We start from the raw sequence: 144,179 nt of genomic DNA on the forward strand, positions 1-144,179 counted from the left end.
GAAAGCTTTTCCTGTAATACTTCCTTTTACCCCTGCAAACTTAGACTTATCTTGAGAAATAGTAAACAATTTGTGATTGTAGTCACTCAAACTGATCAATCTGTCATTCATTGCTACTAACCCTGGTAGCCCTCTTTGATTTAGTAAATTAAACTTGGTATGAAACCTCTGAACAACAGTTTCTAGAGGCTGACACTTATTCTCTAGTTGTATCATGAGGTTCCTCTTCTGTAAAAATTTCTTTATCTCCAAAATGGTTTTTGTTCTGTCTACAATATGAAGCTCCTCCAATTCTTCCTTAGTTTAGAATTCAAAACTTTGATTAAGGTTGTTGTTTCACTCGACTTGTCTCCCAACGTTTCTCTTACCTCCTCTATCATTGTTTTGATCTCTGCATTAATTCTTCCTGTTCAAAGATGATATGAATTGATGGCCAAATTTCTGTTATGGCTTGATTGATATCCACCCATATATTTTCTTTGGCATGTGCTAAAGCTTGAGCCATTACCGACTCACTCTCTAAAAACTCAATTCTTTGAGCAAGCCTATGAGATTTTGTAATTCTGCTACATAGGAGTTGTCTATCTTCAATTTATGGTCCTGTAAATTCTTTAGTTGATATTTTAACTTCTCAATTTCTTTTCCTTTAATGGACATCTCCTACATGGCTTTAACCAATTCAGTGGTAGAATCTATGGTTGGTGTTGGTGCTGTTGTTGATGCAGAAGCATCTGTTGTTCCTGCGACTGAAATAGGAACTGCAGTCAGTGGAACTATAGTCAAATGTGAGGACTGATCTTTCTCCTTGAGCAATTTTCTAGTTCTACTTCCATTTCTCTAATGTGGACATATTTTTTAGTGATTATCTTGAACATATATTCCTTTTTCTTTTCCAGTTCTCCCATCTCCTCGGTCTGTTGATCCTCTGTAGATGGAAGCTTGAGCTGGTTCCTCAGAGCTGCTATATTGACATTCTTTTTCCTCACAATCTCCTCTACTACTGTTACATCACTAGAACCATAACATAGCTTGATGACTAAGTCCTCTAGTGACTTAATTCTAGTATCCTTTGCGAAAGATAAGATCTTCTCCAGCTTCAACTATGACTGTATATTGCTAATGGAGGCCTGTAGTTTTGAAGTTGTCATGGAAGTATTAGTCAGAGTGGAGTATAGCATCTCTATAGTCTGTTTGTGCATATCCATCTAATCAATCCGATGGATTTGTTTGGTGTCAAAAGAGAATATTGTCTTCTTGTAGTCTGCTGGTGATTTTGGGAATGGAACCTATGCCTGTAGAAAAGCCATTTGCATTCTTCCTTGTTCAGTATCAAAGGCTGACAGGAACCTGTGTTTGGAAGAAGTAGTTTGCTTCTGTTAGGCCCCTATACTACTAGTGTAACCGCTTATTGTTATTAGTACAACCCACTTATTATATTAATGTACCCATGTAGTGCCCATATTGTTACTATTGTGCCACATAGAAGCCCACTATTGTTATTATTATGCCCTTACATTATTATTGTTATGTTGGCTCTGATTATGTTATGACCCCTTAAACTCCTATATATAGAAAGGAGGTCTTTTCATTTGTATCATCCAAGAATTGTTCATTTATGTAATGTAAAGGAGGTTCCCCCTCGAAGAGGCTGAATTCTAAGGCGTTGATCTATATTTTCTATCTTTTCTTGAGCTGGTTTCATAACATTTGGTATCAAAGCTTTGGATTCTAGGGTTTCGCTGCTCCAAATAGGTCATCGTGGCATTTTCGCTATAACTTTTTTTTTTTGCGACGTTTCAAAAGCTAAAAAAAAAACCCATTTGAGAATAAATCGCGCTGAATCTCGGGTCCAAATTTCAGAGCTTTTCGCACTATATTTGCGGAGATATGATATGAGGAAGTTGGTCTTTTTACAGACTCTTGAATTACATTCCAAATACGTGACCTGGTGAAAATCGTCATAACTTTCTCTCTGAGCATCAGATTGAAATTTCGTAAGAAGGTACAGAAAGAGGACGGACTGTAGTTTCTTGTATATCTTTTTCAGATCCAAAGGTTGAAAAAGTGACTCGTGGCACGTCGTACAAGTTTGTTCAACTGAGCTAGTCTATAATTAGGTCATCTTGGGAGATTGTGCATAACTCTTCCTTGGAGAATCCAATTTGGATCAGACTGGTGGCATTGGAAAGAGAATGCAGAGGGCTACTACAGGTCACAATTTCAGAACTTAAAGATCCGAAAGTATAGAGTTACAGTCGTTTCAAGATCGAGCTCCTAAAATCAAGAAAAAGCAAGATGAGGAAGTTTGATGGCAAGGATCCGGTAAATTGGATACTTCAGATGGAGAAATATTTTGATCTACATGGTGTACCACTGTTACAAAAGGTATGTATTGCATCTTCATATTTAGAACCAGATCAATTTTTACGGTATGAAGGGCTTTGTTCTCGTAAACAACTTGTTACGTGGTCAATTTTCACGAAGGAAATGATAGCACATTATGAGGATACAAAGAGCAACACCTTCTTTAGAGCAACACCACAACAATTGGAAAGAGTAAAAGGGCTTTGTGACATAGCGGAAAGAAAAATTATGGAAACCAAGAAGCATACCCCTCACAACTATAAAGATGGAAGTTTTGTTTCTCCCATCCGTCCACAACCTACAAGGGTTACACCACAACAATTGGAAGAAAAAGGAGAAAAAGGGCTTTGTTACAATTGTGATAGAAAATGCACTAAAGGTCATAAGTGTGTTGAGAAGAAATTATTTTACATAGAATATGAAGAGGAGGAAGAAAAGGATCAAGAAACATCAAAAGAAGAGGATATACGCCAGGACCCCACCCCAGAGAAAGAAGAATGAATCAGACCATATCTTGTAAAGCATTGACAAGAATTACCACTCCTCAAACTCTCAAGATAGAAGGACATATCAAAAAGAAAAAGGTGCAAGAAGTGAAAGATCACATCGAGAAAGAAGAAATGAATCCATCCATATCTTGTAATTCATTGGTCAAAATTACCACTCCTCAAACTATCAAGATAGAAGGACATATCAAGAAGAAAAAGGTTCAAGTAGAGAAAGATCACATCGAGCATCAACAACAAGTTCTCCAGCTTTTAAAGGATAACGCCACTTCGGTGCAAAATCAAACGAAACAATAGGTAGATCAACATCGTAGTGAAAAATGTTTTGATGTAGGTGATTGGGTATTTTTACTGCTACATCTCAAGCAAGCTATTTATGAGAAGGAAATGTTGGCAATACTACATGTACTTAAAAAATGGCAACCTTACCGAATGGGAAGACTCTTCAAGGATAAGGATGTGGAAGCATTGTTTTGTGCTATTTCTATTATCCAACCAGATTGGATAAACGAAGCAAGGGATGAATGGAAGAAGGACGAAGAAGTATGACCACTTATTCAAAAGTTGCAAAAGAGCCCAATTCAAACAATATTGCCAGAAATTGAAGAGGAAGGAAAAATCATATTGGAACCTGGAGCAGTCACAGAAACAAGAACCCGACAACTACGAAATCGATCAATTTCAAAGTATCTCATCAAGTGGAAGAACTTACCCGCTGAATATTCCACATGGGAGGACAAGAATTTTATACAAAAGCATCAAGAACTACTCAAGCGTTGAGGACAACGCTTTTTGAAGGATAGGGGCATGTTAGGCCCCTATACTACTAGTGTAACCCCTTATTGTTATTAGTACAACCCACTTATTATATTGATGTACCCATGTAGTGCCCATATTGTTACTATTGTGCCACATAGAAGCCCACTATTGTTATTATTGTGCCCTTACATTATTATTGTTATGTCGGCTCTGATTATGTTATGACCCCTTAAACTCCTATATATAGAAAGGAGGTCTTTTCATTTGTATCATCCAAGAATTGTTCATTTATGTAATGTAAAGGAGGTTGCCCCCTCGAAGAGGCTGAATTCTAAGGTGTTGATCTATCTTTTCTATCTTTTCTTGAGCTGGTTTCATAACAGCTTCTAGAATTGAGTATATGTGTTGGCCTTTAGTATTTCACTTTTCTACTTGATTGCTTTGTACTTAGCAAAAATATTTGGCTCTGTCTGGCCTTGAGCCAAGTTAGTTATCTGTGCTGAATCTGGAGGATCTTGTGAGGCTAAGGAAGATGGAGAGCCTACAAAAATGTCTTCTTGTCTTGTACTTGCAAAAATGTTTTCTAATCTTGTAGAAACATGTGGACCTATGGAAACTATAGTAGCCTGTCCTTCATCATCCTGCATGAAAACTAGTTTTGGATTAGTTTTCTGCTTCTTTGTATATATTAGGAATTCCTTGGCTCCAATTTCTGTTACTGCATGAGACTTTTCTTCTCTTGGCCTTTTTTCATGCTTCTCTTGAGGTACTGGAGTCTATGAAGTGGTTGTAGACAGAACCTGTTCTTCAGCTTCTTGTAGAGTGTTCTCCTCCCACTGATCCTGGTTCATGAATTTTTCAATCTCTAGCCTGGGAGTGTGAGTGTAAGGAGTGGTCTTCTGTTCCACTCTTAAACTGGAAATGATGTCGAAGGGGTCATATGACCAAGTAAAGCTTAATTGGAAGTTCATTTGTTTGAGAAGTGCATCTGCTTCATTACCTACTACTCTGTTGTTGCATATGAATGGCCCCACCTGTGTCTTGATCTTGAACTGTGCCTTCTTTTTAGCTGAAACAAAGTGTAATTCATCCATGTTGATCATTTTCCTTATATATTCCAATGAGAAAATTCTCATAGGAACATATTTTGGTAGTCTATATGGTGGAACTCACAACCATACACCCTAATTTCTGTGTAGTTCTGGTACAAGTACCAGTCTCCTATTTTAACTTGTTCACTGAGGTGTAAGGTTCTTTGTATCTCAGAACCTATTCTAGGTTCCACATTATTGTTAAGAAGGCATGCAACTGTATAAATAAACTGGTCTATGAAGTCACTGAAACTAAAATTATTTGAACTCTTCCACACCAAAGAGGTCCACTAGATGACTGATTGTGCATTGCCTTGTTCATCTAGTTTCTGCAAAGCAATTGGGAATCTTTCTTCCTGGTAAAATAGAAACATATAAACTAGCATTGATGCATGTTTAAACATTCCTTTTGTGGTAATATTGAGAAACTGCTCATGGATGTTGTTTGCAAGGAATTGACTAAAATTAAACATTACAGAAGGTTTTTATTCTATGGAAAAGATGGACAGAAAACCTAGGATAGGTTCATCCACCCATTGATCTGATTGATACCCTAGGAGACAAGATACTAATGAGACAATTTGCTTGGTATTTTTTGGAAACATGGAGGCTGGATACAGTGGATTTTTATTTGGAAGTTGGACATTGCTTGGCAAGAAAATTTCAAGTATTCTGTCTCTTCCAAAGAAGGTTAGCTTTTGGTAGAGTTCCATAAGGGAATCTATGGAGAAAGGGCTCAAAGAATCATTGTGGGGGACTTGAAACATCTTGTTAATTGACTATGGGGTTATAGTAAATAGAATGTCTCCATTCTGGGCCACAATGGCTCTTTGGCTAGGGATATACTTGGCCTGACACCATAAAACAAAATCTGGGAAAGGGTAAGTATGGGGAAACATGAATTGTGGCCAGAGGGATTCCCAGAGGTTGATTTCATCACTCTGGTCCAGAAAGGTTTTTTTGAGCCAATTGTGCAGTTTGAACAAGTCGAACTCACAATTGGTCTCTGTGATTTTATATTGTTGGTCAACCAAGGGTAAATGGTCTAGATCAATGGTAGGATGGATCATTGGATTTTCACTAGTTGGTTTTGACTTTCCCTTAGGTGCCATATTTTTTTAAAATGATCATAATGAGAGGTGAAGAGCCATTTGTTTTTACTTGGGAAATTTTGATTGCTTTACTGAAAAATTCGCTTTCTATAACAGGTACCTGGCCAGGAGACAACTATCTAGAATCTGCAGTGGGTGATAGCGAAATTTGGTGGGGGAGATGGGGTTTTAAACCAATGTACCAGTTATATGAAATAAACAGGAAGCAGAAAGGGGGCCACACTGAACAAAGTGGAGGTTTTTATAGGCAATTGGGCAATTCTCGTTGTGTCTAACTGTTATGGAGCAGGTCCATTGCGATTTGGTGCACATTGGAGAGAAAATGGTCATGGTGTAACAGATAGGGTGTAACGGTAATTATATGTGTCAATATAGGGAAAGGAAATGTGGCAGAAGGGAAGGGAAACGGTATGCGGGAGTGGGGAGGACACGTGGCATGATAGGAGTGGAGGGGGAGCAGAGACGTGGCGGGAAGCAGTGAGGTGACGGGCATTTATAAATGTTGGTGGGAGATGGAGTGGTTTTCTGGGGGGGGGGGGCAGGTGATAAGAGGTATTGAGGGGGGGGTGTGAAATCCTGAGTGCCTGCCACGTACCATGTGGCCCGCAAAAATAAATCTGCTTTTCAGACCCCCCCGCTGATAACGATAGAATGGGCTGTTGGGTCTGAAATCAATCCCCCACCATTGATCTGGGCAGGGTAGATCATGGCGGTTGGTTTATGTGCCTTCTATACCACAAGCTGACAAATAAATTTTGTCTCTTTCGACTTTATTATAAATCAAAACTTTAGCGCGAGTAACTCATTTTAAAAATTATTAGTAGTGTGTAAATGACAAAATTAATTTATTACAAGCGGGATTAATTACTCCCAAAGGATATTTAATTAACACTAAGGGCACATTTAATCTAGCAAGCCCATTTTTATTTTTCTCTAAGGTTGTACAACTTCTATTCTAATACTTATTTATCAAACTTAACCAATCTTAAACACTTTGGTTAATCTTTCTCTAATCTACCTAATTAATTTCAACCAAGATTAAACTGGATGGTTGATTTATTGACTAACCTAAACAACCTTATTTAACTTAGTTTAACCATGATTAAATAATATGATCAAACTTAGGAAATCTATTTCTACGTAGCATTTAAACAAGTTGCACACTATATTGAAAAAATTCAAAAGTAACTATGATGCATTTTTGTTTTTAATGGCATTTAGATTTACTCACTTGCATAAATATTTTTCTTTTTTGGGGTTTTTTCATTCTTTTCTTTTTTCTTTTTATTCTATTTTTCTTCTATTTTTCATTTCTCATCTACATTTTTTATCCCCTTTTTCATCATCATTTTTTTTTTTTTTTTTGTGTAAATCATTTGTAGAATACAATATTATTTACAATTTCTATCAACTGATAGATAATAGCCAATCATCATTTGATCTTATGAATTATAGGACCCTAGCATAGTGTACTTTATAAGTATATGAACTTGGATTGACATTTTAATATAAGTAATTTAAAGCACAATTAAATTACCCAACATTTTTCACATCGTTTTCGGGGAAGTATACATAGGCATTATCTTTGAATTTAGAATGTCTTTTTATTTACACAACTCTAGATAGAAAGAGTAGTAAGACAAGAGGTAAGAACGTACACATCATGATTGTGGGGTTTTTCCTAACCATAGTTGTTGAATTTCATATCATTTTTAGTTGCACTCATTCTTAGATGCATAAAAAATATAATTCATTTTAGAACACATGTAGAGGGGAAAGAGAGTTCAGGGCTATATTTGTTAAAGGACAAACTTCAATTCCATCATCAACAACCACCCCCAATAGAAAATGTGGTGTAGTAAGAGCCACATCACCATCCATATCACAAATTCCAACCTTTTCAGGTAGAAGAAGACTCCTTGAGGTACAAATATTTGAAATTTCAACTAAAGAAGAGTCAACTTTTCCACAAAAGTAGTAGTAGATGAACTTACATCTTTGATTGAGGCAATCATCCTTATGTCTTCAATAGGAGAACAACTTGTTCGACAAGAACTAGAAGTACATACCAAAGAAGAAGAAGAAGAAGAAGAAGGAACTTTATCTGGAGAACCATTAATAAAAGAACTAAAAGAGGAAAATCTAGTTGAAGAACCTTATTACCTTAGTTCAGAAGGTTCAATGGCAGAAGGTGAAGGGGAAATATTTCCTCCTCCAAATGGACATGAAACAGTAATAGGAGGAGGACGAGGAAGAGAAGAACGACCATTACTTGGAGGTGGCAGAGGAGGAAGAAGACCTCCTGGTGGTGGAAGAGGTAGTAGAGGAGGAGGTAAAGGAAGAGGCAATGATGGAGATGATGACAATGAAGAAGATCCTTATGGATTTCCCATTCAAGATACTGACAATAATGTTAGTATGAAGAATATCTCTCCAGTGGTGATTCCTACCTTCCACAATATGAGAATATAAGACTGAAATTTTTTCTCTATGAATTTGAAGTATTATGTAGTCTTATGATTATTTACTGGATGTTCGAGAGTTATAATTGTTTCCAGTCACATTGAAAGATGGAGCTCTTAAATGGTTTATGGGTCTAGGTACTAACTCTATAAGATCATGGGATGATATGAAGACGCTGTTTTTGGAAAAATATAAAGACTATTGTATACATCATGATCTTAAAGAGGGAAGCTTTAAAATGACTAAAAAAGAAGGCGAGAGCCTTAAGGATTTAGTAGAGAAATTTGCCTATTATGTTAAGAAGGAAAAATTACATAATTTAGGATTTGATACACTAAAACCCTCTTACTTAGAGCAATTAGAGATGAGTGGATTGACCTCCTTAACCTAATGGGTAAAGGAGATGTGTCTCAATTATCATTTGAATAAATTTGTGAGTTGTGCAAGCACATATCAAGAGGAAAAATAAAGTATGGAAAAAGTCCTAGAGATCCAGCCATTGCAAGAGTAAGTAAATTTGCATCAGGATCGGTAAGTTGAGCTGAACTTAGCAATTTGCTTGAAAATTTAAAAAAATGCATTCTTAGTAATCTTAGTGAACAAATTGATATGTTAAGAATGAAAAACAAGAAAAAAGTTGAGAATGTTGCTTTGTCTATATTCTTCCCTAGATGTAGAAAGAAACATGCATTAAGAGAATGTCCACTTGATAATATTGAAATTTGTGTTATCTATGCATAATCACATGCTATGAAAGATTTCCCATCACTACCTGGGTTGAAAGTTGTCTATCGAGAAGATAGTGGAGCGAGTCAAACACATGAACAACTTTACTTTGTTGATCCTAAGGGACCTTGGCACACCTCATCAACCAAGTATGATCTAAGATCCCAATTCACAATTTTAGTCTTATGCACAACAACCTCAAAATAGTTGGAACACACCCCTACCTTGGAAAACCTGGCCACCTCAACCTCAAAACCCATCTTGGCCACAAGGTTGGCAAGGATCCTATGGTAGAAATCCATAATATCCTCAATATTTCCCTCAGTATCCTCAATAGCAGTCTCAATACTATTGTCCACCACCACAACTTCCACAACCTCAATTTCACCCACAATTGACTACATGTCAACCTCTCTAATTACGACCTAGTCAATTACCTCAATGAACAAATCAAATACCTACACAACCACTCCCAAAACCAAACAATAAAGTACCACATCAACCCACTTACACTGTTGAAGTACAAAATTTCCAAACCTACATGATAGATTCCCTAGATTTAAATGATATCCATATTAGATCTGGGAGATTTTTACAAATGAAAAAGCCTCCTACTGCCATTAAAGAACATAAAGAGGATGAAACTCCTGAAAAGGAGGAGACTCCTAAAAAGGAAGAAAATATTCTTGGCCTAACCAATGTGTTTAGAATTTCCCTTGAAAATATTATATTTTACTTGAAAGAGAAGGGCCCAATTGTAACAACCTCGGGTTGATTTTCTATGTAAATAAATTAAACCAAGGTCATGGGATACATATTACAAGCTGAATGGAGGGAAAAACACTATAGTGGGCATCACTTGTGGTTAATTAATGGCTATGGAAATTGGTAAATGCAAAGAGGCAACACATTACAATTTAATATGAGAAATAATGAAAAATAGGAGAAAGGGAGATGAAGAGACACAAATATGTATGCAAGGGAAATTCAAGAGAAATTAGAGGAAATTGAAGAAAAAAGGAAAAGGAAAGGAAGAGACTATACATCAATGATAAAAGGGCATCAGAGAAACAATTCACAACTTTTGTCAATTCTAGCTTTGATCACTTTGAGAGAGAGGGAGCACTTGGACAACAAACAAACAAGCAAAGGAAAGCAAGGGACCTCAAGGAAGGGTTGGAAGAGAAACGATAATAGGAAGACATTGAAGGTAAAAGGTTGCATGTGTGATTTCATTACTGAGAGTTGGAAGCATGGTACATGCATTTGGTTATTTGGTCACTTTCTTTTCATTGGCATGGGAGTTTCCTAGATTAACAATGGTTTTTAGCTTTGCCTTGCCATTTCCTGGATAGCCATGGTGTTGTGGGTTCCTTGTTTTGGTTTAAGCTTTGGATGGAGGATAGAATTTGGATCATAGTAAGGTGGTCTCAGGAAAATTTCCAAGGGTCAAGGGTGGAGATGGGATTTCTACTAGAGATATTGATGGATAGGTGGAGAGAGGAAAATTCCTCTGGGTATGGTGAAAAGAGTTGGAGGAATTCAAGATTTTTTGGTGTTATTGATTTCTGGACCAGTTTAGGTGAAATCACTGTGGTTGAGGGTTGAGGTGGTTGGGCCTCTAGAAGCCATGGTTGGTTCTATTTTGGTTTAACCCAAATGATCCCGCATTCATGCTTGGACTATGGCACACGGGTGATTGGATGAAAGAGAGATTTGGTTCAGCCCAATCTATGGTTGGGTGGTGCATGGAAGTCCCTGACTTGGTTCGCATTTGCATAAGTTGATATGAGTTGTTTCCTTATTGTGATCAATGAGCACATGTATTGGTTATTGTGTTGATTTTATGTTTGATTCATCATGGATTCATTATGGTTATATGCTAGTTATAGGCTTGGTTAAATGATGTGCTCTGGTTATGGATCCTATTCATGATTTGATAAGTTATTGAATGGTTATGTGAATGCATGGGATAACAAGTGTTGTTGCAACTAGTTTGAGAGGGCATTGAGCCTTCTTGATGATTCCTTGATGAAGTTAAGGAGACATTGAACATATATGCATTCATGACCTATAGTTACTATGTTTACCATATGTTTGACAAAATATTCTTGTGTGTTCGGAAACTTATGAGCAAGATCTAGCCTTAATACTTATCATATTGACTTGTCATCACCTTAAACTTGATTATGGAAAGTTTTTGGTTGTTATGGGCAGTGGCCTGTAGGCTAGCCCTGAAAATGTGGCACTGATTTTGCATCTGCATGCATGGAACTGAGAAATTTCATTTGCAGTCGCATGGAGGGAGGCATGTGCATGCAGATGGAGCTTTTCAACCACACTCATATTGGATTATGCATGCAATTGGGTTGTGAGCTCAATTAAAAATAAGTTCTATCTCAAGGTCTGATCACCAGGGGTTGTGGTTTGACACCTAGGTGATCTGGTGTCCCTGAGAGGTTTCATTAAGTTTCTGGTTAGTAGACCCCACTTCCATAATTTGGAACTTAGATTTTGGGTCACATCATAGTAACTATCAGCTCATGTTTACCTTGAAATCTTGTAAAAGTGGGTAAAGGTGGGATGGGGTGGTATCGGAGCGAGGTTGCAACACTGAACTTCAGGGTAAAGATAGATTGTTATGTACGCATGTTATTTATCTATGTGTTTATCATGCATGCGTGTTGGTTATTTATTATTACAATATCCATGTATTAGCTAGTATGCTTGTGATGTTGTATCATGCTAATCTGGATTGGCCTGTGCAGATGCAATAAACTCCCGTGAAAGACATTGAGGTATCCACAGTATTATGTTCATTTTGTCGACATTTCGAACCCCAAAGGGGGCCCATCATCAGGACCAAAATTGAAAACGACAGCATTGATGCCATAAGAAATAGGGAGGGGGTGAATATTACAGCGCACTTTGAAAATAAATATAAGGACAACAAGAACATAGAAGGTGAGAAACTCGATTCAGAAATTAATATAGGATGTAGAATTATTAAAAGTGATAGCGCTGCATGCGTTGATAATCAATTTAGGGCAAAATCTAATAATTGCAGTAATGATAAGTCTGTTATTAGGAATCCCAATGTTCCAAATAAACCTGATAAGAGAGTCGTTAATCTCTCATCCGTAATGCTCACTCCTGAAGAAATTAATATCCTCAGCAAAGGCTTGGGGTTCGCGGTCTCTCCCAAGAACATTCCATTTGAAAGCATCATCTGTAACATTGAGAATGGGACTCAAGGCCTTTCATTAAATGATAAGGAGATATTAAGACAAGAATGTTCCCTGGTTATGTTGAAATCTAAGCGGCCAAAGAGTAATTTAAATAAAGAGGGACAAGATGCTCTTAGATCTCTTCGTAATAATGATAAGATAGTTGTACTTAAGGCTGATAAAGGAGGGGCAACTGTTGTGTTAGATAAGGAAGATTACATTCATAAGATGAATGAGCATTTAAATTGCGGGAGTTATAGAAGAATCAACTCCAACCCTATTCCTAGGGTGATAAAACAGGTCAAGAAAGCCATCATGGAAACAAACCTTGAAGATAAAATAAGAAAGAGGCTGATCCCATCCTGTGAGGTTATACCTCGAATCTATGGATTACCAAAAATTCATAAGGAAGGGGTCCCTCTTAGACCAATAGTTAACACCATTGGTTCCCCTACCTATGAATTAGCTAAGTATGTAGCTAAGATCCTGAAGCCTCTAGTTGGTAACACTGACTCTTTTATAAAAGACTCAAATGATTTTGTAAAACTTATTAGGAATGAAAGGGTGGATAAGGATGATATTCTAGTAAGTTTTGACATGGTTTCTTTGTTTACAAAGATTCCTCTAGATGAAGCTGTTCATGTTATAAAGATAGCCACCGATCCTGAAACAACAAAACTTGCAGAAATTTGTTTACGGTCCACCTTTTTCAGCTTTCAAGACCATTATTATGAACAAATATCAGGAGTTGCCATGGGTTCCCCGCTCTCACCTATTGTCGCCAACTTATACATGGAGTACTTTGAAAGAAAAGCCCTTGACTCATACCCTTTGAAACCAACTTGGTGGAAAAGATTTGTTGATGACACCAACTTAAAATGGACTCATGGCAAGGCTGAACTGGAGAAGTTTTTCAATCATCTTAACTCTATATCTTCCGAAATCAAGTTTACTATGGAGCTTGAAGAAAATGGTAAAATCCCCTTTCTAGATGTCCTAATTAGTAGAAAAGAGGATGGTACTTTGGGACACCAGGTCTATAGGAAGAAAACTCATACTGAAAGCTATCTACATGCTGACTCATACCATCATCCATCCCAAAAATTTGGCGTCTTAAACACTCTAGCTGTTAGGGCTCTCAGAATTTCTGACTCTGATCACCTAAATGAAGAAATTGAACACTTAACCTCTGTCTTCAAAAACCTAGGATACAAAGGGTTTAGTATTAAGAAAGCTATAAAAAGAGCTCAGGATAAGGTCCTCTCTAAGGGTCCTCCGGAAAACAGGAAAGAAAATTGTGGGAAAGTATACCTTCCATTCATCTAGGGGATTACAGATAAGATTGCAAAATTTTTAAGAAAGAAGGACATAAACACTCAGTTTACAACATGTGGAACAATAAGGCAAATGATGAGGTCAGTCAAGGATAACATAGATCATCAACAACTCAAGGGTGTGTACAAGATTGATTGCTCCTGTGGCAAGAGTTATATTGGGGAAACAGGACGATCTCTGAAAATAAGACTTAAAGAGCACAGAGCTGATATAAAGAATGGGAGATCCTGTACATCAGCCCTTACGGAACACTCATCCAAAACCAAACATCATGTGTGTTTAGAAGATGCCAAAATAATTGCAAGAGAGGATCATTATCAAAAGAGAAAAATCAGAGAGGCCATCGAAATTATGAAATTTCCTCAGAACCTCAACAGGGACAATGGGAGTGAGATTAGTGGAAACTGGCTTCCCCTGATTAGACAGATAAATCCCTCCAAACCTTTAGAAGCATAGTATCACTGGTTCCCCAAAAATTAATAAAATTTAATAAAATTAATTAATTAATTAAAATTAATCAATTAATTAAAATTGAAAATTAATTAATAATAACCAAAATTATATAACAATAGTTTTAAAAATTAACATTTGATAAAAGAAAATGATTAAAATTATAAATTAATTAATTGATCAATTAATCAAATAAATTAAAATAATTAAAATAATTTACTTATTTATCAATTAGATAGTTAGGGTTAAATAAAATTAACATTGGGAGAAAAATAGAAAAATAGAAAATATAAAATAAATTAATTAAACTAAATTAATTAATTAATCAATTAAATTTAAATTAATTAATTAAATCAATTAAATAATTAATAATATTTCTTTATTAGATACTTAGGATTAATTAATTAAGAAAAAAGAATTATAAATTAATTAATTAATTAATTAAACTAATTTATGAATTTATTATATTAATTAAAATATTTTAGATACTTAGGTTAAATAAAAATAAAAATAATAAAATTAATTAAACAAAACTAACCTATAATCAATGGAATAAATAGGTTAAAATTTACATCTTTATTAATACTTAAGATTCATAACTTAATTAAGTGTTTAATTAATTAATTAAGTAATTTAGTAATAAATAAAAATTAATTAAAATAAAATAAAATAAATAAAATAAAATAAAATAATAAAAGATTACATTACATTATAAAAATAAACTTACAATTAGTATTTAAGTAATTGTATTTATTAGGGATTATTAATTTATTTATTTAACATATAAATTAAAATAATTACAATAATTAAACCTAGAATAATCAAAATCAAAATAATTAAAATAAAAATTAAAAAATTCATATATGTAAGGCTCGACTTCTATATAAAGATTTATCAATTTCTAGGTCTATATATACTCTAGTCGGAAGATTCTTCTCTCAAGAAACTATCATTCATATTCTATCAATTTTGGTCCTGATGATGGACCCCCTTTGGGGTTTGAAACGTCGACAAAATGAACATAATACTGTTGATAATCCGGGTCATGCTACTCCAAAAAACTACCACAGAAGCTTAAAATCTAACATACATTGAGGTATGTTTTTAATTATGTTTTACATAGCTAACAATGGCATATTGCAAGAAATAGAAGGCCAAGAGATGAAGAGTAGAATAGTTGAGTATAGTTCATATGACTCTTCGTACAGGCCTGAAGAGACATTGGTAGGATGGGAGAGATTAGTTGAGCAACAGGGAGAGGGACATTCTCCTGGTTTGGTAGACACATTGAGAAGTTTGAAGGCAAAAATTGTGAGTTGCAAGGCAGACAATGAGTGATTGATTGAGGCATAGGAAACGATTTCCAGAGCTCAATAAAAACAAGTCAAGGTTAATGTAATGATTCTTCAAAGACTTTAAAATTTGCAGAAGTAGGGACAGTTGGGGATCAGTCATGGATAGGAAGAAAATACAAATGGTGCAGATGGAAGCAGGTCTTAGAAAGGGTACAAGATGGATAAGGATGATATAGTGAGAGGTGGCAGATCCTTGGATACACTTGATAGGAGGGATAACACTCATGGATTTTATTCTAGCTCCAGTTCTGAGAGACATCATCACCATCACCGCCAACATCCTTATAGGAGGAGTGAGAGGGGATATTTTCTAGAAGAATTCAAGAAAGCCAAGCCTCCTACTTTTGATGGGGAAGTGAAGAAATCAGAAGATGCAGAAGCATGGATGCTTGGGATGAAGAAGTTATCTAGATTGCATGATTATTCAAAAGAATGAAAACCAGGATAGTCACCTTCAGTCTCAAGGGAAAGTCAGATATCTGGTGGGAAGATGTTAAGCATGTCAGAGACATCAGGGAAGAGGATCTGATTTGGAATGAGTTTGAAAGACTCTTAAGGAAGAAGTACCTGTCTGAAAGTTATTATGATGGATGGCCAAGGAATTCTATGAGCTCAAGATGGGTTCCATGCCAGATGAAGAGTACACGATCAAATTTCTAAAGTTGTTGAGGTATGTGCCCTACCTCAAGGGTGAGAAAGCAAAGGTCCAAAAGTTTATCAGTGTATTTCCATTAGCATTCAAAGATCAGATTGAGTATGATGAGCCTTGATCATTGGAGGAAGTCATTGGAAAGTTGAAGCATTGTTATGAGTAGTCAAATCACAAGCTTGAGTTTAAGCGTGACTAGAAAGGTAATGAGAAGAAATGAAAATGCCCTAAGTAGTGAGGAAGATCTCATGATGCAAGTGACAAGGAAAATGTGGGACCTCATAAGAAATTCAATGCAGTCGGGAGAGGACATGGGCATCAGTTTGAGGAGCAACAGAATAAAGGCAATGGAAAAAAATTATTTGAGGTGTTGGACTTGTGGTGGAGAGAATCGTAGGAGGTATTATCCATCACATCAAGGTGGCAGACCTAAGATTTACAGTGCTAGGGAGGAGCAAAGAGTTGGAGATGTAGGCCAGAGTATTCCCTAGATTTATGTAGCAGTGGATAATAGGTAGGCATATAATTAGGCATCCATTATCGGGATGGAAGGTAAGCTTTGTGATCGAGTTGTTTCTATTTTGAGTGATCTTGGATCAAATTTTAGCTATATTAGTCCTAACTTGGTGGACAAATGCTGGCTGAATAAAGAAGTGCATGCAAAATCTTGGTTGGTGCAGTTGAATATAGGGACCAAGAGAAGAGTTCATCATTGGGTGATATCTTAAGCATTTGAGTTTAATTGCATGCCTACATTAGCACACCTAAATGTGCTTCCTTTGGGATCATATAACATGCTTTTGTGCATGGCTTGGATGTTCATTCATAGGGATATTGTAAATTGCTATGACAAGGCCATTTAGTGCCTAGATGATGATGGAGAAAAGAGAATATTGCAGGGAAATAAGAAGCCTACATCAGTGAGAATGGTTACATCTATGCAAGCTAAGCGCAACCACAAAAAAGTATGTTTGTTGTTTTGCAGTGCATGTTTCTAGTGACAAAGGGAAGGAAGATGAGGATGATGAATTCCTAAGGAAGTATCCTATCTTGTAGCAGTTTCAGGATGTGTTTTTCTTTTCAGATATTCCAGAGTTTTCGCCTCATAGGGAGGTGGATTTCTCTATTGAATTGGTACCAAGAGCAACACCAACATCTAAGGCATTATACATGCTGAGAACTCTAGAATTGGTGTAGCTGAAGTTGCTGCTTAAGGAAACTCTTGATAAGGGATACATAAGGCCAAGTGTGTCGCCTTGGGGTGCACCAGTGTTGTTTGTAAGGAAGAAGGATGGTACTCTCAGATTGTGCATTGATTACAGGCAGTTGAACAAGGTGACTATCAAGAACATGTATCCATTACTACAGATTTACGATTTTTTTGATCGGTTGAAGGGAGTTGTAGTGTTTTCGAAGATTGATATGAGATCAGGATATCATCAGGTGCACATCAAAGAAGAAGACATATACAAGACTAAATTTCGTATAAGGTATGGGAACTATGAGTTTATGGTGGTTCCTTTTGGTCTTACTAATGCTCTATCCACCTTCATGTGTTTGATGAACAATGTGTTATGCCCCTACCTGGATAAGTTCGTGATAGTCTTTTTTGATGACATATTGGTATATTCAAAGAATGAGGAGGAGCATGCAGATCACTTTACAGTAGTATTGAGATTGTTGAGAGAGAATAATTTGTATGCCAAGCTCAACAAGTGCAGTTTCTTTCAATCTCATATTCATAGCCCGGGACATGTTGTTTCCAAGGAAGGGATAATAGTGGACTCGTAAAATATTAAAGATATCATGGAGTGGTTAGCTCTGAGGAATGCGGATGAGGTCATATCATTCATGGGACTAATAGGTTATTGCAGGTGGTTCATAAGGAACTTCTTTAATATTGCCTATCCTATTACATATTTGCAGAGGAAAGGAAAGAAGTTTGAATGGACCGAGGAGTGTGCAACTAGCTTTGATAAGTTGAAGCATTTGCTTACAAATGCTCCAATTTTGAAGATTGCAGATCCTGATAAGGAGTTTATGGTTTGTACATATGCTTGAATGGAAGGACTTGGTGAAGTCCTGCTGCAGAAAGGGCAGGTGGTTTTCTATAAGTCAAGAAAGCTAAATGAGAATGAGTAAAACTATGTGAATCATGATCTTGAGTTGGCAACTATCATTCATGCATTAAATATGTGGAGACATTATCTCCTTGGTAGGAAGTTTTTTCTGATGAGTGATCATAGTGGGCTAAGGTATTTGTTTAACCAACCCAATCTAAATGCCAGATAAGCTAGATTGTTGTCTACTCTCAATGAGTTTGATTTTGAGATCAAGTACGTCAAGGGAAAAGAGAATAGGGTTGTAGATGATCTTAGTAGGAAATTGTAGGTGAATCATATTTTAGTTGTGCGCTCTTATGGGACAAATTTGTAGGAGCAGATCTTGCATGCATGGAAACATAATGAGAGGTATCAACAACTGAAGCAGAGATTGCAGCAACAGGGTGAAGGTGATAGGGATTAGGAGTATCACCTCACAGTAGATGACTTGGTCAAGTTTAGGAGCAAGATTTATGTACTAGATAACAACAAGTTGAAGAAGCTTATCTTGAGAAAGTTTCATGTCAATCCATATTCAAGCCACCCAGGATACCAAAAGACTTTGACAACTTTTTAAGAAGTTATACTATTGGACGAGTTTGAAGCAACAAACGGCTTAGTTTGGTTCAAGGTGCTTAGACTACCAGCAGGTGAAAGATGAATGCAAGAATCTAACTGGTCTATTGCATCGTATTCCGATTCCAGAATGGAAATGGGAGGTTATTTCCATGGACTTCATTATTGGATTGTCAAGGAAATCGAGGCAACATGATTCCATCATGGTTTTTCTTGATAGGTTGAGCAAGGAAGCTCACTTCACTGCAGTGAAGTCTACTAATTCAACTAGTGAGATAGCTCAGATATTCATTAGGGAGATAGTGAGGTTGCATGGAGTTCCCAAGAAGATTATATCAGATAAAGTTGCCAAGTTCACTTCCAGGTTTTGGAAGGAGTTGTTTGTAGGCTTGGGGACAAACTTAGCTTTCAACACAACTTATCATCCGTAGACAAATGGATAGACAAATAGGGTTAACAATATTCTTGAGGATATGTTAAGGATGTATGCCCTGCATCAACAGAGGAAGTGGGAGGATTATTTTTCCACTGGTGGAGTTTTCTTATAATAATGGGTATCATGAATCCTTGAAGATGATTACATTTGAGGCTCTTTATGGGTGTAGTTGTAATACCCCTATTAGCTATAGTGATACAGTGAACAGGGTATTGATTGGACCGTAAATGTTGGCTAAGATGGAGAAGGAGATGCAAGTTATCAAAAGGAATTTGAAGGCAGCACAAGATAGGAAGAAGAGGTTTGCAGATCAACATAGAGTATTCAAGGAATTTCATGTTGAGGAGCATGTGTATTTGCGCATCAATTCCAAGAGGAGCTCCTTGAGGATTGGGTCATGTGCCAATTTGGCACCTCAGTATTGCGGGTCTTTTGAGATCCTTGACAAGATTGGACCAGTGGTGTAAAGACTTGCACTGCTGCCAAGAGTAAAAGTCCATGATGTTTTCCATGTGTCATTGCTTAAGAGATATGTGTTGGATGTTGATCATGTGATTGATTGGTCAGTATTGTAGGTGGAACCAGAGGGAGAGTTCTAGCTAGAGCCACAATAAATATTGCGATAAAAACAACTCATGCATCGAAACAAAGCAATAGAACAAATTAAAGTATAATGGAAGCACTTTGGGCTCGATGAAGCTACATGGGAGATGAATGATCAGATGCAGACACTATATCCTTCTTTATTTCTTGGTTTAAGTAAATGATTTTTTGATATATGTGTGTGTGTCATTATAAATACTGCATCGAGCTATGTTATAAAGCTCCAATAAGTAGTATGTTTGTCATGTTTTCAATAATTGGCCATTGTAAATACTACATCGAGCTGTGTTATAAAGCTCTAATAAGTAGTATGTTTTGCTGGTCATAAGTGTCATAGAACACTGAGGACAATGTTCCCTAAGGGGGAGGGGTTTGTAACAACCCCAGTTTGATTTTCTATGTAAATAAATTAAACCAAGGTCATGGGACACATATTCCAAGCTGAATGGAGGGAAAAACACTATAATGGGCATCACTTGTGGTTAATTAATGACTATGGAAATTGGCAAAGTCATTGACAAAGGAAAAGAAGAAATAAATGACAAATTAATATGATAAATAAAGGAAAATATGAGAAAAGGGAGATGAAGAGACACAAATACGCACACAAGGGAAATTAGAGAGAAATTAGAGGAAAATGAAGAAAAAAGGAAAAGGAAAGGAAGAGACTAGACATTAATGATAAAAAGGCATCAAAGAAACAATTCACAACTTTTGTCAGTTATAGCTTTGATCACTTTCATAAATAGAGCTCTAAGAGAAGAGAGAGGGAGCACCTGGACAAGCAAGCAAGAAAGAAAAGGAAAGTAATGGAGCTCAAGGAAGGGTTGGAAGAGAAACGATGATAGGAAGACATTGCAGGTAACATGTTGCATGTGTGATTTCATTGTTGAGAGTTTGATGCATGGTACATGCATTTTGTTATTTGGTCACTTTATTATCATTGGCATGGGATTTTCCTAGATTGACAGTGGTTTTCAGCCTTGCCTTGCCATTTCCTGGATAGCCATGGTGTTGTGGGTTCCTTGTTGTAGTTTAAGATTTGGATGGCCGGTAGACTTTGGATCCTAGTGAGGTGGTCTCAAGAAAGTTCCTAAGGGTCAAGGGTGGAGATGGGATTTCTCTTAGAACTCTTGACAGATGGGTGGAGATAGTGTTGGCATAAAATTTAAACACGAGAGACCCAGGGTTTCCCCTTAGGTTTCCAACAAAAAGCATCATCGTAGTCTAGCTTATTGTTGACATATTCTCTCCCTTTAGGAAAAATGAGCGTCTCACCTGAGGTGTACTAGAACAATGAGAGATAAGGGATCTAGAATGGTGGTGAAGAAGTTTTAACCATCATATTATACATTTTTTCTGAACATTAACCAGCACAACAAAATCAACGTGCAGATTAAAGATCCATAACTAATGACAAAAGAGTGTTGATGCAAAGACAATTAAAAATTTAAATGGGACAAATAATCATCAAATATCAAATCAAAGTTCATTCCCGCAACAACTCCTTTATTCATTAGCTAGAAACATTACACCAAAAACTCGCACATACTTGTAAGATCTTAATAATATAGACCACATTACATTACAGGGATATGACAAAATTCTAAAGAGAAAAGACTGAAACTCTATTCAGACTATTACACAATGCTAAACCAACAAAACTACAATTCTTCAACTAACAACAACTCAATTTGTTCATATTTGGCCCTTTTGATAGATCACTCTCGCTTCATTTGGTCCAATCTAATCAACATGCAGATTCCTTGATCCCAATCTCGACTTGGTCCACTTTGACGGGTTCTGGTTCTTTTTTCCTTATTAGCTTTGATTCTTTAAAAACATGGCATGCGCTTCCTTCTTTCGCGGCTTCGTAAATGCCAATATAAACAACTTTTAACTTCTCTGCCACTTCCCAATTTCTGGTGGCCTCTTTTGGAAAGTCTAGCCATTCCTTCCCCACAACTATGTCCAGCCATATTTTCCAAAATTTCTTTCAAAAAAATGAAGGACACAATAGATAGGAAAATTCCTCTAGGTATGGTGAATAATGTTGGAGGCATCCAAGCTTGTTTGGTGTTAGTGATTTCTGGACTGGTTTAGGTGAAATCACTGTGGTTGAGAGTTGAGGCAGTTTGGCCTCTAGAAGCCGTGGTTGGTTCTATTTTGGTTTAACCCATATGATCCCACATTCATGCTTGGAATACAACATGGGGATGATTAGATGAGAGATTTGGTTCAACCCAATCTATAGTTGGGTGTGTTACCGCATGTATGGAACTAGAAAATTTCAGTTGTAGCCACATGAAGGGAGGAATATGCGTGTGGATGGAGCCTTCCAACTGCACTCATAGTGGCTGGGTTGTGAGCTTAGTTAAAAAGAAGTTCCAACTCATGGTCTATTCACCAGGGGTTTTGGTCTGACACTTAGGTGATCTGGTGTCCCTGATTTTTTTCAATAAGTTTTCGGTTAGTAGACCCCACTTCCATAATAGGAACTTGGATGTTGGTTCACGTCATAGTAACTCCCAACTCATGTTTACCTAGAGAGCTTGTAAAAGTAGGTAAATGTGGGTTGGGGTGGTTACACCAATCACCTGGTTTGAACTTTTTGACCTTGATAAATTTGTCATGCCATCTTGTCCTTTGTTGTTGGATTATGCTTGTCCTTTGATGCATTCTTCTTTTTTTCTTCAATTGTCTATGACCATTAACAAGAAAATTGATTCCTTCCTCATCAATAGTCTTGATTCTTACTACCCAGGGAGAATCATTAAAAGGAGGATACAAAAAGAAGCAAAGTAAAAGGGCAATTGAAGAACAAAAGAAGAATGCACCAAAAGTTACAAAAGCATCTAGGAAAAGTCAAAGGGGGAAGAGTGTTAAAAGGAAAATTTCCAAGGAGACAAAATAGCTAGAAGACAAAAATAAATGTAGGAGAATCACCAGAAGCATGAAAAAAGGGAATAATTATGTTTTATTTGAAACATTGAAGGTTGTCAGTCCAAGAATCAAAACCACCATCAGCATATGAAACAAAAAGTTAAGAGATCGATGAAATTTAACAACAAGTATATGATTAATTTGACACCTTGGAGAAGGAGGCACATAAAGAAAAGGTAAATGAACCTTCTTCTATCTTTGTGCAGACTTTTAATAGTGAAATTCAAGTACCTAGTATAATGATAATGTTCTCTTCTCTATGGAGCAAGACATTATCAAAGCACTAAAAGATGAAATAGCTAAACTAGAAGTTAAAAAAAAGCATGTAAAAAACGAGAATGAAATGCTCAAAGGATAGAACCATATAATGCTTAAGTGCATGTATTACTAGCATCATAAGAACTCAAATCTCAAGAAGATCAACAAAATACTTTAGCAGAAAATTAAGGGGTTAAAAGAAAAGACGTTAATGAAAAAACCCAGGTGGTCAGTTGCTATGAAGAAGAAAGGTGTTAAGACTAACTTGGATATCTTGATCCAAGCCTTCGAAACTGTTCTCTGAAGCTCAGTCTTGTCAAAATTTTGACTTTTGTTTTACCAACATGCATGCAAACATGCAACACCCTAAGCGTGGGATAAATTTGGGCTATAGAATTAACATCCTTTTTTACAACTTGTTACTTAGTTTTTCCCTCATTTGCCACAAAAACCCTTATAACTCACTCATCTTTGCATTATCTATTGGGAAAAATGTTGTCATTGATGTCAAAGGTGGTGTTTCCATGGGGCTTTCCAAGAAAATTCAAGTTTAGAGGAGTCAACTGGTAGTTATAGCTTTTAGTAGAGAACCATGTTGGGGGTGGACTTAAAGATTGTGGGGAAAACCTACCTATGATTTTGAGCATGGATTTCACGCATTGTTTTTAGGCATGGTTGTTTTTGCCCATGGTATTTGTAGATATGGTTAAGTGAACTATGGTTATGTTCTAATCTATGGTTAGTGGTTTGGGGTTTATGAATGCTTCAACATGTATATATATGTATTCTAACATTGAAAGGGATATAATGAAAAATCAATAGGGTATTCCCAGTTTTGGGATCCAAGGGAAATTTTTTGTGTATATTTGTTTTATGTTCTCGCCATTGTATAATTTTTTGTTTTAAGAACTTGTTTGCAAGCAATTTATGTACAGGGTTAAAACCTAAATTTGGTATCAGAGTTGTTTTGGCTTCAAAGAGATGCCTTTGTTGTCAAGGGGTTTTGCTTGGGCTTGTGGTAGGCCCTACTATAGTGGGAGATCTGTGGGATCGATTCTTGCAATGAAAAATGATGAAAAAAATGGAAAGATAGAGATCAATAACTTCAATGGACAAAGTTTTAAGCTATGGAAGCTCAATATGGAGGATCTGTCGGTGGATAGAGATCAGTGGATCGTTGTAGATCTAGGTACGACACCAACATGAATGTTGGCAGAGGATTGGGTGAAGTTAGATCGAAAGGCGAAGAGCACAATATGATTGTGTTTCTCAGATTCAGTATTGTTGAATGTATCAGGTGAAGCTACGACAAAGGATTTGTGGGAAGTTAGGGACTTTGTATCAATCTAAGTCTCTCATGAACAAATTGTTCCTGCAGAAAAAGTTGTATAACCTGAGGATGAAGGATGGAGACTTAGTGACAAAGCATCTAAATGCCTTTGATATTGTGGTAAGCCAATTGTTGTCTACTGATATTAAAATTTTAGACGAAGATAAGTGAATCAATCTGTTGTGTTCTCTACCAGATTTGGGGGATATTCTGGTTGTTTCAATAGGTAGCAATTCAAATACCTTGAAGTTTGATGAAATAGTCTCATCCTTGTTATCGAAGGAGATGACACGAAAAAATATGGAGAGCTAGAATGGAGATGCCTTGTCTGTGAGAGGACGGTCCCAGAAAAGAAGCAAAAATAATTCCTCAAGTGGGAGACCTAAATCTAGAGGGAGATCTAAATCTCTAAGAAAATCTGTAAGGGTATGTTGGAAATGTGGAAAGGAGGGGCACTACAAAAGGGACTGTAGATATAAAATTCCTGAGAAAGGAAAGGGATTTGATGATGCTCCTTCTATAGAGGAGAAAACCACCTCAAATGAAGATGGGGATGTGTACTTGGCTTCTTCTTCAAGTACACACGTAGATCATGAGGCATGGTTGATTGACTCAGGTGCATCCTTTCACTTTACTCCCCATAGGGAGTGGTTCTGCGAGTACGAGAAATATGATAGTGGTGATGTCTTCCTAGGGGATGACAAGAAGGCCAAAATCATAGGATGTGGAAAAGTCAAGTTGAAGTTGCAAGATGGAAGGATTAGAACACTTCCTGGTGTTCTTCACATTCCTGCATTGGCTAGAAATCTGATTTATTTAAGCAAGATGGATGATGTAGGTGTAAAAACAATGTTCAAGAAAGATACCTACAAGATGGTTCTGGGAGTACTAGTATTGATGCGAGGATTTTGGATTGGAAATTTTTACAAGCTTTTGGGTAGCACTGTTATTGATGGGTGCAACAATTATGTGTTTCCTAAAGGTGGAGCAGAAAATATAGTGGTCTCTAGAGAAAATACTATGTTATGGCATCAAATACTGGGACACGTTGGAGAGAAGGGTCTTCAAAAACTACATGGTAATGGTATGGTAGAATGTATATCTAATTTCTTTTTGGATTTCGATTTTTGTGAACATTGTGTATATGGGAGGAAAAATTGAGTGCACTTCCCATCTAGTGCTAAGAGGGCGAAAGGGATATTAGAGCTTGTGCACAGTGATGTGTTTGGACTTGTGTCAATACCATCACTAGGTAAGTATGTGTAATATGTTTCATTTATATATGACTTCTTGAGGAATACATGGATATATTTCCTTAGGAAGAAATCAGAAGTCTTTGACAAGTTTAAAGAATTTAAGGCTCTGGTGGAAAATCAGACTGAGAAGAAGATCAAGGTGTTGAGGATAGATAATGGTGGAGAGTTCTGTAAGAAGTCTGGTATAACATGAAAAAAGACTACTTGCCATACTAGGAGTAACTCCACGAATAACTTGTTGCATTTTCATTATGATAACATATTACTATATACAAGGAGAGGGAGACTATTGAGTTTCATCTCCTAATGTCTCTTCATCTTCCAACTTCCTTTTATTTTTACTATTTATATTATTCACATTAGTTTACCTAATCCCAAATATTAGGTGTAAACATTCCCCCCCTTAATCTCAAGGGATGTTGGTGAGTCCAAGCATCATTTTGAATCTTTCAAACTTTTCCCTTCCAAACGCTTTGGTGAAGATGTTTGTAGGCTACTCATTTGTGGAACAATGTTGAAGGTCAATTGTTTTGGCCTCAACATGATGTTGAATTAGATAGTATTTTGTATTGATGTGCTTCTTTCGATCATGGAACTTTGGGTTCTTGGACAACTTTATTGCGGAAGTGTTGTCAATCAAAAGAGGAGTTGAATGCACTTATTTCTCATGCAAATCTTCTAGAATTTTTCTGAGCCACAAATTTTTCTTCGTTGATTTAGTTGTTGCCACATATTCTACCTCAGATGTGAAATCTTCTGCAACTGATTATTTGTGTGACCTCTAGGAGACAACTCCTGATCCAATACTCATAACATAACCTGAAGTAGATACCCTAGTTTACTTGTCTCCATCGAAGTCTGAATGAGAGTATCCAATCAAGATGAAGTCACCCACCTGTGTATACTTGAGTCCAAAGTCTTGAGTTCTCTTCAAGTACTTTAGAACCCTTTTTGTAGCAGACCAATGACCCTCACAAGGCTTTTTCATAAACCTAGAGAGGATTCCAACAGCAAAGCAAATGTCTGGTCTGGTAGTGGTTAGGTAGTTGAGACTTCCTATGAGTTGTTTGTACTTTGTTGCATCCTCAAATTCTTTTCCTTTAATGGATGTGAGATTTAAGTTATGTTCCATTGGAGTAGTCAAAGGATCACACTCAACCATGCCAAACTTGTTCAACAGATCTCCAATGTGCTTCTTCTGAAAGAGGAATATAAACTTCAGATGTTGAGTTACTTTAATACCAATATAATAGTGAACATATCCCAAAATTTTCATTTCAAAAACTTTCCTAAGTTCTTTCTTTATGGATGCAAAGTATCTCTCATTGTTCCTTGTCATTAGAAGATAATCTACATACACCACAAGATATACAATTTTTTTCCAACTTCCTTGACAAACAAAGTTGCATCATCAAGATCATAATGTTTGAAATTGAGTTTCAAAAAATGCTCAGTTAACTTCTTGTACCAGGCTCGCGGTGCTTGCTTGAGGCCATATAAGGATTTTACAAGCTTGCATAGTTTGTATTCTTAACCCTTCATAACAAATCCTTCTGTTTGGGACATATAAACATTCTCTTTTTTATCTCCATTTAGGAAAGCAATTTTTACGTCCGTTTGATGGACTTTCTAAACATTTTGAGCTGCCAAGGAAAAGTGTGTCCAGATGGTAGCCCATTTTGTTGTGGGGGAAAAGGTCTCCTCATAGTCAACCCCTTCCTTCTGTGTAAAAATTTCTGCCACAAGACTAGCTTTATGCTTGTCAAGTGAGCGATCTTATTTATACTTGTGTTGACAGTGCTGGACCCACCAACATGTCAAGGGGATCTCCCCGGTAAGAAGTCCCAATTAGACCTCAGACTGTTTGGTGTAGGAGTCCCAGCAGTGGGTTGTAAGGTAATGCCTTGACCGCGATGTTGCACAGAGGCAAGTAAGATAACTCTGTCAGTAGCAAGGGTGTGACTGATGTAGTGAGTCAAGGAATGAGTATGAGAGGTTCCAACACTTCGAAGGGAGAGGAAGGTGAAGGTGAGTTCCAGGTTGAAAGGGATCAATCCCAACTCAGCTAGGAACACACAACACAAAGGACATGCATAGCTTCCGGCAGAGCAGTTGACACGGATGCGGCAGTCACAACATACAAGGTAAGATAACATGAACAACACTCATGGATCAGTCTGAGACGAGTGTGACAGTTGATATAACAAGGTTCAGAGAAAGGTCTGTCTGATATCTGATAGAGAAGTCGACACGGACGATGACATCATTAACAACATATGCAACACATTAACAACACGATTCATATAATTGCATACAAATCAATTCATATACAAGTACGTAAGTCAAACAACATATATCATTAAAGCAACTGGAGCAGTCCAACTACAATAACAACATATGCATGAAAATGTGTTGGCTTTATTATATAAAGAAGTGTAAGTCACAATCATACAATACACCATGTAAACTTGCTAGCCCCATCAGTGGAACGTTACAGCCACATCCGCCTGCTCCTCCAAAGAGATGTACTAGCTCCGTGCATTGGAGAAGCCAAGGCGTGTTACAATACTGTCCAAGCCTTCTTCAAGATAGTCTTACTAGAAGCTTGGCTGACCAAAAGCCTATATAATGAGTTATGAGGGACTATTTATAGCAAAGGGTGGGGTGACCCTTGACATTCCCCTTTGTGACAGTTCAACTACCCTCATGACTCTTCATCTACTCTATGACTGTTACATCCAACCATTGACACTTGAATTACACTTGACATGACTCAACATTAGAATGCACATGTACTCATGTGAGACAACATGGCTTGAGCAAGCCTTGCAAGACATCACTGACACTCGGTCGCTGTGGTGAGACCAAAGCTTTGACATGTTTAAGGGAGAGGAAGGTGAAGGTGAGTTCTAGGTTAGTAAAAGCTTGGCTGACCAAAAGCCTATACAATAAGTTATGAGGGACTATTTATAGAAAAGGGTGGGGTGACCCTTGACATTCCCCTTTGTGACAGTTCAAATACCCTCATGACTCTTCACCTACTTTATGACTGTTACATCCAAATGTTGACACTTGACATGACTCAACATTACGTTGCACATGTACTCATGTGAGACAAAATGGCTCGAGCAAGCCTTGCAAGACATCACTGACACTAGGTCCATTATGGTGAGACCAAATCTTTGACATGCTTGTGATGGCGAAGGTGGTGAGATGATGCCAAGCTTCGTCGCTTGTGATGGTGTGCATGCACCTCATGGTGACATCTTTCTGAAGCAAACTCTTGCCTCCATTGCAACCGGTGCATTGGTTCGGCCCCTTCATCCAACTCGTTTGCTAACATGCGCATGGTCTTCTTGGGTATTGTTGAACCGAAAACACACTGATGCATAGTGTCTGTGCTGATCTTCAAGTGTGTGCTGGTGTTCATGCACATCAACTTGTCGAAGTACATGTTCAGCCCCAGTTGGAATTGCTTCTTGTCTTCGCCTTGGTGAGTGTGTTGAATGGGTTGGATTGCATGTGTGCGCTCAATGACATGCATGCTGCTGGATCCCTTGCATGCGATCAACAACATTTCTCACCATGTTTTCTCTGTGTCAGCTGCTGGGATAGATCCTTAACTCATACTGGTGCAGTTTTATTCGCGAGTGCATGTTGTGCCCACTACTATTCCTGTTCCTGCTGCAACTCATTGGAATGTCTATGGAGCTTCGTGTCCTTCCTAAGTTGCTGCTTCAACACATGCAACTCCTTTTTTGTCCCATCTTCTGCCTTCATGTGATCCTCATGTCGTGCCATCAATTCATAGCCGGAGTCTCCAAAGTTGCTTTCATTATCAGTGGATCTGCTTGATCTTGCAACTTTTCTCCACCTCTATGTTGTCAACAACCTTCCTCTTGCATTCACTACATTCGGTATGCTGCCTTCAGCTGCTGTTCATGATGCTGCTCACTGTGATGTTGTTGCTTGATGTCCTTGTCCATAAACAACTTGATGTCTTCGTGAGTAGGTAAGCCCATGGACACTTGATCGACTGCATCCCCAAGCATGCTCTGAACGGTGTCTTCGTCTCTTCTCTCCTGGAAACCATTGTACTTGTACTACTGAGAGGCAGATGAACACCTGCGATACCTGGAGACATGGAAACACTCATAACAAGCAATCTGTTAGTCAAAAACCAAAATGAACATGAGAACTGACTTGCAACATACCTGGGTGAATGATCATGAAGGTTGCGCAATTTTGGCCAGGAGGTCGGGAGACCGACTGCCAAGACTGCACAAGGCACAGTCTGGGCTGCTGAGAGACTGAATGACTGCTGGAATTGTGAAATGCACAGTCTAGTTGGGCAGTTGGCTACTAGGATTGCGTAATGCGCTATTCCATCTGGGAAAGACTGCTGGCCCAGGGACAAATTTGCACAAATTTTTGGGCCAAGTAGCCACTGACCTCCAGAAATGCGCAATTCAGTCCAAGAGGCCAGTGCTGGGCAAGAATGTGAAAATATAGATAGGAAGGTGAACTTTCCTTCTCCAGATGGCGCAATGCAACCTTGGTGAAGGCAGAGACCGAGCCAAGGTTGGCTCGACTCGCTGATGGGGAACTGAAAGCAAGTAAGTCGATGAAATGCATGGCGACACTAAGTGATGCCTTGTGCTGCATTTCTGTTGCTTTTTGTGTATTCACTTGTGTGAGTGTTGTTTGCTTGATTTTGTTTGAGCACCTGCTACCATTTACATGCATTCTAGCTTGTCCTAGCTCTGTTTCAATTTTCGTTGCTATCTCATTGTTGTCGCATGCATGAAACTGTTTTGCACGGACATTTGCCCAAAACAGTTGAGATGAATGTGCTGAATGCTCCTAGATGTGATGTGGGATGTCAGAGCTACAAGGTTGATGTGAGGAATGAGCTCTGCAGCGTCTGGTTGATGAGTTTTGATAACATCGAGGTTGTGACGCGCATGCCACAAATCTAGGGGAAGCGACACTTAGAAGGAGGTTTCTGAAATGTTCCTTGCATGTAACCTCAAACTGCTAAAAATAGATCCCTGAAATAAGGGATGCCTTTGCATGCTGCCTTGGGAGAAACAACCCATGCATGTAAGTCTATTTTTCTCAGTCCCGGATGGAACCATTCAACTTAGTTGCACATGCAAGAGATTGCTTGACTGCAGGAGAAAAATGCATATTTCTGGCTGGGAGCTGGGTTGGCTGCCCAGGAGATTTGCGCAATTTCTGGGCTAAGCAAATGACTGCAACCCATATTTGCGCAAATCCTGGGCTGAACAGCCTGCGGTTGGGAAAATTTGCGCAAATCCTGCTAGGAGGGTTTGTTGGCAAGATTGCGCAATCCTAGAACCCAGCAGGTTGTCATAGAGGATTGCACAATTTTTGGAGGGAAGGATGGTTTCCCTCCAGAAATGCGCAATTTTCAAGGGAAAGCTGCTCAGCCTGTAGCTGGACCAAGTCTGGTGATCAGCCTGTGAAGGGAAAAGATCAAACTATGATCGACAGGCTGCCTTTGAGAAAGAAAGACACTGAAGCTTGAGGACTTGACGAAGTAAGGCAAGCTACTGTGCAGGTTGGTAGGGAGTTTCCAAAACAAGCTAAGGCAAAATTTTGGAGGGTGGTTGTAGCCACTACAACAAATTGTTCTTGAAGACCCACTTGCAGCCTATTTGTTTGGTTCCTAATGGAGGATCAACCAACTTCCAGGTGCGATTCTTTATCAAAGCATCATATTCTTTTTGCATTGATTCTTTCTAGTCATCATGAGAAGTGACTTATTTGAAGGAAGTTGGTTCAAAATCTGTAGAAAAATTTAGTTCACAATCATAAGAAACATCCATATCAACAGGTGAATCAGAATCATCTACATCACCTCCATTCTGTCTGGTCGACCTTCTTGTTCATGTCTTTCCAACCTTATCAAGATGAGCGCTTTCAAGTGTCTTTGTCATCCATTTTGGAGGACCTTCCTGAGATGGCACAGGCTGCTCAGTTGAATGAGATGGGGTTGAATCAAGATTTAGTCTCCCAATTCTATCAATCACATTACTCAAAGTGTCATTAGTGGTTGGAGCTTCATGCGAGGGACAGAGTTTTTCAGAAGAAGATTCCACAAATTGATCCAGTATAGGGATCCCCCCTTCAAGATGTGGAATCTCATTATCAAACTCTTGAAAATACTTTGCATGTCTGAATCTATCCAAGTGATCAAGTTGCCACTCAACAACATTGTCAGTCTTGGAAGATTCAAGAAATATCACATCTCTAGATATTATAAACTTTTTATTCACTTCATCATAAAGACAATATGCTTTGGAGGTATTTGAGTACCCTAAGAAGATACATTTGCAACTCCTTGCACTGAGTTTGTTTCTCTGTTCCTTAGGTATCAAGGCATAATAGGTGGAACCAAAAACTATGAGATGCCTCACCAAAGGAATGTGGCCATACTGCATTTCATAGGGAGTCTTGTTTTTAATAGAATTAGATGGACACTTATTCTTTATATACATAACACATAGAACTGCATCAGCCCAAAACATCAGTTTAAAATTCTTGAAAAACATCATGGAATGTACCATATTTAAGATTGTCATGTTCATTATTTCAGCTACTCCATTCTGTTGGGGATTATAAAGCACAATTTTTTGATGTTTGATCCCATGTTGAAGAAGATATTTTTCAAATTCATTTGATGTATATTCTTTTCCATTATTAGTACGAATAGATCCAATATGAGGTTGTGCATCATTTTCAATCCACGCGTGAAAGTTCTTGAATGTTTCAAAAGCTTTAGATTTGTTCTTCAATAAATAAACCCAACACATTTTGGTGTAGTCATCAATAAATGTCATCATATATTTATTACCATTTGCAGAGAAACAAGCATTGGTTCACATAAATCAGAATGAATGAGTTCAAGTTTTCTATGTGATATGGAATGAGAAGCATGAAAATATTGTTTGTTGTGCTTTCCTAAGATACAGGCATCACATTGCTTAAGTTTAGTAGGAATTGCATGCAAACCAATAATACCATTTTTCTTCAATAAATGTAGGCTTTCATAGTTCAAGTGTCCAAATCTAGTATGTCATAAAAGACTTGATGGAAATGCACCTTCATCATAGTGAGAATTGTATGAAAAGTTATGTGCATGAGCAGAGGTTCCTTGTAGCTTCAAAAGTCATTCTTCTTCTATCCCAGTCATGACAAGTGAGTGATATGACACTTTTATGACCTCAACCTTGCCATCAAATATGTGAATGGAGTGTCCTTGCTAGCGGATGTGGACCATGCAAAAATTCCCACTGTAGATCAACAGATTATGCAATATACTAAAACACAATACAAGATCTCCTTCTACAACACTTTGCGGAAGCTTAATCGAATTGAGAAAGATCAAGAGAACACATATAACTGAGAATAAGAAATCAATCGCACATAACACAGAAGAAATAACCTGGGGAAAGCATCATCCTAAAACCCCAATCTCTGTATTATCATACAAGTGGAAATTTTGTTCAAGTTACAAAAAGAATCAACTGTCAAGCTATCTTGCCCTCTCTGCAATCAAACAAAACTGCTCACAGACTGAATAGACATAGTATATGTCCTCCTCAAGCCCTCTAAGCCTCCTATTCTTGCGCAGTTTTTCTTGGGGTCCAGTGAAGCCACATGTGTGAATTGGCCTCATCACACTCACTAAACCTGAAGAAGTAACTACGCAATCCTCAAGGAAAGAATTCCTTTTGCATGCAAGGAATATTCACAATGGAATATTCTAGCAACTGATAGTACACTACCCCTCCATCTGATCTCAACTGGGTCTCTGTCTGAACTGACATGCATGAGCTATTTATGAGAGAATATTTAGTTATCTGAAGTGCAAGAATTACATGCATGCAAGCATTAACTAACTGAACTTACATTAATTCAACAAACTATTTGAATTAATCTAACTGGACTTGACTCAGTTAACTGAGCCAACTAATTACAACTCAATATTACAACTCATCCTTATCTCTTTAACTGATGGATAAATTCCTCAATTAGTGGAGAAACTGTTGCATGTCCCCATATAGACTTCATGTTTGATTTTCCTTAACTAATTAACTCAAGATGAATTAATTAATTATTTTACAAACAACTGCTAAGATCAAATTCGAATTTTACTTCACTATTTTAGTTTAGGGACTAACTAAATTAGGAAGGTATCCCAAAATGCTATTTATAGAATGCTATTTTTAGCACTTCGATTTTTTCATCCATTGTTGCTAAGTTCAACACTGGCTGAACTGTTATTTTTAGCATTTTTTGTTGCTATTTTCAACACTCCCTCTCAACGAGAAAGGGATTATCAGTAACCCCAATCCTGTCTCTGTGGAACTCAAACTTGCATTTTGACAATGCCTTAGTCAAAATATCTGCATCCTGTTCCTCGGTCGAAACATACAGCAACAACATGATCCTCTTGACCACACAATCTTGAAGATGGTGATACCGGATATCAATGTGCTTGGACCTATCATGAAAAACCGGATTCTCAGAGAGTTTGATACAACTCTGGTTATCGCAGTAGATCACTGTGGGATCCATCCTTTGACCAAACAATCCCACTAGAATCTTCCGCATCCAAATGGCCTCACATGCAGCCTGACTAGCAGCGATGTATTCAGCCTCTACTGAGCTAAGTGCAACTGATCTCTATTTCTTGCTGTACTAGGAAACTGCAGCTGAACCAAGGTTGAAGATTCCTCCAGAAGTGCTCTTCTGGTCTGATGGAATCCCTACCCAATCCACATCTATGAATCCCTGAAGCTTCACTCGCTCTGTCCATCTATACCACAATCCGAACTGAGATGTGCCTCTGAGGTATCTCAGCACATGCTTCGCTACCTTCCAAAACAGGTTGGTAGGCTGAACCATAGCTTGACTTAGCTGGTTCACCGCAAAGCATAAGTCAGGTTGTGTGTTCACCAGATACATAAGTGAACCCACCAGCTGTTGATAAACAGTAGCAACTACTACCTCACCTAAAGTAGCATCCTCGTTCCTCCAGTTCCCAGCTAGAGGAGTCTGCATGGGCTTGCACTTCTCCATGTGAAAGCGCCTGAGTATCTCATTGGCATACTTGCCTTGAGACACAAATACTTCACCATCTTTCTTCCACACCTCCATGCCTAGAAAGTAGTGCATAAGGCCCATGTCCTTCATATCGAACTCTCTTGCAAGGTACTCCTTGCAAGACTGTATCATCTGATCATCACCTGTCAAAATCAGATCATCGACATAAAGAACAATGATCAATGGTTTACCTTCTACCATGATGTGGTAAAGGTTCGCATTTGCTTCACTCTTGGTGAAGCCCAACCTGGTGAAATAGCTGTCGATCCTGGTGTACCAATCACAAGGTGCTTGCTTCAGTCCATACAGAGCCCTCTTGAGTCTACACACATGCGACTCAAGATTGAAGGTTTCGAAATCTTCTGGATGCTCAATGTACACCTCCTCCTCAATCTTCCCATTGAGGAAAGTTGTCTTCACATCCATCTGGTGGATCTTCCATCCCATTTGAGCTAGTAGTGCCAATATCGATTTAATCGATGAGTACCTTGCTACGGGAGCAAAAGTCTCATCGTAGTCAATCCCCTCGACCTGTGAGAAACCCTGGGCAACAAACCTTGCCTTATGTTTCTCAACACTGCCATCAGCTGCCTACTTTACCTTGTAAAGCCATCTGGAACTCACCACTAACTTGCCCTGAGGCCTTGGGAAAACATCCCACACACTGTTTCGAATGATAGAGTCGTACTCCTCTACCATTGCATCAACCCAGACTGGTTGCTGCACTGCCTCCTCGAATGAAGAAGGTTCGGTATCTACACACTCCCCAACCAGGGCCATGTACCCAGTGTACTGCTTGGGTGACTTCCTCTATTTGCGCTGAGAAGATGACTGTCCCACATTCTCCCATGCATCCAGCATAACCCTGTCAGCTTTCCTTGAGCGTTTCTGCCCATCTCTGGAAGTATCAGCATTAGTGGAAGTCTCCAATCCCGGATCCTCTACATGTGGCTACTTCGCATCAATCTGAGGTTCCTCCTTTGCATGCAACTTGAACTCCCTCTCAAGTGACACTTGTATGGCTTTCTGCTCGTTGAACTTCAGATCCCTGCATACCACTGTCCTCTGAGTGGAAGGCAGGTACACTCGATAGTTGTGGGGTGTATCCGTGTACCCCACAAGTATTCCCAACTCAGTTGTTGGGTCTAGCTTCTTCCTGGAATCTTTGGTCACATGACAATAAAATGATGATCCAAAGATTCAGAAGTGACTTACATCATGTCGCTTCTCAGAATAGGCCTCCATAGGTGTCTTCATTCCCAATATACGGTGCGGGCTTCTGTTATGCAAGTATACTATTGTATTGCATGCCTCAGCCCACAAATGCAGTGGTAGGCTTTGGTCATGCAACATCACTTGAGCTGCTCCCACAATCGATTTGTTCTTCATTTCGGCCACGCCATTCTGCTGTGGGTTATGGGGTGCCGTCAATTGCCATTTAATTCCTTCTGCAGTGCAAAAGTCTTTAAACTGTTGGGAGACATACTCTCCACCATTGTCGCTACGCAAGGCTTTTATTTTCTTTCCAGATTCTTTCTTTGCCAAGGCTTTAAACTCACAAAACCTTAAGAAGGTCTGATCCTTCTTTTGCATAAAGTAGATCCAACATCTACGAGAAAAATCATCAATAAAAATAACATAGTACCTTTGTTTAGCGGTGGAGGTTGTAGAGAATGGTCCACAAACATCTGAGTGAACTCGCTCCAGGATTGCTCCAGCTCTACTGTCTCGATCCGGAAAGGAATATTTTGCATACTTACCCAAGGTACGACCTTTGCATGTAGTCGTTTGCTCAAGTTTTCCCTTGGGTAATCCGGTAGAAATTTGCTGCATGATCTTCAGGGCTCGATGGTGCAAGTGGCCCAGTTTTCTATGCAATATCTCGCCAATATCTTGGCTCTGCAAAATCTTAGCTTTGGAACTCAAAGTAGCACAGTCGTCTACCTCTAGCTTGTAGAGATTCTTGACTTGAATCCCTATTCGCTTTGTCTGTCCAGTACCGATATGCCTCAGGAATACCTTTCCTTTACTAAAGACTACATCATAGCCTTTATCTTCTAGCATAGTGACAGACACAAGATTCTTCTTCAGACCTGGTACATACTTTACATCAGTCAGGGTGAGGGGAGCTCCATGCTCCCTCTGAAACACAACCGTACCTTCACCTGAAACATGGTACTTTCCATCATCGCCCATCTCGATCCGCATCTGGAGATCCTTCTCCTCCAAGGTACTGAAAAGATTCTTGTCACCTGACATGTGGAATGAAGCTCCATTGTCCAGGTACCACACACATCGCACCATGGATGAAACCATGCATGCGATAAGCGAGAAATCCATCTCAAACTGTGAGGTCGGTGCCTCACCATCAGGTCCCTTCGAGGAACCCTTCTTGGATTCCTTCTGTGGACAATTCTTAGCATAATGTCCCACTTCATGACAATGAAAGCATCGCACTTTCGATTTGTCAATCTTCTTCCTACCATGGGAAGAACCGGATTTGGGATTGGACGCCTTCCCTTTCCCTTTCCTCGCCTTACTTGCTAAGGCTAGATTTTCCTCATCATCTTGCTTCATTGAGGATCAATCTCTGGTGCTTCTTCTTATTTCCTCCTGCATCAGATCCGACCAAAGTCATTCCCAATCTGGCAGTTTTTCTCTTCCATTAATCGAGTCTTGGTAGCTATGCCAGCTCTTAGGAAGACCGAGGAGTGCAAGACTCACCATGTCATCATCAGCGGTCGTGATCCCTACACTTCCAAGCTCATCCTTGCAGGTGGTGAGCTTGTTCAGATATGTAGAGATCGTGTCGCCCTTTTCACACTTGATCTTACGAAGCTTGTCTTTCAGTGCCAACTTCCTCTAATCACTGCTGTTCTGATATAGATCTTTCAATGTTTTCCACATCGAAAACGGTGTCTCCTTCCCATGGAGGCTCAAGACAATGTGGTCTCGAACTCCCTCCAGGAGGATTCTCCTTGCTCTAGCCACACATTTCTTCCATTCTGCCAGTTGAGTAGCATCAGTCGGCTTGGGGACTTCTTGATCAATGAAGTCCTTTAGACTGTTATCCTCTAATACTGCCTCCATGCAATCCTTCCAAGCTATATAATTCGAGCTGCCATCAAGGGCATACTCGAGTCTTAAACCATTGAACGCCATCGGTGAAATTGAGATGTGATAAGAACTTGATTTCTATATTTAGGAACCACAAAATTCGAACTTCTCCTTCTTGTATATTGTTCTTCGCCTTGATCACCTTTTCTTTGATACCATGTAGAAATTCCCATTGTAGATCAACAGATTATGAATATAGTAAAACACAATACAAGATCTACTTCTACAACACTTTGCGGAAGCTTAATCGAATTGAGCAAGATCAAGAGAACACATATAATCGAGAATAAGAAATCAATCACACATAACATAGAAGAAATAACCTGGGGAAAGCCTTAGCCTAAAACCCCAATCTCTGTATTATCATACAAGTGGAAATCTTGTTCAAGTTACAAAAAGAATCAGCTCTCAAGCTATCCTGCTCTCTCTGCAATCAAACAATACTGCTCACAGACTGAATAGACATAGTATATGTCCTCCTCAAGCCCTCCAAGCCTCCTATTTCCTTGTGCAGTTTTTCTTGGGGTCCAGTGAAGCCACATGTGTGAATTGGCCTCATCACACTCACTAAACCTGAAGAAGTAACTGCACAATCCTCAAGGAAATAATTCCTTCTGCATGCAAGGAATATTCACAATGGAATATTCTAGCAACTGATAGTACACTGCCCCTCCATCTGATCTCAACTGGGTCTCTGTCTGAACTGACATGCATGAGTTATTTATGAGAGAATATTTAGTTATCTGAAGTGCAGTAGTTACATGCATGCAAGCATTAACTAACTGAACTTACATTAATTCAAAAAACTGTTTGAATTAATATAACTGGACTTGACTCAGTTAACTGAGCCAACTAATTACAACTCATCCTTATCTCTTTAACTGATGGATAAATTCCTCAATTAATGGAGAAATTGTTGCATGTCCCCACATAGACTTCATGTTTGATTTTCCTTAACTAATTAACTCAAGATGAATTAATTAATTATTTTACAAACTGCTGCTAAGATCAAATTTGAATTTTACTTCACTATTTTAGTTTAGGGACTAACTAAAATAGGAAGGTATCCCGAAATGCTATTTATAGAATGCTATTTTTAGCACTTCCATTTTTTCATCCATTGTTGCTAAGTTCAACACTGGCTAAACTGCTATTTATAGCAGTGCTATTTTTAGCATTTCTTGTTGCTATTTTCAACAGACCAAAGACAATAAGATTTTCCTCAGCTCCGGGAGGTATAGAACATCATGTAGAAGAGAGTCTGGAAGACTAGGCAGTTTGAACCTGGTGGTGCCAAGCACTGATGGCTTGAGTTTTGACTTGTCTACAAAGTATACTATTCCATCAGCATTGTCAGTGAATTCCTCAAAGAAATCTGTCCTAAAATTCATGCGTCAAGTTGTTCCTAAATCAAGCAACCAAGCATCTTTCCATGAAGCAAGTGAAGCATTGAATAAGTCTTCAGTGACTCCAATGTTGCAATGTGCCACAACACAATGAGTAGACTCAGGTCATTTACCTTTTCCTTTGTCAGGTGTTTTACCTTTTCCTTCATTTCTTTCCTACTTAATTTTGTCCCAAGGCAACTTACATGTCGAAGCATCATGTCCATCTCTATTGCATCGTATGCAATGAAGATCATACCTTTCTCCTTGGAAGTTTTAGCCTTCTCTACATCTAAAATTCTTCCTTCCTCTTCCTCTTCGGCCGCCTCTTCCTCTAAAAGAATCTTGTGCATGATTCTTCTCTTTTTGTGCAAGGCACACAACTTCTTTAGTAGACTGAGGAGCAGTATTCTTCCCAAAATCCTTCTCTCTCTCAACAAACTTCTTCTCAAGGGATTCAAAGGTAATCTCCTTAAGGTTTCCACTTTCTTGTAATGACTCAAGATAATGTGAATAGGTTGGATATAGTGCCTTGAAATAAGATATGAGAGGAATATCTATTTCAACACTAGTGGCTTTTATGTCATGCATAATGGATCTTACTTATGATGTGTTGACGGTGCTGGACCCACCAACATGTCAAGGGGATCTCCCCGGTAATAAGTCCCAATTAGACCTCAGACCGTTTGGTGTAGGAGTCCCAGAAGTGGGTTGTAAGGTAATGCCTTGACCGTGATGTCGCATAGAGGAAAGTAAGATAACTCTGTCTGTAGCAAGGGTGTGACTGATGCATAGAGTCAAGGAATGTGTATGAGAGGTTCCAACACCTCGAAGGGAGAGGAAGGTGAAGGTGAGTTACAGGTTGAAAGGGATCAGTCCCAACTTGGCTAGGAACACACCACACAAAGGACAAGCACAACTTCCAACGGAGCAATCCACTCGGATGCGGCTGTCACAACATACAAGGTAAGATAACACGAACAACACTCACAGATTAGTCCGAGATGAGTGTAATGGTTGATATGGAAAGGTTCATGAGAAAGGTCTGTTTGATGTCCAGCAGAGCAGTCGACACAGATGATGACAACATTAATAACATATGCAACACATTAACAACAAGATTCATATAATTTCATACAAATTAGTTCATACACAAGTATGTAAGTTAAACAACATATATCATTAAGGCAACCAGAACAATCCAACTACAATAACAACATATGCATGAAAATGTGTTGGCTCTTATTATATAAAGAAGTGTAAGTCACAATCATACAATACACCATGTAAACCTACTAGCCCCAACAGTGGAACATTACAACCACATCCGTCTGCTCCTCCAAAGAGATGTACTAGCTCCGTGCAGTGGAGAAGCCAAGGCACGTTACAATACTGTCCAAGCCTTCTTCAAAATAGTCTTAGTAGAAGCTTGGCTGACCAAAAGCCTATACAATGAGTTATGAGGGACTATTTATAGCAAAGGGTGGGGTGACCCTTGACATTCCCCTTTGTGGCAGTTCAACTACCCTCATGACTCTTCACCTACTCTATGACTGTTACATCCAACTTTTGACACTTGATTTACACTTGACATAACTCAACATTACAATGAACATGTACTCATGTGAGACAACATGGCTTGAGCAAGCCTTGCAAGACATCACTGACACTCGGTCTGTTGTGGTGAGACCAACTCTTTGACACACTTGTGATGGTGAAGGTGGTGAGATGATGCCAAGCTTGGTCGTCCGTGATGGTGTGCATGCACCTCATGGTGAAATCTTGCTGAAGCGAACTCTTGCCTCCGTTGCAACCGATGCATTGGTTCCGCCCCTTCATCCAAATCATTTGGTAACATGCACATGGTCTTCTTGGGTATGGTTGAACTGGGAACACACTGATGCATTGTTCCGTGCTGATCTTCAAGTGTGTACTGGTGGTCATGTGCATAAACTTGCCGAAGTACATGTTCAGCCCCAGTTGGACTTGCTTCTTGTCTTCGCATTGGTGAGTGTGTTGAATGGGTTGGATTGCATGCGTGCGCTAAGTGACACACATGATGTTGAATCCCTTGCATGTGATCAAAAACACTGCTCACCATGTCTGCTTTATGTCAGCTACTGGGATGGATCCTTAACTTGTACGGGTGCAGTTTCATCCATGAGTGCATGTTGCACCCACTGTTGTTCCTGTTCCTGTTGCAACTCATTCGTCTGTCTGTGTAGCTTCATGTTCTTCCTGAGTTGCTGCTTCAGCACATGCAACTCCTTCTTTGTTCCATCTTCTGCCTTCGTACGATCTTCATGTCGCACCGTCACTTCATAGTCGGAGTCTCCAAAGTTGCTTTCATCATCAATGGACCTGCTTGAGCTTGCAACCTTGTTCCGCCTCCGTGTTGTCAACAACCCTCCTCTTGCATTCATTACATTTGGTATGCTGTCTTCAACTGCTGTTCATGATGCTGCTCGCTGTGATGTTGCTGCTGTCATATCTTGATGTCCTTGTCTACGAACAACTTGATGTCTTCATGGGTAGGCAAGTCCATAGACACTTGATCGATTGCATCCCCAAGTGTGCTCTGAACAGTGTCTTCATCTATGCTCTCTTGGAAACCATTGTACTTGTACTGTTGAGAGGCAGATGAACACCTGCGATACCTAGAGACATGGAAACACTCATGGCAAGCAATCTGTCAATTGAAAACCAAAATGAACATGAGAACTGACTTGCAATATACCTGGGTGAATGACCATGAAGGTTGCATAATTTTGACCAGGAGGTTGGGAGACCGACTGCCAAGACTACACAAGGCACAGTCTTGGCTGCTGGGAGACTGACTAACTGCTAGAACTGCGTAATGCACAACCCAGTCTGGTTGCTAATTGTTGGGATTGTGCAATGCGCAATTCGAGATGGGAAGGACTACTGGCCATGGGACAGATTTGTGCAATTTCTTGGGCCAAGTAGCCATTGTCCTCTAGAAATGCGCAAAACAATCTTGGAGGCCAGTGTTGGGCAGGAATGCACAAATCTGGAGAGGAAGGTGAGCCTTCCTTTCCCAGATTGTGCAATGCAGCCTTGGTGAAGGCAAAGCCCGGGCCAAGGTTGGCCCGACTCGCCGACGGGAAACTGAAAGCAAGTAAGTCAGTGAATGCATGGTGACACTAAGTGATAGAAGAAGTGATTAACAATACATGCAAAACATGAATGAAAGATTCAACAAACATATCAACATGCATGTGGGTGAGGCAGTTCGCCGGTTGGGCGAACATCCGTGAAAAATAGTTTCATGCATGCGACAATAGTGAGATAGCAACGAAAACTAAAACAGAGCTAGGACAAGCTAGTATATATGTAAACAACAACAAGCGTTGAAAGAAATCAAGAAAAAAAATACCACCACAAGCGAAAACACAAAAAGTGACAGAAATGCAGCATAAGGCATGGGAAGCGAGTTTACCCCAAAACAGCTGAGTTGAATGTGCCGACTGCTCCTAGATGTGATGTGGGATGTCATAGCTACAAGTTTGATGTGAGGAATGAGCTCTACAGCGTCCGGTTGATGAGTTTTGATAACACCGAGGTTGTGATGCGCATGTCATGAATCTAGGGGAAGCGACACTTGGTGGAAGGTTTCAGAATGACTTCTTGCATGTAACCTCCAACTGCTAAACATAGATCCATGAAACAAGGGATTCCTTTACATGTTGCCTTGGGAGAAGCAGTCCATGCATGCAAGTTTGTTTTGCTCAGTCCCAGAGGGAACCGGTCAATTGAGCTACACATGCAAGAGACTGCTGGACTGTTGGAGAAAAATGTGCATTTATGGCTGGGAGCTGGGCTGACTGCTTAGGAGGTTTGCGCAATTTCTAGGTAGAGCAGCTGAGTGTTTCCCAGATTTGTGCAAATCTTGGGCTAAACAGCGTGCTGCTGGGAAAATTTACGCAAATCCTGCTGGGAGCGTTGGCTAGCAAGATTGCGCAATCCTGGAGCCCAACAGGCTGTTAGAGAGGATTGCACAATTTCTAGAGGGAAGGCTGGTTTCCCTCTAGAAATGCACAATTTTCAAGGGGAATTTGCTCAGCCTGCAGTTGGACCAAGTTTGGGTGAGTAGCCTGTGAGGGGAATGGATCAACTGTGATCGACAGGCTGCCTTTATGCGAGGAAAACACTGAAGCTTGAGTACTTGATGAAGCAAGACAAAGTGTTGTGTAAGGTTGGTAGGGAGGCTCCAAAACAGGCTAAGGAAAAATTTTGGAGGGTGGTTGTAGCCGCTACAACACTTGGCGACACACTAGTAGAACTCTAGCTCTCTGCATAGACCTTGTTCATGAAAAGCAAGTCTAACACCTTTGGAAGTATTGTTCAGTTCTTAGCTCATCTTGGTTTCACACTAACTTGATTGTAAGATGTAGCATCTGCCAAGCCCTTGGTTGATTGACACACATTCCAAGCCAAGGCAACACAGTTGTTTTGATTGGGGTTGAGGGGTATATAGGTGCACAAGCAGTATAGTCGTTAGAGTCTTAGTTTCATCTCTGGTGTTGCTCCACTGCCAGTAGGCCTGGACAGTACCTCGGTGGAGTCACATAGGAACACAAGCATGGCTCCACTGTCAGCGAGCCTTGTCAGTACCCCGGTGGAGTTACTTGCATCACCTCCCTACGTAGGAAGCCTTTCTCTTCTTTCGCCTTATTCATTTTTAATTTTTAATTTTTTGACTTTTTATTTTTTTCACTGTGCATAACACTTATTCATTTAAGAGGTGGAATAGGGATCCCGACTTGTTGAGAGAAGAAGAGGTTATTCCAGCAGAGAAGTAGTTTATTGTATCTCTGACGTGCCTGTTAAGGTTTTCCCCCTTACCTTACTCTACTTGACTGAGCTGACAAGGGTTAACCCAAAAACAATCGACTAGAGAAGGTGAAACTAATTAGCATGCAAGCATTGTGTTTTCACCAAAGTTCACTTCGAACAATACGTATTTTCCTTTGACGCATCATGGAATAAAAGTAACAAGCTCATCATACAGAGGCAAGATGACAGATAACCAAGTAGTGATAGTTGTGTAAGACCTCTTGCACTTTACCCATCTCGTTTCATGAGTCACACATGGTTTCATGCGAACTGCCCTACGAACGAACTAACAATCAACAAAGTAAAGCAAGAGCAGAAGCAAAAATGAAAGCGAAGCAAGTAATCAAACAAGCAAGCAAACAAAGCATGTAAGCAAACAAGCATGCAAGCAAACAACTGAAAGAAAACACTACTCCTACTCCTACACTAATGGTGCATGGGCCTGATCACGTGAAGTGATACTTCCAATGCAACCACCGACACATTGGTAGACCCATGTTGGTGAAGGCTTGGTCCACGAGCAACCCAGTTGTGTGGACTAGCAACCAAGAAAGATATAATAATGAAGACAACCACACTTCGTGTTTCAAAGTGTCCATGGGACATAAGTGAGTGCATGTGCATGACGGGTAGTCCGCAGACTTATCGTGGTGCTGTGTGACACTACATGAAACTTTGAAGCATAAGCACACTCTTGATTGAGACATGCAAGCAAACAAAAGAAACAAAGATAACTTGCGTCGCGCACGAGTGCTCGCAATGTAAGACTCCTCCAATGCATGAGCAATGGGATCATGCAGTTCGAGTGGAGGAAGTGTGATCTGTGTGTGAGATGGATCTTTAATGCATACAAATGAGTGATGAGGAGCCTTGGGTGATTGAAAAATTTCCTGATCGGGAGTGAAATCAACCTCAAGACAGCGAGGGCCTGACATAACCATCAGCGCGAGCTGAAGTGTCTCGACGGCCTATGGGGTTTCGACTTCGTTGACAGATGGATCATCATAGACCGGTGGCTTAGACGGACTAACAACGAGTGAATCAACATCGTGATCGGATGATGAGGTGAAAAGATCACGACAAATAAGATCAGAAAATTCAGAATGTTGGTTGACATCCTCATGATTTGATGAATCACACAGAGGGGTAGATGATAAGGAAGGATGTTCACCCTCTGCGTTTCTGAAAAGAGCAGATGAAAGATCAAGTGGATTTTCAATGAATGATTGTTCCTCTTTGTTGTTGGATGATGGGCTAACATATGGTTTGTCCTGCGAAAGATCAACAATGGGTGCATCCGTGGATGAAGACACACATGCAAAATCATGGATGGTAGGTTCACCAATAATGTTAGGAAATAACGGAGGGGGCTCGGACGAAAGGGAGTCATCCTTCACCGAGTGTTGATGCTCAATCTCCCACTCATACTCTTCATGAATGACAGTGCATGTTGGTTGTGCAACACCAACTCCATTAGCGGGTTGTTCCTCATTCACAACAAGTGAAGAGTTCAGAATGGACAAACACAAAATAACATCATTCGTAGGAACACTCGGGTGCGAAGATGGAGGTTGAAAAAAGGAATGCATATGAGAACTCAAAGGACTCACAACCAAATCTGCGCGAAAATTGAGTGGAGTGATGTTGGGAGAGTGTAAAGGTTGAACAGGTGTACAAGCATGATCCTCAACATCACTGGGAAATGATGGAATTGTTGAATGAGAGGGAGGCAGACAATTAGTTGAGACAGTGCTTGCTCCCACATGGTATTGCATAGTTCCATCAATGAAGAAGGTTGAGTGGGGATTGGTCTCAAGCTTTCTCTTGGGATGGGAAGATTTTTTAAGACAATACTCGAATCGGTCCCAGAGATAGGCAAACTTCATCTGGCTCCTCAGAGCTTGAAACTGTAAGTCATGGAAGCGTTGCCAAAAATCAATAACAAATTCATGCGGAGCCCTCTGTTGTTGTAATAGTTTTTGGTCAAGATGGTCTGGATCAAAATGATAGAACATGTCTTCAATAAGATCACAGAAGTTCTTAAATGAGTGCACGATGTCAGCCGGTAGGCTTAACACCCAATGAAATGGAGATTCGCAAAGTGTGAATGCAAGCAGCAAGCTGACCTGTTCGTCAATAAACTCCTCTTCCTCATGAATCATGGAAAGAAAGTTATGTACATGCTGAGGCCAGGCCACTTCGACTTCACCATCATATGTGTGAGTGGACAAGAGATTGAAAAGCTTCCCCGAGATGGAGACATCTTCACAATTTGAAAAACACTTCTGGGAGAGAATGCAAGACTCCATGAAAGATATGTAGATGTTCAAAACTGGATGAGAGGACATTGCTTGTCATCATGCCATCCTTCTAGCGCCAGAAATGTTGACGGTGCTAGACCCGCCAACATGTTAAGGGGATCTCCCCGGTAAGAAGTCCCAATTAGCCCTCAGACTGTTTGGTGTAGGAGTCCCAGTAGTGGGTCATATGGTAATGAATTGACTGCAATGTCGCACAGAGGCAAGTAAGATAACTCTGTCAGTAGCAAGGGTGTGACTGATGCATAGAGTCAAGGAATGTGTACGAGAGGTTCCAACACTTCGAAGGGAGAGGAAGGTGAAGGTGAGTTCCAGGTTGAAAGGGATCAATCCTAACTCGGCTAGGAACACACCACACAAAGGACATGCACAACTTCCGGCAGATCAGTCCACTTGGATGCGACAATCACAACATTGAAGGTAAGATAACATGAAAAACACTCACGGATCAGCCCAAGATGAGTGTGACGATTGATATAGCAAGGTTCATCAGAAAGGTCTGTCTGATGTCCGGTAGAGCAGCTGACACAAATGGTGACAACATTAATAACATATTCAACACATTAACAACAAGATTCATATAATTGCATACAAATCATTTCATACACAAGTACGTAAGTTAAACAACATATATCATTAAGGCAATCAAAACAATCCAACTACAATAAAAACATATGCATGAAAATGTGCTGGCTCTTATTATATAAAGAAGTGTAAGTCACAATCATACAATACACCATGTAAACTTGCTAGCTCCAACAGTGGAACATTACAGCCACATCCACCTGCTCCTCCAAAGAGATGTACCAACTCCGTGCAGTGGAGAAGCCAAGGTGCATTACAATACTGTCCAAGCCTTCTTCAAAATAGTCTTAGTAGAAGCTTGGCTGACCAAAAGCCTATACAATGACTTATGAGGGACCATTTTCAGCAAAGGATGGGGTGACCCTTGACATTCCCCTTTGTGACAGTTCAACTACCCTCATGACTCTTCACCTACTCTATGACTGTTATCCAAATGTTGACACTTGACTTACACTTGACATGACTCAACATTACAATGCACATGTACTCATGTGAGACAACATGGCTTGAGCAAGCCTTGCAAGACATCACTGACACTCGGTCCGCTGTGGTGAGACCAAATCTTTAACACGCTTGTGATGGTGAAGGTGGTAAGCTAATGCCAAGCTTGGTCATCCGTGATGGTGTGCATGTACCTCATGGTGACATCTTGCTGAAGCGAACTCTTGCCTCTGTTGCAACTGGTGCATTGGTTCGGCTCCTTCATCCAACTCGTCTGCTAACATGCGCATGGTCTTCTTAGGTATGGTTGAACCAGAAACACATTGATGCATAGTGTCTGTGCTGATCTTCAAGTGTGTGCTGGTGGTCATGCACATCAACTTGCCGAAGTACATGTTCAGCCCCAGTTGGACTTGCTTCTTGTCTTTGCCTTGGTGAGTGTGTTGAATGGGTTGGATTGCATGTGTGCGCTCAACGACATGCATGCTGCTGAATCCCTTGCATGTGATCAACAACACTGCTCACCATGTCTTCTCTATGTCAGCTGCTAGGATGGATCCTTAACTTGTACGGGCATAGTTTCATCCATGAGTGCATGTTGCGCCCACTGTTGTTCTTGTTCCTATTGCAACTCATTCGTCTGTCTGTGTAGCTTCATGTTCTTCCTGAGTTGCTGCTTCAACACATGCAACTCCTTCTTTGTTCCATCTTCTGCCTTCGTGTGATCTTCATGTCGCACCATCACTTCATAGCCGGAGTCTCCAAAGTTGCTTTCATCATCAATGGACCTGCTTGAGCTTGCAACCTTGTTCTGCCTTTGTGTTGTCAACAACCCTCCTCTTGTATTCATTGCATTTGGTATGCTGTCTTCAACTGCTGTTCATGATGTTGTTGCTGCCATATCTTGATGTCCTTGTCTACGAACAACTTGTTGTCTTCATGGGTAGGCAAGTCCATAGACACTTGATTGACTGCATCCCCAAGTGTGCCCTGAACAGTGTCTTCGTCTCTGCTATCTTAGAAACTGATCTAGAATTTATCTAGGACAAAGAATTAAAGGTATTATAGACTCATGTGCATGGATGTGCGAAATACATAGACACTGAAGCAGTTAGAGAAAACATAATAGGCAAACATGTAAACACGACAAGTTTAATAAGGAGTTTACCCAATACTCCTGGGCTACGTCTCCTGGTCCAGCCTTCAGTGGTGGCCTCTCTATTATGTTTTCAAAGTAGATTTTTTACAACAGTGAGCTTAATTTGAGTCTCACTCAACAGATATAAATCAGTAGGACTGGACTTGGATCCCCCAAGTCTCCGGAGTACACAGACTCTCCTTACTGAAACTTGACCTCTATTGGTCACAGTAGTATGAGCCCAATCTGAGACTCATACATGACAAGCATGTATAGAGGAGTTCTCTTGAACCTCTCAAGTCTTCTCTGGAGTACACAGACTCTCTTACTCTCTCTAGCTCTGTCTGGCTCGATGCTGCCTTCAGGTCAGCTTAGCTCCTTCTCTCTGTTCTTTGCTCTTGGATTTATGCCTTGACTAACTCTCTCCTTTTGCTTCTCCGTTAGTTCGTGGCTTTAAAGCCAATCTGCTTTCTGACTGTTCATTTTCGCTTCCTAGCGTTCTGGTTCTCCTGCCTCTGTCCATTTGAATTCCTCTATTCCATGTCATCATCACTGTGTAACGCCTTACAGGGAGGTGGCCACCTGTTTCATAATGAATTGAGTGTCATTTCTCTTGAAAATGTTTGAATGGTCGTTATTTCCGTTTAACTCCCAGATTGCCTGCGAACATGATTCCTCTGCCAACTCATCGTTCATGTCAGACTTCAAACCTTTATACAACTCGGCCTATTTACCCCATTGAATCCGGTCATCCGTCGGATCGTATGTCCACCGTCGATCTGGAGCCTCCAGATCTTACGGTCTTCGTTCATATCGGGAGGGTAAGTTGCGTGACGTTTACCCGTCTGATGTGAGTGGTTTTCTCTCTCTTCCAGTGGATGCGTGGCACCCAGTGTGTGGCATCGGGTAGGACTCAGTTGAAACTGCTTACCACTCGAAGCCCTTATGATATCCTGTCAGTTTTCGTGTGGGACCTGCCTCTGACGAAATCGGCGAATTCCGTACGGTTTTTGACTTTTCGGGTCTGGGTCGCTTGGGGCTTTTTCTTCTCTGAGGGGTTTTCCCGACGATATGCGATTAGCGACTTGTCACTAATCGCATATCAGAAACCTCCCCCGTTTCTCAAAAAGGCTTCCCGTTTTGTTGTTTCATGGTAACACGCGTTACCATGGGCCAATGGTCGGCACGCTTGACTGAGGGTCCTCGTTGCTTGGCGCTGCTCACAAATTACAACTGTTCGAGGATATTTCTGATAAGCTCGACCTTTGTAAGTCTTTGAAACTTTGGCATGAATTTTACAGAGTTATGAAAACTTAGAGAGTTCTTTAAGATCTAATTCAGATCACAGCCTTCCCACTGAAAAATATTTTGGACCACCAAAAGTTGGTTTTTAAGCATCAATCAAGTGAGGGTATAGATTCCTTGCTTGCCTAATTTCTATCCATTTCGCACTGCTTGGTTTTGAACCTTTGAGTCCAATCCTCAGGTACTCAACATCCCCCTTGCGCGTAGTTCTCACCTTCCTGTCTAGAACTATATCTTCCTGCAACTCATTGAGATATTCAGGCAACAGATCATCAATAGAAGGCAATTGACTCTGCTCTTCGGGATCTTCAATCAATGAAGGTTCAAATAGTCTCAAGTTGTCTGCATTAACAACTGAGTAGATGTGCATGTAAGCTGGTAAATCAAGGTGAAAATCATTCTCACCAATTTTCTCAAGTATCTTGAAAGGTCCATACCTTATTGGCTTCAGCTTCTTACCTTCACCTTGCATTCTGTCTTTGTTGATATACAACCAGACTTGATCACCAACTTGGAAACTATGCTCAGTCCGATGCTTATCATGCCTTGCCTTGTACTTGGCTTGGCTCTTTTCCAGCTGTTCTTGTACTGCCTGGTGAATCTCTTGGATTTGTTCAATGAACTTGGTTGCCTTGTCCACATCACTATGTCCATCAACCACTATGTCTTTACCAAAGACAAAATCTAAGGGAGACCTTGTTATGAAACCAAAACAGATCTCAAAAGGAGATCTCTGTATAGAAGAATGTTTAGCTTGGTTGTAAGAATGCTGCACATAACATAAATGTTCATCCCAAAGCTTGGGATGCTTGCTGCAATATCCTCTGAGCAACTAGATAATTGTCCTATTGACCACTTCTATTTGGCCATCTGTTTGCAGATGAAAAGCTGTGCTCTTCTTCTGTCTGGTGTCCATCAATTCCCAAAAGCTTGACCAAAATTTCCCAACAAATCGGGTATCTCGATCAGATATAATGGAAGTGGGTAATCCAAAATGAACCCATACATGCTGAAAGAACAACTTTGCAGTTTTTTCAGCTGTAATCTATTTGTTACAAGGTATTAAAATACACATTTTGCTGAACCTATCCACAACAAAATATAAATAGTCATGACCTTTTCTAGATTTAGGCAGTCCCCCAACGAAGTCCGTAGAAACACTTTCCCAAGGATGAGAAGGGACTGGTAGTGGAGTGTACACGCCTAGTTTTCTATTGTTGGGTTTGCTTTTAGCACACATGGTACACTCTCTTACATATCTAGAAACTGTCTCATTCATTTTTGGCCAATAACAAAATCTTTGCAGCTGTGCAACTGTTTTACTTATACCAAATTGACCTGATATTAGAGAAGTGTTTGCTTCTCAAATTATCTTTACTCTTTCTGTTTGAGGAATGCATAACTTTCCCAAATGATACAAGAGTTGGTCCTTAACATGATAATCCAATTCTTCTACTTGTTTACCATGACTTAAAGTTGCATATACATCTTTAAAATCTATATCTTGAGCATACTGTTCAATGTAGCTTTCATGCAATACTGAATTATGCTTAAGTATAGTGGATGCATTTATGATTGGTCTGGACAACATATCTACAACTTTGTTGTGTATGCCCTTTTTATATTCGATGACAAGATGAAACTGTTGTAGAAAACCCATCCATCTATAGTGTCTTGATTGCTACAACTTAGTTTGTGAGTGCAAATATTGAAGTGGTTGATGATCAATATGTATAACTGTCTCTTTGCCCATTAAATAATGTTTCCACTTTTTCACACTCTGTACCAATGCATACAATTCTTTATCATTGTAGAGCTTTGAAATTACACCTCTCCTACACACTTTCCTAGAACTTTTTCCACTCACCTGGACCTCCTAAGCTATCAAAATCATTGCATATTGATTCTAAAAGAGCATTTAACGTGGTTTTCTAACTATGTTTTGTGTTTGCTGTTTGAACTAGATTTTGCTCATTAGCTGCGGAATCCAGTCACTTTCCACAGCTGTTTTTTTTAAACTCCATTTTGCAGGTGTCACCAGGCAAAACAAGACACATGGGCAAGTTAGAAATGACCTGGACATGGATCAGGTCCTATTGGTTCAGCCGAATTCATCAAGGGAAGTTGTGGTCAATGGTGGTCCTACGTAAGAGTCCTACGGCAGCCAGACTCTGTTTTCCAGCACGTGAAGGATTCTAAAGGATGCGTGGCCATTCCTAACTCTCTGGGGTCTGTTGCCACCTGTAGACTGACCCATGACGAGAATCTAATAGCCACAAGTGATAGATTTAATATTTTTGACAACCAGTATGCTAAATCCATGGACACTGTCTTTTACGTGTCCCCTGTTCACGCAGTTCTACAAGAAAACAGTTATGTAAACTCTGTTATAAATAATGCGTTTCTATAACGCATAGTTTAGTTTTTGTGAATGTAATTTTTGCTGTTCAAGCCCACTGTGCCGTGACACTAGTTTTATTGTTGTAACTGTGTTATGAAATATATGAGAAGACTCTGTTTCTACATGAGCACGTGAACATAATCTTGGATTGATAGCCTGTTGACCGAGGCTGTGCAGAGGGCCCCTGTACGCTGAGGTTTCGTTTCCTTTTTGCTGTATAGTTTTACGCATTGATTTCTTATTTCCATTTGCATATATTCCACCTGTGTATATTTCAATTGTCATGGTATTAACATTCCACTTCTGTTCATGATTTTACAGCTTTGTATAACACTGATCAGTGCATGTATGTTTCAGGATAGAGTAGGCAGCCCGGGCATCTGCATATAATTTTCACAATGACTAATGACATGGGATTAATTCTCTGCTGACTTTGCTTTTCCTAGTTTTTTTTAATTCCAGTTCTGCTTTGTTGATTTCAGTTTCATTTCCTCGCTTTATTAGTTAGCTTAGATATTAAATTGCTCATATCATTGTCGGTTACCTCTGAAAGCCATAGCTAGACTACTGGCGAGGGATCGAATTATGAATGTGTAATTTGATTTTAGTTTTACTTTTCTACAATTAGACATTAAATTGCTCATATCATTGTCGGTTACCTCCAAAAGCCATAGCTGGACTACTGGAAAGGGATCGAATTATGAATGTGTAATTTGATTTTAGTTTTACTTTTCTGCAATTAGATATCAGATTGCTCATGGCATTGATGATTACCTCCGAAAGCCATAGCTGGATTACTGGTGAGGGATCGAATTATGAATGTGTAATTTGATTTTAGTTTTACTTTCCTTGCAATTTTTAATTTCTTTGAGTGCAATAGCTTAAATCATTTTTCTATATTTAGACAGCAGCAGAGATGATTGTTTCATGATCAATAGTTCATTATTTACTTGTTTTAAATAACAACACATTATTTACTTGTTTTAAATAGCAACACATTTTCATTCTCGTTCAAGTACTACTTTCATCACTAGTATGTTCTAAGACCTTCTGAAGTGTTAAGTTTTGGGAACCATTATAGAGGACACAATCGCCTTAAAATATATAACCATACTTGCCTTCTAGAGACTTAGGAATAGGAATTCCATTCACATTAGGAGATAAACGAAAATAAAAACCCCCAAAACAAAATAAAAACTGAAAAATGACAAAAACATAAGAAAGAGGCTATCTTGCACATATAGTGTGCCACACTTCATCAGTTTACGACTCCCGGATTGATAATTAATGCAGCAATTTAGGACACACTAAATTGACCAAATAATCATATGTGGGATAATTAACTACTGCAGAATTAAATGTCTCAGAATGATAACATATGGGTTTACCGTGCTGCATCAACACTGCTCCCATGGCATAGTCACTGACATCCGTTTCAATCTCAAATGGTCTTTGAAGATCGGGCAGTGCTAGTACTGGTGCTGTACTAATCTTTTATTTTAAGGTATTGAAGTCTTTCTGCTGTTTGCCTCCCCACTGAAACACCTTGTTCAATCCTGTTAAAGCATGTAAGGGAGCTGCAATCGAGGAAAAGTCAGAAATAAACTTTCTCGAATATTTTGATGCTCCTAAGAAGCTTCTAACTTCTGTAGCAGATTTGGGTTTAGGCCAGTTTATAATGACTGCAACCTTAGAGGGATCTATCTTCAATTCACCACCCCCTACAATATGACCCAAATAATTCAAAGATGTTTTGCCAAATTCACATTTTGAGAGCTTAACATAAAGATTCTCTTTTTTCAAAACATATAGAGTCTGCTTGACATGCTTTAAATGTTCTTCCCATGTTTTACTAAATATAAGAATGTCATCCAAATATACAATGACAAAATCATTAATAAAAGGTCCGAGTACATCATTCATTATTCTCATGAAAGTAGCAGGAGCATTAGTTAAGCCAAAAGGCATAACCAACCACTCATATAATCCCTGCTTTGTTTTGAAAGCAGTCTTCCATGCATCTTGCTCTGCAACTCTGACCTGATGATAGCCACTATGCAAGTCCAACTTGGAAAAATAAACAACTTCTTTTAGTTGATCTAATAGATCATCTATGCAAGGAAGGGGATAACGATTTTTGATCGTTATCTTATCCAGTGCTCGGTAATCAATGCACATTCTCCATGAGCCATCTTTATTTCTCACCAAGACAATTAGAGACCCACAAGGTGATGTGCTAGGTATTATGAACCCTTTCTCGAGCAGCTCCTGTACCTGCTTCTTGATTTCTGCATTCTCTAAAGTGGACAACCTTTTATACCTGTGGCTGCAATTGTTGTTTCATCTCCTGAGTCTAACCCCAAATCCTTCTGAATAGCTACAACTGTATTCTTCTTCTTGCCATCGTATTTCTTGGGTTTCAGCTCCGGATGTAAAATCTAACAGTGTTCATCATCATGCCCATCCTTCTTACAGTGAGTGCATGAAGATTTGGTCTTTTGTACAGTATTTGTCTTCCTCTCTTTCCATTTCTGTTTTCTTTTCTCCTTATTCTTGCTTGTAGTGGGTTTTGATGATCCCCCAACTTCTGGGTTCACATTCTTGCCTCTAGCCTCTAGATGTGTAGCTTGAACAGATACCTCATCTATGCTAGTGGGATTAAACATGAGAATTGTGTGCCTTAAGTAGCTGTGTAGACCACCTATATACTTCAACAAAGTTTTAGGTGAGTCTAAAGAAATTCCTAGAATCAAAGCTCTTTTCCTAAATTCTTGAGTGTAACTTTGTACACTTTGCCCTTTTAATTGTCGAAGAGTTTGCCAACTCATCATGGCTTGCTGCATATAAGCTAGTGGATAGAATTGCTTTTTAATTGCAGAAACGAATTCACTCCAGACAGAAAGAATTTTACCATGCTTCTTCATGTCAGCTTATGTCCTGCCTTCCCACCATACCAAGGCAATGCCTCCAAGGCGTAGGCTGGCCAGCTGAATCTTACTACTGTCTGAATCAATGCTCTGCACTCTGCAATAAACATCAATCTGTCTAATCCAATTATCCAGCTTCTTTGCATTCAACTCTCCATCATATATTGGTAAATCAAATTTAACATCTAATTTAATCAAAGATGTTTTCTTTTTGTTTTCAGGGCTACTAGGAGGTGTGGGAAGTTTTTCTTCTTTCTCTTTGCCTTTAGAGTGGTCATGGAGGAGATATTCTTCTGCTCCTTTATCTCGTTTGGATTTTGATGCATCTTCCTCTCTACCTTTCTTAAATTCTCTATATATTTTCTCTACCATGGCTCTCATGGTCATGAAACTATCCATGAACTGAGGGTCTGATTCCAAGGGACTTTCTTCTGACATTTTCCTCTCAGGATAGACTCTTCCAATTTCAGGGTTAGTTTCAACCAACTCTTCTTCTCCTAATTTAAGCTTTGATCTAGTTAGCATTCAACAACAAAATCTAGCCCTTGTCTAATCAAGCAAACAATACTCCCACAAGCGAAAACACAAAAAGCGACAAAAATGCAGCACAAGGCATGGGAAGCGAGCTTACCCCAAAAAAACTGAGTTGAATGTGTTGATTGCTCCTAGATGTGATATGGGATGTCAGAGCTACAAGGTTGATGTGAGGAATGAGCTCTGCAACGTTCGGTTGATGAGTTTTGATAACACTGAGGTTGTGACGTGCATGCCACGAATCTAGGGGAAGAGACACTTGGTGGAAGGTTTCAGAATGGCTCCTTGCATGTAACCTCCAACTGCTAAACATAGATCCCTAAAACAAGGGATGCCTTTGCATGCTGCCTTGGGAGAAGAAGCCCATGCATGCAAGTCTATTTTGCTCAGTCCCAGAGGGAACTGGTCAACTGAGTTGCACATGCAAGAGACTGCTCGACTGCTGGAGAAAAATGTACATTACTGGTTGGGAGCTATGCTGACTGCCTAGGAGGTTTGCACAATTTCTGGGCAGAGTAGCTGACTGCTACCCAGATTTGCACAAATCCTAGGCTGAACATCTTGCTGCTGGGAAAATTTGCGCAAATCCTGTTGGGAGGGTTGGCTGGTATGATTGCGCAATCCTGGAGCCCAACAGGTTGTTAGAAAGGATTGCACAATTTCTGGAGGTAAGGTTGGTTAACCTCCAAAAATGTGCAATTTTCAAGGGGAAGCTGCTCAACTTGCAGCTAGACCAGGTCCAGGTGAGCAACCTATGAGGGGAATGGATAAACTGTGACCGACAGGGTTCCTTTGTGTGAGGAAAACACTGAAGCTTGAGTATTTGATGAAGCAAGACAAAGTGCTGTGTAAGGTTGGTAGGGAGGCTCCAAAACAGGTTAAGGAAAAATTTTGGAGGGTGGTTGTAGCCGCTACAAAATGATGCTAAGGCAAGAGGGTCATCATTTTTCAATTCACAATCGAACAACTTGATCATCAATTGAACAACTTCAAGTTCTGAGTGTGAGTCATACAATTCCTTCAACTTCTTTAAGGCTTCAAAGGAATTTGAAAATGGAGAAATATGTCGACTCAACTCTTCATTTATTGATGTTGCAATCAAGGCATAGGCCTTGTTGTTCTTGCTTTCCCAAATGGACAACTCCTTATCTGAAGTAGGCTTTTCCAGTGCATTATCTCCTTCTCCTCCACAAAATCCTTTCCACAACTCATTGAAAATGAGTTTGTGTTTTATCTTCCAAGACCACTCATGATAGTTCTCTTTACCAGAGAGAACTACTCCCATAATGGGATTAAGGAATGCATCATAAAAACTGATCTGGGCCCAAAATTTGCAACAAAATATTGATGTATGCAATTGTCTTCAAACAACCGTTGTGATCTATTTCAATAATTTAAATAACACCATATATGATCTTCCCATGCTTTAACTTTATATGTTATATGGTATTCAAAAGAGAAACTTAATGCATATACCATATATCACTTATATATATTATATACCATATGCTCCTATGATATTATAATTCCAACTCATATATATATATATATATATATGTATATATATATATATATATATATATATATATATATTTTTAAACTCATGAATCCACATTGTTATACCATACTATACATATATATATATATATATATATATATTTTTAAACTCATGAATCCACATTGTTATACCATACGACTCATCTCCTTTTTTTTTGAAAAAAAACAAGAGTTCAACCAACCATTCACAAAACTCAATGCATACATGGTAACTCATTGCATACCATGACAGGAGTTCTCCTCATGGTCTTCAACTCGCGACTTTAACATATAAATTATGGTGTTAAAAAATTACTCCAATACAGTCTTCAAAAGTAACTCCACATAACATATTATAAACACCCCTCACAATACTTTATGCTTGGTCTTTAAATCACACCATTCAATATTATTTTACCACAACCAATGCACAGTTCAGGTATAAAAAATCAACGCACCATTCAATGCACTGTGATTGAAATGAATTGCTTGAAGGAGACATCATATGGAGACCGAAATGAACTACTAATACAGTCATTGCATGCTGCACTCAATACAAGGTATGAATGACCACCATATAAAAAGGCAGCAACGACCCTTTCAAGCGTTATTCCTTTCTGCAACAGTCAAACTCTTCAAGTTCCATTCATCGCATGACCTTCAAAAAACAACGTGCATAGAGACAAAGGCATTCTCACATTGCTTCAATGCATAGCTCCAATGCATTGTAGAGATTACACTTGAATTGACGCAGAGATACAATACAAGGCATTCCCCTTTTGGCCTGTGGATCTCAATGGACTCAGATGCACAGAGATTTGAGTTTCAAGAACAATCTAAAATGAAATTTGAGTGGGAGCAAAGAAATATATGCATTCAACGGACATAAGACATAGCAGGGACAACTCTGAGTGAGAGAAGGAAAATAGGAGTTACACAGGAGAAGAGAGCTCAATTTAGGAGTTGGATCTGATACCATGTCAGACCAGGAGTAACTCCATGAATAACTTGTTGCATTTTCATTAAGATAACATATGACTATATACAAGGAGAGGGAGACTATTAGGTTTCATCTCCCAATGTCTCTTCGTTTTCCAACTTCATTTTATTTTTACTATTTACAATATTTACATCAGTTTACCTAATCCCAAACATTAGGTGTCAACACTACTCCATACACACCTCAACAAAATGGAGTTACAGAAATAATGAATAGGACATTGATGGAAAAGGCAAGAAGCATGTTTAGTGCCGTTGGATTAGGGAAGGAATTATGGGCAGAGGTAGTGGATATTGCATGTTACCTGTTTAAAATATCACCTTCATCAGCGTTGGAGGATAAGACTCCACATGAGATATGGATTAGTAATAAATCCTCATTTTCACATCTGAGAATATTTGGCTGTGATGCATATGTACATCTTCCAAAGGAAAAAAGAACCAAGTTGGATAGTAAATATAAAAGGTGCATCTTTATTGGGTATAGGGATGGTTTAAAAGGTTATAAGATTTGGAACCCAAAAACAAGGAAGGCTGTGTACAATTGAGATGTGGTGTTTAAAGAGGTGAAATATGTTATTAAACATGAAGTCCTACCAAAGGAACCTGAGAAGATAGAGTTTGAACTGAAGGGGGAAGAACAAGACTCTACAACAAAACATGAATCAGAAGAGGAAGAGCCATGCACTACAGTTTTGAGAAGATCAGTTCGAGAGAGAAGGCAACCAGAGAGGTATAGTCCATTTGCTTTCTGTTCAAATTTTGCTTTATGTATTACTAATGATGATCCCAGAACTGTCAGAGGGGGAGTGGATTCATAAGGAAACCCATTGGCAACAAATCTGTGTTTAAGAAGAAGATGAATGTAGACGGAAAGGTGGAGAAATACAAAGCTTGGTTGGTAGAAAAAGGTTATTCTCAGGTGCAGGGAATTTATTTTGGTGATATTTTTTCTCCTGTTACCAAGTTAGCTTCTATTAGATTACTTTTATCTATTGCTACTACTTTTGATTTTGAGATAGAACAAATTGATGTGAAGACAACATTTCTTCACGAGGATCTAGAAGAAGAGATCTACATGAAGAAACCATGAGGCTTTACAATGAAGGGTAAGAAAGGATTGGTATGCAGGTTAAAAACGTCTTTGTATGGGTTAAAACAGTCACCAAGGATGTGGTACCAAAAATTTGATACATATATATGGGGACTTGGATTCACAAGGTGTAAAGCAGATCAATGTGTGTATTTTAAATTAATTGAGGACAATGTTATTTATTTGGTCTTGTAAGTGGATGATATGTTGCTGATTGGAAATGTAAAAGAAATTATCTAGGATTTGAAGACTTAGTTGTCCTCTAAATTCAACATGAAGGATCTTGTTGCTGCAAACTATATTTTGGGCATGAAAATTAAATGAGATTGGACAAAGAGGAAGTTTTGGGTAAACCAGAGGAAGTATGTTTAGACAATATTGAAGAGGTTTAACATGCAGGATAGCGAACCGGTGAAAGTTCCTATTCATGTAGGTGTAAAGTTATCTGTTGAACATTATCCCAAGACATAAGAAGAGGAAGAGGACATGTCATGTGTTCCATATGCGAGTGCAGTTGGTAGCTTGATGTATGTAATGGTCTATACCATACCAAAAATTTCACATACAGTGGGGGAATTGAGCAGGTTTATGTCAAAACCAAGGAAGGAGCATTGGACAACAACGAAGTGGGTTTTTAGGTATTTTCGTGGCATAATGACTATGGTACATGCTACCAATGAAGACTAGGATTGGATAGAGTTTTGGACATTCATGGATTTCTTGATGCAGACTAGGTTGGAGATTTAGACCGAAGAAGATCTACAAGTGGGTATGTGTTTAACCTATTTCTAGGGGCAATCAGTTGGAGGAGCAAGAGACAGTCTATAGTGGCACTTTCAACTACATAGGTTGAATACATTACAACCACCATGCAAGTAAGGAAGCAATTTGGTTGTAGAGATTGTGTTCAAGTATGGGGTTGGTACAGTGAGCTATAAGGATAGATTATGACAACCAAAGTGCAATTTTATTGACAAAGGACTGTGCTTATCATTCAAAGACAAAGCACATTTAAGTTTAGTATCACTTTGTGAGGGATAATCATTTATACTATTGTTGTATGTTTTTGTTTTCTTTATTTCACTAATATTTTTTTTTATTCATATTCTTGGCATTTTATATAATTGATAAGATTCACAAACGGTTTTACACTTAAAGCTATGTATTTCCAATTGAGTAACTTATAATTTAAAAATTAAAATTTTAACATATTTGTTTAATTCTAAGTTTATGATAAGTTTAATTTGGATTTTGTGGTAATTTAGTTTTCAATTTAGCTGTTTGTTAGTTTACATATTTTTATCATTGTTTTTGGAAATATTTAAATTATGCCCCCAATGTTGACTAAAACCACAATTAATGAAGTAATTTAAAAAATTGATAGCAATCAACTTACGAAATAATGACAAAAACAACAAATATAGGAATATTTGCATCCATAAAATTTTAGGGCCAATAAAATGCTTATGATTGGAGATCATAACCTTTTTATAATAACAATTTTTAGGGTAGAAGAATCTATTCAAAAAGAGTAAATAGTACAATGGAAAATAACATTTATTCATATCTAATTGTTTTCTAAAAATGAGTTTAGTTAGAATAAATATGTATGAACTATCTATAAAATAGAAAAATATTTATGGTAATTTTACAATTATAGTTTCAACCATATTAAACTTTGTAATTTATAAAAATATATTTGCATTTTTTATTTAAAGTAAGTCTTTTTGCATGTAATTTCATATATAAAATTTTAATATAATTTCGCGAATATATAATTTATAATAAATATATACATTTTCATAAAAATAAACATCATGATGATAACCATCTCTGAAACATAAACATAATCTAAAATATACATTTCTAGCACATATAAACGTCATTAGCTAGCACACAAATCTAATAATTTAACAGGGCATCATCATCGTGATCACATCTAACAATATCCCATGCTAATTATATTGTTTTTTATTCGTCTTGTTGGCATTTTATATAATTGGTAAGATATTAAATTTAAATTTAAATTGGTAAGAGTTGCTATAAATATTAAATTTAAATTGCTTGAAACTCTGATAACTTTAATGATAAATTAAATTTTATTAAAATAGATTTTTTTAAGTTATATTAAATCTAAATTAATTATAAAAAATTATGACTAATTTTTTTTTAAAATTTAGCAATAGATTAAATTTTATAAATAAACTTAATATATATATATATTTTATATTTTGAAAATAAATATTATTGACAATAATTTATTGATTACATTTTCTTATTTATCAATTTAAACATTAAAAGTTAAAAAAATAATCATAATTAAAATTTAAAAATACATATTAATTTTAAAACTATATTTTAAATAATAATAATAATAATTAATAATTATATATTTTTAATGATGCTTCATTTATAATTATTATTAATAAATAAACTTTAATTTATTAAATTTATAAAATAAAATTAATTGTAATGTTATTTTTATAATCCAATATTTTATGAACAAATTTGTTAATTATAGTTGCTTTTATAGACCAATCAGTGATATATTTTAATTTTATCATAAATATTTTGAAATAAATAAGATTAATTGCAAAGATTAATTAGATATTGTCTAACTCTCGTATTATAAGTATAGATCATAACTTTCTAATTTCTATGCTTGACTATGACTAGAAAGGTAGTTTTGTTTAGAGGTTTGTACAATTTAATTGTATGTAAAATTGATTTTGTTTTGTAGTGACTATTTTTTAGACATATTTTATAAGTGTTTTTTTCCCTACGTTTTCTATAAGCAGGGACTATGCTGCTCACAACCCTTGTTTGAATAAGAATTTAGTTAAAATGAATATGTATGAACTATCTATGAAATAAAAAAATATTTATGGTAATTTTACAATTATAATTTCAACCATATTAAAATTTGTAATTTATAAAAATATCTTTGCATTTTTTATTTAAAGTAAGTCGTTTTGCATGTAATTTCATATATAAAATTTTGATATAAGTTCACTAACATAATATAAAATAAATATCATTTCATAAAAATAAGCGTTATGATGATAACCATCTAACAAACATAAACATCATCTAAAATACACATTCAAATTTGCTAACATTATCTAATTATATACACCTCTAACACATATAAACGTCATTAGCTAGCACACAAATCTAATAATATAACAAGGCATCATCATCGTGATCACATCTAACAAAACACAAGCATTGTCTAACATCATCACCACACACATCCTCAAATATACATCTCATATTGTTAAATAACTGTTATAACATACACATCTATCTGCAAGCACATTAAATGAACATATCTAACATGACCTAACAATATACACATCAACACCAACATATAAATTAAGTACATCAATGTGAACAGAAAAAATGCACCATATATATATGTGTACACAAGTCAAATAACCGCCATAAAATATCTGACACAACAATAGTGGTGGCTTGGTTTATAACAGAAAACGATGGATGGTCAACTACCTGATCAAGGGTCGAACTATGAGGTGGAGGAGGAGGTGGATGGTCTGCTCTCTAAGGAGAAACATGAGGCAGTGGGTGCTATAGGGATTAATGAACGGGTGTTTGGTGATGTAGGAAACCCTCAAGGATCTTCTCGGGATCCTCGACAGACAGTCAGATTAGCTGCAACTGTCACAAAGATACATGCATATCTATGTTTAACAAACGAATATCAAAGTGAGAAGGAATTATTACCTCGAGTCTTAGTGTGGTGTTGCTGGAGAGCGCAATGCAGCTAGGTAGAGGACCCCTGAGCCGACTCCAGATCAAAACCTGCACAAAGAAAAGACAAGCGTAATATCACAGCATAAAACATTAATAGACAAATGCATGAACATATAAAAGATATCTAGTTGCATATAACTAAGCCACTCATGCTAGAAGTGTTGAAAATAGCAACAAGAAATTCTAAAAATAGAAATGCTAAAAATAGCATTGCTATAGATAACATTTCAGGATATATTCCAATTTTAATTTCTCCTTGAATTAAAATTGAGAATTAAAATTCGAATATAGTCTCACCAGTTGTTTGAAAAATAATTAATTAATTCATCTTGAGTTAATTAGTTGGAGAAATTCAAACATGAAGTCTTTGTGAAGTCATGTAACAATTATCCCTTTGATTGAGGAAGTTATCCCTTAATTAAGGAGATAATGATGAGTTGTATTTGAGTTGTAATTAGTTATCTTAGTTAACTGAGTTAAGTCTAGTTAAATTAGTTCCAAACATTTTGAGGAACTAATTGTGAGTTCAGTCAGTTAATGCATGCATGCATGCAACTAGTGTTCTCCAGATAACTGAATATTCTCTCATAAATAACTCATGCATGTCAGTTCAGACAAAGACCCAGTTGAGATTAAAGGCGGGGACAATGTACTATCAGTTGCAAGAATGTTCCCATGAGGAAATCTCTTACATGCAGAAGGAATTCATTCCTTGGGGATTGCCCAGTTTCTACAGAGGCAAGAGCAGTGTGTGTGATCATTATCACACTAGGTAACAACTGGAGCACTAAGAAAAACTGCGCAAGGAAATAGGAGGCTTGGAGGACAGAGGAGAAGGCATATGTGTTGTCTATTCTGTCTATGAGCAGCAGTGAGGGATTGTACTGAGAGCTGGATAGCTATGAGAGCTAAAGATTTGTGTAATCTTGAGATATTTCCACTTGTATGATAATACAGATAGCAGGGTTTTTAGCTGAGGCTTTCCCCAGAGTATTCTTTTGTGTTTCATGTGTGATTGAATCTTCTTCTCTATTATATGTGTTCTGTTTGATCTTTCTCAAATCGATTAAGCTTCTGCAAGTTTGATAGTAGAAGTAGATTAAGTATTTTTCTTTAGTACATTGCATAATCAGATTAATCTACAGTGAGAATTTCTACAAGAATATATTAGATCAACATATAAACAAGTTTATACTACCAACATCACGGAGTGGACAACACAACTACAGTTCTATATTAATGTAGAAAGAGTGATTACAACCATCAGTTGCATCAGCCTTCCCTTACCCCTCCAACTCCTCTCTCTCTCTCTCCCTTCTTAACCTCTTCTGATGCCTTAGTCTAAGACTCTGCTTGACAGTCAAATAGGAAATCCTTTCAAATGTTTTGACCTCTTTCACAATGGCCCAAGCCTTGCATATATAGCATGTAGGTTTAGGGTTGCCAAGTCCTTCATGAGTTCCATTAGGCAAAAGCATTGATGTTTCTTGCTTTAGTGCTCTTTCTCGTTTGCATACTCCATTAGGAATTAGTAATTCCCCCAAACAGGTCGAGTTCAGATGTTTCCCTGCTTTTATGAGCTGACATAGGAGAGAATATAGGGATATTTTCTCAGTCAATTCACTCCTTTGACCCATAGAACTTGATGTAGGTTCACTAACGCTGTTCCCGAGGTAGCAACTAGAGTTACCCTAGGCACTAACACACCCCTAAGCTTGCTGAGAAGCTTTATAAAGCATGTTGCTAGTGTTTAGAAAATGTTAGCTTGATAATTGTGCCTCTAAACTTGGTCAGTCCTTCAGTCATCATGTCTTTGTCCTCTGAGTTGATGAGGAGGTCATTTTCTTGTATAACAGATGCCCCCTAAAGTGTGAGATCAGAGGCTGCGATGATGGCCGAAATACTTTATATTTAACTGTCCTTTTCTTTGGAAAAAAGAGAGAGAGGATCAGAGCTTCGGGCGGTATGGGAAACCTGATACAACACACACACACACACACACACACACATATATATAAAACAACTAAAATCATGTCTTGAGTCGGGCATTCCCATGCTCAGTAGCTATGTCAGAGTGATTTTCTCATAAAAGAGATATGACGATGCTGGCCGCTGATAAGCACAATGCGGAACTGGTGTCATAATAGGATCATTCTGATGAGTTGTCTCCAAAAAACAATAACCGCAGCTTGGGAGAGGAAACAAGGCTGAGTGATGCAAGCCTCTACCCAAGGTCTTGATTTTCGCTTCACCGAACAACATAGATCGATACATGTGAATATATGTGTTGATGTCGAACATGCACAAAATCGTCTGATTACCAGTCAATAATGGAGACCATTAATAGATGCGAGGAAGGCCACCAATAATGGTGATGGTCTCCAAGATGCACAGTACAATCTAGCGAGTGTGAAAAATGTTTTTGTCGTCGAACACTTGTAGAATCGTTTAACTAGGAGCCAATAATGAGAACCCCTGATCAAACACAAGGTGACCTGCCACTGATGTCTGCAAGTACCAAGGCACTGAAGTGTTTCTAGGTCTTCTTCCTAGATAGAGTGTTGAAGTCGATAGGAAGAGACCTGTCGAAAGGTAGGCAATAAGGTGTCCTACATCAGTCGACATGAAACGAGACAAGGATGATTGTTTTTTGAGGAATATTTTGAACATTGGGTCAAAGCGACAGAGGGCATGATGGTAGGATATGCTTGATGGGTTGATGGAGGAAACATAAGAAAAAAGGTTTTCCCTTGAACAATAGAAGGCATGACAATGGTTTTAACCATGCAGCACTAGACTCATGAACACTAAAGAGTGTTAGGATATAGAGATGCAATAACATCGGGGTATATAGGCTAAACTCATAGGATGGTAAGATTCATATTGAGAGGTCATCACAAGGAAGGTTTATCTGAGGGAGTGCCATGTTCAAGGGAACGACTGCTACCAAAAAACTCTTTCAAAATACAGAACATAACGCAGTTGTATTGTCCACTTTCCCCATCTGATTAGTTTAGTGAGTCTAGACGGGTAAACTCATCGATATTTTCATGTTTTAAGAGTCTGAAAAGGACTGCAAAAAGAGTGACTCTATGCCCTATCTGATTAGTTTAATGAGTCTAGACAGGCAAACTCGTCGATCTTTTCATGTTTTAAGAGTTTGAAAAGGATCGTAAAAAGAGCAACTCTATGTCCTATCTGATTAGTTTAATGAGTCCAGACAGGCAAACTCGTCGATCTTTTCATGTTTTAAGAGTCTGAAAAGGATCATAAAAAGAGTGACTCTATACTTCATCTGTGTAATTTAATGAGTCCAGATGAGATAACTCGGTGGTATTTTCATATTTAGAGAGTCTGAAAAGATCGTAAAGAACGACTCCAGGGTGGTCCCTTTGTCATAGTTTTTAACCGGGTGCGACAAAAGTTTAATAGTATACCCAGAACAGTTCCTTTTCCATGAGTTAATCTACTGAGTCTAGATAAAGAGAAACCTATGCTCAATATATGTTGGCCTCATTTTGTTATGAGTACAAGGAGACAGAGTAAACTCAATTTTTGTCATGAAATTTTAATGAGTCACACGACAACAAACTCAATACCTTCATCGAATTTTAACGAGTCAAATGAAGAAAACTCAGGGTATCTTTTTTAGTTTAGTGATTGAGGAAAAAGAGGTAAAAGAACTGCTCATTCCTTCTTTGTAGATTTAACGAGCCCGAAGAATGGAAAAACTCGGGGATTTTTCGATTTAAGAGCAAGATACAGTGCCAAAAAAGAAAGTGCTCATATCACCATCGTAAATGTTTAACGAGCCCAATGACGAAAACTCGGGGTTTTTTCGGTTTAACGAGCGAGAAAAGTTCCTAAAAATAATGCTCGGAGCTTCTTCATAAGTGTTTAACGAGTCTGAAGAAGGAACTTGGGGTTTTTTCAATTTTATGAGCAAGAAAAAAGTCCCAAAAAAGAATGCTCAATCGATCTTTTTTAGTTTAATGAGCTAGAAAAAGAGGGAAAAAGAGTTGCTTGGACCATCATTGTATGTGTTTAACGAGCCCAACGATGAAAAACTCGAGGATTTTTCAGTTTTAGAGCGAGAAAACATCCCATAAAAGAGCATGCTCATATCTTCTTTGTAGTAGTTTAACGAGCCCAAAGAAGGAGACTCGAGGTTTTTCGGATTAACGAGCAAGAAAATACCATAAAAAGAATGCTTGCTCTTCTTTGTGGTAGTTTAATGAGCCCGAAGAAGGAGACTCGAGGTTTTTTTCGGATTAATGAGCAAGAAAAATACCATAAAAAGAATGCTTGACATTTCTTGATCTCATGCTTGACAATAGAAGGGTCTATGCCATGCATTTCCTCATAAGACCAAGGGAAAACATCGCGGAAGTCCTTAAAAGGGTAGGTGAAGCTTGCAATTTCCTTAGGATTGCGATTGGCTCCAATCTGTATGTTTTCCACGATGCCTGTCTTGATTGAAATATCGATGAGCAATGTCTTTGAAAGATTGCCCATGTTTCCCTCTGAGTCCAAAGTTTGGATAGTCGTATAAGGTGAGGAAACGATTTCAGGTGCGTCAAATGATAGGATTTGAATAGGAATCATGTCTGAATTAGATATCGAAACATGATGGTCAGAGTCCTCCCAAGGTCGTTCTTCTAAACACTTGATCTCTCGAATAACTTCATCCGAAGGTAGGACTTGATTGAGGAGATCTTTAGAAGGAGAATTTATGGGAGAGGAGGTGGTACCATTGGTCGTGACCAAAGTGACTGGAGATGCAGATTGAATGGCCTAGTAGGCCAATTCAGCTGGTGACAGTGGCATTTGTTCTCCGTAAGTGTCAATGTCTGAAGGGGCTGATAGGATCCAAGGATCGGTCGGTTCGTGAGGAATGGATGAAACCATATTGACCATCTGTGGAACCGTGGGTGGCAAAAGAGGGAAACAACCCATTAGGGAAGAGCCCTTCAATAGACCAGTACTGATACTGACGTAAGAGTCAAGTACACCACCCACTAAGGGTATAGAGCTGCTAGGTAATGGGGAGTAATCTGGGGTGCAAAAGGACAGCTGGTCCACTGTGACTATCTTTCCATCCAAGGGAAATAGGATGATGCAGAAGACCGAAGACACAATGGCATTCATGGCATAAGTCCAATTGCGGCCCAAAAGTAGATTATAGTCGAGTTTATGATCCACGACTTCAATATCCACTGTTACCATTTTCCCACTCAAAGTGATGGGGTAGTTGGCAAGGTAAACTTTTGGGATGAAAGTGTGGCCATCGAAAGCTTTAAGGGAATTTGACGGCGGGGATAGGGTTGGAGAACCCAAAGCGAGCCAACATGAAGCTGACATGATGCAGGTAGAAGCACCTTCGTCGATGACAGTTCTATGTATTCCTTTACCTTTCGAAAATATTTGCACTTGAAATGCAAGCTGGTGAGAAAGGGGAGGTTTACATTTTTCCATGTCGAAAATTGCAAGCATGGAATCCTGAGGGTTGATACCACCAATGGCCGAAAGCAGAGATTTCCTTTGTGCTGGACATGTTTGTAATACTTCGAGCGCCGACATAGCCGACGACGCTTGCGCCAAGTCTTCTACAATGCTGTAGTTTTGGGCGGCATGTGCAGATGTATTGTGCGTTGTGTGTCGAAGTGCCCCTTTAGGGGGGCAAATCACAAGGTCAGCAACTAGCCTTTCGATATGAAGATCATTAGGCGGCGGTGGGTTTTGACTTGAGGAGGGTTCCTCTGCATGAGCGACAGGAGCTCCATAAGATTTGGCTCTAGTTTGTAGATCTACTATTTCAAAGGTGTAAACGGTAGAGGGTCCTTCACCAGCTGAAGGATGTTGTGAACCACCATTGCCCCCTTGCAGGGGTTGGGGTTGGTTTGCAATAAGGTGTTGCTGCTGCTGAGTGGGGAAAGGATTATTTAGGATAACAGGGGTCCTGCTAGTATCCTTTTTAGCAATGAAATCTATGCATTCCTGAAGACACAGACAACGATAGGTCATGTGGTCTGTTATCACTGAAAATTCTGTTGCCAAAAAATTGCTCAGACTAGCTTAAGGACAAAGTGTTTTCGCAGCGCATAAATCCTTTAGCAGTTTCGCAGCGCAACCTGTTTTAGTGATTTCGTAGCGTGCTACGAAATTGGGGATTTGTTCGAATCCATAGCAACTGTCATGCAAAATAGTTCTGGGGTGGATGCATTTTACAGGTGGCATGTTCTCAAGCTCCTGCATGTATGCTTGTCATCAGTTCTGAATCTGAAGGGAAATATTACAGGTGAAGGAGTGTTTTGAGTGGGATGGTGACTTTTATGCTTTGCATCCACCACTGTTGCCAAGCAGAGACAAGGGAAAAGTCTGAAGTGTTGCAGCCGCAAAACAACCTAATCCCCAAAGGTGCAGATATAACAAGATACAGGGACTACTTTAAGGACCTTGGTAAGAATGAAAGGGTTGAAGTGATTGCACTGCCGAGTTCCTTAGTGCAGCGTTCTGTTTTTCAAGATGCACCAGATTTGTTGGTTTCTTTAGATGCTCTGAAGGCACCATCTCATCATAGGGGAAAGTATGAACCAACATTATATGGCAATTTGCTTGGGAGTCTTCCCCTTTCTTTGGATGCATCAATGCTTGTCATTAAGTCTGGTCAGTGTGGGTTTCTTAGAGAGGGTGCAATAATTGGTTCATTGATGGATGCACGACCAATGCCTATCATACAGCCATTTGGGCAGCAATCTTTGTTCAATAAATATGTGGACATCTATTACAATGATGCTAATGGATCTGTTGGTTCTTCATATCATACAAAGACACTTATGGCAAATTTTTGTACAATTCTGTTTTGGCAATGGATTTTGAAGGACAAGCATCGATTGCAACGACTCATTCAAGTGGCTGGCAATGAGATCTTCACAACTCAGACACATGATTTTGCTTCAATTGCTCCTAGGCTTGAGCAGGACTGGTCTTCTTTCCACCATTTGGTGTCGTCATCACTTCATGCTATTGCTGAGACATGCCCAAGTTTCTCTGCATTTTGGAAGGTCCACCATTGTATTACAATGATTATGATTTCAAGCACACATGCTTTCTCTCTCCAGGACAACTTGAAGCAAACTTGAGTTTTGCCGTTGGCACTGAACTAGCAGATGATATTGTTACAGATGTTTGTATTTAGGCTTCATATGTTGACTCAGGGTCCTTGAATACTTCAATTATAAGAAATGGGAGCACCCAAAAGAAGCTGATGAAGTTTTGGTTAAATATGAGGCTAGACTGGAGGACGGAACTGCTGTATCAAAATCAGAGGAGGGTGTGGAGTTTTATGTGAAGGATGGATATTTCTGTCCAGCTTTTGCCATAGCTGTCAAAACAATGAAGAAGGGAGAAAAAGTATTGTTGACAGTGAAGCCTCAGTATGGTTTTGGACATCAAGGACGTGAAGCAATTGGAAATGATGTAACCGCGCCACCAAATGCAACATTGGTTGTGGATCTTGAGCTTGTGTCTTGGAAGGTTGTCGATGAAATTACTGATGATAAGAAAGTGCTGAAGAAAATCCTGAAGCAAGGAGAAGGTTATGAACGACCTAATGATGGGGCAGTGGTCAAAGTGAAATACACGGGGAAGTTAGAGGATGGCACCATATTTGAGGAAAAGGGATCTGATGAAGAACCATTCGAGTTTATGGCTGGAGAAGAAGCAGTCGAAGCCCTTGAAGGTCACTTGTAATCTCAACAATGCAGCTTGCAGACTCAAATTGAAAGACTATATACAAGCAGAAAAATTATGTACAAAGGTTTTGGATATTGAATCGCAAAACGTTAAGGCTTTATATAGAAGAGCACAAGCATATATTCAGACAACAGATTTGGAGCTCGCAGAGCTGGACATAAAGAAAGCACTCGAGATTGACCCCAACAACAGGGATGTGAAGCTCGAGTACAGGGCTCTTATAGAGAAACTCTGGAGTACAATAGCAAGTAAATAAAAAAAAAACATTATTCCTGTGCTCGATTTTCTGATAACAAAAGGTATCAAGGACTGTGATTCAAATGCCTCCGGTGAAATTAGTGGTGCTTTCGAAACCTACTTTTCAGTAGCTAAGCGAATAGGTTTATACCTGGCACGCATATGTCACAAAGAATGAGCTTTCACAAAGAATGCTTGAGGATCAAATGGAATGAGTGAAGAGGCCAAATGATGGTAAGGATCTGATTGCCACAAGGCCGCCGTTATTGGTGACACCGGGGACCCATTAAAATATACATCGGGGCCACCTCTAAACATTCTTTGGTGATTAAAGGTCTTATTGAAGATCTCAAGGCAATGATGTCAGCTCCACCGTTGTCTGAGGTTCTTCAGGCTCTTTATGATGATAAGAGCGTTTCTCAGGATTAAAATGCTTGTATGAGTGTGAATTCCTCTCATGAAGTAGAAGCTACGACAAACAGTGGTTTTGATCAGCCTAGTCTACCAGCAGTCCCTTCCAGTGGTAATGTAACGCATCTTAGTGTGGTTGGGAGAGGTGTGTAACATACAACACCGGTTCCAGTTGATGTCTCAGAACCAGAACCACCCGCCTACGCCTAAAAGATTATTTCCTTTGTTTTCAAGGGAGAATACGCTTATTGTTTCAAATGCACAGCTTGTAAAAAGACCAACAAGACCTACTAATTTAGGATTAAACTCACTGCTTCATCCCTCTTTAATGGATTTTACAATTTCTGAGCTAGAGTTTTTAAAAGATTCGTCAGAATATCAGAAGTTAGAGGTTTGTCAGTTACCAACTCTCTATTTCAATGAAACTGCAGTAGTTGAATGTTCTCAAAGTTTTTCTACGACTGATGATGGTTCCCCTTCAGAAAGCACAATAATAACAAATGAGTATCTTGTAAAAAGATGGAGTTTCCTATATCAAATGTTGGAGATGCATCAAAGTCTGAGATGTCCTCTATTTCTGACAATTTAAGGAGCACTCTAAAGGTTTGACATCCATGAGATTTTCTCAATCTTAATAGGTAAAGTGTTCTGAGATGATGCACAATAAGCTGCAAAACTTCTTGGAGAATTTGAAACAAGATTTTAGGTCTGAACTGAAGGAGAGGGAAATAAAAAATAATGGTGACTGCAAATTCCACTGGTAATATTCAGTTGATAAAGATTTTGGGTTGAAGCTATGTTTTTTTAAATTACACAGCAGTTTCGTAGCGCGCTACGAAACTGCTGTAGGTGGTGATTTTAAACGCAGAGCAGCTATTGTGATACTGTGAGCGGGAGTTTTGAAAGAGAGACACCTGTCCATCAATACAACCTACAGCACATCAGAAACATGGCAGCATTCCATACCTGGGGTTATTAAAGAGCTGGGAACATGCTGCTACATTTTCGAAGAGTGGTGGAAGACAAGGACCGGGAAAACAGGGGTTCTATCCTAATATTATTGAATCATCAATGCATCCAGCATCCAATGCTAACCTGGAACATTGAATCCTCATCTCATGCTATCACAGCCGCTTCCAGAAAGAGAGCAGATGTCAAAGAATGAAGTTCATTGTAATTAAAAGCCATCAAAGCTACCGCTGTAGTAATCCACTTGGCAGAGAACGAGTCTTAATTGTAATAAATGCTATGTCCAGCATGATGTAGAATTAGGATCTTATTTGCTTTAGGATTCCAGCGCTGTCAATTAGTGGTCAGCTGTAATTATTAGTTAGTTAAAAGTTAGTAGGTGTCATCATAGGTAATTATTGAGCTTCCCTCACGCTGGAGGAGGGAGCTCGAATCAGGTAGAGTAAGCATTCTATATAGAGCTGAAAGATGAATGTAAAGGGGGTTGGATGTTTTGATAAAGAACAAGTCTATTTTGGTTTATGTAAAGCAGATTTCAGTAATGCAAATAGCTGTTGTTTCTTCTCAGGATTCTCAATAGATCTTATTGTTCAAATGTATGGTGGTTTATTCTCTTAATGTTCTTTTACAGTCTTGTTATGGCATAATCACTCAGAACTCATGTATCATGCTCTGACTTCCTGTATGCTTTGGCAAACTGTGTTTTATGTAAGTTGTGTTTGAACATTAGATGTAAAGAGCCCTGATTTCTATGAAAAGATGGTGTTTTTGTTTGCTGAGATGTGTGAGACTCCATAAGCCCAATGGGAAACAATTTGATATTTGTCCAGCCAGCTTATTTTCATGTGTTTTTTAAAGAGTTAGCCATCTTTCCTTGTCATTAGTCCATATTCATAATCTGTGAGAGAGCCCTCTCTGACTAAGGAGGCTAAGCCTTAGTCTAAAGCCTGGTTTGAAATAGTTACATAAGATCTTGCTAAGTGGCAGCCCTTAGTACCTGATTTTGTGATAACATTTTGGTGCGTCTGCCGGGATTCTGAAGATTATTCTTTCCCGAAATTATGAAGCTGAACTTCTGAAGGTAGCAGGAGCTCAGAGAAGGTTTTTGAGGCTGCAAATCTACCTTGGCGACTCCATTGTTGAAGAATTCGAAATTCATAGATTCATGGTGATTCCACTGGAGTTATGAAGGACCCAGATGCTACCATTCTTATTTCAAGGTATGCATGCATAGATTTTTCAGGAATTCATGGTTTCCCAAATCATTTTCCCAAGGATGCATATTTTCTAAGGAATGGTCCAAAATTCAATGGAGAAGATTTGAGTTTAACCTTGAAGCATATATCAGATTTTTGTGAATTTTCAGCGCTTCTTAGGGTTAAACATGAGGATGTTTGCATTATGTTATTCTATGAATCACTTCAAGGGAAATGTAAACAGTGGGTTGAAAGCTTTCCTGCCAAATCCATTAAGTCATTTCAAGACTTATGGCTTATGTTTTTGGAGGAATGGATAGATAGGTCAGAGGTGGTGACAGACTCTCCCTCAGTTGAAGGTTTTAGACAATGGAATAATGATCATAGTAAAGAAGAAACAAATGAATATTTTTCTTTGTCCTTGTCCTCATATCTAAAATCCTTTGACTGCAAGTCAGAGGATAAGATGAGATTTTTGAATGAAGTTGCTGAGGACATTGAGAAAGAAATTGAAGGTTTAGAAGGTCAAATTCAGGCATATAGTTTTCATAATCATGATCATTATTTTCAGAGGTTTTCTATGGCAGAACGCAAGGAGAGAATGCTGGTTCCTTTCTCTTTCACGATTGAGGAACTGAACACTGCTGTTGAAGATCAGTTTGCACAGCTGGAAAGTTACAAGGAAAAACAAGCTGATCATGTATTCTGGGATCCTGTAGCTGATTACATGGAAGAGTTTTACTCTCAAGTTTTTCAGTTTTCCTATAAAGATCAGAGACAATTTCAGTGGCAGGGGTCATCACACTATCAGATTGGCTCTGAACTCCGATGCAGTCAAAGAAATCAAATATCAGATAAAACAGAGGATTGGCTACATTGGAAATTTCATATTGATTGAGCAGAAAGAAGTTGAAATTGTTAGGGTAGGTAGGTAGAGGTAAATGCAAAATAAGCTCAAGGTCAACTGAGCATTTTTTTAGTAGAAGTAGCTTTCTTTCTCCTACAGTCATGCTGGTCAAGCAAATTTCTGTTTGTCAAATAAATTTTATAAGGCACTGGAACTGCAGGTTCTTAGTGCACCCCAAGGGCACACTATCCCAAGTGGAGCCACTGTTATCACTGAAAATTCTGTTGCCAAAAATTGCTCAGACTAGCTTAAGGACAAAGTGTTTTCGCAGCGCATAAATCCTTTAGCAGTTTCGCAGCGCAACCTGTTTTAGTGATTTCGTAGCGTGCTACGAAATTGGGGATTTGTTCGAATCCATAGCAACTGTCATGCAAAATAGTTCTGGGGTGGATGCATTTTACAGGTGGCATGTTCTCAAGCTCCTGCATGTATGCTTGTCATCAGTTCTGAATCTGAAGGGAAATATTACAGGTGAAGGAGTGTTTTGAGTGGGATGGTGACTTTTATGCTTTGCATCCACCACTGTTGCCAAGCAGACATAAGGGAAAAGTCTGAAGTGTTGCAGCTGCAAAACAACCTAATCCCCAAAGGTGCAGATATAACAAGATACAGGGACTACTTTAAGGACCTTGGTAAGAATGAAAGGGTTGAAGTGATTGCACTGCCGAGTTCCTTAGTGCAGCGTTCTGTTTTTCAAGATGCACCAGATTTGTTGGTTTCTTTAGATGCTCTGAAGGCACCATCTCATCATAGGGGAAAGTATGAACCAACATTATATGGCAATTTGCTTGGGAGTCTTCCCCTTTCTTTGGATGCATCAATGCTTGTCATTAAGTCTGGTCAGTGTGGGTTTCTTAGAGAGGGTGCAATAATTGGTTCATTGATGGATGCACGACCAATGCCTATCATACAGCCATTTGGGCAGCAATCTTTGTTCAATAAATATGTGGACAGCTATTACAATGATGCTAATGGATCTGTTGGTTCTTCATATCATACAAAGACACTTATGGCAAATTTTTGTACAATTCTGTTTTGGCAATGGATTTTGAAGGACAAGCATCGATTGCAACGACTCATTCAAGTGGCTGGCAATGAGATCTTCACAACTCAGACACATGATTTTGCTTCAATTGCTCCTAGGCTTGAGCAGGACTGGTCTTCTTTCCACCATTTGGTGCCGTCATCACTTCATGCTATTGCTGAGACATGCCCAAGTTTCTCTGCATTTTGGAAGGTCCACCATTGTATTACAATGATTATGATTTCAAGCACACATGCTTTCTCTCTCCAGGACAACTTGAAGCAAACTTGAGTTTTGCCGTTGGCACTGAACTAGCAGATGATATTGTTACAGATGTTTGTATTCAGGCTTCATATGTTGACTCAGGGTCCTTGAATACTTCAAGTATAAGAAATGGGAGCACCCAAAAGAGGCTGATGAAGTTTTGGTTAAATATGAGGCTAGACTGGAGGACGGAACTGCTGTATCAAAATCAGAGGAGGGTGTGGAGTTTTATGTGAAGGATGGATATTTCTGTCCAGCTTTTGCCATAGCTGTCAAAACAATGAAGAAGGGAGAAAAAGTATTGTTGACAGTGAAGCCTCAGTATGGTTTTGGACATCAAGGACGTGAAGCAATTGGAAATGATGTAACCGCGCCACCAAATGCAACATTGGTTGTGGATCTTGAGCTTGTGTCTTGGAAGGTTGTCGATGAAATTACTGATGATAAGAAAGTGCTGAAGAAAATCCTGAAGCAAGGAGAAGGTTATGAACGACCTAATGATGGGGCAGTGGTCAAAGTGAAATACACGGGGAAGTTAGAGGATGGCACCATATTTGAGGAAAAGGGATCTGATGAAGAACCATTCGAGTTTATGGCTGGAGAAGAAGCAGTTGAAGCCCTTGAAGGTCACTTGTAATCTCAACAATGCAGCTTGTAGACTCAAATTGAAAGACTATATACAAGCAGAAAAATTATGTACAAAGGTTTTGGAGATTGAATCGCAAAACGTTAAGGCTTTATATAGAAGAGCACAAGCATATATTCAAACAGCAGATTTGGAGCTCGCAGAGCTGGACATAAAGAAAGCACTCGAGATTGACCCCAACAACAGGGATGTGAAGCTCGAGTACAGGGCTCTTATAGAGAAACTCTGGAGTACAATAGCAAGTAAATAAAAAAAAAAACATTATTCCTGTGCTCGATTTTCTGATAACAAAAGGTATCAAGGACTGTGATTCAAATGCCTCCGGTGAAATTAGTGGTGCTTTCGAAACCTACTTTTCAGTAGCTAAGCGAATAGGTTTATACCTGGCACGCATATGTCACAAAGAATGAGCTTTCACAAAGAATGCTTGAGGATCACATGGAATGAGTGAAGAGGCCAAATGATGGTAAGGATCTGATTGCCACAAGGCCGCCGTTATTGGTGACACCGGGGACCCATTAAAATATACATCGGGGCCACCTCTAAACATTCTTTGGTGATTAAAGGTCTTATTGAAGATCTCAAGGCGATGATGTCAGCTCCACCGTTGTCTGAGGTTCTTCAGGCTCTTTATGATGATAAGAGCGTTTCTCAGGATTAAAATGCTTGTATGAGTGTGAATTCCTCTCATGAAGTAGAAGCTACGACAAACAGTGGTTTTGATCAGCCTAGTCTACCAGCAGTCCCTTCCAGTGGTAATGTAACGCATCTTAGTGTGGTTGGGAGAGGTGTGTAACGTACAACACCGGTTCCAGTTGATGTCTCAGAACCAGAACCACCCGCCTACGCCTAAAAGATTATTTCCTTTGTTTTCAAGGGAGAATACGCTTATTGTTTCAAATGCACAGCTTGTAAAAAGACCAACAAGACCTACTAATTTAGGATTAAACTCACTGCTTCATCCCTCTTTAATGGATTTTACAGTTTCTGAGCCAGAGTTTTTAAAAGATTCGTCAGAATATCAGAAGTTAGAGGTTTGTCAGTTACCAACTCTCTATTTCAATGAAACTGCAGTAGTTGAATGTTCTCAAAGTTTTTCTATGACTGATGATGGTTCCCCTTCAGAAAGCACAATAATAACAAATGAGTATCTTGTAAAAAGATGGAGTTTCCTATATCAAATGTTGGAGATGCATCAAAGTCTGAGATGTCCTCTATTTCTGACAATTTAAGGAGCACTCTAAAGGTTTGACATCCATGAGATTTTCTCAATCTTAATAGGTAAAGTGTTCTGAGATGATGCACAATAAGCTGCAAAACTTCTTGGAGAATTTGAAACAAGATTTTAGGTCTGAACTGAAGGAGAGGGAAATAAAAAATAATGGTGACTGCAAATTCCACTGGTAATATTCAGTTGATAAAGATTTTGGGTTGAAGCTATGTTTTTTTAAATTACACAGCAGTTTCGTAGCGCGCTACGAAACTGCTGTAGGTGGTGATTTTAAACGCAGAGCAGCTATTGTGATACCGTGAGCGGGAGTTTTGAAAGAGAGACACCTGTCCATCAATACAACCTACAGCACATCAGAAACATGGCAGCATTCCATACCTGGGGTTATTAAAGAGCTGGGAACATGCTGCTACATTTTCGAAGAGTGGTGGAAGACAAGGACCGGGAAAACAGGGGTTCTATCCTAATATTATTGAATCATCAACGCATCCAGCATCCAATGCTAACCTGGAACATTGAATCCTCATCTCATGCTATCACAGCCGCTTCCAGAAAGAGAGCAGATGTCAAAGAATGAAGTTCATTGTAATTAAAAGCCATCAAAGCTACCGCTGTAGTAATCCACTTGGCAGAGAACGAGTCTTAATTGTAATAAATGCTATGTCCAGCATGATGTAGAATTAGGATCTTATTTGCTTTAGGATTCCAGCGCTGTCAATTAGTGGTCAGCTGTAATTATTAGTTAGTTAAAAGTTAGTAGGTGTCATCATAGGTAATTATTGAGCTTCCCTCACGCTGGAGGAGGGAGCTCGAATCAGGTAGAGTAAGCATTCTATATAGAGCTGAAAGATGAATGTAAAGGGGGTTGGATGTTTTGATAAAGAACAAGTCTATTTTGGTTTATGTAAAGCAGATTTCAGTAATGCAAATAGCTGTTGTTTCTTCTCAGGATTCTCAATAGATCTTATTGTTCAAATGTATGGTGGTTTATTCTCTTAATGTTCTTTTACAGTCTTGTTATGGCATAATCACTCAGAACTCATGTATCATGCTCTGACTTCATGTATGCTTTGGAAAACTGTGTTTTATGTAAGTTGTGTTTGAACATTAGATGTAAAGAGCCCTGATTTCTATGCAAAGATGGTGTTTTTGTTTGCTGAGATGTGTGAGACTCCATAAGCCCAATGGGAAACAATTTGATATTTGTCCAGCCAGCTTATTTTCATGTGTTTTTTAAAGAGTTAGCCATCTTTCCTTGTCATTAGTCCATATTCATAATCTGTGAGAGAGCCCTCTCTGACTAAGGAGGCTAAGCCTTAGTCTAAAGCCTGGTTTGAAATAGTTACATAAGATCTTGCTAAGTGGTAGCCCTTAGTACCTGATTTTGTGATAACATGGTCTTCGACACAGATTTTGCAAGGGAATTTGGTAGGTTTATCCTTTCCATCATCAGAGGGTGCAACAACCTTCTGCTTTGGTTTTTCTTCTTTGTTGACTGCTCTTCAGAAGGAGCGGTCTTTTTCTTATTCTTCTTGTTCTTACCACTGGGTTTTTGTGTAGACTGCACATAGTTTATTGTGGTGGTAGGAAGAGCAATCGATTTGGTAGAGGGGTCCACTGACATCTGGGCAATGTGATTGCTGAGTTGTTTTACAATAGCCTCGGAGGTTGCGCCAATAATCCCATCGGTGTGCGCTCTGGGTTGTTGAGTAGTAGGAGCATTGGAGTTGCGAGGGGCATTGGGAATTACGTTGTATAGAGTGCCAGACTGTGAATATATCAGATCCAAGTGCTGGGCACGACGAATGGATTGGTCTTCTGTGACCGCACCACCTAAGGCGACATCCTTAGTGATTTGGGGGAGTAGAGACTTGCAGAACCAATCCGCTAAGAGATAGTCTGGGAGGGGAGCTTTGACTAACCTCCACCTACATCTCCATTCATGTATATGATCAAAGATGTGGGTGGCAGTATCCTGATGTAATGAAGTGAGGAGTTCTATCCCAGTTTCATAATGGATGGGTAGCTGGAAGTGCTTTAAGAATTCCATCGCTAGAGCGCCAAAGGTATTGACTGACGCGCGTGGTAACTCAATGTACCACTTGGCTGCATTGCCAGTAAGGGTGTGGGGAAAGAGACGTAACCGGATACTATCATCCACCATGGAGTTAGAAACACACCATAGATGATAGGTGGTGATGTGTGTACCCGGATCCTCCCCTTGTTTCCCTTCGAACTTCGGGATGTCTGTCGGTATTTTATGCAGGATTGGTGACCAAAGTAAGTTATGATAGATGGGGTCATTTGTAAGTTTTACAAGTTGGGGATATCAAGCATTGCCAAGAAAGGAAAAGTGTTTGATGCCCTCAAATCGGACCAAGGTGATGACATATGACTTGAGGATCCTTGCGGTCCTCCCATTGTGTTGTTACCAATATTATACACAAGTTGCATGGTATAGTAGGTGCCTTGGGGTATGGTATTGTATTGTGGATTTCCACAGGGATTGTTAAGATGGGGGATAGAAGTGCCCCCAGGATAAGCAATGCCCCCTTGACTCATTTGAGGTTGTGATTAGGGTGCCCCCATGGATTTATTGGGACCTTCTTGAGGGTTCCCACTCGCCACAGAACTAACCATAAGTCCTTGACTAACATAAGGAGGGTTCATGTCAATCAGTGACTGACCATGCATGCCTGAAAACGGAGGGGGAACTGTTATGCTCCTGACCGATATATGCATATTGGGAGTGCCCCAAAATACCTAAATTTGGGGTTTAGAACTATACAATGGATGCCAACCGTATTGTTGGTTGAAGGGACCTACGCTAACTGTGCTATATTGAGCGTTATAAGGAGCGCTATATGTAGCACTTGTCGAAGGTACAAGGTTTGACACAAAAGGGGTGGAACCCGAAATAGACTGGGTTCCACTCGTGGAGGGTGTCACCATAGGGTTTGAACCTGGGACAAATGGGATAGCAGGGTTCACCATCAAAGGTGTGGTATTGACTGTTGACTGGGGAAGTGGTGGGGGACCAAAAGTGTCCAAAAAGTCCCACGACTTGTTAGTCGTCGATGAGATGGGTGGAAGTGTTCCAACTGAAGAAAAAGGAGGTACAAATGCAATGGGAACTAAGAGTGGGCCCAATGGATTCGTGATCGGAGGATTGTATGGAGGAAGAAATCCTTCAGTAAAGAAATCCTCCGGTAAGCTTGAATCGTTGGATGTCCAAAATAATTCTGTGTGAGATCTCGGAGACTGATTTCTCAAAGACGGGGAATCCAGTTCACTAGAGCTCGGCAGATCCTCCACAGTGAGTGGGGGAAGACCTAACAACCATTAGGATTGATGATGAGGGCCGGATGTAGCCACGGTGGCTGATAATTTTTATCAGTAAATTTTATAGTGATGTTTATTAAAGCCTCAATGATAACACTCTAGCACCTAAAAAATAAAAAATACACTAAGTAAATCAATCAACAAGCAGAGGGAAATGACCCTGTCTGATAAGCACTGATCACTGGAGATGAAACCCAGTATCACAATGAATAACAGAGAGAGCTGGCCAAATGTACAATTACGATTACTCTAGCGGAACCTCAGATTGGGGGGCCAAGTACTCTCGTGAAGACGAGCACCCTCCCAAAACCTGAATACTGAGTAGGTCTGTCTATGTTAGGTACCAGGGCAGCCCGCCCCAGTCACCTTGTGTTATTCCCTAAAAGTATGGCCACTAAGGATACCTCATATCACAGACACTACCAGGGGGGACATAGTCGCAGACAGTACGCTGTGTGGGTAGGATACCTGAGTCCCCGACTCAGCTCCGATATCCCCAATACACAGAATACCCAAAGGAGATGTAAGCAAAGGCAGGCTACCTTCACTTACAGTTCGATGTTGTCTCGTATTTAGCTCCACTTTTACTGGAGTGGTCCCAGATAGTATGAGTGCAGAAGGATTTCTCTCTTTTAATGACACTAGTTTCAGTGTATGATCTTGGGCAGTTAACTCACACTGCCTATCCCAAGATCCTAGCCTAAACTAAAGTGTGTTTACTCTAAAAAGAGTTGCTGATTGATTTTATTAGGTATATTTTAAATGTACTTCATTAGAGTCTTCGGTAGGGGTGTTGACATATGAAATTATATGGGACTCTGACTCAAATCATGCAAAAACAATGCTTGTAAATTTTCACTTTCGATGAATAAGCTGCTTCTACAAAGGGAGAGTCATTCATATATCAATATTCATTCCATGCATCCTATTCAGTACAACACTAGCATAACTGATAGAACTTCAATGCTCACTAACAACTATTGAAACCAAATAATGCAGAACTTAACTAGCTAAGCAAAAAATAGTAAAATTTTTGTATTTTTTCTTTTAATGAAAATAAAAACTTTAAGAAGTAAAGTTATTTTCTTAAAAAAAAATTTGTTCAGGACACAGATCAGTCAAACAAGTGCAGTTGCAGATCCCTAATCAGTCTGTAAGTAGATTTCCCAACCCATGAGTTCACAGGGTAAGCTGTTTATCAAGAAATGGCTGACTAACGCTCTGTACTAGAGGCTACAGAGAGTTAGTTTCAGCACTAACGCTCTGTTTGTGAGGGCACAGTGCTTTATAAAGCATTGTTTTCACTGGTAACTTGCGTTAGTGAGGAAAAACACTCAAAAAATAGGCTGTGGGGATCAGATCTAGGGCTGAGCATTGAGAGAAGGGTGTTGTATTGGTCCTGAGTGGTCGGAAAGGGAATGAAGAAGTACAGGAAGGCCTGGAAGAAAGAGAGATCTAGGAAATTTCCGGGAAAGACCGGGATCTAACCAGTGGAGTCTCCAATTCTGCTATAGGGATTAATGCATGGGTGTTTGGTGATGTAGGAAACCCTCAAGGATCTTCCCGGGATCATCGGCAAACAATCATATTAGCTACAACTGTCACAAAGATACATGCATATATATGTTTTAACAAACAAATATCAAAGCGAGAAGGAATTATTACCTTGAGTCTTAGTGTGGTGTTGCTAGAGAGCACAATGCAGCTAGGCAAAGGACCCCTTAACTGACTCCATATCAAAACCTGCACAAAGCAAAGACAAGCGTAATATCACAACATAAAACCTTGATAGACAAATGCATGAACATATAAAAGATATCTAGTTGCATATAACTAAGCCACTCATGCTAGAAGATATTAGATCAACATATAAACAAGTTTATACTACCAACATCACATAGTGGACAACACAACTACAGTTCTATATTAATGTAGAAAGAGTGATTACAACCATCAGTTGCATCAACCTTCCCTTACCCCTCCAACTCCTCTCTCTCTCTCCCTTCTTAACCTCTTCTGATGCCTTAGTCTAAGACTCTTCTTGACAGTCAAATAGGCAATCCTTTCAAATGTTTCAACCTCTTTCACAATGGCCCAAGCCTTTCATATATAGCATGTAGGTTTAGGGTTGCCAAGTCCTTCATGAGTTCCATTAGGCAAAAGCATTAATTTTTCTTGCTTTAGTGCTCTTTCCCATTTGCATACTCCATTAGGAATTAGTAATTCCTCTAAACAAGTCAAGTTCATATGTTTCGCTGCTTTTATGAATTGACATAGGAGAGAATATAGGGATATTTTCTTAGTAAATTCGCTCCTTTGACCCATAGAACTTGATGTAGGTTCACTAACGCTGTTCCCGAGGTAGCAAATAGAGTTACCCTAGGCACTAACGCACCCCTAAGCTTGCTGAGAAGCTTTATAAAGCAGGTTGCTAGTGTCTAGACAACGTTAGCTTGACAATTGGGCCTATAAACTTGGTTAGTCCTTCAGTCATCATGTCTTTGTCCTCTGAGTTGATGAGGAGGTCATTTTCCTGTATAATAGTGGGTGATCATGAGGTGAATGAGGAGGAGGTGGCTGAGTACTACCAGAAGGATCATTGACACCCTTATCATCATCTGATGGGGTAGTATGTTTGGGTGAAGACTGTGTATCTAATGCACGACCATCCGAAGGAGGTGGAGTACTACCAAAAGGATCACCACCCAGGATCTGATGGGGTAGTATTGTGTGAAGACTCTTTATTTGATTCATGGAAATTATCCCTCCTCAATGCAAGTATAAACCTACTAGCTTCGAATATATGATGCATAAGACTCATCATATCGCACGAAAAGTCTGTCCAAAGCTCCATGAGCCAAGGATTTGCCCTTATGTCTCGAGTTGTAGCAGGGCAGACTCCCACCTCAACAAAAGTCTAGAGAGTTGATCCCCCAACTCCATCCTGAATCCAATATTAGGCCTACGACATGATCGCATGGCCGCGTGCATTCGATCAGGATGTCTTTCACCCTCCGCAACCTCAACCGTCTCTGCATCTCCATCTAGTGGGGGAGGAGGCATGTCCCCAACGAATGCGTCGATGTTTACAAAATATATAGTGCATAACAATAATTAGACAATTTCATTAAAAAAATTAATAAAAAAAGGTTAAAGAACATGCTAGAATAATTTTTATTCTAATTAATTAAGATAATAAAATGAAACTAGATTAATTTAAAGAAAACAATAATATTACCTTTATCATATGTTGGATCATCCATTATGAAGAGGATGTTGGGACACCATCGCCAATCCATCTCCGTGTAAGTACACAACACCAAGATGAACATATGGTCGGCCTCACTCCCCAGTAGCCCTAGTGTGTCAGCGAAAATCCTAACCGAATATTTCGACTAGCCCATCTTGGGCATCATCTCGCCCCACATGTGCATCTACACCTCAGTTGTCGACCTAGGAGGGCGATGGTCAAAAGAAGACATTATCTCTGGAAACCTCTTAAAAAATAAACAAAATAGCTTTGAAGCAAAAGGGAATTTCACCCTCCCATGTATCATAGCATGACATCTATCTAAATCTATACAAAATCGTCGTAATAAAATGGTAAACCATTTGATACATCATGGCCTCTGCACCAAAGAATCAACATAAAACAAAAGAGGGCAACTAATGTGCTGCCCATCACTAGTATAGTGTGCAATGGTACTCACTAATAATGAGAGGCACCTAACCTCCTCTACACCAAAATAAGTGATCCGTAGCTGTCCGTCAGACACCTGAAAATCTGTTGGAGAAACTACATGATCCCCAACATATCTATGAGAGTAGACAAGCTGACTCTCTATTGCAACACCATGGGGGACATCAGGGAACTAGGGAAAATAATCATCTCTCCTGGATAGGCCAATTATAAAATAAATGTCCTCCTCAGTGGGTTGAAACCACATGTCAAGACCAACATAGAAAGCTTGTTGACAAAATACCACTGATAGATCAGCTATGCCAACAACTTGGAGTTCCCCTTCAGGGATGTAGCCTCCTCATAGTACTTAAGGAGGCCTACATTCCTCAAGAGACCTTGGGTCATTGTGGTAATAGGGCAAGGGTAAAAATCCATATCCCTCTCTAATGCCTCCCACCCTCGTACCATATTGTACTAGTCAACTCTTTGTTCTTGCTATTGTTGCTCCTCTCTCCTCTGACATCTTTTCATGACTGAGATATAAAATACATCAACCTCATACATAAAACATATATATTTTTTTATTAAGTAAAAAATGTGTTTATATATATGGACATATAACTTTCAATTATAATAAAAAATATTCAACCTTGGAGCTCCAAAAGAACAGGAACACATTGGACATGGTGTGCCAAAAAAAAAGGAATGTACCGAAAATAGTGCATATATTGACTTGATGCACCACTTTCAGTTTGCATTCATACATGATTTTTTTTTCAATGTGGTGCGTAAACATAACATTTCACACTAGTGCATTAATTTTACATCAATGCACCGAAATGGTGTAACACCCTCCTCCCAAATTTACCCAAGCTAACCGGTCCATTGGCGTAAACATGTGACGAAGAGTTCCTATGTTGTGATTCAACTCCCCATGTATAGCTAAGGAAATGGAACCGACAAAAAAAATCGATCTGAGCTTCCTCAAGAGCTATAGAACCTTTAGGAGACAACTAACTCTTCCAGGTGCCCAACCCTTGAGACAACTTGATGTTTTTATGATCTAGACCCCTAGTCACTCCCATTACAAGGCATGCATATGAATGATACCATCCAGTCGCTTCCATAGCAAGGGATGCATGCGATTGTGGAATTTTTCAGGTAGTTCTGTGCCAGTGACCCCAGATTCTGTGCCACTTTTTCAGCGCTAGTACTTAGGCCACTGCCCAAAACTTCATGAAACTTCAAGAATTAAGAAGAGTCTTTCCGGTAGAAATCACATAGGAGAAAATTTTGCCAACACATTTCTAAACAGCTAGTGTGGTTAATCATCAAGACTAGATGAAGATGCAGATCATGGCACAAGCTTAAATAGAGGGCGATGTAGAGACCAAAAGATCATATAACGATTAGTTTATGAAAAATAATATTTTAATAATAATTATTAAGATCAAATAATATTCCTATAACGACTAGTGTAGGAATATAATGAGTCAAGATCCTATAACAAAAATAATAATTAAATGAGACTAAAATTAAAACAAAGTAATCAAAATGGAGGGAAAACACATTTATTTATTTATTTTTATTTTAAAGGTGAGAAACAGATCAAAAGAATATTAACATTAAATGCAAATATCTATATAGAAACAAAAAATTCATAAATAGAAACATTAAACCCTAAAAAACAAAATAATCCGCAAACAGAAACAAACTAGGAGGACATGATAGGGACCCAACTTTTGCTAATATTCCAACCATCGTCTCTATTTAGATTGATAAATAACATTAAATCTTCAAGAATTGATAAATAACATTAAAACAAGGCTACTAATGCAAAAAATTGAACAAGGTCTTGACCTGACCCCCCACCAGCCATGACAGGCATTACGTCAAACATATCATAAACATGGAATCTACATGTCATAACAACATATCTGAGCATAGGGGTCTCATACTTATCTGAGAATCATAAAAGAGGAATGATATCTTCTCCCAATAGCTTCATTGTTATCTATTAGGTCATTCATTCATTATTATTCCATCTACTAACCAAAACATGTTGAGATCCATACATCAAGATTATCATAACACATGCTCATAATCAAAAAATAACTAGAGATATATCATTGATGAAACAACTATTAAAGCCACATAATGACAAGCATATTTACTCATGAAATGACCAAAGGAAAAGAGGTCTTATTAACATATGCAAATCCAACCAAGTCAGGGACTTCAATGTACTACTTGACCATAGATTGGGCTGAACTAAATCTCTCTTCCAACCAATCACCCTTGCGCCATATTCTAATCATGAATGTGGGATCTCAAGGCACAAAACAAACAAAACCAAACCAGGGATTCTATAGGCCAAACCACCTCAATTCTTAACCAGTGATTCCACATCGTGGTTGGAAATCACTAATCATCACTAGATCAGTCTCCACCCAAGCTACCCGGGGCTTTAGAGCGTTTGTTCCAACCAAGGATTGTGGGACTAGTATCTCCCACATCTGTTGTCAGGCTCCAGAGAATTTGTACAACTAGGGTTTCTAGAACTAGTAACTCAACCCACTAAGGGCTCCAGAGCATTTTTCCAACCATGGCTTCCAAGACTAGTAACTCAACCCAAGTTTCTACAGGACTTCCAAAGCATTTGTCCAACCAAGGCTCCAGGAACTAGTAACTCAACCCACAACCATAAGGAACATGAGAACCAACCAGAAAACAAAGATAAAACCCACAATACCATGACTATCCAGGAAATGGCAAGGCTAGGCAAAACCACTATCAGTGCAGGAAATCCTCCATGCCAATGACATATCATAACCAAGAAACCATATGCATGTGTCATGCATGCCAAAAATAGTAAGGAAATCATACATGCAACTCAGTACTTGCAAGAAAAACTTGTTGTAGTCGCTGATCCCGATGTCCTCTTGCGATTTCTTGCTCTTCTTTTTCCTTCTTGTTCCAAATCCCAAGTATGTCAGAATCCTCCAAGAGTGCTCTAATAAAACTCTAAGTGTCCAAGAGTATGAGAGAGAGAGAGAATAGAGAGATAGCTCCAAGCTAAAACTAACAAAAAACTATGAACTGATCCTCAAAAGCCTTTTTATCAATGAGGCCTCTATTTTCTTAATTTTTCATTATTTTCATCCATTTTCCTCCTCACATACAACCTGTGACCTTTCATCTTATTTTTCTCCTAATTTCCATTATTTTCATAAATAAAATCCTAATTAATGCCACTTTGCCTTTCCAAAGCCTTTTCCATTGCCTTTTCCGATTCCCATAGCCATCAATTAATCACAAGTGATCCCAATCACTATGTTTTTTTCCCAACATTCAGCTTGGAATACGTGTCCCATGACCTTGGTTATGTTTTTCCTTTATTAACTTTATTACATGGATTTTCTACCAGGGATGTTACTAAACCCTCCCCTTTGAGGGAACACCATCCTTGGTGTTCAATGCCACCTACAACCAATAAGACCACTAAAAATCAAAACATACTGCCTATAGAGATTTATAGCTTAGCTCATTACAATATTTACAATGAACAACCTGCTGGAAAGCAAACCAACATGACAAACATAATAACATAACAACATGACAACCATACCACTTATTGGAGCTTTATAACACAACTCAAGGCGGTATTTAAATCCATATACATATATAAATATACCAAAACATCACACCAAAATATATACCAAAAAACTTCACTCAACCAATGAAACGAGAAGGATACATATCCCGCATCTGATAAGCCATCTCCCATCTAGCTTCATCGGGCACAAAGTGCTTCCATTACACTTTAACCTGCTCGATTTCTCAGTTTTGGAGCATGATCATAGTGTAGGTTTTAACCCTGTACAGAAATCCCCTGCATACGAATTCTAAAACACAGAAAATAAACAATGCGAGAGCATAACACTTAAAACACATATACACAGAGTTTTTCCCCTGGATCCCAAAACCAGGACTACTAGCTTGATTTTTCATTATTTTCCTTTCAATGTTACAATACATATTTATACATGCCGAAGAATCCAATACCATGGACCGAAAAACCATCGTGTCCAAAACCATGGACTGAAAACCATCGTGTCCAAAAACATGTGCGAAAATCATGCACAAAACCATAGGTGGGTCCGCCCAACCTAACATAGGGTCCAAAACCAAATTTTTCTGGGGTGCTGCCCTGGACCCCATAAAGTGGGGTTACGGGTGCCCCTCAAACCCCCTGTGACCTCCCCCACTCTAACCCCCAGTTAACTACGTGGGCTAGTCGTGGAAAGAATATAACACAACCCAACATTCTCCCACTTCTTGTTTTCTTTCCATAGGGGGCCATAAGAGAGCTTAGTCATTTATCCAGCCCTGCAACGCCCATTGTTTCTCTACACCAAGAGAACTTCTCAAACCTCACAGATTTTGTCAATGCATCTGCAGTATTCTTCAAAGTGTCCACCTTTACCAGCAACACCTTTTTGTCTTCTATCATATCCCTCACAAAGTGATACTGAACATCAATGTGCTTTGTCTTTGAATGATATGTAGGGTTATTTGCCAAGAAAATTGCACTTTGGCTGTCATAGTCTATCCTTATAACTTCCTGTACTAACCCCATACTTGAACACAATCTCTGCAACCAAACTGATTCCTTGCTTGCATGAGTGGCTGCCATGTATTCTGCCTCTGTAGTTGATAGTGCCACTACAGATTGTTTCTTACTCATCCAACTGACTGCACCTCCAAATAGGTTAAACACATACCCAGTGTAGATCTTCTCTGATCCAGATCTCCAACCCAGTCTGCATCAACAAATCCACGAATATCCAACACTCTGTCCAATCCCAGTCTTCCTTGGTAGCACAAACCATAATCACTAGTGCCACGCAAATACCTGAAAACTCGCTTCACTGCTGTCTAATGCTCCTTTCCTGGTTTTGACATAAAGTTGCTCAATACTCCCACTGCATGTGCAATGTCTGGTCTAGTACAGACCATTGCATACATCAGGCTACCGAATGCACTTGCATATGGAACACGGGACATGTCCTCTTCCTCTTCTTGTGTCTTGGGACACTGTTCAGCAGATAACCTCACACCTACAGGAATAGGAACCTTCACCGGTTTACTATCCTGCATATTAAACCTCTGCAATATTGTCTCGACATACTTCCTTTGGTTTAACCAGAGCTTCCTCTTTTCCCAATCTCTTTTAATTTCCATGCCCAAAATATAGTTTGCAGCACCAAGATCTTTCATGTTGAATTTGGAGGACAATTGGGTCTTCAAATCCTGGATAACTTCTTTGTCATTTCCAACCAGCAACATATCATCCACATACAAGACCAGATAAATAACACGGTCACCAATTAATTTAAAATACACACAGTGATCTGCTTTGCTTCTGGTGAAGCCAAGTCCCCCTATAAATGTATCAAATTTTTGATACTACATCCTTGGTGACTGTTTTAACCCAAACAGAGACTTCTTTAACTTGCATACTAGTTCTTTCTTACCCTTCACCGCAAAGTCTTCAGGTTGCTTCATGTAGATCTCCTCTTCTAGATCCCCATGAAGAAATGCTGTCTTCACACCCATCTGTTCTACCTCAAAATCAAAAGAAGCAACAACAGATAAAAGTAATCTAATAGAAGTTACCTTGGCAACAGGAGAAAAAATATCACCAAAATCAATTCCTAGCACCTGGGAATAACCTTTTTCTACCAACCGATCTTTGTATTTCTCCACTTTTCCTTTTGCATTTGTCTTCTTTTTGAACACCCATTTGCTGCCAATGGGTTTCCTTCCAGCCGGCAACTCCACCAGATCCCAAGCCTCATTTTTGTGCAAAGATGCCATTTCATCAACCATGGCCTCTTTCCAGAGTTTTCCATCCTCTGAATCCATTGCTTCCTTCATAGTTCTGGGATCATCATCAGTAACAGACAAAGCAAAATTTGAACATAAAGCAGATGGATTATACCTTTCTGGTTGCCTTCTTTCTCGAACTGATCTTCTCACAGCCGGAGTTTGTGGCTCTTCATCTTCTGATTCCTCTTCTGCTGTAGAGTCTGATTCTTCCTCCTTTAGCTCAAACTCTATCTTCTCAGGTTCCTTTGGTTGGAATTCAAGTTTAATAGCATCTTTCACCTCTCTGAACACCACATCTCGGCTGTACACAACCTTTCTTGTTACTGGGTTCCAAAGCTTATAACCCTTTAAACCATCCTTATACCCAATAAAGATGCACTTTTCAGATTTACTATCAAACTTGGTTCGTTTCTCCTTTGGAACATGTACATATGCATCACATCCAAATACCCTTAGATGTGAAAGAGAGGGTTTACCAGTCCATACCTCTTGTGGAGTCTTATCCTCCAACGCTGATGAAGGTGACCTGTTGACTAGGTAACATGCAGTATCCACCGCCTCTGCCCAGAATTCCTGTCCTAACCTGGCACCACTGAGAATGCTTCTTGCCCTTTCCATCAACGTCTTGTTCATTCTTTCTACAACTCCATTTTGCTGAGGTGTATATGGAGTAGTATTCTGCCATGCTATACCACACTTCTTACAGAATTCTTCAAATTCCTTGCTGCAAAGCTCTCCACCATTATCTGTCCTTAGCACCTTTATCTTCTTCTCTGTTTGATTTCCACGAGAGCCTTAAATTCTTTAAACCTTTCAAAGACTTCAAATTTCTTCTTAAGGAAATATATCCATGTATTCCTTGAGAAGTCATCTATAAATGATACATAGTACATAGACTTACCCAGTGATGGAACCTTCATAGGTCCAAACACATAACTGTGCACAAGCTCTAATATCTGTTTCGCCCTCTTACTACCAGAGGGGAAACTCACCTGATTCTGCTTCCCATATACACAATTTTCACAGAAATCAAAATCCAGAGAGCTATTACTCATACCTTCTACCATACCTTTACCATGAAGTATTCGAAGGCCCTTCTCTCCAATATGTCCAAGCCTTGATGCCATAGCATGGTATTTTCTCCAGAGACCACTAGATTTTCTGCTCCACTTTCAGGAACAACATAACTGTTGCACCCATCAATAACAGTGCTACCTTGCAGCTTGTACAGAGTTCCAATCCGAACTCCCCGCATCAATACTAGTGCTCCCTGAACCATTTTGCAGAAATCCTTCTCAAACACTGTTTTTACACCTGCATCATCCAACTTGCTTATAGAAATCAAATTTCTGGCTAATGCAGGAATATGTAGAACACCTGGAAGCGTTCTAACCCTTCCACCTTGCAACTTCAACTTTACTTTTCCGCGACCAATGATTCTAGCCTTCCTGTCATCCCCCAAGAAGACATCACCACCATCATATTTCTCATACTCACAGAACCACTCTCTATGGTGAGTGAAGTGAAAGGATGCACCTGAGTCAATCAAACATGCCTCATGATCTACATGTGTACTTGAAGAAGCCAAGTACACATCCCCACCTTCATCTGAGGTGGTTTTCACCTCTGTAGAAGGAGCCTCATCAGATCCCTTTCCTTTGTCAGGAGCTTTAGATTTACAGTCCCTTTTAAAGTGGCCTTCCTTTCCGCATTTCCAGCACACCACCTTTACAGGTTTTCCTGGAGATTTAGATCTCCCTCTAGATTTAGATCTCCCACTCGATGACTTATTTTTGTTTCTGTTCTAGGACCATCCTTGTACAGACAAGGCATCACCATTTTGGCTCTCCATATTTTTCCATCTCATCTCCTCCGTTAGTAAGGTTGAGACTATTTCATCAAACTGCAAGGCAGTTGCATTGCTACCTATTGCAATAACCAGACTATCCCACGAATATAGTAGAGAACACAACAAACTGATGCACTTATCTTCATCTGAAATTTTAATATCAATAGATGCTAACTGACTTACCACAGTATTAAATGCATTCAGATGCTGTGTCACCGAGTCTCCATCTTTCATCCTCAGGTTATACAGCTTTTTCCGCAAGAACTGTTTATTCACCAGAGACTTAGATTGGTAGAAAGTCCCTAACTTGTCCCACAAAGCCTTTGCCGTAGCTTCCCTTGATACATTCAGCAATACTGAATCTGAGACACACAATCGTATTGTGCTCTTTGCCTTCCGATCCAACTTCTTCCATTCTTCATCGGACACTCCCGTTGGTTTAGTACTCGGATCTACCGCGATCCACTGATCTTTATCCACCAACAGATCCTCCATCTTGAGTTTCCACAATTCAAAACTCTGACCATTAAATTTCTCGATCTCTATCTTTCCACTGCTCGCCATCTTCTTTCACCACCAGAATCGATCTCACAAATCTCCCACTAAACAGGGTCTACCATAGGCCTGAGCGAAACCCCTCAGCAACAAAGGCGTCCCCTTGAAGCCAAAACAACTCTGATACCAAATGTAGGTTTTAACCCCGTACAAAAATTACCTGCATATGAATTCTAAAACATAGAAAATAAACAATGCGAGAGCATAACACTTAAAACACATATACACAGAGATTTTCCCCTGGATCCCAAAACCGGGACTACCAGCTTGATTTTTCATTATTTTCCTTTCAATGTTACAATACATATTTATACATGCAGAAGCATCCAATACCATGGACCGAAAAACCATCGCGTCCAAAACCATGGACCGAAAACCATCGCATCCAAAAACATGTGCGAAAATCATGCACAAAACCATAGGTGGGTCTGCCCAACCTGACATAGGGTCCAAAACCAAATTTTTTCGGGGTGCTGCCCTGGACCCCATAAAGTGGGGTTACGGGTGCCCCTCAAACCCCTTGTGACCTCCCCCCCTCTAACCCCCGGTTAACTACGTGGGCTAGTCGTGGAAAGAATATAACACAACCCAACACATATTTCTTTGCAAAATGCACTGAGGTTCCAGCTGAAATTATCCTTCTCGCTACACCTGAAATACATACTGGTCAATCACATGATCAACATATTTAACATACTTCTTAAGGAATGACACATGGAAAACGTCATGGACTTCCACTGTCGGAGGAAGTGCAAGTTGGTAGGCTACTGGTGCAATCCTCTCAAGAATACTGAAAGTTCCAAAATACTGAGGTGCCAACTTGGCACATGATCCAATCCTCAAGGATCTCTTCTTGGGCTTGATGCACAAGTACACCTATTCCCCAACCTAAAACTCCTTAAACATCTTGTTCTAATATGAATAACTCTTCTATCTATCCCGTGCTTCCTTTAGATTCTTCTTAATAACCTGCATTTCCTGTTCCATCTCTTCCAACATGTTCGGTCCTATCAACACCCTGTTCATTGAATCACTTAAACTGATGGGAGTATTACAACTCAGCCGAAAGAGTGCCTCAAATAGACTCATCCTTAGAGACTCTTGATACCCATTTTTGTAAGCGAACTCAACTAGTGGAAGATACTCTTACCACTTTCGATGCTGATGCATGACGTACATTATCAACATGCCCTCCAAAATCCTGTTGACCCTCTCTGTTTTTCCATCTGTCTTTAGATGATAAGTTGTAATGAAGTCCAACTCTGTATGCAAACCTACAAATAACTCTTTCCAGAACCTAGAAGTGAACTTGGCATCCCTATCTGACACAATCTTCTTTGGAACACCATGAAACCTCACTACATCTCTAATGAAGACCTATGCTACATCATTAGCTGAATAAGTAGACTTCATTGGAATGAAGTGGGCTACCTTTTTTAACCTTTCCAATACAAACATGATAGAATCACGGATTCTAGATGTCCTCGACAAAAACGTAATGAAATCCATGGAAATTACCTCCCATTTCCACTCTGGAATCGGAATCGGCTGTAGTAATCCACCTGGATGCTTACACTCTGCCTTTACTTGTTGACAATCCAAGCATCTAGCCACAAAATCTTCCACTTCCTTCTTCAAATTCGGCCAATAATAGAAATTCTTCACCACTTTCAATGTCTTCTAATATCTTGGGTGACCTGAATAAGGCTTAGGATGAAACTCCCTCAAGCTCACTGTTGTCTAACACATATATCTTGTCCCTAAATTTGACCAAATCATTTGTTGTGAGATAATAGTCCACATCCTAATCACCTGTACCCTATTGTAACCTATGCATACGCTCCCTATACTTGTCATCCTGCTGACCTACATGTAATATTTGATCCTGTAAATCCATCCCATAAGAAATCATAGTTGCAATGTGATTTACCTGTATCCGTCTGCTAAGAGAATCTTCAACCTTGTTCTCTTTACCTTTAATACACTTGATCTCAAAGTCGAACTCATTGGTCATGTCCAACCATCTAGCTTGTCTGGCATTCAGGTTTGGTTGGTCAAATAGATATCTCAATCCACTATGATCACTCATCAATACAAACCTCCTACCAAGAAGATAGTGCCTCCACATCTTCGATGCATGGACGATCGCTTCCAACTCAAGATCATGTTTCGGATAATTCTTCTCGTGCTCATTCATTTTACTTGATTCGTAGCACACTACCTGTCCTTCCTGCATTAGTAATCCACCAAGTCCTCTCTTGCAAGCATTTTTACATACCACAAAGTCTTTGTTCGGATCTGCAATCTTTTAAAATGGAGAATTTGTCAACAACTGCTTCAACTACTTGAAACTGACTACACATTACTTTGTCCATTCAAATTTATTTCCTTTCCTCTACAATGATGTAATGGGATAGTCAATTCGAGAGAAGTTACTGATGAACCTCCTATAATACCTGCTAACCCCATGAATGATCTTACCTTATCCACATTTCTAGGAGTTGCCGATTCCATGATAACTCTTATATTTTCCGGATCCAATGCTATGCTTTCCTTGGAAACAACATGTCCCAAGTAATGTACCTCTATCTGAAAGAAACTGCATTTACTGAGCTTAGCATACAATTGAAACTCCCTTATCAATCTCAACACCGTTGTTAAGTGTTCGACATGCTCTTCCTCATTCTTAGAATATACCAATATATCATCAATGAATACAATAATAAACTTGTCTAGATAAGGACACAATACACTATTCATCAAGCACATAAAATTAGCTGGAGCGTTAGTTAAACCAAATGGAACTACAACAAACTCATAATTCCCATACCTCTTCTAGAAATAAGTCTTGTAGATGTCTTCTTCCTTAATGTGTACCTGATGGTATCTTGATCTTAGATAAATCTTCGAGAACACTTCTTCTCCCTTTAATTGGTCAAACAAATCATCAATCCTCGACAACGGATACCTCTTCTTGATGGTCACTTTTTTCAACTACCTGTAGTCAATGCATAACTTGGGAGCACCATCCTTCTTCTTCACAAACAACACGGGTGCACCCCACGACGATACACTTGGCCTAATGTATCCCTTGTCAAGCATTTCATTCAGCTACAACTTCAATTCCACTAACTCTGGTGTACTCACCCTGTATGGTGCCTTTGATGCTGGTGCTGCCCCTCGTACTAACTCAATAGAAAAGTCCACTTCTCTATTAGAAAAAAACTTTGAAATATCTGTCGGGAATACATCCTGAAACTGCTGTAAAACTAGGTACATCCTCAAGACATTCACATCCTCAACTTCCTTACCTTTATCCCCAGAAATATGCATTGCAAATAAGACACACCCTTTTCTATGACTGCGCTTGGCCTGCATAGCTGTCACCATTCTAACTGATGTTGTCTTCTTCTTACCCTACAAGATTCTCGGTTCTCCATTATCATCCAAGCACTCAATAGCCTTATCTAATATTCCACCTTATTCCAATGAAGGTATAGCCAGTCCATACCCAAAAGCATACTATATGATCCCAACACCAGTACATTCAAATGTGCTGAGGTAGGCAGACCATTCAACTCGAATGCACAAGCTCTTACCCAATGATGAACTCTTTTCTTTGTACCTGTAGCCAACTGCACTAACCAATACTCTGCATGCACTTCTTTATTCAAACCACACTTATCCATTAGGCCAGAACTTACATAACTATAACTAGATCCAGGGTAAATCAAAATAGAAACAACTTGATCACAAATCTTACTATCCATATTGATAATAGACGCTTGGTGATCTACTTGCATGTTCTCCATCGCTACATAGATCCGATGAATGCTCTAAACAACATCCCCAATTGTATGCGCGTCCTGTGCACTGTAGATCTAAGGCATACCACCTTGTTTCTGTGGACAATCTCTTCTGTGATGCTCTCTTCCACAAGTCCAACACTGCAAGTAATTCCTGCCATCACCCTTGTTCTGCTCCTCAAACTAAAATCCCCGTCCTCTATCAAATGCATTGAACTTCTTAAGCGATGCTGCATTCTCTTTATTACCTTTTTCTCGAGGCCTTGTTCGCTTCTTATCCCATTTTCCTTTATTCTTCTCATTACCCTTCCAAATATTCTTAGTCTGAAAGATGCACTTTGATTGCTCATAAAAATTATTTAGCTTCCTAATGGCTTCCTCCAATGATCTAGGCTCATCAAACTCAATAATGTCCTTGAATGCTACTGAAAACCCACTGATGAATCTCTAAATATTTGCTTTCTCCTCCTTAAGATAAGGCACATACCTCAATAACTCCAAGAATCTACTAGTGTACTCCTCATCGGTCATAGATCCCATCTTCAACTCATAGAACTCTTTTTCCCTATCATCATAGTATCTCTCCGATAGATACTTCTTCCTAAAAATTCTCTTGAACTCACTCCAAGTCAACTCCTCTTCATGAATACCTTTGACATTCTTTACATCTTCCCACCAAATGTATGCTTTACCTTTAAGATTGAATGTAGCTATTTTAGCCTTCATGTTCTCTGAGTAATCATGCAATCTGAAGAACTTATTCATACCAAGCAACCACGCTTTAGCATCCTGTGACTTCTTTATTTATCCATAAAATGTAGGTGGCTTGACTTTATTGAACTCATCTGATAAATACCCCCTATCACTCCTCCTATAAGGATGATAACACTGATGACCATGATACCTATCTGAACCAAAACTAGAGTAAATCCCATGTCCACTACCTCGTCTATCAGGTGTATCCAAGAATCTACCATCTCTAACCATGTCATCTCTATCCAACCTATGCCCACCATGTGACCTGCTACCATATGATCCATTACTCTTATCCTCCTACCCATGAATGATTCTAAGTGGTCCTTTTCTCTGCAAGTCTGAAAAGCCCTAAAGAATAATTGCATTGACCTCAACTTGTTTCTCATGTGACCTAGCAAGTCTCTCTTATGATTGAAATATTCAGTCATTATCATCTTTACAACTCCTTATTTCTACCTTCAGAATTATCAAAGTGTCTGCTATGTCAGGAGAATATCCCTCACCATGCTAATCATCTGATCTATAGGGAGAATATCGTGAGTTTTAGTCTACCGTCTTGCTATTCATCTTTGATCTTCTCTTCCTGCAAGGTATATCATGTCCGCTAAACCAAAATATAAACAAACCAATGTACCTCAGTGTAGTTCAGGGGAGGATATCTTATCTGAACGATAATCCAGATTAGCACAATATAAGTATAATCATAATCATCATATTATATAGATATCATCTTAATTATTATCCCAGTTACCATGCATAATGCCACAATTATAACACTGACTAGGTACTATGCATAACAAACATATGGACAACACGAATGCATAAACAATACATATAAACAATGAAATCCATTCATGACGAACACATCCTGACAATAACACCATCAACTTATACATGACATCACAACAGAAACCATGACCATCACCATGCATACAAAACAAGCAAATAGACCACAAACATAAGGACACATATGCAACTAACATGTATGCATGACAACACATTCATCCAAGGAGAACGGAAACTAGAAATCACCCAAGGAGAATGGAACCATGCTTCAATACCACTATGTGGTATATGTGGTATCATATATAACCCAAAGAGAATGAAAATTAGACATTTCCCAAAGAGAACAGAACCCACTCTGATACCACTCTGTAACACCCTCCTCCCACATTTACCCAAGCTAACCATTCCATTGGGGTAAACATGTGACGAAGATTTACTATGATGTGATTCAACTCCCCATGTATAGTTAAGGAATTGGAACCAAACAAACAAAACCAATCCGACCTTCCTTAAGAGCTATAGAACCTTTAGGAGACAACCAACCCTTCCAGGTGCTCGACTCCTGAGACAACTTGATGTTTTGTTGTTCTAGATCCCCAATCGCTCCCATGACAAGCCATGTATGTGACTGAGATCCTCCAATCCCTCCCACATAAAGGAATGCATGCGACTGCCTTTCTCAGGCAGTTCTATGCTAGTGACCCCAGATTCTATGCCACTTTTTTAGGGCCAAGACTTCGACCATTGCCAGAACTTCACGAAACTTATAGAATTGATAAATAACATTGAAACAAGGCTACTAATGCAAAAAATTGAACAAGTACTTGACCTGAAACCTAAAATCCATGACATGAATTTCATCAAACATACCATAAACATGAAATCTACAGGCCATAACAACCGATCTGAGCATAGGGGTCTCATACTTATCTGAGAATCATCAAGGAGGAATGATATCTCCTCCAAATATCTGCATTGTTATCTATTAGGTCACTCATTCACTATTATTTCATCTACTAACCAAAACATGTTGAGAGCCATACATCAATATTATCATAACACATGCTCATAATGAGTAAATGACCAGAGATATATCAATGATGAAACAACTATTATAGCCACATAATGAAAAGCACATTTACTCATGAAATTACCAAGGGAAAAGGGATCTTATTAACATATGAAAATCCGACCAAGTTAGGGACTTCCACTACCACACGATCATAGATTAAGATGAACCAAATATCTCTTCCAGCCAATCACCCCCGCGCCATATTCCAAGCATGAAGGTGGGATCTCATGGAAAAAATCAAACAAAACCAAACCAGGGCTTCCAAAGGCCAAACCACCTCAACCCTCAACCAGTTATCCCACCTCACACTTAGGCATCACTAACCATCACCACATCAGTCTATACTCAAGTTGTCCAGGGCTCTAGAGTGTTTGTTCCAACCAAGGATTCTAGGAATAGTAACTCAACCCACAGTTGTTGATGGGATCAAGAGCGTTTTTCCAACTAGGGCTTCCAGGACTAGTAACTCAACCCACCAAGGGCTCTAGAGCGGTTTTCCAACCAAGGCTTCCAGGTCTAGTAACTCAACCCAAGCTGTTACAGGGCTTCCAAAGTGTTTTTCCAACCAAGGCTCCAGGAACTAGTAACTCAACCCACAACCATAAGGAACATGATCACCAACTAGAAAATAAAGATAAAACCCACAACACCATGGTTATCTAGGAAATGTCAAGGCTAGGAAAAATCATGGTCAATCCAAGAAATCCTCCATGCCAATGAAATATCATAACCAAGAAACCATATGCATGTGTCATGCATGCCAAAACTAGCAAGGAAATCATACATGAAACTCAGTACCTACAAGAAAAACATGTTGTAGCTACTGATCCCAATGTCCTCTTGTACTTCCCTGCTCTGCTTTTACCTTCTTTCTCCAAATCCCAAATGTGCCACACTCGTCCAAGAGTGCTCCAAGAAAAATCTAAGCGTACAGGAGTATGAGAGAGAGGTCCAAGCTAAAACTGAGAAAATTCTATGAACTGATCCTCAAAAGCCTTTTTTATCAATGAGGCCTCTATTTTCTTCATTTTCCATTATTTTCCTTCATTTTCATCCTCACATGCAACCTGTGACCTTTCACCTTCCTTTCTCCCATTTCCCATTATTTTCATAAATAAAATGCCAATTAATGCCACTTTTCCTTTCCAAAGCCTTTTCCATTTCCTTTGCAAATTCCCATAGCCATTAATTAATCACAAGTGATCCACATCACTATATTTTTTGCCCAACATCTAGCTTGGAATATGTGTCCCATGACCTTGGTTATGTTTTTCCTTTATTAACTTTATTACATGGTTTTTTGACCAGGGTTGTTAAAGCCGGAATGTTCAGGTTAACGAATGCATCAAACTATAGTTTTTAAATATTATTCGGTGCATTTGGAAAAAATAAACAAATTGGGAAGTTACTTTTATTAGACACACCACCATAAAAATTATAATTTTTAAAGTGGTGTGTCATGGAACCTCCTTGCCCGGTGTGTTTCCATTTACTTAATGCATCAAACCACTAACGATGTGTTAACGTTAACACACCGATTCACGATGCATCCTATAAATTTATAGGGTGCACCATGAATGGTGCGAGCTGAATGTCTCAAACGCATCGTGAAGAAAAAAAAGATTTAAAAACAATGCATTTTTTAACTTAATTTTCAATTCTAATCCGCTAAAAGATTAAATTAGGGAGAAACCTAGACATTGCCTAGACATTTGATCGTCAGGGGGCATGGTTTCCACGTAAATGATAAAAACAAATTGAACACTGTTTGAAAAAATTTGAAAGACACTCAGTGATTAACGAATAGAAGGATGGAAAGCAAGGGAAGCACCAATGGTAGGGCACTTCAAAGAGGCAAAGGTTGCACTGGTGCTTAAGATCTCTACAACATCACAAATGGTAAAAATGAATTTTACGACTGGTAAGATTTTTTTATTTAACCCTATTTTGGTGCATTCAACTAAACGATACAAGAATGCAGAGTATTTACTAAGAACACCACGATTTTTTAAATTAAAAACCCTATCACTGTGCACCATGATATTTACACATTGGGACATGTTTGAAAAGGAATAGCACCGATGCTTCGTGCAAGTATAGTACCGAAACAATGAAAATGAATTTTACGACCGACATTTTTTTAAATTTAAGGGCTTTGTCCCATGCTATTGAGTAGTATACGTGCACTAGTTGTCCAGTTTCACCTAGCGCACCACTATTTTTAAATTAAAAAACCTACAATGGTGCACCAGGTGGTATATGCATTGGGTCATTCCGAAAAGGTCAAAGCACTGGGGCTTCGTGTGAGTATATCACCAGAATGGTGAAAATTAATTTAACGACCAACATTTTATCAAATTTACACTAGTCTAGTGCCATCGAGTAGTATACACACTGGTGCTCTAGAGTTACTTAGCACACCATTATTTTTAATTAAAAAAAAACCTTCAACAATGCGCCATTTTCTATTAAGCACTGGGATGTACAATTTTGTTAATGAAACTGATACTTATTATATGAGTAGCACACTGATGTTTTTCAAATTAAAAATCTTTCCTCGGTGCACCATGTATTTACGCATCGATGCTTTCATAAAAAGGGAAAGCAAATGTGCTTTATGTCAGTATAGCACCAAAATGGTGAAAACTAATTTTACGACCAACATTTTTTTTTAAAATTTAACCCTTGTTCGGTGCTATTGAATAGTATACGCACTGGTGTGCCTTATATACATAGCACACCATTGTTTTTATTTGTATAAAAAATAACCCTGCAACGGTGCACCATTTTATATTAAGCACCAGGGCCTTTAGTTCAATTAATGGCATCGATGTGTATAATATAATCAGCACACCACCATTTTTAAATTAAAAACCCCACAACGGTGCACTATATTGTTTATTCACCAGGGCATTCTTATATGGGTGTAGCGCTGGGGCATCGTGAGAGTATAGAACTGGACTGGGAAAAAATATTTTTACAACCAACATTTTTTTAAATTTAACCATGTTCCAGTGCTATCGAGTAGTATATGCACCTTTTGCACATTATGTACTTTGTGCACCATTGCTTTTTTATTTTTATAAAAAATAACTCTTCCACAATGCACCATATTTTATTAAGCACTTGTGCATATAGGTATAATAACGCACCAATGTGTTAGTGTATTATAGACATACCGTAAAAAAAATCTGCTAAAACATCCGCCCTACCAACTCTGCTAGTGACCTCCACTACAAATGAATTTTTGGGTTATTTTTATACGGGATTCTGCAAAAACCTTTGTCAGAGAGTCTTTTCCTTATAGTGTGATGAAATCACTAAAGCTATGGAAAGAATTGAAAGGTTCAAGATTGAATGGAATTAAATTCATAGGTTTGGCTTTCCTTCCTTATGACCAATGAAGGTTGGATGATAAGAGAACAAATATTTCATGAGGAATTAAACACGTTAAGACTTGATCTCAAAACTTTTCCATACAATGAAGAAGGGGTTATGTCTAGTTAGGCTATATTAGACTCCTTCCTCAAATAATTTAGCATTTTAACTCTTCTTATAAAAATGGTCCAACAAATTACAAGTTCTAGATATAGGACTAAATCAGAGTTGATATCCATGAGGGAAAAGCTGAAAGCAGTTCCTTGGCTGTCTAACTTCAAATGGAAAAAAATTGTGAAGTTGAAAAAGGGCCTAGGAAGATCAAATATATTTGATTTAGTCATGTATGATACTATGTTAGTATCACCTTTACAATCAACAAATGAAGAAGTTGGAATATCAGATGCAGTCTCCCCAATTATTTTCCCTAATTCTAAAAGAAAAAAACGTTCTTATCCCAGAGATTCAGATTCCAGTTGCCACTCTGGAAAAAGATCTGAAGAACGTGTAAAAGCCTAGGAAGAAGAAAAATATCATCCAACAATCTTATTAATTTTATTTGTTTTAATTAAGTTTCATATTTTTATAAGGTAGTGAAACAATACAGTTATGTTAATTTCATATATAAGGACCTCATTTCTCATTTTGAGGGGGTCGGCTATAGAAAGATAGAAACTTTTCAGTTATAGCTATTTGAATGTACTTGCTACATAGATCGATCGTTTTACTTTAGTGACTCTCTTATGAAATTTTGAATTTAATGTTCTGTCACGTTTGATGTTTTGTGCCTGCATACAAAATCAGGATATGATCTTATTATAAACTTGATTTATGATAGAGATTGTGTCTCCAATACTTGATTATGTTTATTTTATGATATTATATTATCAAAAGTAAGGTAGTTGAGACGTTTTCATCGAAGATTATAAATTTAAATCTCAAGAGCTTGAATATGAAGTTTTATTGTATTTCTTGATGAGAATAATCTATATTTGTTGCATCTTTATTATCTGTTATGTTATTGTGTTAGTCTGATGTATTTATGATTGGATATTTGTATGCAATATTATGGTTTGCTTGAACAACATTAACTTGTTGCAGTAACTTTGGAATTTCTCATTTATCCATATTCATATTATCGATATATGATGGGTTTCCCATGCCTTGTCTTTGTTTAGTATTGAAAGTGATAGTACTTGATATTATACTTTCCATACCTTACATGGTGAAAGGTTGTTTATTTATAAGATCTGGAAAAAAAATCACATGTGATTTCAGTTTTGTCTTTTTCACTAGAACATTAACTTTTATTGGATAAGTAGGTTCACTCAGTTGGAAAATATATATATATGCATTATAAATTTCTTCTATCCTTAAGTTTTACCAATTAATCCTTTTTGATAGTATCAATAATATGGTCATTTATCAATTTGATTATTGAATATATTTTACAAATTGTCAATAGGGAATACCCCCTGTGGTGTAAGGGAGGCTAGCCCTATTCACTTAGAGTGGGAGGATAATAGAAAGATGCTTTATCGAATAGCTTATGGGCTTATGGCCCTCGCTGCACTCTTTGAATCTTCGGGTGTATAAAAATTGGAGATCAATCACAATATTAATTTTCTCTTATGTTAAATTTGTCCCATGATCATCATGAATATTCTTTATGGGGAATATTTTTTTTTGTTTTTAATTTCCATAGCCTTTGATTCTCTAATGCATGTTCTTTCTAAATGTTGTCAGTTTTGCGCCGCACTTTTGGATGGTAGAAACATCACAAGTATAGCATGTTCATCACAAAACATTGTAACAAATTAGGGGAGATGTCGGTCGTGCGAATTTATTTCCGACGAAAGAAACGTCACAACTATGGTAGGTTCGTCGCAATGTTTTAAAAACAAATATTGATGACGTCAATCTTCCACCGTCCTTTCCAACGACAAAAACGTTGGAACTATGGAAGTTTACTGTTGATCTTCTTATGCACTTGTCGATGGCACAAGGAAGCCATCTTTTTTTTTTTTTTTTTTAACTGTAACGGTTATGGATTTTATTTATATGCGAAAAGGAGAATGGGTCTTTGCCGTAGCGACCCCTATTACATGGCTGTTATCCTTCTTATGCTGCCTTTGAGATATAACAATTTCACGGATTTTGGAAGGAACTTTCCCCATTTACAATTAAAATCCCTTTCATGAGAGTGCAGCCTTTGTTCGCCATCCGATCTGCTTCACTGTTGGAGTTTCTGAGGATATGATAAAACTTGTACGAGTCGAAGTCTAGTAAGACTCTCTTCAATCTGCCCATGATTTTGTTGAGACCAGCGTTGCTGAAAAGATCCTCCTTGATTAATTTTTTGATTAAAATTTCTGAGTCTCCGAAGACTTGGAGATCTTTGGCACCTTTCTCTCTAGCAATAAGACAAGCTTTGAGCAGCCCAAGGATCTCAGCTTGATTGTTAGTTTTCAGACCTAGGCCCCAGGCGAAAGAATCTCTAAAAGACCCATCCGTGGAGTAGATGACCCCACCAGCACCTGCGGCTCCGGGGTTCCCTTTGGACGCCCCATCAAAGAATATAGTAGTTAATTTTTGAGCCCTCCACCAATTTTGGAAGATGTCGTCTGGCTCTCTTTTTCGCCAGTCCGGATTAGCTTTCTGGGGGGTAAGGAGGTACTTTCGGGGATGTGGCTCTAGGGCCAGCCACCTCTTTTCTTCAGGCGTGAGCAGAGGGTCATCTTTGTAATACTGCTGTTGAGCCGCTTCCAAGAGAAGAGACTTAGCTTTTACAGCAACTTGAGTCGGAGAATGCTGCATATCTTTGAAGATCTGCTGGTTACGTGCCAGCCAAAGCTGCCAACAAACAAATTTGGGAAGCGCTATCCATACTTTGCGCCAGAAAGACTTGGGAGGGATACGTTGAGGGTAGCAGGTACTCCATGAAGCAAAGAGATCCGGGACAGAGATCTGTGAAGGGAAAGAGATCTGAAAATCTTGAAGTATAAGACCCCACACCTCTTTGGCGAAGAGGCAGTCCAAAAAAAGGTGCTGGGCAGTTTCTAGATTACATCTGCAAAGCCCGCATCTATGAGGCCCTTCGATCTTCCTTTTTACTAGATTGTCTCCCGTTAAAAGTTTATTGTGAGCCAGAGTCCAGAAGAAAAAATTTACTTTTGGAAGAGCTAACGGCTCCCAAACCTGTTTCCAAAAGGTAGGAGATTGATTGCTGTTCTTAGAGCCCTGTAGAGCTCTATAGCCCTCTGCTGGTGTATAAACTCCTGTCTGGCCCCATCCCCAACTGTCCTTCATGTATCTGTTGACCGGAGCGGCGTCTTCAAGCAGATCCTCGAGCAAGTTCTGTTGATCGCTTAAACGTGCAGGGACTCCGTGTAGATCCCAGCCTGCCCAATCACCACGATTGTCCCAGATTGACAGTTCGTAAATGCTGTTTACTCCCGCTCTTTCTAGCCAGTTTCTGAGTTCAGCAATTTCTTCGTTTTCTGCCAGAGGATCACACCCCATTATGCGATCTTTCCACAGGTGAGTGCGCTTACCGTTACCAGGGATTCTGTACATGAGATTTTTGAAAAATTTGCTACTTTTGTAGCAGAGCCTCCAAACCTGCGTGCAAGAAACTGAGCTGTCCAATTGCATTTTCCTGAGGGCGTCAATGTCTGCGTATTTTGACCGTAAAATAACACTGACAGGATGAGAGGGATCGTGGATCATTTTCCACAAGAGCTTACCTCCCAGCGCTGTATTAACAAGGGAGGGATCACGAATTTGCAATCCACCCTCAGCAATCGGCCTCTTAACCATGTCCCAGTTAACTAAATGCATTTTTTTGTCATTGCCTTTCCCACCTTGCCATAAGAAATCCCTAAGGAGAGTAGAGATCTGTTCCATTACATTTTTGGGAGCCAGAAGAAAAGCTGCATGATAAATAGGAAGGGCTGACAGCTGAGATTTGATTAGGATGGTTTTGCCACCTTTTGTTAACCAGTAGCCTCCCCAAGCAGTGATTTTAGATTTGATTTTGCTGATGATGTCATTCCAGAGGGACCTCTTATTCACACCTGAGGAGATAGGAAGACCAAGATACCTGAACCTGTCCCATTGAGCATGTCCTTTGAACCCGAGAATCTTAGAGATGTTAGTGATCTCTTGCTGATCAGTATTCCAACTGAAGATTTCACTTTTACTCTCATTAACAAGAGCGCCAGACACCCTGCAATAACTTCTCAGAATAGAGTCAAAGGCTTTCGCAATTTTCATTGGTCCTCTGACAAGGATTTGTGATGAACCCATGGAAAAGTTTCGATGACTCCTGTTGTCGGAATTTTGATGAAAAGGAAGATGTCAAAAGTACGATTGTACCAGAAATGACATTTGGTGAAATCTCGTTTGATCATTATAGCTATGAATCATTGTCATAAGAGCAACAAATAACCATTGAAAATTGGGTCAGTATTTAGTAGTGCCTCCCCCCTTGTTCCTAGGAACTTCCTCCAAGAGTCTCCCAATTAGTGTTTTTTGGGCTTCATTTTCATTCTTGGACCCCACCTCTCTCCTATCCTCTGGCTCCCCTGTTCCTCCGTAGTGCTTCCCCTCCTTCTTCCCTGTTCCTGCTCCATATTATTACATGCTTCTCCTTTCAAGGTTGCTCATCATAGGCTTTTTCCTTGGGATATTATGGTTTTTCTTGTTTGGACTCACTTTTTATCTTCACCCTCCCTTCAAGCCGACGTAGCTAGTGAATCTCATTGGAGGTCCTTTTTTCTATGGTGATTCTCAGCTTGATGCTCTGCTTACATGGTGCTATTCCTAGTTCTCTGTATCCTTGTGTCTTTTCTATTCCTTTCTTGAGCTTTGCGTATTCTTTGACCTTACCTCCATGCCTTGTTAGTGGGCATGGGTTTTTAGGGGTGCCACATATTACCAAGATCGGGATCACAGGGGTAGTACATACATGCATCATCATTTAGAGGATGCCACCTAACACTTTCGTGACCTCAAGTCGAGACCCATTCAGGAAGAGCTCACCCATGCTAAGGGAGATGCTTTTACTCATAGACTTCACCTCTAAGATACATAGGTTCTTACTGAGTGAAAAGATTGGATTCCAGACACAGAACATAAGAGAGGCCATTTTAATTAGTATATGAACATAACTGATATCTACTGGCACATGAAATTTCTATTGGGATGCACTCTCTTGGACCAACGTGAGAACCACAAAGATATTCTTCATTCCCTTGAAAATTTGCATTAGCATATGAAGGACTTAGATCAAAGGATGGAGCGTATTTAATAACATATCAACATCCCCCCCTTGGTGGGAGGAGCGTTTGGAGATAGAAAAGATCCCACCCAAGTTGTTGTGACAAACTTAGACCCTTTTTCCTAGTTTTTCTCATGTATATGCTTTATGGTTCTTTTGTTACCATTGGTTTTATACATTGTTTCTTAAACCAGATTATCAATTTTTGTATGTTAAATTTTGTATGTCACAGTAGTCAGTTAGCTCTCACCACTATACAAAGAGTACAATTTTTGGACTTGGTTTGGTCTTGCTAGTGAGAGATTGACTTGAATTTTTAGTTTATCTTAAAAATTCTAGTTTTGAAGGCAATACAATTTACCCTACAAAAATAAGAGCACAAGCTTAATATAAAATGATTTAAAAGAGAAAAAATCATACAAAAAGAGGGAGGAATAACACTAAAATATAGAATAATAAATATTATAAGGATGAAAGTAAGCATAATATATGAATGAGAAATATAAAATATGAAAAAAAATAAAATAACAACAAAACTATAGAATGAATGTAAAAAAATATGGGAAAGAATAAGAAAATATATAAAGAGAAAACTAAAGGAATATAAAGTCTGGAATGTAAATTTAAGTAATAAAGAACAAAAACATATAACAAACAAGGATAATCCTACATAAATTTAGCACTTTGTTTTTATCCTAAATTGATGTGTTAGTAGCATTATATAGTGCATAATTTTTATGAAAATAATGGTTTGATTATAGAGATTTATAATCTAATTAAGTTCAAATTAATGCACAGACTTACATAATTAATCTAAAAATAAAATTCATGTCAATCTCTCACTAGAAAGACCAAACCAAGTCTCTTTAATGAACTTGAACTTCTCTCTAATAAAATGAAACTTGAACTTCTTGCGCCTCTCTTCTTATTAGGTCTCTCTAATAAAATGAAACCAAGTCTCTCTAATGAACTTGAACTTCTCTATAATAAAATGAACTTGAACTTGAACTTCTCTCTAATAAAATGAAACTGGGCATGAACATGCTTTGTCCCTGCATGAAATATTGGATTATTTTCCAACTTGATTGAGCTCCGGTTGTCACACTTGATCTCTGTAGCCTTCTTTTGTTCTTATCCAACATCTTGAAGAACTCGCCTCAACCAAACAACTTCACAAGTTGCTACACACAAATATTTATACTCTGTAGATGACAAAGATACAGTAGGCTGCTTCTTGCTGCTCCATGAAACAATCTCAGATTCAATACTGAATGCATAACTTGTAGTGGATCTTCAATCATCCAGATTACTAGCCCAATTTGAATCTGAGTAACCTGTCAGCTCAACATCAAATGAATTAGTATATTTAATACCAAAATCAATTGTACCTTTAAGACACTTGAGTACTTCTTTCACTGCTCTCCAATGGCTTTCTAGAGGTCTAGTCATAAATTGACTCAACACACTAACTGAATATGCAATGTCAGGTTTAGTGGTAGTAAGATAATTCAGAATTTCAACTAGTTGTCTGTATAATTGTTGGGATGGGGTCCCTAGGGGTAGAATTGAGTTAACTTAGTCATTTTTGTAAAGAATTTTGTAAAAGATGTAAAGTATCCATGAAATGTGGACACGGAGCGCGCAGATAGATAGGAGTCAAAGGGTTCTTAACCCCTTATTTTTGGTTAGTTTTGAAGACTCGCCCATGAGCCGAGGGCCATGGTATTGTATTAGGAAAGCTATAAATAGTTGAGTCTTAACGAGTCTTAGAGATAATTGAGGATAGAAAATTGGGTACGTTGAAGAGTTTTTGTTGTCTTGAGCAAGAGCTAAGGCAGGAAGGCTCTGCTTCCTGTGCTTAGGTAGAGAAAGGAAGGCTCTTGCAGCTAAGTGCGCAGGAGGCCTGGGTAGAGTCCGCAGCTGAGTGCACAGACCCCTGCAACTGTGTGTGTAGGGTAAGAAGAGTTTGTAATCGGTGAATTGAAGATCAATAAAGACAATTTTTTGAAGAATTACTGAGTATTTCCATTAAATCTGTTTATGTTATATGTTGTCGATTAATGATATGTTTTCTAAAATATTGAATGAATGCTATGCGAATTCACTGAATCTGTCTTAATAATATATGAAATGAATGGTTATCCACTTCCACGAAGTTAGAAGCTATTTCTCTTATGTTTTTTGACGAATTAAGTAGATCTATGCGAACTCATATCTAGGGTTATTTTTGGATGCGTGAAAGTAGGTGAATCAACTGTTTAAGGTTAGCAAGGACTGATGATGGACCTTCATGAAGGTCTAGAAGAAAATTTAAATTAGTTGCAGTAAAGAGACCTAGGAGTCTACCGATTTACGTGGAAGAAAATCTAAGGTGTTGGAAGACATCACTCTAGTATCTGGATGTAGAAACTTAGTTCTTGCATCCCCCAATATTGCTTCGAGTGAGACTGCAGCCTGCGCTACGTGGGTTGTTTCTGAAAGGGCCAGCAGTGTAGGGTTTTTTTAGTTGGCACAACTAACTCTGAACTTGGGTCAGGACTCTCTAATCCAACAAATGGTTCTGTTTCCGAGATAGGGATCTAATTAAAGAGATGTGTGATGTCGCATCATTAGAATCCGACTAAGAAAGAGATTGAAAAGTGGTTAGATTGGAAGATTCACGAGTTTTCGACTCAAGAGAACATGAATCCGCGTCTGTCGAAGGAGGATTGGTTGAATAGGTATCTGTATATAGAGGTACATGAAATATTCTTTTTCACTTTCCCAATTGAACTATATGAGTGGTTAGCTAAATTGGTAGATAGTCAAGGAAGGTGGAAGCTCGACAGTCCTATAGTGTGGACACCAAAATTGGTGCAAAGACTAGAGACATTCGATAACAAGATTGCGCGGGCTGTCGATCACTGGCTTGATCAAATTCTGGGAGGATTTGTTACTGAATTTGCAGTAGACACATCAATTAGCTATAGTGAAGCGGAACGAAAATTCTTCAAAGGACTGCGAGGTAAGTACGTCATGTCATTGAATACTTGGATTAAGATGTTGTTGTGTGAAAATCAGATAATTCCATTACCTTGATGTTCGGAGCTACACGAAGTGGAAGATTCTTTAGAAATCATGAAGAATCAGGACCAGAGTATAGCCCATTTATTGGACTTCCTTCAAGTGACGACAAAGGGGCAGTGTAGACTATGCAGAAAAGTGGAAGATTCTTTAGAAATCATGAAGAATCAGGCCCAGAGTATAGCCCATTGATTGGACTTCCTTCAAGTGACGATGAAGGGGCAGTGTAGACTGCGCCGTGAACTACTGTTCAGCTAATAACTCAGGGTATTCCTAGAACACATCATCTATCCACTCCACCTCCACTGCCACCATTCAACATGGAGAATGCAATGAAGATGCCAATCTTCAGGGGCATAGTAAGTGAAGATCCAAAGCAGTTCTGGTTTGTTGCAAACGCTATATGGACAGTGCCACAAATCACCGATGATAATATAAAGAAGGCACAGTTGATTATCGCCTTGGAGGATCGCGCGCTAACTTGGTACATTAAGTATTGTGCTGACAATCCTCAGGCATCGTTAGCAGAGACTCAGACAACTTTGAACAAAGAATTTAGTAAACCTAAATCTGAGGTGTAGTCGGTTATTGAATTTAAGGAGATCCTAATGAGAGTCGATGAGACACCTTGGGACTTTGATCAGAGGTTGAAGTGCCAGATTAGACAGGCTAACATGCAAATCTTAGATAGCCAACATTGCGACTGGTTTATCACATCGCTTTTGCTACATTTAAGAATTGCTCTGTCACAACAGAAGATAGTAACGCAGGCCGAAGTCTTGGAGATCGCGATGAGGCTACACACATCACCTATTTAGGATACGAACCTAGGGGTACAACAGATTCACTCACAGTTAGCAAGCCTACACCTAGAATTACAGAGTTTAAAGAAAGAAAAGGAGACTAAGCCAGAAGTGTGCATAGAGGTTTGGTGCTTGAAGTGAAAGGGCCATGGGCACGATAAAGATCATTGTCCAGTATACGTGAACTATCTTATAGGGGAGGGTCAGCCCCCCTGAAGCCAGAAGCCCCAGCTAGGCCAAGCATAGGAGTTGTGCTATGGTGCACCATTTTTCAAGTCACTGGGAAACATGCGACAGATAACTGCCACTTACTTCAGAAGTTCATTTAGACACCCCAGCAGCTGTTCTGTAATTTTTGTAAATCTGTGGGCCATGATGAGTGCCACTATCAAAGCTATGAGTTGATGATGGAAAGAACCCCTACTTACCGTATGCAAGAAGAAACTCAGCCTCTAGATCAAGGTGTAGGAGGAGCACGTGGGGGTTTTCAAGGCCAAGGATGAGGAGGAAGAGGAGGACCTGGTATAGGTCGTGTTTAAATTATCTGCTACAACTGTGGATAGCCAGGACACTTCGCGTGAGTCTGCCTGAATCGTACACATCCTTCATGTCAATACTGAAGACAATTTGACCATGCGTTAGACGAATGTCCAGTGCTAATAGCTAAAATGTAAGAGAATAAAACGTAGCCTCAACAACCTATGCAAAATTTACAAATAATGAGGGCTGAGCCCTGTGAGGAGGATCAAAGCATTAATATCGTACTAAGAAGTGGCATGATGACTGCCGTAGATAAAGGTAAGCAACCTGAAGAAGACGGATGGGTCCGCAAACGTCCTGAGAAAGAAATCGCCTTTGACCTTAATCGCGCTAAGAAACATTCATGGAGGAAAAGAAGAGATTTGCTAAGGCCTCCACATCAGGAAGCCAAGAAAAGACACTAGAAACTAGTACTACACAAGAGGTTGACCGTTATGTACTCACTACATTTTTAGAGACCTGTATGAAGTTACTATGTGACAGGAAAGCTGTGGAAGGATTGCGGGACTTAATAGAAAAGTGCGCCAATAAGGAAAAGACTCCTTCAGAGTAGCACACGGTTAGGAAGATTGGTAAGCATAAGGCATGAACAGGACGTGAGGTGCGGCTAACAGTGTAGATAGGAGATTATGAAATGGATGAGGTCATTTTGGATCTGGGGTCCGACGCAAATGTTCTACCGAAATAGACATGGGAACAGATGGGGAGACCTACATTGTAGTGGTCTTTGATTCATCTCTAGATGATGAATCAACAGAAAATCATCCCCATGGGACATTTTTTTTTTTCCCAGGGAAAAATCGTAATCTTCCATTAATTTGAAAAATTACATATAGTAGATGCCAGTGGCATATGCATAACTGTTTGGCCTAGGCCAGTCAAAGTAGCTGTCAAAAATATAAGTTATGGCCGAAGCCATTCCCAAAAATAAGTTGTACATATTCACCTCAGAGGGTGTTCATCGTGTCTAGTATGCAGAAATAAAAACATAAATATATACATATAATGATACTGAGTATCAACTGTAAAATAACACCAAAAATTTAGGGCCTGTCCACCCTAGGATATGCTCTATCTATGTAGGGTCGGTGATAATACTGATATTGTTCTGCACCAAGTTGTTCCTGTATCATCCACAAGCCTCTGGGGTGTGTCGTGGCCTCCTTGGATAATTTGTCAGTAGCCTCGTTATGTTCCCTGTAAATGTGTTGACAGGTGATAGAGTTAAATTGTGCCTTGTAAACCATAATTTCATCCAAAATGTTCCTAAGAGTATGAGCATGACAGTTATTGATGTTATTGAACCAATTTATGATGATTTTGGAGTCTCCGAAGATCTGTAGATTAATGCAAGAGTGTGCCAGTGCAAAATGCAAGAGATGCCTGAGAGTGATCAGTTCTGCATAGTTATTGGTTCCCTCTCCCAATCCTAGCTGTATTTTGTAATGGTGTTGATCAAATAGGAATAGTAGGATACCCCCCCCCACATCCTTGAGCTTGGGCTGCTCCATCAAAGTATGCCCATGGTATGGAGCGATCAATCGTCTCAGAGGTATGTGATCGAATTGAAGTAGGGTGGGGTTCCTCCGGGATTTCATGGTAGGCAGCGATGATCTTAGCTGTTATGAGTGGCCATCGTGCCTTTGTTCCTTTAAAGATAATACCATTCCTTGTCAGCCAGATAGACCAACAGATAAGGAGAGGAAGACATAGAGATTTTATGTCTTGATACACAACGATCCAGTTGTTCCATGCTTCAGGGATCGAAGGACCGTGCCATATGCCATGCTTGGAGAGGAGATGTAAGACTTGTTGCCACAGTTGTACACACTTTGGGAAGTGTAGAAATAAGTGATCATTTGTCTCCTCCGCCTGTGTACAGAGAACGCACCAATGCGGCCCATAGTGAGATCTGCGCATGAGGTTTGCTTCGGTAGGTGTCTTGTTGTTGAGCACATTCCACATAAAGAGTCTAGTTCGAGGAGGCGCTTTGAGCTTCCAGATCTTTCGCCACCAGTCTAGAAGAATAGGTGGTTTGCGTTCAGTGAGAAGGTTGGGATAGCCAACTTTTGGGGAGTACTTCCCATGTTCGGCCGAGGTCCATATGAGCTCATCGGGGCCCTCCTTTATGCACACATGTGCTTCGTTCAGGGCATTTATATACCCATCCCAGGTCTGTTGCCAGTGTTCAGGGATACCCAGGTTTCGAGCAGATAACCATGCCTATTTGAAGATGGAGTTGTTCTCCATGTCTGCTATCTGGGCGATCACCATGATGTGCCTCTGATTCAGGAAGTGGATGAGTTCTGGAGGTAGCTGATGCATGTTTCCCCCACCAGTCCACGGATCCATGCCTATACGGGCCAGATTTCCATCATTGATTCTCCATGCAAGGCCCGCTCTGATGAAGGGCATAGTATGTAGTATAGATTTCCAAACAATAGAAACCCCTGTACAAGGCCATGATGGTATATGAATCCAGTCCATGAGATGGTGTGGCCAAATGTATTTGTGATATGTGACTTCGGTCCAGAGATTCTGTGTAGTGAGCAGGATCCATCCCATCTTGGCTGCTCATGCATGAGAAAAAACAGAGAGATATTTTAGTCCCCAACCTCCCCATTTCTTAGGGAGAGTGATCTGCTTCCATCCTACCTAAGCAAAAGGCTTGCCCTCTTTATAACCATTCCAAAGGAATCTGCAGCAAATCTTCTGAATTCGAGCAAGAATTCCTTTGGGGATCTAAGCCAATGACATCCAGTAGATGGGGGTAGCCTCCAAGACAGATTTAATGAGGACAAGGTGACCAACTCTTGAAAGGAATCTATGGTTCCAATTTGTCAGTCGCTTCTCAATTTTAATCACAAGCCAAATCCAATCCGCTATTCTATAGCAGTGGGGCTTGAGCCAGAACCCCAGGTATTTGAGGCCATCCTCTAGATGATGGTGTTGGAAGGGAAAAAATTGATGAGCAATTCTGGCTTCCTGGGGGGATGTATAGGAGAGGGTGATGGTAGATTTGGAGTGATTTGCTTCCATGCCGGTAGCCAGGGCAAAAAGAGTGAGGATATCATGGAAGGTAGATGAGTCCCGTTGGCTGCCATCAAGGAAAATAAGGACATCGTCAACAAAAAGAAGATGGGTGAGATAACATTGTTCATTCATTTTCAGCCCTTGTAGTCACCCATCCCTCTTGGCTGATGCAATGAGTCTGCTGAGGCCTTCCATTACAATCAGAAAGAGAAGTGGGGAAAGTGGGCAGCCTTGCCGAAGGCCTCGCTCAACATGGAAAAAATGTGATGCAGAGCCATTAATGAGGACACTGAAAGATGCCGAGGTGATGCAGCACATGATCCAGTCGATGAAGGGAGGGGGAAAGCCCATATGGGTGAGGATCATTTTGATATAAAGCTAGCTGACCCTATCAAAATCTTTTGCTAGATCGATTTTGAGGATGGCTCCTTTTAGCTTTTTGTTCTTGATAGAATGGAGTGCTTCTTGGGCAGTTCCAATAGCTTCATGTATTTGTCTATTCTGAAGGAAAGAAAATTGCTCAGGGGAGATGTGACGAGATAGTATGGGTCTGAGCCTGTTTGTAAGGATCTTGGCTATGATTTTGTATAAGCAATTACAGAGGGAGATGGGGTGAAAATCGTTGAAGGATGTGGGGGAGTCGGATTTAGGGATCAGGGCAATGAAAGTGGAGTTAATGGCCTCATACATACGCCCGGAAGTCCTGCATTCTTCCACCACCCTAAGCAGGTCATGTCCTATGAGATCATAGAAAGCAAGGTAGAATTCGATGGTCCAACCATATGGTCCTGGACTTCTATCTTTTTTGAACCATTTCAACGTTCCTTCTAGCTCTACCTGTGTGACGGGGGAGTTGAGATCCTTAGTTGTATCCATATCCACAAATCTGGGGAAGTGTCCCACAATTCTGACAATTTCAGCAAGGGTAGCTCCTGGGGAGCCTTGAAGAGGTGTCTGAAATGTGAATTCCCTAGGTGGGAGAGCTGGCTGAAAGTAGATGCCGTGCTACCATCTTCCATGGGCATATTCCAGATAGTATTGGTGACTTTCCTTCCCTTGGCATAGTTTTGGAAGAACTTGGTGTTCTCATCTCCAGCTTGTAACCAGACTGCACGACTTCGAAGTCGCCAGGTTTCTTCCCGATCCTTCAGTATTTTGGCTCTCTGATTTTCCAGATCTATTAGATGGGACTTTGCATCAACAGATATGAATCCTCTATTCTGGTCATCCAGAAGAGTAGCCAGTGATAGCTCAACTTCAGCGAGGGTATTGTCATCCCTCTTGGATTTTTCCTTGGCCCAATTAATGGAGAGTCTTTTGAGCACAGAGAGGTTGGAGAAGAAACCTTCTTCCCGAGTTCTACCCCTGGATGGCGGATTTGTAAGCCAGAAATCATTTACCAATTAGATGTAGGATGGGTCCTTTAGCTAGGTAGAGTTGAATTTAAACGGTGCCCTTGGTTTTTTTTGGGGACCAGAAATATCCATAAAAATGGGGGAGTGGTCTGAAATATCGCCAGATCCCACCAATAGTCTGTAAAGGGATAGTTTTTGAATCAGAGAGTCCTTGATCAGGAATTTGTCCAGTCTCCTAGCCAATGTAGCCTCACCCACTCTCTGATTCCTCCAGGTGGGGAGAGGTTTGATCATAGGAATGTTTGTCAGATGATGATGTTCAAGCAGCGACTCCATAGTTTTAGTAAGAAAATCCACCTGTGCATTTGTCCCCCAGGATTCTCCGTAGCCAATGGAGAAGTTTAGGTCACCACCTATGATGAGGTTATCTGAGGAAGTGATCGATAGGTTGAGGAATCGATTCCAGAAGGCCTCTCTACTATGACATGGCCCATATACATTGATTATACGAAGGTCCATCCCCAGTTCAGATGAAAAAATATCCATACCAATGAATCCATCCCCTCCCCAGGAGGCCCTCAGGTTTATGGTGCGGGGGTTATATCCCAGGGCCAATCCACCTGATTGCCCTATTACATCAAGGGATTGAAAGATCTAGCCAAGCTTCAGAGAGCCAAGAGTGCGGGAGGTAAGGTCAGCCTCTCCCAAAGTTTCTTGTAAGAAAATGATGTCTACAGACTCAGATTCAAAGAGTCTTCTGAGGGCTAGCTTTTTGGGCGAGCTAGCCATGCCCCTGCAGTTGAAAGAGAGCCACTTCATGGGGGTGGATGAGAATGGGTGTTCATAGCTCTAAGAACCTGATCGAGAGAGGATTGTCTGCCCGAGGCTACTTCCGCCCCAGCAATCTGGATAGCTTTTGATAGATGTGATTTACGACCACAGTTGGATTTGAGGGGAAGAGGAGAGGGGATCAGGCCCAATCTAGAGGGGGTGTGGCATTCCCCGGATGAGGGGAGGTGAGGCCTGAGATTATAGGGATGGGGCAGATCAGAGGGAAGAGAAGGAGTGGAGGAGGGGACGGGAGGGGGATCAGGAGGGAAGGATGGGGGGGTGGTGGAGAAGACCTGCATGTGAGGGGTAAGGGGATAGGGGATGGTGGAGAGGGAGAAATCTGATGCAGATGCAGAGTGCACATGAAATGCAAAATATGCAGGAGAAGAAGTAAAAATAGAGTTCGGGGAAGGAGGAGTACCCGAGGAGCGAGCAACCTCAGCAGCAACCCGCGATCTAGTCATCGACGGGGAGGGAGGACGAGGAGTGCTGGAAGTAGCCCGGTGGGATGGAGATTCCTTCCTGTTTGTTGTCACAGTAGCTGGTGGAGTCGACTCAGGGATGGATGCAGTAGTCTTTTCCGCCATGCTTTCTGGTCCCATAAGAGAGTTTGAAACCTTGTGCACCAATGGGAATTCCTTATATAAGTGTCCCACTTTGTGACACCTGCGGCATCTAAATGGGACACCCTCATAATCCAGGATTTGTATCCTGGTGAAATTCCTCCATTGTAGAGTGATTTTCTCCTCTAGTCCTTCTCTCATGTCTAGGTGCACCAGGATGCGAGCTAAAGATCTGTTCCTGGTTTGAATGTAGGACTTATCATAATCCAAATATGTGCCCAAAGCGTTCCCAATGCAGACAAACACATCTTCAGACCAATATTGCAGGGGGAGGCCAGGTAGTCTAACCCATAATGGTCCAGCCCCAATCTTCTCTCTTTCAGGATCGAAGAGCGGGCTCCAATGCTTCAGCATGACCGGGGCCATTTCGATGTGCCAGTATCAAGCAAGGGCCAAGTTGGTGTATTCCTCCTGAGGGAAATGGAGCGCAAACCAGCCATAGGGTAGAATCTGTACCTCGGGGAGGTCTTTGAAGATATTTCCCCAGATCTCCTTGACCCAACGGCTGAGGCGTTCCACAGAGTAGGCACGACCTCTAACCCTACCCACCAGAACCTTTCCAGTCGTGGTTACCACCTCGCCCATATTGAGTCCTTCTCCAAATTTGAGGGTGAAATCCTTCCCAGAGGCCTTCACACACTTGACCTTCCTTTTACCAGATCTGGGCGCGGTTGGATGGTCCAGCAAAGGATCAGAAAAACCCTGGATCTTCTGCTGTAGACTCTGCACGGTGTGTCGAACCTTGATAACCGGGGTTTCAAAGCACCCAGATGGTAAAGTCGGGGATGCTACCACCGCAGAGGAGGAAGGGATGCCGGGCTCTGGGGGATGCTGCATGGGCACATCTGGATGATCTTTCCCAGATGGGGAAGTGAGACGAGCAGAAGAGGTCACCAAGTGGTGAGGGTTCGAAGGGCGGGGAGGAGGGAGAGCATGCAGCGAGAAGGTGTAGGGTCACCGGAGAGAGCGGAGGGTAGTCGAGCTCTAGAGAATCGATGGAGAGGGTAGCAAAGGGGAGGCTGGAGGTGGACGACCCCAGTAAGGTAACCACAGGAGGCGAGTCGATGCGAAATGAAGCAGACAGGTCATAGTGAGCGGTTAGGGCTGGCGTAGGGTTAGGTCACTTGAAGATAGGCTGGTTGGGATTAGGGTCAATAGAGTAATCAACCGCTTCAAAATCCATATCCTCCATGTTGTAGCGAGATCAGGGCGACCGTAACTGACAGGATTAACAGTGGGCGCGAATGGTAGCAACAGGTAGCAAGGTGTGACAACGAGCCCTAGGAATAGAACCTATAGTAACAGAGGGTAAAACAATGATTATCCATATCCGCAGATCGGAATGGTCGCCATCCCATCCCCATGGGACGATTATATGGAGTAACGGTTGATATTGAAGGTGCGAGTGCATTAGCAGACTTTGAAGTTATAGAAATTGTTGATGACAGTAATCCCTACCCCGCGCTCCTAGGAATTGACTGGGCTATTGACATGAATGGGGTCATTAATTTAAAGAAGAGGACAATTTCATTTGAAAGAAAGTCGCTAAGGGTTATAATGCCACTAGATCCTGTGGAAGGGGCACACTATACTAAACCAGTCCGCGATTACGTCGAAAGTGACGATGAGCTGGATCAAATCTACAAGATAACAATGCGAGATCAGGATTGGATCAATCCAACGGTGGATGGACAGATCGCATGGGACTGGGAGAGTTCCTGCACTTCTGACTCAGATGAAGAATTAGAGCATTGGAAAAACCACTTACATGAAGTATCTACATTGCGATGCAATATGATGACGAAGTCACTGCACTGTGTTTCGTCAGAGGTAAGAAAGTTACCTTATTATGATGGTTTGACTAACATAGATATGTTTCTAGATGAATTTGAGCGCGAAGTCCTTGAAGACCACTGTTTTCAAGCATTGGATTTGAAGCTGTGCGCTATGCCCACACGATGGTGGGGTACACATAAGGATAGTTTTGCTGGATGGCGAGATTACAGGAGAATGATGAAGTTACGATTTGGGCATGCTAATACAAGACTAACTGAAAAGTATAATGGGAAGGATGATCCACGCGATCACCTGGAAAAGTGGACTAAGGCATGGGGGACGAAACCGCAGCCAGAATGGGTACATATATTTTTTCATACCTTGGATACAATCCCCATGAACTGGTACCTTGAAACAGAGCTTCGCCATGACATTGCAGAATGGGATGTATTGAAGGAAGGGTTCTTATTGAATTTTAGCTTCGAGGATGGGTTTGCAAGCATTGATGAAGCGCTTCAAGAAATTAAAGCGGTTATCTTCAGGACACCGAAGGAACCTATGGAATGGACCCAGCTGTGCCACGCATTGGAATGCTATAATGTGACCACTGAAGAGGAGGAAGAAGACCCAAGAAATATCAATATTTTAGAAACAAAAGGGCATCGTGGCGTAGAAGGACCACAAGTAGAGAACCCAAACATCTCTGCTCCTTTAAAAACAAGACAAGTAAACATTGGCACTGAAGAGGAACTGAAGTTCGCGAAAATTGGAGACTATTGGGACGCCACTACAATAGAAAAAGTTGCTGAACTACTTCGCGAATACCAGGATCTCTTCCCCACTAAGTTTTTGGATTTATAGGGCATACTTGGTGACTTGGGAATTATGAGGATCACATTGAAGCTGAACGTGAAACCTATTAAACAAAGGCCCTATCGTCTTAATCCTAAGTATAAGGAGAAGGTTCGCCAAGAGATGGATAAAATACTAAAGGCATGCATTATAGAACCTGTTGAAGAGTCTGATTGGGTGAGCCCGATGGTAGTCCAAGAGAAGAAACAAAAGGGTGAAATAAGGATCTGCATAGATCTGTGGAAGCTTAATGATTCATGTGTTCATGATCCATTTCAACGTCGTTTACATATGAAGTGTTAAACAATGTCGGAGGGCAGGAGGCCTATTCCTTTATTGACGGGTTTTCTGGGTATCATCAAATTAAGATTGCCCCAGAGGATAGAAGAAAAACCACCTTCACGATAGAGTGGGGTTGATTTCAGTACACTGTTATGCCATTTGGATTGAAGAACGCACTTGCAATATTTTCCCGCGTAGTCATAGCAGCGTTCAAAGAATTCATTCATAAGTTTCTAGAAGTATACTTTGATGACTGGACTGTGTTTGGCTTGGTGAAGCGCCATGTTGCAAGTCTACGCCTTATGTTGGATACATGTCGACGATACCAAATAATGCTGAATTTGAAAAAATGTATATTCTGTGTTCCTTTTGGGATCTTGCTGGGTCATGTCGTGTGTAAACAAGGATTGATGGTGGACCCTGCAAATATTGCGGTGATTGTGAACTTGGAAGCCCCTAGGAACGTCAAGCAGCTGCACGCGACGCTGGGACACATGGGATACTATAGAAAATTCATTAAATCTTATGCTCAAATTACCACGCCCATGGAAAAACTGCTAAAGAAGGATGCGACATTCTGTTGGGATGAGGAATGTCAGCGCAACTTGGATGTGTTAAAGGAAAAGATGGTGACTGCGCCAATCCTGGTATTTCCCAATTGGAAAAAGGAGTTTCATGTACATGTGGATGCTTCTTGCATTGTGCTGGGTGCAGTGCTAACGCAGGCAGGCAAAGGTGAGTTGGACCATCCTATAGCCTTCGCAAGTAGGAAGTTATCAAAGGCCGAGAAAAATTATTCAACAACAGATCCATGGTCTATGTGCTGCAAAAATTCAGGCATTATTTGTTAGGAGGAAATTTCAAGATGTATACAGATCATTCTTCCTTAAAGTACTTGGTCAACAAGCCTGTGTTGGGGGGAAAGATTTGCAGGTGGTTGTTATTATTTCAGGAGTACGATTTTGAAGTAATTGTGAAGTCGGGAAGGTTGAATACTGGACTTGACCATCTGTCGATAATTGAAACAAGCGAAGAACCCAGTAATTTGGAGGAAGGATTGCCCAATGCGCATCTCTTTGTGTATGTGTAGCTGATGACCATTTTGCTGACATTATTCACTTCTTAACTACAGGGATGGCGCCTGAAGGATACAAAAATCAGCAGAAGAAAGAATTAGTAGTTCACGCAGTCGATTTTTCAGTCATTATGGGACATTTGTACAAAATGGGGGCAGATGAAATACTGCAGAGATATGTGCCAGATTTTGAGCGTGATAGTATTCTTGCTGAAGATCATGGGGGCACTGTAGGAGGCCATTATGAGGGGAAAGAAACCGCGCAAAATATTTTACACAAAGGACTATAGTGGCCAACATTGTACAAAGATTCCAAAGCCTACTGTAAGGCGTGAGATGCATGTCAATGAACTGGCAGACCGTCGCGAAGGAAGGAACTACTGCTACATCCTCATGTATATTTACATGCATTTGAGAAGTGGGCGATCAATTTTATTGGACCAATTCAGCCACCTGGAAAGAAAATGGGTGTGCGCTACATTATCACTGCGACAGAGTATTTAACCAGATGGGCAGAAGCACAACTAGTAAAGGATTGTACAGGGGCTACGACAACAAAATTCTTGTTTGAGCATGTCTTAACAAGGTTTGGATGCCCGAAAGTTTTGATGAGTGATAGGGGTACACACTTTCTGAATGAAACAATTAGCACATTGACAGATGAATTCTAGGTCTATCATCAGAAGAGTACACCATATCACCCGCAGGAAAATGGGACAGTCGAAGATTTTAACAAAATCTTGGAGAATGTGTTGACAAAGGTATGTAATATGCAGTGGAATGACTGGGATGTGCACGTACCTACAGTGCTATGGGCCTATAGGACAACTTGTAAGAAGCTGATAGGGCAAATGTCGTTCAGATTGGTCTATGGGGTCGAAGCAGTGATGCCTATGGAGTACATTGTGCCTAGCCTGTGCATAGTGGCTTTGACAGATATGGTGGATCATGAGGCTTTGGAGGAACAGATTGTGCAACTAATGGAGTTAGAGGAAGACCGTTTCCTAGCAGGATTCCACCAACAAGTACAGAAGGAACGCGAAAAAGCATGGCATGATTGCCATATCAAGCTTCGCACATTCAAGGTAAATGATTTGGTGTTGTTATATGATAGCAAGTTCACGAAGTTTCTGGGAAAGTTTCAAATGCACTGGTTGGGGCCATATGTCATCAAAGAGATTACAGATGGTGGCACAGTTCATCTCGTGAAGTTGAATGGGGAACCCTTCCCTGGAAAAGTAAACAAAAGTAGGTTGAAGCTGTATACGGGGGATCCTACGCAATGACCATATGGCCGCAGGACAGTCTTAGTGCTCCAGGAAGTTGCCAGGGAGTGCGAGACTATAAACTACATTTCCTGATTTGGAGGACAAGGCAGCGAGCAGGCTGCAAGAAAATTGATGAGGGTGCACCAGTTGAAGCTGCGCTGAGGACACTATGCCATGGAGGAGGGTGGTGTCCAACTTAGCAGGAAAATGACCGTTGGAGTTACTATTCATGATTTGATGACTAAAATCGGTTAAGAGGAGCAGGGAGGCGACAATTAAGGTGAAAATCTTTGAAGATTTGCTGCCAAATAAGCATTTATCATCCACATGTGGGGGGAATGGTCGGATTTGAATTCAAATTCCCCTATAAATTATGCATGCTAGTCCAATAGAGAAAACACTTTGCATTCTAAGAATTGATGGAGCATTTTGCTGTCTGACGCATATGATTCAAGCGTTATGGGAAGAATTTGTGACGCGCCCCTCCTTTGCGAACTATTCTACAACATCCTGAGAGAGATTCATTGAGAAGATGAATGATTCTAACCTAGCCATAGCCATCAGTTCTGAAATAGCTGTGTTTGATGCACAAGGTACTGAAGTATCTAGTATGGAGGCTACGCATGCTATGCCCATGACACCGAGGTTTCCTAGGCCGAAACAAACTGTGACAAAATAAAAGCAGCCCGCCATGAAAGAAAAGCAATCAACCACGAAAGACAAATAGAAGAAGCCAGTGCTGGTATGAGTATCCCTAAGGAAGCATACAAAGGTGCAACCGAAGGAGAAAAAGAATAAGCTAAAGGCCATGCAACAGACCCAGAGGACTTCGCAACTTGCAATAGAGGGGCCAACCACAAAGAAACTGGTCCAGGAAGTACAACAAGTAGCATAACAGAGTACCGCGGAGCTTCAGACATTGACCAAGGCATTCAATGATCTCTGCCAGAAAGTGGAACAACCAGTCGAGTGACTCAAGGGCAAGTCACGATCTTTGTGTTGGGGGCCTATTGGGATGGGGTCCCCAGGGGTAGAATTGAGTTAACTTAGTCATTTTTGTAAATAATTTGTAAAAGATGTAAAGTCTCCGTGAAATGTGGACGCGGAGCACGCAGATATATAAGAGTCAAAGGGGTCTTAGCCCCTTGTTTTTGGTTGGTTTTGAAGACTCACCCATGAGCCGGGGGCCATGGTATTGTATTAGGAAAGCTATAAATAGTTGAGTCTTAGTGAGTCTTAGAGATAACTTTGGATAGAGAATTGGGTACGTTGAAGAGTTTTTTTTGTCTTGAGCAAGAGCTAAGGCAGGAAGGCTCTGCTTCCTGCACTTAGGTAGAGAAAGGGAGGCTCCTGCAGCTGAGTGCGTAGGAGGCCTAGGTAGAGTCCACAACTGAGTGCGTGGACCCCTGTAGTTGTGTGCGCAGGGTAAGAAGAGTCTGTAATCAGTGAATTGAAGATCAATAAAGACATCTTTTTGAAGAATTACTAAGTATTTCCATTGAATTTGTTTATGTTATATGTTGTCGATTAATGATATGTTTTCTAAAATATTGAATGAATGCTATGCGAATTCATTGAATTTGTCTTAATAATATATGAAATGAATGGTTATCCACTTCTGCGAAGTTAGAATCTATTTCTCTTATGTTTTCTGATGAATTAAGTAGATCTACGTGAACTCCTATCTAGGGTTTCTTTTTGATGTGCGAAAGTAGGTGAATCAACTGTTTAAGGTCCACAAGGACTGATCATGGACCTTTGCGAAGGTCTGGAAGAAACTTTAACTTAGTTGCAGTAAAGAGACCTAAGAGTCTAACGATCTGCATGGAAGCAGATCTAAGGCGCTAGAAGACATCACTCTAGTCTCTGGATGCAGAAATTTCATTCTTGCATCCCCCAATACTACTTCGGGTGAGACTATAGCCTGCGCTACGTGGGTTGTTACTGAAAGGGCCAATAGTGTAGGGTTTTGTTGGTTAGAGAAACTAACTCCAAACCTGGGTTATGACCCTCTAAGCCAACAACAATGTACCATCAACCTATTTTGAACCATCATCAAAATGAAGCTTCTCATTTTGTTGCATAGGAACAAAGGCAACTTTTCACTGATCCATCTTAAAATTTTTAAGAACTTCTCTGACATACTTACCCTGAGAAAAAAAAGTTTGACTAGCATCTCGCCAAAATTCAAGACCTAAACAATAATGCAATTCACCAAGATCTTTCATCTCAAATACTTGTGACATCTACATCTTAATTTCATTAATTAACTTGACTGAATTTCCTGTAATGATTAAGTCATCAACATACAAAGAAATCAGCACCACATACCCCTTTGCATCAAATTTGGTATACAGATTCGGATCACTTTGACTTCTCATAAAACCCTACTGGAAAAAGAAAGAATCTATCTTTTCATACCACGACCTAGGTGCCTGTTTCAGCCTTGTCGGTCGGATAAATCATTCTTGCGGACAAGACCAATCTCCCTAGTATCAACAGATATCTAGCAACAAGCAGGACAAGCAAATCTACCTTTCTCTAAATATATTGCGATTTATTAATAAAAACTAAGAGGTGTTTTAGACCCTACCTTAAGTCCAACGCTAGTTTGTGGCAGCCACATTTCGACCATCCAAATGGGTTTCCTTTTGAGAACCTGCAATCACAAACAAGCACACATCAAATAACACCTGCATAGCTAATATAATAAATCATATTCATCATGGTGATCAAGGAATCCATGAAATAAACCATAAAACACAGCTTATTGAGAAAAATAAACTTGATTGTATTAACTTTGAAAATAGAAGAACTTTACAACCTTTGGTGCCTTGATGTTGTACAAGCTCCTCCCAGGGTCCAAGCAGGAATCTCCTCTACTTTGACAAGCCTCACACTCTTCCTAATGAGATCAAAAAAGGTATGTAATCTCTCCTCTCAAGCTCAATTAGGAAGACTAAATTCCAACAACATTTCACCTCAAAAATATTCAGCTTTCAACCTCCTTAGTAACCAACCCAATCCCTCATTTTATAGTGCAGAAGAAGGAAGTTACAGGTCCACCTATGAAGGGATAGAGTCCTCATTCAAAGAGATAAGCTCCTCACATCAAGGGGTTAGCTCCGTAAGGTATGGGATGCATGAACCTTAAAGGAGCAAACTTGCCACCTCAAGATTCCCTCTAGAAGCTTCCAGAAATGACTCAAAGTGAGTTTTTAAGAATGTACTTGTGCCTTTTTGACTTTTACAGGGGTCCACACCCATTACACAGAGACAGAGCAGTCAGGTACGCAGGGGACATGACCAGTAGGTGCGGGACCGCATGTAATGCTAAGAGAAAGTGCGGAACCAGAGTTTTAGAGACTTTTAAGGGCTTTCTCTTATTTTTCAAGGCTTGACATGAAGAACCAAGGTTTAAGACTTGCAAAGGAGGAAAGTATGAGTGGTGATAGACTCACACTGATTGCAGAATGTCATGGTGACAATATTTTGTGCAACAGATTGCCCCCTAAAGTGCGAAGTCTGTAATAGATGAGGATAAAATTTTTCATTTAAGAAGAGTGAAGTACTTTATCATTTCAAGGATCATCCTATGGACACCTTGGTTGGAACCTGTAAAAACATTCAATACAAAATATATATATGTTAATATATCATCGTTGAGGTAGGCATTCCCATACTCAGATGAAAACTGACTAGAAACTAACTAAACTGCTCTGATATAGGAATGATTTTGTAATACATCACAAGTATAGACATATGTAGACACAGTATGGGCGCAACCATCTGTTTATGAATAGTCCACTGTATAATGAATAACAAAATTCCTTGCAGCCTGGATGGTGGAAACTAGATCCAGGGTCTTGATTTCTGCTTCCCGAAATAGTACGATTCTATCCATGTGAATGAATGTGTCGAAGTTGAACATGGTAGAAACCACTTGATTACCAGTCAATGATGTGAACTGTTAACAAGTGTGAGAGAAACCACCAGTAATGTCAATGGCTCTCAAAGTACTTAGTACAATCCATGAAATGTGAATAGATGAGCTGATGTCGAACATGTCATAGAATCCTTTGATCGAAGGTCAATGATGCAACCTATCGTTGAAGGTGAGAAACCTGCCATTGAGGCATGCAGATTCCAAGGTACTGACGATTTCTAGATCATCTTTCTAGATAATGAGCTGAAGTCGATAGAAAGCGATCCGTCGTAGGCAAGCCCACAACATGAAATCATAGATCAAGTTTGAAGAAATATATTTGGCAAGGACTAACTCAGGGATGGTCAAGATGGATGACAAATATTTTGCAGATGAATGGTTTATTTGAACTGACCTCTTGAACACATAACAACACTGCAGATGGTTTGGTGACAATTGACCCAAAGCTAATACCCAGAAACTGACTAAAGACTTTCAATATGGTTTGATTAACTGTTAGGCAAGGGATTTCCCAACCCAGGTGAGCAAAATGTGTCGTGTTCAATAGTGGTTAAATGCTTTTCTAAAACACAAAGTATAACAAACAGGTTCATTTTTCTCTCTTTTTCCCCACCATTTCTGGCAAGTACCTCTTTATTTTTGACAAGCTTGAGGAGGATAACATTTGCTTGGTTATAAGCTCATCCTTCGGATGAGTCCAACTTAGTTTAAAATTCGAACCCTAAGAAGGAGTGGTTCGTTCCTGTTTAAAATTGAACAGGTCCTTTACTATTAAATTTTAACGAGTCCAGTATAGGAGAAACTCGACGTTTTTCAATTTTAGGGAGTCAGAAGAAAAACTTAAGAAAACTCCATGGTTGTCCTTTTTCATAAATTTGTGTCTCCCAAGCCCGAAAAAGTATAAAATAATACTTGAGAGAACTGCTTGACCATTACGATCAAGGAGTAATTTTCATAATTAGTGTCTCTGATCCGAAAAAGTAAAAAAGCAATCAACGACACGTCGTTTTATAACCAATATCGAACTTGAAACGACAAAAGCCCGACAACCTTTTCATGTTTATACGGTTAGAAAAGAGCTGTAAGTGGACCGTCCTTTTAATTCCGTTTTAACGAGCTTAAAAAGAAAAACTCGGCAATCTTTTCATATTTTACGAGTCAGAAAAGAGCTTAAAGAGGACTCCAATGTTTTTTGTTGAAAATGATCAATTTTCCCTGAAAAATCCAATATTCTGCACAAAAACTCAAACATTACTCATACCTATTTAAAATAAATAAAAATGCATCAAAAAGTTACCTTTTTAAAGTGAAAAATAAACAAATTGAAAATTCATTTATTCAAAAAAGCTTATAAAAAGGGCTTTTGTAAATTCATTTTTACCATTTGACTTCAGAGTGAGAAGAGAGAGCTTTTGGGTAAGAAACTTCTTGTGAAGATTGCGGAAAATCCGTCCGTTGGAAACGAAAACCGTCAGCTCCAGGTAATCCACATCACCTTTATCTTGCATTTCAACCATTTTCATTTTGTTTTTAGGCTTCCATTTTGATTTTTTAGGGAAAAATTAGTTTAAAAAACCGCTTGCGGGGGTCCGCAGGCACAACATGCGAAACCTGTGGACCTCGACTTTTTCCTACAAAGGAAAGAGCCAGAGTCCCGCACCTGTTGCTTGGGAAGAGTGCGGACCTACGCACTATCCCTAACTAGCGGGTGCGGACCCCGCGAAATAGGTTTTAAAACTTCAATTTTTTCCATTTCCGCCCAAAAGTTTTTTGAACTAAAATGTTCTAATCCATCATTTTTGCAATGTAGGATATACAAAATGCTCATTTGGTGGGAACAGGAGCACGAGGATGTGGACCTTACTGCAATAAATCATCAACCCTCATTGGATGCATTGAGAGCATGCGGGCTGTTTAAATTCTGGGCCATACCTGGCATGAGGGCCCAAGTAGACTTTTTGTAATGGCTGGTAGACATGTGGAATATACAGGACTAGTGTTTCATTATTGGTGGCCACCGGCTCGAAATCGAGCTAGAGGACATTTATTTCCTGACTGGTTTGCCCAAGAGAGGTGAACGATTATCTCTATTCGGGACTAGGCCAGGTGGCCAGTCTGTCGATAGTCTCCGACTAGAGTTTTGTAATGACCAAACAAAGGACAAAGGGATCGATATCAAAACTATCTCCCGTCCTGAACTTAAAGTGATTTCATTTACTGTCACCAGACTCTGCGGAAGCGTAGCACTGCATGTAGCTACCGGATCCCAAATGCGAATGGCAGTAGACTATTATCGAGGCACCATCTTCAACTAGTGCGAAGCTGTGTTGGCGAATGTAAAAGGCCAACTAACTAGAGCAAAGAACGGACAACTAAAAAACTTTGGATATGGTTTCCTAGTTGTGAGCTTTGGTCTAGAGAGGGTTCCGATGTTGGTCCCACAGCAGCTTTCCGTTGGAGTTGGACTTCCCCGAGAACCTAAGCTAATGCGTTGGGTTGCAGTTATGGCCCGTCATCCTGAGGAGGGTTCAGAGGTTGTTCGATTTCTGCTTGAGTATTTTCGTTGGTTGGAGAACCAACTTTTCGTGATTCAGGATTTTCCATATGCTGGGATGGATTATCGTGGTGACCCAGACATGACTCTTCCACCAGGAGAGCAGTGGGATGATTCAGGTAAAATCATTCTCAACATTTTCTAAGTTTTAACTAATTTTTTTGTTTGTTTTTAAATCGTCCAAAACTGATAATAAAAGTTTCAAATGCAGATGTGGGTCCACGGCGACCAACCACTCTCCGGCCCTATGAGAGGAGACACCCAGCTGCAGCAGTACCGGCCCCACGGGACGAATCTACAGAGACCTTGACCGAATTGGAAAATCATCTAGAGCGTTTGATAGCAGATATTCCAGAGACTAGCATAGATGATATTCCACTTAGGTTACAGTGCTATGTGATTGGGGTCCCAGGACCTTTCAAGAGGTTCCTTTGTAGGGTGGCCCGAGCAGTGGTTTCTTATCGTGATCATCACTAGTGATAGGATGATCGCCTTTGTAGACTCATACGACATTTTTGCTTTTTGTACTATCATTTTTGCCGATCATAAGGTGTTTTTCAACCTATGATCGAAGACGATGTATATTTGACACACTTCTATGCTATGCTATATCACTATTACTAGCTATCTTGTATAACATGTTATGGAATGTTTTTAAATTTACTGTTTGATTATTGCAAATGTCTATTTAACATTCGAGAAGCAATTACATCTGCTAATGTATTTAAATATCTTGGAATATGCTGATATTCAATATAGTCAAATTCACGTTCCAAGAGACGAACTCTCAAAAATAATCTTAATAACACTGGATTTCTAATGGCATAAACTCTATTAAGCTACAATACAACGAGTTCAGAATCTAACCTAACAATCAAACTCCGAATCCCAAATGAAATGGATTTAGATAATAACTCAATCACTGCACTATACTCTGCAATGTTGTTCGTTGTTTGACCGAGGCTTACCCCATGCATAGATACCAACTCATCAGAGGGTGAATAGATAACCCAAGCTGCGGAAGAAATGTTCCGTGTATTACGACAAGCACCATCAGCGAAACCAATGTATGTTTGAAGAGACGTCGACATCTGCAATATCAAGAGTAAAATCAAGATAAGCAAGAATAATGATAAAAACACTCTCTAAACTAAGCAAACTTTTCTAGTCTAAAACACACCAGCTAGAAAAAAACTAATCTAACTAAAATCTCCACACCTAGATTTAAGCATAATATCTCTTCAGATAAATACCATTTCTAGGTTTACCCAAAGAGACACCGTCAAAATCTACCAATTCATAGGCCCCTTTTGCTAGCTTTCACTTAACAACATAAGGACCATGCCACATAGGTACAAATTTTCTAGCCCTGTTACAGGGAAAAGTGTCTACACAGAACTGCTTATCCCACTAAGGTGTGGTAGCTACCTTAGAAACAAACAAAGTAAAGCTACTTTCATTTTTCCTTTATGAAATATAGATGAGAGAAGAACAAAGGAGACCAACCTCTGTCTTGCGCTTATCTCCTAGTTCGATTCCTCTCTCTTCTGATAGTCTTTCGCTACTTGCTTCCTTGTACGCCCAGCTTCACAGAGTACCTGTAAGATCAGAGTAGCATAACACTATACAAGAACATGGATCTATAATCATAAACAATTTAGGATCAGATGTAAATTGACCATACAAATGCATAAAACATAAATGACACAAGAGTATGGAGGAAAACTTGAATAGCTTTTATTGATAATCAAGAAAGAGCCAAGGGAGTTACAACCAGTTGTTCTGACCTAGCATCATCCTCTCAGCAAGTAAGCCCTTCTTCACCTCATACAAATCTTAGATCACCCAACACTGTGATGTTGTCTCAAGAAACCAACAGGAATTCCTTACAAGATGCAAAATTCCAGCCTCTGGATTTCTGGGATGAGGGATCCATATATAGATATCTGTAATGGAGATGAGTTATCTTGTGATTTGATTAGTGTCTTCCCTCTGATAGTTCTTGCTTCCACTTGGAGATTGATGATCTCTTACTCATCCTTGGTCGAATTCAGAGAGGCAAGTGTCACAGGAGAAGTTTCTGGAAGATTCCATGCCTCTCCACCTCGCGGAATGACACTGCCATTTTTCACTTCTCGCCCATCGCACCCCATAGAAGGGCTTTTTGAAATGCAACGCACCCACAGAGTGTACTTAGGTGAGATGCAATGCACTTTGCCTATGGAGCAGCTGAAATGATCTTGTTTTGACCAGTTCTGAGCAGTTTTTCATGGAGAACTTCTGGGAGAAGCTGTAATCAGTTTACCTTGTTCCTTTAGGGGTTAGAACAACACTTTTAGGGACTTAGGAGCCCTTGGTTTATGGACATTTTATGCTTGGGGTTGCAGTGCCCAAAAATGTCTATAACAGTTGCCCCCTAAAGCATGAGGTTGTTAATCTTTTTTGATGTCGGGTGAAATTCTTTATTATGAGGATCCGAAGTTCTTTCCAGCTGGGAGGAGACCTGTAATAAGATACAATACAATACATTCTCTTTATAAATTTTTCATGATCTAGCTGAGGCGGGCATTCCCATGCTCAGCTTTATAAATTCATTTTCATGTACATAGGACAGACAATCGTCTGAGTGTAGACTGATGATTCTGGTAGAGCCATCATCCCTTTGATTGGATGATTATCTGTGCAGCAACGATGTACATTTGATGTCTTTATTTCCCTGAATATATATCGCAGCCCGAATGGATGAAACTAGATCCGGGGTCTTCAATCTCATTCAATCTTCACTCGAAGTACAAGTCTATCCATGTGAGAGATGTTCTGGAGTCGAACATGGAAAGACATCGCCTGATTACCAGCCAATGATGTAAGCTGTTAACAGGCACGAGAGGAATCACCGATAATGATAATGACCCTCAAGGTACTGCAATACAATTCATGTGGTGTGAATAAAGGACTTGGCATCGAACACCACGCAAAATCTTTCGGTCGAAGGCCATTGATGTAAACCTGTCGCCGGAAGTGAGAAACTTGCCATTGAGGCATGCAAGCTTCAAAGTACTGAACGGGGTGTTCCTAGATCGACTTCTTGGATAATGAGCTGATGTCGACAAGAAGTGATCCATCATAGGAGGGCCTTAATGAATCCCACATCAATGACACGGAACGGAGCAAATGATTTTAATGGAGGTGAAAACGATCTGGTGATATAAGGTTCAGGGTGGCGGTCATGAAAGAATGGAGTGTAAATGTATTGTAGTGGGTGAAACACAGGTGAATTCTCTGAATGACTTCTCTTGAACATATCAGCGACACTGACATGATGGATTGGTAGCATTAACCCCAAATGTGGATGGTGTGATGGGACCATGGTGATGTGACCGGTGAATGAAACAACCCAACCCGACTTGGATGCGGAGTGAAAGTGTCATGTTCAAGAGCGACTTGCTACCAACAAAGTTTCTTCAAGTTTTCTTCCCAAATTTTCCCCAGTCATTGCTGACCAGTACCTCTTTATTTTTGTCAAGCTTGAGGAGGATAACATATGCTTGTTCTATAATTTGCCCTTCGGGCAAACCCATCGCTATGTTTTAACGAGCCTAGCGATAGTGAAACTCGTTCTTGTCTGCTATGGACAAGTTTGTCACTATTAGGTTTTAACGAGTTTAAAAACAAAGATAACTCTGTCCTTTTCAATTTTAGAGAGTCTAAAAAGGGACGTAAAGGAAACTCCAAAATTCCTTTTTCGTCATCTAATCCCTTAAGTCTGAAAAAGTATAAAACAATACAGAAGGGATGAATTTTCGATACTTTTAACGAGCCGAACAAAACAAGCGCTCGATCTTTTTGTGTAATAATCCCTCAGGTCCAAAAAAGATTAAAATCTAAAGGAGGGATAGCACTTCCGGTCCCTTTAATGAGTTGGAGAGGCCAATAGCTCATCAATCTTTTCATATTTTACGAGTCAGTTGAAAAGAGCTTAAAGGAGACTCGTTTTTTGAGGAACGAGTGATAAAATTGGGTAGCAGCTGATTCCAGGTAAGGTTTTGAATTTTCCAATCACGGCAGTGTTACAAGGATGGCTAGCGGGATCACTCTTCGCAGCTGTTCCTCAAAAAAGGGTAAACAATCAAATGGAGGTGAATGATCGGCCAATACAAAGTGGAGGTGATGGTGAGAACACGATGAGGGCTTTAAAGGCTGAAGTACTACATTCACGATGGTTATTTACCGGAAATCAGTTCATTTTTTTTGATTGAGCTTAAACACTAGGGGAAACATTTGCTCATGACTTATGTTTATTTTTAACGAGCTTGAACTATGTGCTAAAACTGCTCGATACAACGGTCATTTCTTGAGTTTACCATAAATAGCTCCGTTCTTTCAAAGATTGTACTGCATTTTCAATTGCTTCATCAAACTAGTTAGAAATGAACAATATATGTTTGAAAAATGAGTTAGAACACTAATATTTTACTCGAATTATGTAAAAAGTAATTTAAAAGTGCTTTTACCTCTCATTTTACTATTTCATTTGAACTTTGGTTTGTTGGAGCTTTGGAGGTGCTTTTCCCTTTTGATTTTCATCCGCTGATTCCGGAAGATTCTGTGGACGATCCTCAGCACCGTCTGGATTAGGTAGGAGCTAAACTTGAGCTCTTTCATTTCATGCTTTCCATTTTGCATTCTGAGCTTGATTCCTGGTTTTTCTGAGCCTCTGGGGTTTGAAAAACTCGCCCTGGCTTCAACGCACCCCTTGTGTATCGAAAGGTGCGTTGGATGTTAGTTTGTCTACTGGCCAACTGACATGCAACGCACCTAGAACACTGCTGTAGGTGCGATGGGCGCAATGAAGGAAATTTATGCACAGTTTTTGATGGAAATTTTCCTGTTTCTCACCAAAATCAGGATCTAACTCTTCTCTTGTTTGTTTTCAGAGATTTTTGGAGCAAGATGACTATTACATGGCGAGAACGTGAGTATGAAGAAGAGGACATGCTTGCCTTACATGATCCGGTTACAGTAAACGCACTGCGGAACTGTGGCTTGCTGAAGTTTTTCCGCATTTCTAGCATGAGACAACAAATCAACTTGTTGCAGTATTTGCTCAATGCTTGGGATCCTACCAGCCAGGTGTTCCAGATTAGGGGGTAAATCCATCCCCTTGACTGTAGTGGACATCTATTTCTTGACCGGCTTATCGAGGCGGGGTGCCCCCATCTCTTTGTCAGGTTCGGCCCGAGGAGGTGAATCTGTGAGAGATTATGTTCGCAGGTATTGTAGAGAGGGATCTCAGCCGAGTAAAGATGGCAAGATCATCATCCGTGATGTCACTGACAGGTCCCTGAGGACTATTCTGTTTACTTTTGGTAGGATGGCTAGTGGTGCGGCTCTTCATGTAGCCAACCGATCTTATATGCAGTATGCCTTGGAATGTCTCCAACCGAAGGTGTTCAACTGGTGCGACGCAGTACTCCTTGTGATGAAAGAACAGTTGACCAAGGTGAAGAGTGGGAGGTTGAAGAACTTTGGATATGGTTCTATCTTGACCGCCTTCACCTTGGAAAAGATTCCACTGATGCAGCCGCAGTATCTTGCACTCGATTTACCTTCACCGACTGAACCGCATATGCAGAGATGGGTCGACCATATGTCTAGACATGCTGTTCAGTCTCAGATTTCCTTTTCTGATACCTTCTTTGGGTGATTTGATCGTCAGGAGATGGTTTATTCCGAGTATCCATATGCTGGTATGGACTTCCGGGGTGACCCAGATTTAGTACTGCCGGCTGGCGAACAGTGGGGTGCCATTGGTAAATTCTTTGACCATACTCCTGTTTATCGTTTTTCTTTTATAATGTCCTCGTGCTTTATTCTATCAAGACTAATCAAAACTCATGTGTTCATGCAGCTGTTGGTCCCGTTCGGCCGGTAGTACGCCTGAGAGTGCTAGTTGCCGCCCTAGTAGGAGAGGCTGTTGGAAGGGCTATCCTTTGCGACCTCGATGTGGCCGAGACTCTTGCAGCATTACAGGACCAGGTCGAGGGCCTCACTCTCGGTATTCCAAATGTGAGGACTGACGAGCTGCCTTTGAGGTTGCAGCGGCATACTACTGGTGTGCCAAGACGATGGACTAGGCTCTTACGCATGATCGCACAGGCTGTGACTTGCTATCACGAGCATCATTAGACTAGGGTGCCCCCTAGCGTTTTGAGTTTTGGGTCATTTGACCAATTTTGTCTTGGTTACAGAACATTATGTGTAAACCATAAACAGTTATATATATATTTTTGATTTTCGGAGTTTTATTTTGGTTAAGTTACATGATCCAAACGCAAATATTGATGGAATGCTTCTTTTTATAAATGTTGCAAATGTATATCTAACACATAATTTGCCAATGAGTCAGTTAATGTGTTTAAGTTTATGGAAATATGCTGATATTAAATAAACTCAAATTGCTTTTCCAAAATCTTAACCCTTAGGAACATGCGATAAATAGCTGGATTTCGGACAGAGTAGATACCAGTGAGTTGTAGTATGACGAGTTGTGAGTCTAGCCTGACAATCAGTCGGCGTATACCATGTGTGATGGCATCAGAGAGAAGTTCTATCAATGCGCTATATTCAGCGATGTTATTTGTTGATCGACCAATACATACCCCCCTGAAACTTACTAACTCGCCGCTTGGATCAAAAATGGCCCAGGCCGCGGAAGATAGGTTCCGCGAACTACGACTCGCTCCGTTGACATATCCAACGCATGACTCCAATAGGTTTGACATCTGCAATAAATGTAAAAAGTGGATTACTTGACCAAAACAAATACTTTAGCGAAAACAAAAACATAACAAAAGCATATAGGTTACTATACTGAATCATGCATAGTAACGCTTAAGGTACAACCTGTTACGAGGTTGTGCCAGTGGAATCCCGTCATAATCCATTAACTCGTAGGCTCCTTTTGCTAATACTCACTTAACAATATAGGGGCCCATCCATAAAGACTTGAATTTACCTGCCCCCAATTTATCGGATTCTTGGTCATAAAGCAAGACCAAGTCACCTTCTGAGAAGACATGGGGTTTGACATTCTTGTCGAACTGCGTCTTGACTCATTTCTTATGGGCTTTGTTAGCCAAAGCGGCATCACGACGGGTTTCATCCAATTGGATTAGTTCCAAGAAACGAGCCTCCTCTTCTGAAGTTCCAGGGAGAAGGTCAATTGCGAGTTTGAGGGATGAGATTTCACAATGGATTGGTAAGACTGCTTCTAGTCCATACACCAGTTGGAAAGGTGTAAACCCGGTTGCATTCCTTACCGATGTTCGGTAAGCCCACAAGGCTGAGTACAGGATTAGGTGCCAGCTTCTTTTGTGAACTCCAATCATCCTTTGCAGCATGCGCTTCAGGACCTTGTTGATTGCTTCAACTTGTCCGTTGGCTTGTCGGTAATATGGAGTAGAGCTATCGTGAGACAACCCTAATTTGGCAGCTAATTCGACCATTATGTGATTGCGAAAATGCGATCCATGATCTGTGACTATAGCTTGTGGGACGCCGAATCTGGCGACTACATGATTGAAAAAGAAGAGGGCAGCTGTTTCACTAGTATTATCTAATGTAGGCATCGCCTCGGCCCATTTGGTAAAATAGTCAACTATGACTATGATATACCCATGCCCCCCGGTCGAGGTGGGGTTACATGTCATGAAATCGATGCCCCATTTGGCGAATGGCCCAACAACAACTATTGGCTGCAGAGGTGCGGGTGGTCTTCTGGTTTTGCTATCAAAAATTTGACAGGCATGGCAACTTCTGACTGCGGTTATGCAATCTTTGAACATTGTTGGCCAGAAGTATCCTGCTCGTAAATTTTTTTGTGCTGTAGCGTAACCGGATTGATGCCCCCCACACGCGCCTGAATGACAATCATTCAGGACTTTTTCGGCCTCCTCATGGGTGAGGCACCTCCGTAGAACTGTATCGACACCACGACGGTAAAGTGTATCACCGACGATCATGTAGTCTTTTGATTGGTATCGAATACGTTTTTGTTCGGAGCGAGAGGTATTGGGCCTATATTTTTGGGTTTGGAGATAAATGATTATATCCCCATACCACAGATTGCTTGAAGATATCAGAAACAAATTTTCGTCCACGATTGTTTCTTCGGATGTTTCATCGTTGGACGACGATGGGAGATCGCATAATAATTCTGCGAAAACCAGAGCTTTCTTTGACTTGGATTTTACAAATTCCAGATCAAACTCTTGTAGAATTGCTATCCATTTTGAATATTTTCCCCCCAGCAACTGTCGCGACAATATATAAGTCATGGGGTTGCAATCTGATAGAATGGTAGTTTTTCGAAAGAGGACATAGTGTCGAAATCTCTGTATCACTTGAACAGCTGCGAGCGCTAGCTTTTCAACATAAGAATATTTGCTTTCTGTATCATTTAAGTTCTTACTTAAATAATATATAGGATGTTCAATTCTGTTGTCTTCTTGAACTAAAACCATTGCGATGGTTGTATCCGCTGCAGCCAGATACAGGTTAAAGTCTTTTTGATAATCAGGAGCGTACATTAATGATGCTCTCATTAGGGATTCTTTTAAAGCATCAAAGGAAGTTTGCGCAACCTAATCCCAGACAAAGGGTACTTCCTTTTTCAAAAGACACGTATAACCTTTAGCAAGTTCGGCGTAATTTGGAATGAACCCCCTCAGAAAGTTTGCTTTCCCTTGGAGTTTCTGAATCTAGAGCAAATTGGAAGGTGGAGGCAAATTTATGATTGCCTGAACCTTACATGGGTCGAGACGAATCCCGTCTTTCGAGACTACAAAGCCAAGTAAACGACCAGAACTGACACAAAATACACATTTGTGTGGATTGAGTCGTATCTTGTAGTGTCGGCAACGTAGAAATATTGCTCTTAAATGCTGCGGATGATCAGTCCGCTTTCGCGAATGAGTCGGAAGGTCGTCGAGGTATGGTTGAACGATGTTTTTGATGTCATGGAAGGCATAATTCATTGCCCTCTGAAATGTTGCCCCTGCGTTCTTTAAACCAAAGGGTAATTTTCGATATGCGAATGTGCCCCACGAACAAGTAAATGCAGTCTTTGACTGGTCTTGTGGGCGGATATTTATTTGATTATACCCGGAGAATCCATCCATAAATGAAAAGATTTCACATCCGGCGCATTCATCAATTATCTGGTCGATGAAGGGTGTAGGGTAGTTGTCTTTCGGACAAGCTTGATTACATCCCTATAATCGACGCATACTCTAATCGTTCCTTGTTTTTTCATAACAGGGACAATATTCGATACCCAATCGGTTAGAGGAACGGGTAGATGAAACCAGCATGGAGAAGTTTTGCAACTTCTGCCTTAATGGCAGCGGCTTTCTTGGGGTGCACCTGCCGTGGCCGTTGTCATACTGGTTTGACATCTGGATACATCTTGATTTCGTGTTCAACGATACTCGAGTCAATGCCTGGCATTTCATTATATGACCAAGCAAAGACATCTCTGAACTTGCGAAAAAGAGCGTTATATATTTCCAGTTCTGAAGGAGAACAACATTTGCCAACATAAATATTCTCTACAACATCTGTTTTGGTCAAGATATTTATGGCGATAGTCTCTTCAATGTTGGACAAGTTTTGCTCTGAATCCACCGTGTTTACAGTTTTGATAGAAAATCAAAAACTGAAGGAGGATAAAGGTCATCAGGAGTATTTTCTTCACAATCCGGAAGAAGGGAACGACGGTGGTAATCTTCCCATGGTGCCCCTTCAATTACCATTGATTGAACAATTCCTTCATCGGTGACATGCACTCTCGACCAAGGATCTGAAGGGGTGCCATATTCCTTAGACCTATCTATCCAAACGCTTGATGAGCGTTGATTTGGGTTTGCCTCCCATGCTAGGAACATTTATTGCTACAATATTTCTGTTGGGCTTGGAGGCAAAACCTGCGCATTATCCATGTCGATATCGTTTTCTGAGATCTTTTTTGAAGATACCATATTGCAGGTTCCTACCGACGCTACTTCTGCCAAATTGATTGGAGGTGGAAGGGAAAAAGTTCCCATTAATATAGGGTCTTTTAGTAGGCCTACTCCGATATTTTGAAGTGAATGGGGGCTTTCATGGATCATTGGAATGCTTCCCGTAGCTTGAGAACCATTGGGGAGGAAGTTTTGTTGATCGACGATTGTAATCCCTCCTTGAAAGGGAAATGCAATCTTCCTAAACTAGGTTGATACAACAACAGCCATAGCATATATCCATGGTCTTCCTAGTAGGATGTTGTAATCGAGATTTCCGTCAATTACCTCAACATCTATTTCTACTGTTTTCCCTCCTAGTTCAACCTTCAAGTTACTTAGAATACCATATGGGGTATATGTTCGTCCGTCAAATGCTTTTAATGTCGTTGAAGATCGCAACAAGGTTGGAGATCTTAAATTTTTCCAGCAACTCATCGACATAATACATGTAGATGCCCCCTCATCAATAATCGTTCGATGAACAGTTTTGTTGAGGGCTTTCACTTGAACGAGGAAAGCTAGTTGAGCTGGTAACTGAGGATTGTATCCTTTATGATCAAAGGATACAAGATTGGAATCCTTTGGGTCTATCCCATCGATGGCTGATAATAAAGCTTGCTTTTGGGATGGGCAATTTTGCAGTACCTCAAGCGTCGACATAGCGGATGGCGATTGGGCCAAATCTTCCACTATATTATAATGCTGTGCTGCTCTAGCACGAGGATTAAATGTCGACTTGTGTACTACTCCCTTTGGCGGTTTTATTGTCAGTTCAGGAATGATGGGTGGCGCAACTTCTGTCGAAGTTGTTGTCGAACTACTAGGTTGATCTTTATCCTTGTTGTTCGACAACTGTGGATTCCCATAATCTTTGTTCCTTGTCGATATCAAAGCATCATTTTGCTGTTTGGAAACCGACAACATCAGCACTTGAGACGGGGAAGCATTTCCACTGTCAACCAGATTTGTTCCTGGATTCGGAAACGAATAAGTTAATACTACTGATGTCTTTGTATTCTTAAAGAATTTTTTAAGCTCAGCTTTATACGGACAATCTGATGTCCAATGATCCTCATCACATATAAAGCATGGATGATTTGGTTTCTTATTTCCAGAAGGGTTCGCAGAAGATTTTTCAGGTGATGATTCTTCCTGTTTCTTCTTCTTCCCTTTGCCTTTCTTCTTGCCCCCTGGTTGCTTGGTTTCTTTGCCTTTATCTGTCGATACGACATTTACTTCCGAGGCAAGAAGTTCCTCTTTTGCATTTTGACTGGAAATCTTACGGGCCTTTTTAGATGTAGCCTTTGTCGATTTCGTGTCTATTGCGCCAATCACGCCATCGCCGGCATGAGAGTCATTGTTTGATTTAGGAGGAGGAGGAACTGAGAATTCCGGTCTAGGAGCGTCAGGTATTTTATCATAGAGCGTGCTAGACTGAGTATAAATCAAGTCTAAATATTGCACACGAGCAATGACTTGCTCTTTGGTGACGACTCCCCCTTTTGCCACATCTTCTGTAATAGAAGGCAATAATGACTTAATAAACCATTCAGCTAAAAGCTAATCAGGAACATACGTTTTTACCATTCTACGACGACGTCGCCATTCATGTATATGATTAGATATGTGAGTGGCCGTTGTTTGTTTGAAATTGGTAAGAAGTTCCGTTCTCGTTTCGTACCTTATCGGTAACTGAAAATGGGTTAAAAAGGTTGTGGCTAGGGTACTGAAGTTGTCAAATGAAGCTATGGGCAATTCGATATACCATTTTACTGCCGGACCAGTTAACATCCTCTGAAAAAGGCGAAGCCTAATCGAATCATCGTTTAGGGTGTTTGATGAACACCACAGATGAAAGGTCATCACATGATTCGACGGATCTTCACCTGGATTTCCATTAAATTTAGGAATATCTGATGGAAGTTTATGCGGAATCGCTGGCGACCAAGGGGCGTAAGCGATTGGATCGTTTGTTAACCGATTTAAATCAGGTAACTCTAAAGTCGCTGGTGGGCTCCAGTATTGTAGCAATAATGCTACAACTCCTGGAGCTTCCTTCTCTAATTTTATCAACCCGGTAGTTCGTAACAAACTTGGAAGCGACGGTGCTGTATGCACAAGTACTAGCTCTTGTCGCAGCTGTCACTTGGTCAGATGGCACAAGTCCACTAGGGCTCAAGCCAACTTCTATATGTTCTCAGAAGAAGCTTTTTAAGTGATGAACGAAAGCTATCTCAAAGGAAATTAACCTACTTTGCAAGAATGAACTGAAAGCCAAAAAAAACATGGAAACCCTAGTAAACCCTAATTCTACCAGCTTAATCCTTATGATGCAATGGTGGGAATGCAACTTCTAAAAGTGATGCCATTACTTCTATTGAGATGAGATGCATGTGTCTAAGCTACTTTCATCTGAAGAGAACATGTTTTTGTACTTTTGCTCAAGTTGTTGGAGTTATTATGACTGTGCTTCTTACTGGGTCTTGACTGTGCAGGGGTAGATCAAGGGGAGGAAGGCTTGGAAAAGGTCAGGAGGACTCTGAGAGGGTCCAAGGGATCCCTAACATCATTCCACAGAAGTTCACAAAGTTCAGATGCCTGGCAACCGTGTTTGCAAGCTTCTACAGGATGTCTGCAGGGGGTTCTACAGGAAGTTCAGGATTTCTACAGGAAGTCCCGTAATTTCTACAGGATGTTCTGCAATCGGAGTTTTGGGTGATGGATGAGTGAATGAGCTGTATGGGTGGATAGGGAGGTAGGAGGGGAGCTTGTGATGGCTTATGGACAGAGAGATGAGATGGAGAGGGGGTGTGTAAAGCTAGTTGATCTAGAGGAGGGTAGAGGTAATGGAAGGCCGAAAAGATAAAACAACGTGGATGATAGAAGAGTTGGGAGGCAAATGATCTAACTGGGAGATAAGTAGATGGCCTAGGCATGGCTTAGAAGGATAAGGAAACGATGGAGTGGTGCTGCGCAGTGTAAATGAAACAAATCACCCCTGTCTTGCGTATAACCGAAATGTCATCAACCTACTCTAACTGTTTTATTAGAAACCAAAGAACAACAATGTCGTTTTTAATGGAAAATCGTGCATGGTGCTGAAACAAAGAGTTATTGCTCAATATCTAAATGCATGGACACTTCTACAAATGGAAATATTACGTTAAAGCTTGCATGAACATGTAAAACTGTGTTTTTGGTAGTTGGCACGGTCTGCACTCCCAGTCCCCAAACAGAGGTGAAAGTGAGTGTGCATTCAACCCTTTTTGGAACTCAGATTAACTTCAATATCCCTACTCTAATCTAAACTACTGAAGCAACTTTGTTCATAACACTAACCTATGTAACCACACCAAGAAATTCGAATCAGCAAACTGTGTTTCCAAGTGCATGTAAAGGAAAAGAAATATAATGCTGAAAGAAAGAAAGGTAACAATACAAAGGAAGGAAGCCTTAGGCTCTCAGGTTGGGCCCAACCCTGAGAGCTTAAGCTCCTTTAAGAACTCAGAGCTGCCTCAAATCTGCTTGCTTATTCATTAAAAGATAATAGTCAAAAGTCTGATAACATGCCAAAAATGGCTTACAAAGAGCAAAATAGGGCTATAGCTCGTAATTCAGAATCTGCAACAAAGTTTCAAAAGTCTTTTTTCGAAGGCTACAGCCTCAATATTTATACATTATGAGGGCCAAGCTGGCCTCCCAAATTAGTGGGGCTTGGCTAACCAACTAAAAGTAAACTGCTGTTCCCTTAGAATCCGTTGGCTGCCTTCTAGCTCGGTGGTGATAGCTGTTGGAGCTCGGAGTTGTGGGTGGCGATCACGAGGAAGGCCATTCAATGCCATGGACAACCTTCCTACAAAACCTCAATGCCACCTTGGCTGTCTCCTTGCCTTCATCTGCGTGGTTTTGCTCCATTTAATGTCAAAAAACCTGAAATAAACATGTATTAGCCACCTAGGAATAGTGACTGCCCTTCATTCGTACAAATAACA

General features: G+C 39.8%; 1 pseudogene; it reads left to right on the forward strand.

The window, feature by feature from the left end:
* The first annotated feature begins 664 nt into the window (after positions 1-664).
* LOC149226927 (70 kDa peptidyl-prolyl isomerase-like) lies at positions 665-77,156 on the forward strand (annotated as a pseudogene).
* Positions 77,157-144,179: the final 67,023 nt, after the last annotated feature.

This window comes from Pinus tabuliformis, chromosome J (genome assembly GCF_031772625.1).
Source record: "Pinus tabuliformis cultivar Carrire ecotype Pingquan chromosome J, CPIR1, whole genome shotgun sequence".
NCBI lineage: Eukaryota > Viridiplantae > Streptophyta > Pinopsida > Pinales > Pinaceae > Pinus > Pinus tabuliformis.